The sequence below is a fragment of the Pseudochaenichthys georgianus genome, chromosome 18 (assembly GCF_902827115.2).
Source record: "Pseudochaenichthys georgianus chromosome 18, fPseGeo1.2, whole genome shotgun sequence".
NCBI classification, from domain to species: domain Eukaryota; kingdom Metazoa; phylum Chordata; class Actinopteri; order Perciformes; family Channichthyidae; genus Pseudochaenichthys; species Pseudochaenichthys georgianus.
In genome coordinates this window covers 13,708,122-13,823,969 of record NC_047520.1, presented here as the reverse complement: position 1 = coordinate 13,823,969, position 115,848 = coordinate 13,708,122, and the positions used below count along the sequence as shown (strand labels likewise).

Below are 115,848 nucleotides of genomic sequence, written 5' to 3'. Positions count from 1 at the left end.
TTACAATAATCTACAGCCGTTTACACAGGTATGGAAAGAAAGGAAGAAAAAAGAAGGGAACTGTAAGCGATGGGAGGGGTTGGAAGAGAGGTTTTGGCCTCCAGAACCGAACTTGAAAAGGCGCCAAAAACTACAGAAGTCCATATGCTGTGATCAGAAGAGTCACCAAAGCCAACATTCACTCCACTTGAGTTCCCCTTCGTTGTGTGTGTCCCCAGTGTGTGTGTGTGTGTGTGTGTGTGTGTGTGTGTGTGTGTGTGTGTGTGTGTGTGTGTGTGTTGTGTGTGTGTGTGTGTGTGTGTGTGTGTGTCACCTGCACTCTACTACCACCCCCCCCAAACTGAAGAGCGGTAATGCAAGACTCGATCTTTCATTAGGGCGGCTGTGTGAGGCTGATAATAGGAGATGCTGGATAAGGATAATGTATGTCCGGGGGGAGACTCTTCCCAAGGTGATCGTTCTGGTTCAGTTTCTCTCTTCCTCGAGCAGAACCTGTATTGGCACTTGAGACTTAACTGCTATTGATTTACTTAGGGTTAGGACTGTCTCTCCTCCCGGTGTTCCACATCCACCTCCTGGCACCTGCTGTTTATACACCCCTCCGTCTCCCTCTCTTTCAGGCGGTGCCGGATTAATTCCAACTGATGGAGCAGTCAATACAAGGGTGGATTCAGCACTTGGATACTATATTTTATTTATGATGTATTCCAGGAACTCACCAGGGTCCTCTCCCTTTTCCCTATTCACCTCTGTCGCTCCTAACACTTCTCTGGGTACGTCACAGGCTGCTGTAGCGCTATAATTAGTGGCTGGATGTGACACATGTTTCCAATTTGCTACGTCTGGTCACTGCACTGGAGAGGGGGGGGGGGGAGTGACGGAGCGAGGTAGAGATAGAGACAGACGGGAAGTGACAGGAGGGAGAAGAAAAAGTAGCCGGGAGAGAAGGAGGGCTTTGAGATGGAGGGCATCACGAGATACATGGAAGAGGGAGAGAAGAGGTGGAGAGGAGGCGAGCTGCAGGTGGACGGTCTAAACTTCAAAGCAGAACATCCAGCAGAGGTTAACAATGGGACAGTCCATTTGCTGCACAGACAGGAAGTGAACCATACATGCGCTCCTGCACCTGATGGATACACACTACTGCTTCTGCTTGCTTTGCGCCTCATTTCAGGAGGACAACCACACGTGTGGGGCTCTGGACTGTGTCCTTGGGAGATGCGCACTATTTGGACCAGCACGGGCTCTTAACATATTTCAGCCCAGGGTGAAGATTTAGCCCTGAGGCGGGCTCAAATTAAAAGCACAGCTCTCGTCATGTCGATAAACAAGTGCATGGAAGTATGTAAAGGGGCCAAGAAAATAACTGGAGGAATGACTAAGCTGATTAACTATGAATAGTAAGCTTGGTGAATAAGCTGCACAATAGGCTTTGTATTTTGAATATATGAGTGAGCAAATCTGTGTGGATGACTATGGAATCTGGCGTCAAAGCCACCACACCTATAATTGCCAGCCAGGCCCATTCACTAAGCCCTGGACACCCACCTAGCACTAAACTCCATTAGGACACAATAGCATGGAATCACCTGTAAGGCCACAAAAGCCCGAGCTGTTAGCTTCTCACTTAAAATTACCCTCCCGTGGTCCAACTCTATGGGCGAATCCACCCACTGCTGACAAAAAGCCCTCATTAAGGGCTTCGTGCCTGGCTCCACAGCGGGGGCCCACGCACAGTCACATCTGTGGAGGGGAGAAACCGGGCAGGACATATAGCCTGCAGCACATGGATGCATTGAAAACCTGTTGGATTTAAAAAAGAAAAAAGCCCCTGGCATGGGTGTGAGGGTTTACTAAGCTGCTACAGTTAGTGTATATTTGTTGTTTTGCATTTAAGTGAGTCATGGAGGCAAAGGTTCAAGCAATGGGAGATACTCCATACTCCTTAAAGCCGTATAATCTGGTTGCTTTTATTTAATAAGAGGAGAAATAAAGAAAGGATTTGCAGAAATGAAGCCTGGTTTACTTTCTCTATGTTTTCGTATTCCTGCTACACTATGTCCTTTGGCACTAGTGTATGTCTTTCCTAATTATGTTAGATATATTGCATTGTTGGAAGACACTTCAGATTTGAACTCTATTGTAGATTTTGTGCATAAAACAAATTAGGCCTAGTGTCACTTTTACTACCTGGTTGCTATCAAAGCTTTATACATTAAAACACTGTTACTGGTACTTTATGTTGTCCACTTGGATGTGTATTTTTGTAAATGTGTGTATTTTCAATTTTTTCTGTAATACTTTATGCATGCCTCCTAATATTTTTGGCACTTCACTTATTCGGAGTCTGACTTCAATCCCTCCCTTCACTTGCATACATGTCCTTGTTATTCTCAAATAACCCCCCCCCACTTCCACTCAAATCTCCCTGCCACCAGGCGTCAATTCAGACACTGGGAAATTGGCAGAGGTGTGAGGAAAGTGTCGGTCGTTAAGCCCGGACGGCCGAGAGGTGTTTAAAATGACATTTCCTCAGCTAATGCCTGACGCCTTCTCCAGAGGCAGGGGAGAAACATGCAATTAGTGGGCACCCTTGCAGTCAGAGGGGCCAGTGGACCGGGGCCTATAGACTTCCACCAAGGTCAGCCACTCAGCCAGCAGCAGCAAGAGCCCCATCACACCTCTTTATGACCCACACAGTGCTGCTATAGGCCGGCAGTTTACAAGGACTGTACCACAACAGCACCCACCGCTGGATATCCACTGTAATCAATGGAGGGGGGCACATTCACAACAGCTGGGAAACGGATCACCCCGATTCATCTCACGGTGTATACAGTTATCTAATACACTTAAGATGAACACAATTGAAATAAATTGTGGGGAGAAAATAGTAGTGGATTCGCGTAATTATGTAACTTTATGTGTTTTGTACGTCATGTTTGCATTCCAAGGCCTTTACCTAAAGTCACAGTTAAAACATGCAATTACAGTAATTCTTCGATCACTTTTTTTTTCTCTTTTCTGCAAACTTCAAGTGAAACCTGCATTTAAGCAGATCTTATGGAGAGCTCTCTACCTTCGTTCAGTGAATTCCAGAAGATGGGCTCCATATTGCTGACCGTCGACCCACAGTAAATCCAGTACGAGTATCAGCAGGAGTCCCAATCCATTCCCACTTCGTCGACACGCCATTTCAACCCTCGCACCAAGCATTGTAGTCCCATTTTAAAAAAAGAAATGGTTTCTGTTTTCAAAACTGTCGCAAAGGAGATCCTCAAAACAATGGATGTGCGACGACAAGCCGATCAGGTAGAGGCAGTCAGCGCGTGGGGTGAAAGACAACCTCGTGGATCCAATGTTACCAAATGTGGCTGAATTAAACCAAAAGCAGACAGGAGAAACTTGTTCAATCCGTGCGTCAGGGTCTCCAAAAACTACGGTTTTTTCTGCGCGTCCACGGTCGTACTATTTCAGTGCAGATCCCATGACTTTTCCATTAATTTCTCATTAGTCCTTTCTCCAAAGCAGTGCTCCTGAGCTCAAATATAACTCACTGAATCGAATTTTCGGAAATGTACCGCCACCCAAGCGCTATTTCTGTTGCCTCTCGGTGCGCCCTAATTGTCTTTTCCGAACAATGTTCCCTTGTTCTGTGTGCAGACTCTGGTGATTTCTTTCCCATTACCTTGTTTTCCCTCCAAAGATCAACCCTCCAACATATCAGGCTGAAGTGGGAAAGAAATAGTCAGTGATTCAGGAGAAAACAGTTGAGATCCGAGCCAAAGGAACCAAACAATTGCTGTTTAAAACGGAAAAGATGCCACTCGTGTCCACAGCTCCATCCTCATAAAGACATGTTGATGCTCGCTGGGCTTTAGTCAGTGCGTAATGCAATCCGTATTCTGTAAAACACACACGGGTTGTAAATCCGAGAACCCTTCAGCATTCGTTGAGAATTAAAACAACAATAAGAGAGAAACAAAACCAAAGAGCTAGAAAAGCATCTCCACTCTCATAATTTCGTGAAAACTTGTGATTAAGTGATTAAAAAAACAAGAGTCCCGGTTTTGGAAATGGACGCCTATCTGCTGTTGCGCATCATTTGGATTCTTCTCATCCAAAGCATGCGTATCTTCAACCGTCTCTCTGCTCCACGATCCCACCGGTTGGACTGGCCCTAATGCTCGCAGCACATTGACAGACCGACTGGCTTGTTTGAGAGAAGGAGGAGGAGGGAAAAAGGAGACGTGGATGAATGGGTACAAATAATCCCCATCCTCTGACTGGCAGGCAGCGCGCACTGACGGAGCGCAATTCTTCCAGGCTTTTTTCGAGGGGGGCGGTATCGAGTCCCTTTTTTCAGCACCTCCTCTCCTCTCTGAGTTTCAGGGGCCCCCCGACTCGGACCTCTGGACTCTCTGGCTCTCTATTCTGCCTCCTTTTTCTCAAACGCAGATGAAGAACCCCCCCTCTCTGCTCACCAACGTCATGATGGAAGAGCAAGAGCGCCCTCAATGCATTTAGTGGGCATCACATGTGAATTGAAAACTGGAGAAAATATTATACACATTTCAAAAAGTCCCTATAAGAGTTTTAATCAAGATGTAATATGCCTCAAGGTGCAGTAAAGAATCATTACAGATGTATTTAAGGAATATTATAACTATATTTTAAAAGATAAAGTCCAATTAGACAGGCATATTTTTTGGTTAGTATTGCTCACCATATATTAGGACCAGTGGCGGTTCTAGAGTAGGGGGGGGGGGGGGGTGTTATTTAATGAGAGATGGGGGAGTTCAGTATATAGTCATAGCCCGAAAAAAACAAACTAAAATACCCATAAGTGGGAGTAACAGAGTTTGTGTCAATGACTTTTATTAAATTACATTATTGATAAAAACATTGCTGTTATTTTAGTGCCAAGCCTACAGCCTACAATCTTTGCTGCAACACTTTCACAAATTGTTTTATCATAGATTTTCTTTTAGAGGGGGGCCACAGGTGGGTCCAAGCTCAGAATCAGAGTCTGTATTCGTCCCACAGAGGGGACATTTACATTGTTACAGCAATTAAAGAGCCAAAGATAGCTTAGTATAATTGAGAAGCATGCATGAAAATATAAAAAATAAAAGTAAAATTACTCAGTGTCAGAGGGGCACAGGTTCCTGTTGGCCCCCCGCTAGAACCGCCCATGAACAGGGGGGAAATGGAAGATATTAATCGAATGATCACTGGTTTGACCCTTCAATATGTTATTGGGCAGGATGTTGACCCTGAATTGCTATGTCTACATCACTTAGGATTAAAACGTCACCATAATAACATGTAATGTAAATACTTGAAAGGAATGATGTCACACCGAACTGGATTCACCTCATACGTCTTTAGGCCAGTCTAAACAAAAAGATCCCCCCCTCTCTCTCTGTGTGGGAGGATGTGGCCCTCGCTCTCTGTCTCTCTATCCGTACCCCCGTTGACAGCAGGGGGAAGAGTCCCAGCTTCAAAGTGGGCCCTCAGCTTGATGAGGTACAGGACGAGTCGGGTGACAGGCCCCACTGAGGGCCACACACACACCAATGTTTACACTGAGGCCCCCGGTTGGCCAAGCACACTGACACTGATTCACTTATACAAAAACACACACAGAAACATGTAGAAGGTGGGGAATGGAGGAGTGTCGAAACTGTGGCTGTACTGCCCCCATGTGGTGGATGGAGTGCACTATAGGTCAGAGGGATGTGTACCCTGACAGACCTCTAACTACACTTTGTGCTACAATGCTGAAAATACTCTCCATCCATCCATACACTTCAGAGGTCTTATTGTTATTATTATTACTATTACTTTTTAGAGCTGCACCTGAACAATTACACCTGAGAGACTGATTGCTTTTAAATCGATTTGCACAATAGCTACAGTGGTGGAAATAAAAATCCCAGGCTTCCAAAAGTGCAACATACTGTACAATAAGACATTAAATAGTGCAAGTAAATCGTGATGTGAGTAGAATGCAAAGTAGTGTGCTGGAAATCAAGCCTACACAATAACTAGGACACACACTTATGTCACTTTTACTTCAAAATAAAAGCTTCAAATATATGTTTATGCTTCAATGACTTGTAAACTGGAGAAGTGCCTCTCTTACAACACTTGTACTTAATACGTTTGGTGAGCAGGTTGTATAATCTTCTGGAGAAAGTGTGTAAGGCTTTACGACGCTAATTGCTATTGTATTGCATTATGGGAAACGTAGGATCCAGCTTTTTGGAGTAAGACCAACTTTAGAAGCTACAAGTCATGAAAGCTGCAACAGGACATACTTCCAGAAACATACGGGGGGAGAGAAACAGAGAGGAGATGATACCTTTAATATTTGTAATTGAAAAATATTTCACAACTAAAGAGGAAACACTCGAAAGACCAAGAACATCTCCTGCTGTTCCTGCACAGCCAGGGAGAGAAAGGAAATGGAAGTGAGACAGCAAAAGAAAATGGAGGTGGGGAGCAAAGATGATTAAGATAAAGTCAGGTCTGCAGGGGAGGAAGTCCTGAAACTGGCAAATATGTAGCGTCTTGCTCAAGGGCAGGAATGTCCTCTGCTATGCAAAGTAGCGTGCTTTCACCGAGAACTGTAATTGCAGGTTATGAGATCCAAACAAGAAACGAATCGATTTTTAAGAGATGTTCAGAGAAGGAGAAGCGAGCAGAGATGGAGCTGTTGCGCTGATCTCTTGAAAGCTTGCCAGAGCGGACGACCGAGCTAAATGTAGTGGAGGAAGACCACAGGAGTTCAGAGGTGAAGCTGGCATGAAAACCAGACCTTCTGCTCCGTCTGGGAGTCTATCCGCGCGGGGTGAACTGGCTGCTTTCGGGTTCTCTCTCGCATTTCTGTGCGTCAAACATGAGTCAGTTTTGAAAATGGCTAAGCTATAAGATACCACCTACATCAGGTGCTGCTAATGTACCTTCCAGGGTGGTGTGTGACGATGTGTGTGCATGCTTTATGCACACCCGTAGCTGTATGTCAGTGTTTACTGGTGCTTATTTATTCATGCCGACCTCATTTACTGCACCGACCTTCAACTCTTCTTCATAACCGCATCCTCTCCCTGGTGGCTGCAGTGGGCTCCAGCTGCCAGACCTCGACACAACAGCTTTTCCACACACACACACACACACACACACACACACACACACACACACACACACACACACACACACACACACACACACACACACACACACACACACACACACACACACACACACACACACACACACACACACACACACACACACACACACACACACACACACACACACACACACACACACACACACACACACACACACACACACACACACACACGGGGAACATTATGCATGTGGTGGTAAGGTTAAGGATACACACACGCACACACGCACGCACGCACACACACAGACACCCATGGTGGCGGGAGCACAAAGACCCCTAGACAGGAAAACATATACCCTGGTGGGAGTGAAATTCACACCGAGGGGGGTGCAGAGAGCTTGGCACCGTCGCTGATAGATCTCCGCTGCACGTTATCCTTCAGAATCTTCCACACACACACCTCGGCTGCCAACACACACCGTCATATCTTCCTGTGAGAGAGAAGACGGGGGCAGGTGGGTTTCGTGAGTGGAGGTGAGGGGTTGTGTAACGTGTGATGTGCAGATCACACGTACACGTCGTACAGAGCGACTAGCTGATTCTGTGCCAGTAAAGAAATGTGTACCTGACAGTTGATCTCACACACACCTACTGCATTTACATACTGTGTGTTTGCTATTCAGCGTGTTTGTGAGGACTTGCTTCCTGATTTACCATTCGCAGCATTACACTGTGTGACGTGCAGGCAGGCTTGGAACGATGTCTTCAAATGTATTCCCAAAAATATATAATTAGATTACTGGTACATCTTTTCAAATGGGAATTATTAGCAGGATTACAATGTTATAATGCCTTTGACTATAGAGAATTATATATTATAGGTAGACGTACTGTCTGAATTGTCTTTTTGCTTTTCATTTAGGCTACTTTCATTTCTTTTTTTAATGAAATTCATGTGTTGAACTAAAACAGCATTTTTCAACTTTCTGTAAACCTAGTCTAAAATGTAAGAGGACACGTTTTTTATCCTAAATATGAATTTGATATTGAGGAAATCCAAAAGAAACATCAAGTTATCAGGTAACATTACTTGTTTTATACTATGTTACTGATGACTTAACTACTTAACCCAGGTTACTGGTAGGGCTGTAGCAATACACTAATCTCACGATACGATACCCAGCTCACAATACGATATATATATCACGATATTCAGCCAACGATACGACTCGATACGATTCGATACACTTATATCATTTTCAGCGGAGGATATTTAACAGCTGGAGAGGTGGAGCTCGCTCTCTTCCCTTCGCTCACAGAGCCAGAACACAGCTGTTTTTCTGACTGAACCATCTTCTGCTTGCAACATTACCGCGCTTTTTATTAATTAAAGTATACATTTGAACATTCTCAGAGACTCAATTAGTCTCCTTTTAAAGCTTCTCTCCTGGACGCGAGAATAACGAACACAGTTATCAGACTTAATGTATCGATACCTGCGGCTGAAATATGGATACTTTCTCGGAAAACTAAATATCGATATATATCGCAGGATCGATTAAATTGCACAGCCCTAGTTACTGGACAGATTACATTTTTTAAAGTAACCCTTCCAACCCTGCTTGTGTATATATATAAAACATTTAGAAACCCAGTTTAGTGACTCATCATATTTCAGCTTTTTGACTTGCAAAAAAAGTGTCTATTTTCTCCTCCAAGCCTCTGTGTTGCTTTTATCTCTATCATTTGTCGATGCCTAAAGAGACCTAAACCATCCAGTGTTTCACGAGAAAAGCCAAGATTAGAGGAATTAAAGTCCGATAAATGGTCTAAATTGAATTAGCAACACAATACCCAATTCAAAAACTGGATTCAGTACATAGTATTAATGTAATCCTTGTATCTTCACTCTAAAGTAGCCCCCTATGAGGTGCAGACCACCCACAACGTGTCCACTTAGGAGGATTTCCCTCTTATCTCCATGAGCATATCTGATGCAAGAACACGCTCGCACAAATCTATCCACACTTGGACTTTGGCTTTCATTTTCTCTGCGTGTCATATCTCCCCACCTCCGCCTCCCTTTTTATTTTGTCAACAGGGCGCCTCCTTACTCCTGCTAATCCCCTCCTCCATCTGTCTCCTCAGCCCCTAAGAGAGCTCCTCTGACCTGGCACACTCCTCCACCTGCTCCCCCTGACCACCTCCATGTACTGTGGCGAGGGGGGAATCAGGGAGGTTGTAGAAAGATGTGAAGAAAACGACTGGCGCTGAGACAATGTTGTCCATGCAGCTTGAGGGCAGGTAGAAGGATGAATCTAGGCCTCTACCTTTCCCAAGAGTGCAATTACACAAGCAATTACTCTCCGTGGGCATCACACACCCCACTAAACCGCCAAGATCACATCCAATCTGTCAGGGCCGGCTGGGATACTGGGTGCTTAGTGTCCTTCAATGGGCTCTCGCTCATGATGACTAGCTACAGAGATCGCCAGAGGGAATGTGTGGAGAGCAGGATGAGGGGATTGGAGGAGGATGAGAAGAGGGACACATGCGAGTTCATATCTTAAAGTTGATATTCTATATGTATTACGGCTTACATATCCGTGAGAGAAATATCAATGCGGAGCTGCTCGTTTCTACCCGTCAGCAACAGCGGAATATGATGATATGACACATCTTTACTCTGCATTAATCTTCCCGGCTTTCTCAGATGGATATCCGTGTGCCTGATTCCACATCTGGAGTGAATAGGGGATCAGACTCCAGAGTCAAATGAAACCTCATGGTGCACTGCCTTTTTTCCCCTGGCTTCAGAGCATACAGGTGCCAATTATTTTCACATCTAATGTAAACCAGAGAACAAGGACGCGTCAATCACCGCGGCTGCCTTTTGGAATGGAAATGGGTGTATTCATAGGACTGCGGCTATTTTGACGGCTGATGAAATGACTTGGTTGGGACTTGTAAAAATATCCCAGCAGATTTAGGCTTTGTAAGGAAAAACCTAAAGTCATCTGAACACCACACTGGTCCATCTATAATGAGCAGAAAATATGGCAGTGTGAACATTATAATACTCCTGACTGAGAACACTACAGGGGGTTCATCTTTGATATGTTCAATGAAGACTCATATCCTAAGTTCACAAAAGAAGTCATTGAAAAGCTGTAGGTAGGAAATGCATTGAACCTGACACTATGCAAAGGACAACAAGACTGATAAAGTAAGGTCTACTACACTACAGCCATGCTAGGCTAGCACTTCTGTTAGCTCTTTTACACAAAGGTTTCAGGACCGGTTCTGAGCAGATTCCCAATTTCAAACCAGTTTTTATTTTATCTACAGCTTGGCCCAGAACATTTGTTCAACTCAGGTACCAACTATTTGCACGGCCAGGACTGACTATACTTCAGAGGCCCTGACGTAGCATAGCAGTGCTTTGGGTAATATGCTAACAGAATGCTAACATACTCAGTGGCCGTTTCTCAATCTCGAGGATACTGGCTTCCAAGCCAATATTTCAAGGATGCTACGTCATAGAGTGCCGCCGAAGTACTGTTTCAATCTCCAGCATACTTTCACAGAGGCCGCGTCCTTGGTTTGGGGGAAATTTCGAGGCTGCACATGGGTAGACTTCGCGTCCTTAAAATCCCCACAATGCTTTGCGCACGGACCAATTTCAAAAACCCTTGCGGAGAATGGCTGAACCGACGCAGCAGGCAGCACACATTTAAATGTAAGTATGTAGTGGCGTAGCAAATGTGTAGTGTTGGTAAATGTGTTACTTTGTTAAATTTGTTACCACCATAAGTGTGTTCCGTGAAAGTAAAGCAAGTTCATAATTAGATAGACATCGTGAGGTATTTATTTTCGGTACAGTTTATGTTGAAACCGTTAGAGTGGCACACTTGTTAGCCTATACCATTCTTCTTCGTTTTCCGAAGCCGTGGCTTGGAAGCATACTTGCTTCGTTTCTGAAGGAAGTGACTTGGAAGTACGCAACTACCAAGCCAGCATCCTCACGATTGAGAAACGGCCAGAGACAATGCTAACACTTGTTCAACATCTCAGTTTAGCACGCAACGATGGCTAATCAGCCACGAAAAAAACCAAGTACAATGTCTTTAAAGTTTGGTATTTAAATATAATACCATTCAGAGTTGCCTCAGAGGGTTCAACCAGAATATTATTACTTAAGTGTTACTCCTTTAAAGAGCATTTTAATGTTGTAGCTGGTGGAGAGTAATCCCATTTAAACTACACTCTGTTTTAAGTTCAGTACTTGGGTAGAAACTTTTAAACAATGTCAGAGACCAAACTTCAGGATGACAATTCCATTCTTTTTTCAAATCTGTCTCGACTTGGTCCCTGAATTTGGGACAATAACGGCAATACTAGTTTGCTGGAGTACTCTCTAAACCTCATGTTGTTCTAACTGTTGTCAAACATGAAAACTACCAAAGATCTCAGTAGCTAGCACACTTCTTTTGGTGTCATTGAAAGGCACAGAATCAGGATGAATGAATAAGTGATAGCTAAATATATACAAGCAGCTAGATGACCCAGCATAACCTACTCAGGGTCAGGGAGGTCTGGATTCAGCAAGGCACTGTCAGAGCAAGGCACTATCAGAGTTCCTGACTCAAAGATGTTTCATCTCCAAATCTTGTCCAACTGCCGCACAAATGTTATCAGGTTTAGATCTTACTTCATTTACGTTTCCTAAAAGCTGGAGATAAGGTGTCAGCTGTGTACATGTAGCACACAACCTATTAAATCTGAAGAAAACTGGATGTAACATCTCAACGCAGCTGATGTGTCAGAGCCGGGTCAAAGCGGAGCCCTGTTAAGCGGCTGCCAAACACATTCAAAGTCTCTCTGAGATAAAGGAGCCGTCCCTTTGACATTTTCAGAAATGCCATGTATGACAAGCTCTGAAAGCTACAGCAAATGTGTTCCCTGTGCTTCCTGTTCTGAAAAGCCTTTTCCTTTCAAAGTCAGCATGAGAGTGACAACCAGAGAGCAGTCTAGACATTTTAGCATCCCCGGCTTCAGAGTTGTGTTCCTCCTTTCCTCCGTGCTAATTCAGCCGGGGTCACAGCGCTGAGTGTTTGCTTGAGTGCCTCGCTGTGGGATTAGGAGATTCAACAGGCAGATATATCCATTTGAATAATTGTTTTCAAATGTCTTTCTTAATATCAAGATCCCATTACTTACTATTCCGCACTCTCCCCGATGATGAGCGCTAGGACTGTTACTTTTGTGTGTGTGTGAGCATGTCTAATGGAAGGCACTTATGCAAGACCATAGAGACTCTCTCAGGATACGAGGTAAATGGAAGCGCAGCACAGACACACAGAGCCCTTGATGTGGATTGGCTCATTAACAGCACAAGTGGAGAGACTATCTGCCGTCACCTTGGGATGAAGATAATGGCTTCGCTGTCATCTGTGTGGCAGCACAAAGGTTTGGCTTTCTGAAGGCAGCACAGATGCCGTTTTCTATACAAACAACTTAAACGTACACGGGTGTCATCTACAGTCATCTGTAGAATTGCATCAGTTGCATGGTGGACCTGATTTAAAATCAATATAGGCCTATGTGTGATTAGTGTTTCTTTTTCCTGCTTTGACAGAGAAACATCACTTAACATGGTTGTCTTATCACGTTGTCATGATCTGATACTTAGTTTGTGGCAGAAAAACCGCATAAATGTAAAAAAAAAAGTGCTCTAAAGTGGCAACCATTCAGAATACAGAATGTTCCCTCAGGCAGGGGCGTTTCCTGGATCTGGAAACATTCGGGGCAAAGCCCACAGTTCATTACATTAAGGTACCGGGCGCTACAGTGGAAATTGCTACTGCAACACTCCCCAGTCCCCACACGCACATACACATTACACCTGCGCTGCGACTGTTACAACGAAGGCCTGATATTCAGCTCACGGCATATAGGTGTAAGCAGGGGTAAAGCGCCATTTATTTATTTTTACAAGTGGGGGGCGGACCTAACCTCCTCTAGGGGGGTCCGGGGGCTCCCCCGGGGAAGATTTTTTTTAAATGTTGAAGTTAAAAGCATCAATCTGGTGCACTTTGAGAGAAAAATTAAGATATACGGATACATCTTAGTTTCAACACCCATATGAAAACAGAACTGTAAACAGATTTTCTTTTTCTTTATGGATATTTTACATCACCCCCCTGTGAGTGACTGTGTAATGTAAGGTAGCTTCTAGCTTCATGTCGAACACTGACAGTAAGTCAACATTTTTCATAGGATTTTTTTAAATCACCAGGTAACGCTAAAAAACATAACATTTATATTGTATGACAAAGTGTTGATTTAATATCTCTGGCTAGCTATAGCTACTTGCTAACGGTTTAGCTTAACCGCGCGATTCAAAGTAACAACAACGTAGCTGTAATTTATGCTTTGCTTACATGCTCGCATAACTTGGAAGTTTACTGACATTTACATACCTTGTTTACCTGGCGCAAGTGGTGGCTCCAGAGGCTTGGACCTGGTAAGCCCAAACGTGTAGTTCGGGTGAACTGGGAACGTCTGGAGGAGGCCCAAGTTCAGGAGGCCTTCAACTCACACCTCCGGCGGAGCTTTTCGGGCATTCCTGTGGAGGTTGGGGACATTGAACCAGAGTGGTCGGTGTTCAAAGCCTCTATTGCCGAAGCCGCGGTGGGGAGCTGTGGTCTCAAGGTCTTAGGTGCCTCAAGGGGCGGTAACCCTCGAACCTCCTGGTGGACACCGGTGGTCAGGGAAGCCGTCCGACTGAAGAAGGAGGCCTTCAGGGATTTGTTATCCCGGGGGACTCCCGAAGCAGTTGCAAGGTACCGACAGGCCCGAAGGGCAGCAGCCTCATCCGTGGCCGAGGCAAAGCAGCGGGTGTGGGAGAAGTTCGGAGAAGACATGGAGAAGGACTTTCGGGCGGCACCAAAGTTGTTCTGGAAAACTGTCCGACACCTCAGGAGGGGGAAGCAGGGAACCATCCAAGCTGTGTACAGTAAGGATGGGACGTTGTTGACCTCAACTGATGGAGTGTTGGGACGTTGGAAGGAACACTTTGAGGAACTCCTGAACCCGACAACTCCGCCCTCTATGTTAGAGGCAGAGCTGGAGTATGACGGGGGATCAACGCCAATCTCCCGGGGGGAGGTCACTGAGGTCGTCAAACGGCTCCACAGTGGCAAAGCCCCGGGGGTGGATGAGATCCGCCCGGAAATGCTGAAGGCTCTGGGTGTTGAGGGACTGTCATGGTTGACACGTCTCATCAACGTTGCGTGGAAGTCGGAAACGGTACCGAAGGAGTGGCAGACCGGGGTGGTGGTCCCCCTTTTCAAAAAGGGGGATCAGAGGGTGTGTGCCAATTACAGAGGCATCACACTACTCAGCCTCCCCGGGAAAGTTTACTCCAAGGTACTCGAAAGGAGGGTCAGGCCGATTGTCGAACCTCAGATTGAGGAGGAACAATGCGGATTCCGTCCTGGTCGTGGAACGACGGATCAGCTTTTTACTCTCGCAAGGATCCTGGAGGGGGCCTGGGAGTACGCTTATCCGGTCTACATGTGTTTTGTAGACTTGGAGAAGGCGTATGACCGGGTTCCCAGGGAGTTACTGTGGGAGGTGCTGCGGGAGTATGGGGTGAGGGGGTCTCTACTCAGGGCCATCCAATCTCTGTACTCCCAAAGCGAGAGCTGTGTCCGGGTCCTCGGCAGTAAGTCGGACCCATTTCCGGTGAGGGTTGGCCTCCGCCAGGGCTGCGCTTTGTCACCAATCCTGTTTGTAATATACATGGATCGGATTTCGAGGCGTAGTCGTGGGGGGGGGGGTCTGCAGTTCGGTGGACTAAGGATTGCACCACTGCTTTTTGCAGATGATGTGGTTCTGATGGCTTCATCGGTCTGCGACCTTCAGCACTCACTGGATCGGTTCGCAACCGAGTGTGAAGCGGCTGGGATGAGGATCAGCACCTCCAAATCTGAGGCCATGGTTCTCAGCAGGAAACCGATGGACTGTCCACTCCAAGTAGGGAATGAGTCCTTACCCCAAGTGAAGGAGTTCAAGTATCTCGGGGTCTTGTTCTCGAGTGAGGGATCAATGGAGCGTGAGATGGGCTGGAGAATCGGAGCAGCGGGAGCGGTATTGCAGTCGCTTTACCGCACCGTTGTGACGAAAAGGGAGCTGAGCCGGAAGGCAAAGCTCTCTGTCTACCGGGCCATTTTCGTTCCTACCCTCACCTATGGTCATGAAGGATGGGTCATGACCGAAAGAACGAGATCGCGGATACAAGCGGCCGAGATGGGTTTCCTCCGCCGGGTGGCTGGTGTCTCCCTTAGAGATAAGGTGAGAAGTTCGGTCATCAGGGAGGGACTCGGAGTTGAGCCGCTCCTCCTTCGCGTCGAAAGAAGCCAGTTGAGGTGGTTCGGGCACCTAGTTAGGATGCCACCTGGGCGCCTCCCTAGGGAGGTGTTCCAGGCACGTCCAGCTGGGAAGAGACCAAGGGGTAGACCTAGGACCAGGTGGAGGGATTATATCTCTTCGCTGGCCTGGGAGCGCCTTGGGATCCCCCAGTCAGAGCTGGTTGATGTCGCCAGGGAAAAGAAAGTTTGGGGCTCTCTGCTGGAACTGCTGCCCCCGCGACCCGACCACGGATAAGCGGGAGAAGATGGATGGATGGAAGTGGTGGCTCTGGGGTTGTTGTGTGAGACGCCACTTGAGAATTGTCGGGTTTACATGCATATGGTGTCTTGCCTCTGTTGCATTCACTGAACACGGGAAATTACAATCCTGCCGTCCTCTCTAGTGTCATGATGAGGTTCAGGTAAAGCACGGTTAATGTATTATATTATTGAGGGAGAATTTTCCGGGGCTAAAGAAAAAACATCCGGTGCTTAATTAGGGATGCATATCGTTGACTTTTTTACGATACCGATACCACGGAACGATACTCAACCGATACATATCGTGATACGTTGAAAATGTATCATCCCACAATTACTCCCATGAAGCGCTTTACGATATAGTTAACATGTCAAATGAATATTAAATTAAATTGTGGGACTTCTTGGACCTTTTAGTACTGAACAAACAATGAAAAATACATGAAAAATATGAAGAAAACCGATTATGGAATATCATCAGGTGTGCCGCGTAAATAGCACATATTGTCAATGCAAACAGACCGTTATAGCACCGTTATAATTAATGTTAAACCTGAGATTCGACTAGAGAACAAATACATAATAGAATAATGGTCATGAGATCTCGGCATTGCACAAACAAACAAATCTCATCTTGAAAATCAACATTTACCTTCACTGGTGAGAGAAAACAAATCCCATTACAGTTCATTTGTGGGACTTTTACCTTTCTAGTATTGAACAAACAATGAAAAATACATAAAATATGAAGAAAAACGATTATGCAATCTAATTTATAACACCCGCCACGGGCCACGGACTCACTTTTAAAATTAATTGTACATTTAAAAAAAAAAAAAAAAAAGTATCGAAACCGGATCTGATTTCGGTATGGTATACCGTATCCACCAGTAACCGGTATTTCGGTGATACCGGTATGCATCCCTAGGATTAATCTGATTAGAGCAAATCAGTACCGACTCAGTGAATGCCTAGCAGATTTTTCAACAATCTCGTCTGTACAATACAGAACCACTTTGTGTTTTTTGTCAACAGACCCCATTTCAGGGTGCCAGCATTGTTCCATTCCCACTTCCTGTCCAACACACACTCTACTCTGAGGGATTGGGATTAAGATAAATACACACCATCAGACAAACAAGTAGCAATCACTAAACCACTGGATTATTTATTACACCTGCTTCTTTTTCTCTGCCCCCAATCTTTCTTTCTACCTACTTCCCTCTCCCAAGGCGGCGGCGGTCGCTGAGCAACCCACACAACACAACAGTGCGGCTCTCCAACTTGGCTCTGCTCGATGTGCCCCTGTGGTTCCAGACAATCAAATACATGAGTGTGTGTGTGTGTGTGTGTATTCATTCGGAATGTGTATGTGTAAAAGTGAAAGCTATGAATAGTTTCCATCTCATGAGCTAAAGTCAATAGTCCCTTCAGTTTTGAAGAGCTGCCTCTTGACTAGAGTACAACATCATCTAGCATACATCTGGGATTTATTACAAGGCATCCAACTCTGAACTGCCTTAAACAGAAAGGACAGAAAGGAATAAGAGCGTGAACATGTGAAGAGATATGCTTTTAATTCACGGCAGTTGAATGAAAACACCAGAAAGCCACCTGTCGCACATCAAGGCCGACATGGTTCCTGGTAGAGCAAATCTGTAGTGGTGCGTCATATGAGCTACACAATCGCAGCTTCTATTTGTTGGCAACACATCTGAGTTCCAAGAAGTGACGCCTGGATCAGCAGAGACTTTACAATGGATAGATTCCTCAGTGTGTACAGATACAAGGCTTTGGTTGGAGCATGCTGTGCTTCCTCTGATCTACCTGCAAAGAAACCCTAAAACAAAGCACACCCCGGTAATGGCAACACAAGCCTTCATCAAATCACTGCGGCACATTATTGATGCGATTACACAAACACTGCGTTTTGTGCTGCCACATCACCACTCACACAGGTACAAAGGCAATCCGAGCCAGATCTGTAGAAAAATAATAGACATCACTCCGTGTGCACCCACTAATACAAAGACGTTCACAGATTTGTATGAGGTTACGGTAAACCAGCTAGCTGCTTACAGAGAAATACATTCGAGAAACGAGTTATCATCATGGCTTTACAAAAATATACATTTGTGGGCACGCACAGAGCGACAACACCCCGGTAGTTTAAAAAACAAGGTAAAAACGGGAGATTCCGTCAGTTTACAAAAGCTCAAGAACAAATGGCACTTACTGTAACTATAGCGGTCTGGAATCTCCGGGGGGCAGCATGACAGCCACACGTAAACACACGCCCACAGATAGGACTCAGATCGGAGAGGCGATCAGTAGGCAGACACTAGGCTGCTTCACGACACTCAAGGCCTCCAATTCAACCAAATTCAGGAAGCTCATTTGACATACATTTCAATAAAAGGCTAGATACATTTCACCTTGGCTGGATAAGAACAAAAACAGAAGTGATCCTAAGAATTAAATAACAAAATTGAGAAATATCAGGTTCTTTTACAATCCACATCTTGTCTAAGTAAAAGAAAACCCCCTGCTTTTAGCATTTCTTATTTTCATAATTGGCATCGCAACAATTTAAACACTGCAATACAATGTTTAATCATTTCATGTTAACTCTGAGTAAGAGTCATGAGTAAATGTTGTTAATTTGCAGGTGATATTTTAAGAATGTCAGCCCTGTTGTGGGACTTTAAATGTTTCAAATTCTCTCTTCTCCTTAATTTTCAATATCGATCGTTCCCAAAATAAATATCCCATGGCAGGTGTAGAGTAGCTTCAGGCCTCCACCACCTCTGGGCTGGGCTCTGGGCCTCCCTCTGGGGCGGGGGCCAGGGGTCCAGCCCACCACAGAGACAGAGCGTTGTCCTGTCGGATCTCCTGAGGTGACATCACAGCCTCCCCTCCCTCGCCCTCAGAGTCGCTCTCGCCGGGCGACGGGAACTGGCGCTGCCCGCTGGATGTTGCCAGCAGCGGCATGAAGGGATGAATACTGTGAAAGAAAATCAAGAATGGGAGGAAATGAAAATGATGGCAATTCAAAAAGAAGTGAAACCACTGGTATTGTGCACTGCAGTGCTGGGGACTCTATACACAATGATAGCCGATTCACAACTTCTCGTTCATCAGCTACGAAATGCAGTCGTTTTCATAAGCGCACACAGCAGCTGTGGTTATTGCTCTGTGTTCTCACGAAGGACAACACCACTGTGTGAAGTCGGACATTTGAATCCTTTTCTTCTCTCATCTCAAATACGTTTGGATGATTTGTTTGCATTTCCGATGCTTTTGTGCGACTGATGGGGGGAAGAAAACAAGACACCACAGCAGAACAAAGAGGAGGAGAAACAGAGCATGAACGAGAGACCTTTAACCTCTCTGTTCACTGCTCTGCTCTTTACTGAAGCCCAATAACACTTTTTGCTTATTAAGATTCATAACATTTGTTAGATTTGTATAAGAGCTAGTTTTGTGTGGTTGTATTTGACTCCCGACAACTATCCCATGACCTGGACTATTGAGTTTATATTTTACATTTTTGTAAAATCAAGTCTAATTATTTAGCCCTTATCCTCCGTGGAAAGTAATGACAAAAAAATCCACTTTTGTTGAAGCCAATATAATGAAAAAAGTCTTCAATAATTACTAATGTATCCCAAAATATGTCAGAGTATCTAAAAAAGTATGAGAAACATACTCTAGTCATCTCTTAATATGTCAAAATAAGGACTAAGTATCTCTAATTAATGAAAACAATTCTTGAATATTATAACTTTATATCTCAAAATAAAGACTTAGTATAATTGGAACTTACATAAGTCGTTAGTTTCATCTTTTGTCACGAGGCTAAGTTTTGATAAAAAAAAGGTCAACTTGAACCTGACACTTCATCAGCACCTGAAGCAGGAATGCCCAGGTTGGATGTTTTTAGCGATCATACCTGATGCCGTTGGTGCAGTCCCAATGGGCGTTGAACCTGAGCTGAGGCTGCAGTAAGTCCTCGTCTCCATCAGGAGGAGCTGTCAGGGTGTCCCAAACCGACACCACCCCCCCTGTGTCCCCGCTCAGCAGGTACCTGCCAGACCTGCTCAGAAACAAACAAAAACACAAGGTCACACACGATGGATCAGCATTTACACAGCCATGTGAGGGTTTAACAAAGATGTCGATCGAAATGAAAAGCTGTAGAAAAGCAGGAAGAGTGACAGTTTGCTCATTTACATTAGAGTACAATTCTAGGTATTGAAACAAACGTACGGGTCCAGATCAAAGTAGATGCGTTGGTTAGTGGCGACGTTTCTCTTCAGTGAAAACAAAACCTTGCCTGGGTCTCTTAGGTCCCAGCACAGGATTTCTGGATCCTACACACACACACACCCACACACACACACACACACACACAGTTCACAAGAGTGTATTGTCTGACCACAGGCAGTACATGTGTGCACAACCACTAGCCCCATTAATTATTGCTTTCTACTGGTTTCAAATAGACCTACAGTGTACAGACGAAGTGTACTCTTGACCCCATCGCTAAATTGCAGATCAATTAACTGGCAGGGTGACTGGCATGCTACAGACTAACTGTGTAGACTCTGGAATGCTTAACATGTGTATATCTAATCTGAACAAGACGCCATACGCTAACAGGAGTGAATGGGGGGCATTGAAGCACACAGAGGTTAATGGCTATGAGGTCTGTGCATTAGTTTGTAAATAGAAAACTTAGGGCAGACTCCAGACACTTTCTAAAAGCAGAGGAAAATAAAAACTAATGGGTGCAAATTGAACTGCTGCAGCACCTATGTGAAACAGTGAATAATTCAGACTTTGGGGGGATGCAATAATAAATCAGAACAATTAAAAGCAGACTCGTGCAATCAAGACAGGAAAGTAGCATAAAAAGCTCTCGCTTTGTAATTCCATTTAACCGCCATTTGTTACCTACTTCACACACAAAGCCTCCTGGCGGTGCATATATGATGCATGATTACCCAGAGGTCCCTTGTCGGCATGCTGTTCTATGCAAGTGTGTGTTCACCTTGCGTCCTCCGGTGTACAGGTAGTTGCCGTCGGGGGAGAAGAGCAGATGGGTGAGGCCTCCGTGGTGGCGGGTGGGCAGCAGGGCCAGCTGGGAGCCGTCTTGGCAGGAGTAGAGGCCAGCGCAGCGGGAGTAAGAGCCGCAGGCGTAAACAGACTGGCAGGGGCTGAAGCCGAAGCAGGAGATAATGCCACTTTGGCCCTGCTTCTTCACTGCAGCCAAGACAACAGCAGAGCTTTAATACAAAAGGTTCACGAGAAACAAGTCCCAGTCACTTCTACTCAGTCACATTTTCTGGCATTTCCAACATCCCCGATCTTAAGGGGGGAAACGTTTCTCACAATGCGCACATTTTAGGGTTCAGTGATTCATGTATTCATGCAAAACACATGTTGGACATGCCTGAGTGCCTGAAACCTTTAGCCATGCCCAGTTAGCAACAGGTAGATAGGCGTGCAGCAGAGGGAGAGTTGTGTATAAGATGTCAACAAACTGTTTGTTCACAGCGTTCTGCTTAAAGAGGACACATTCTGCTGATGTTCAGGTTCATATCAGTATGTAGTGTCTCCACTGGGACATGTCTCCACCGGGACATGTCTCTACTGGGACATGTCTCCACTGGGACATGTCTCCACTGGGTCACGTCTCCATGCTTTAATGTTCAGAAAGCTCTTTATTGTTCTCATGCTGCCTGTGCTGCAGCACCTCTTTTCACCCTCTGTCTGAAACCAGAGCCCAGTCTGCTCTCATTGGTTAGCTGGCCGGCTCTGTTGTGATTGGTCAACCGCTCAGATGTGTTAGAAATATCCCGCTCCTAAGCATAGCAGGTACAATCTGTTGGGCGCTAACCAATAAAAGTGCGAGTGTTACCTGGTGATGTCACTGTTACAGAACCTTGGGATTTTAGCCTTTGCAAAAACCTATACAAATACTACAGGAAAGGGAAAAGCTCAGAAAGCTAAAACATTGCCTCTTAATTGCAATACATAAATGCAAAGGTGCTTAGAATGAATATGTATAGCCATTGAGAAACTAAATGAAAACTCAGAATACATAGCATAAGAGAAGCTTTCAGTTTCATAGCCTATTGTGACTATCTGTCCTGTGGTGGATTAGAACGTCATACTTCAGCACGTTAGCTACAATCCAGACAGCCTCAGGTTCACTTTATTTCAGTATGTGACAAAGCCTGCCATCGGAGGAAGGTTGTTTGAAGTGTTTGACAGAGATTGAGAATTCATCACAATAAACATGTGCTTCCCTTTACTTGTTTGTCAGAGGCACATAATACAAACTGTCCTTGTTGATCTGTTCAAGGAGACGTTAGACTATCAGATGAGACAGCCGGCTGTCAAACTAGGACTTTTTGAAAATAAGAAACTTCACATTATCCTTTCACATTGTCTTTGGTTACCAATTGTTTGTCTTGTGGGTTTGCTTTCCTTAGAACATTGCTTTTGAACACAATTCTTTTACAGTTAGTGCCCTTGAACAGCATCAAGTTATGAACGTTTTGCCCTGCTCTCAAAAATGAATACAAATCATTTATAATTCATATTAAGATAATATGCTTGCAATGTAGTTGAGGGTGATTGGTAGTCTATAAGCTAAATAAAATAACTGTGCGAGAGCAGTTGATAACTGACCTACGGTGGGCCACTCCTCACAGTCTCTTCCTGGCCGATCGGTGTAGAAGACCCTGACGGTTTTGTCGAAGCCGCAGTAGAGCTTCGATCCGTCGGGCGAGAAGCAGAGGGAGTGGGCCGCCGTCAGCTCGTCCAGGTGATTGTAGGGTCGGAAACTGGCTCGCACCTGCCCGTAGAATGCATCCCACAGGTGGACTGGGTTGTCACGGCTACTGCTGGCTAGACTGCGGACGAAGAGTGAGAGGTCAGACAAAGAGAAAGTGTAGAGAACAGCGAGTCATATGAGGAAAGGATTAAAGAACATATTACTTGAGCAGTGAAATAATATAGTCTACTTGTCTATAAAAGTGGAAAAAGTTGTACTTGAATATCAGAGGATACAGATCTGATTGAATTTTAATACGCCGCTGAGATTCTGTTGAAATATACATTATGTATGACCACAAATGGTCTTGTTTGATACAGTGTCTAACCTCTACCGCACCAACCACCTGAGTGCATCAATGCATCAAAACCAACACGCAGCATTGAGCTACGCCTCATTATTGAGACAAGACCACAGCGCGCACTCTTATTGATTCAAATCAGGGCCAGAGACTGAGCCATGCCTTTTTAACTCTAATTCCTGGGCGCTATACAAATGGCAAAAAAATCACTGCGGCTCAATTAGACAAAGGAAATTAGCCCCTGCCACTGCTGCCGTGTTCTGTTACGGCCCCTCTGAGCCGCTGCTTTATGCCGCAGCCGGGAAATGCCCAATTATAATGCTAGACTGCTGCTAGCTTGGAGCCATGCCTAGAAGTCAGTGCAACTTAACCGAGCCATAACGGGGCCCTTATTCCCTCTCTACAGGAGGGGGCATCAACAACACACGGCTTTTGGCAGACAGAACTTCAAGGAGCTCAGCGGGAGGAATGAGAAACAAAAAGGGAGTTGTGAAAAGAGGGAGGAGAAAGACAGAAAAGGCCATCGGGAATATCCTTAAATGTGTTCAATAATCACAACGTTTCATCTTTAACAATCTACCCTGAGCTCGTCCGACCGCCTGTGCCATGCAGAGCCCCCCTGTCATGTGTGGCAGAGATCTGAAGAGGATGAAGAATATTTGCTGTGAGCTCCTGCTGGCATCCTCCTCTTCATGACAGACAGGTCTTTGCACGGCTTTGGCAGACACACACAGGCCTCTCAAGAGGTTCACTGTCCACACGAGTCGTTTGTTTATCATTGTGCTGTTTACACAACTCTCATCTTTGCTTGCTAGCTCTTGAGACCCCCCCCCCCCCGCCTACTCTTCTTCCACAGTGAAGGCTGTCTGGTCTTCAGGCAGGGGCTTGATTCCAATGCTAGGCTTTGATCAGAGGGATCTTTGAGAGGGTTAGGGTCGGTAAGTGGAGGATGATAGGAGCCAGGAGGGGGAGAGGTATCCATGAGGAGAACTGTTGATGGCTTGACCTCAGCTCAGAGGTGGAAGAAGTACTTCAATCTTGTACTTCTACTTTCTACCAAATTGTAGTAATACTCTCTTACAAGTAGAAGTCCTGTATTCAAAATGTTACTCAAGTCAAGTAAAAAAGTATTAGCATCTAAATATACTTAACGAATCAAAAGTAAAAGTACTCATTGTACAGATTGGCCCATGATTATATTTCCCGTCATTAATCCATATCTGCAGGTAAAGGTAGCAGTAGAGTTACAATTGCAGTAGTAGTCCAATATTAACCTCTGAATTGTGGCGGAGTAGAATAACAAAGGCGTATAAAATGGAAATACTCAAGTTAAGTACAAGTACCTCCAAATTGTACCCAAGTACAGTACAGTACTTGATTAAATGTACCTAGTTACTTTACACCACTGAAATGAACCTTGCGTGGATGTGTCAATGAAAGCACCTGTTACGTACAGTTGGAACATCCTGATGCCTCCCACTACTAGTTAATTGTTCGAAGATAGCGTCGTTCTCTCTGACAGATACAGAAATACTTAAAGCCATGTATACCTGGGTGTCCCGCCAGAATTAAGTCTAAGTGTTGGAAACACAGCATGGCTGTCACTTTAGTCAACATGTAATGTCCACGCGGATGGTGTTACTGATGTTTGCTCTGTTTAACAGTGCAAGCCAACAGTGATGTCACTAACACCCTGCTCGAGCCAGCTAAAAAAGACAGACATGAAAAGAGAAGCCCAAAGTCAGGGAATCGTGAGGCCCTTTTAGGGGTCTGTTCCCCGGGAGGGCTGTTAGAGGGATGAAACGCGGCCTCAAACAGCCGACGCATTACAGCGGAGGCAGAGGCAGACTACACGGAGGCCAACTCTTCACTCATAATGAGAGACATCAGAAAGCTTTTACAGCCACATCCACACTGGCAGCTGGCTCCCACAACGAGTGCAAATACAGAGGGGATGAAAGTATGAGTCACAGGCATACAACGATATCCTCTGTCTGTTACACCGAATGTCTTCAGTGTCCATCACTAACCATCCAAGATTAAAAACACCAATCATCCACTGACACCAGCCTCTATAAACAACACAGTGCTTTTCTGTTTATACATCCTTCACCATGTGGCGGGCTGACCTTCAAAGTGAACTTTAAATGTCTCATCTATCCAACTGTTAAGAGCTGAGGCTCAGGGCAGCGTCTGGCAAAGATCAAGTGGAACTCACAAGCATGTGTCTGCGTCCAGAGAGTTCATCTTGGGGTACCAGCAGTAGTCGTAGATGGTGTCGCCCTCTGCCATCCTGAGCACTGGACTCTGCCGCAGAATTAAACAAACAAAGAAGTCAGGAATGTAAAGACTTCGGGACAAAGTAGAAATAAATTCTAAAGACTGATGGGATCGATGCTGCTGCTGAACAGGTGGCTACAATGTCACAGACTTGTGTCACATAGTCAAATGAAATATCAGATCATGCACCATTTCAGAAATAGAGCTCAATTATCTACCCTTTTCACAAGCGCTGAGGCATTTCTGTAATAGGAGGGAAATTGATTATATTTCCATTATATTTGTTCAGTGATCCCGATCTACCAGCCTGTAATACAATTAAGAGATTGGCTCGCTACTTGATACCTCCCCAAACCGAAAAGGACAGAATGTCTATTCTATTCTCACTGTTAAATCTCAAGCTGCTACATTAAAGTGCATGACATGCTCGTTCTGAGTGGATTGTTACACAACATGCACACAAACAACAACATACTGACAGTCTTTGTATGAAAAGGTCAGACAACACAAGACGGGATGATGACCTTTTCTTGACAGGAAATACATCATCATTTAGAAAGTTTAGAAAAAGTGGGAAATATCTCAAACATTATTAGGACATTAAAAAAAAGGTACTGCAAAACAGATGCTATTTGTTAGATCTAAATGTCAAAGCCTCACAAATCATACATTTTGGATACTGTAATTCAGCAAAAATAATAAATAGGACACATACAAAATAGATTGCCATCTCCATGTTATTGTTGTATTAAATAAACGTGTTCTTCCATCTTCAATACATATATTTGGTGAACGTTCAGTGTGCGCACCATCTCAGGAAGCAGGTCCCAGTTGTAGCTGTAGATCTCTGGAGGGAGGTTGTACACACGGAGCACATTGTCTGCACTGTTGGTCAGGATACAGGAACCATCAGGGGCCCTAGTTTAGGAAATAAGGGCGCATGAGAAAAATATGACGATGTATCAACAGCGGTAAACTAAGAACTTTTCAACAGGTTGGTTCTATGCCTTTGTATGCAGTTATAGTGCATGGAGTACTAGTATCCTCCCTTTACCAAATGTACCGTCTGCACTATTGTATCTATAATGGACTGAGGATGACAAAAAGGACGAGTCATTTTCCTAGCTTCATTTGCAAAGAAACAATATATTTGCAGTGAACCATGGCATCAATATTTACTACATAATACTTTTACTTGCCCATTTCTGCCAAGGCACAACATGGGCAAGTAAAATGGTCTTACATGTTTCTATGGTACTCACAAAGGTTGATGCAACACATTTACACTTCTCATCCACGTGGTGTATTATGATTCAATTGAAATGTGATAAAAGATTACCATTTGCAGCCTTTGAGGTAATTCTCTGGGAGGTTGGAGTACTCTGTGCAGGAACCAGTCAGCATCTGGGGATTCTGGGTAAAATCTAGGCCGACGCTGGAAGCAAGATAGAAAGAACACCAAGTCTTGGGTTAATGAGTTTAGAAGACAGTAATGGGAATTTCACACAAAAAACTGAAAGACGAAATACTCTGTCTCACTAATGCCAAGGGCGTAATGTTACCAGAATAAATGAAACAACAACATTGACTTGTAAATTGTGCTAAGAACTGGTTTAATTAGGTGAAATATAATCCAATAAATGTCCTATCCCGGCACAAAACTGTTGCTGCATATAAACCACAATGTCAACTTGCACAAAGCCCAACAGTAAGAGTTGGACACAGTGTCACCACACAGTGGACTAGCTTGTTTATCACAGTATCTACAGGTTAAATACATTATTATGTATCACTTGTGATGATCTCCAAATGTTGCTATTGTGATTAACCGTGTGCAATACTTTACCTCAAAATCACTGCTAACATCAAATGCTGCCACTGTGTATTTATAAAAAATAGTTTAATTACAAGTCCCTCACAATTCCATGCTTGGCTTTGGCTAAGGAAACTGTTTTAAATTAACAGTGTGCTTTTGTTTCATTAGTCTTATTTATTTGAAGGCTCATATCATTATATTTGTCTCCGTATTTTAAACATGGTTGATCGCATCAACATAGGTAAAACTCATGATTTTACTGTTCTAAAGCTGGATTTGTTTTACTTGCCTATATTTTATACATTTATACATTCCTGGGTGTCACTGCATGTACTGAAGAGCAGTACCTCCTGTCGAAAATAAGCTAAAAGTGTTTCAAATACAAATTAAAAAAACATGATGAGATGATACGCAGGTACCCTTAATTTAATTTATACACAGAAGGTGGGGAAAAAACAAGTCACATTTGTGTGATAGTGATTGCAAAAACAGATCAAAGAATCTGATCAAGAAACAAGGGCAGTAGTAACACCACTTATTGCATTATAATATTTCGGACTATGTGACCTTGAAGTATATACTCAAAACCATCTCTCTCCTTTCCAAAACACATGTGTCTAATTCATGTTTGTAATTCGACATAGGATCTCCACCTCCCACAATCCCACATGATGGTGTGAGGGCTGTATATTTACCCCTAGTTATGTGGAAACAGTGGTTAAAAATAAACCTGACTTCATGGTCCTCCACTTACCGCTGTGCTTCACTGGGGCTGTCTGCAGATCCGTCACCATTTGGACCCTCCTCTGGTTTTGCCTCTCCTTCTTCCGTGGGTGCATCATGCCCTACGTCTCCATTCTGAGGCCATTCTTCTTCACCTTCTCCACTGACGGACACCTCTTCCCCTACTTGACCTTCCTCCACACATTGTTTTGGTTCTCCTGTTCCTAGAATCAAAGAGTAAAGTTCAATAATCTGCTAAATAAATACTGAATCATAATCACTGACCCGCAAAATGTTATCTGGACGTATAAAGGTTTCCCCCCTTATTTCATTTGATGCATGCACTTGAAAATACTCTACTTTGTGCTGGTGATGCTGGGCCTTCCTGCAGCAAGACAACCTGTGCTGGTATTTCTCCAAGCATCTCCACGGGCTTGACAACCTGCTCCAGTCCCTGTTCCTCCTCGCTTATTCTGGGACGTTTGGCAGGCAAAGTTGCCCCTTCGTCCAAGGTCGCCCCCACCTCGAAGTCATCACCTTCAGGCAAAGGTGGGGCCTGATGAGGGGGCTCATTATCCCCTTCAGGGTCCTGCCCTGCTCCTGTCGCACCTCCGCTTTCCCCACCTCCAGCTGTTTCAGACATCTCTCTTTTGTTGATCTTTTTCTCCTGTACCTGGCGTCAAATTGCCTTGTGTCCTTTGTTTGGCTGAGTTAGGTGAGTGCTACTGGGATAGTGCTTCTTCTTGCAGTATCGGTGTTTGAGTCTGCTGGGGGTCGAGGACATCACAGCACCCGCTAGCCTAGAACACAGTGACGAGGGTAAAATATGAAGTAAAGAAAGGTGATGCCAGTGAAGTCAATCAAGACAATGGAATACAAGTGTTACAGTAATTCACGAATATATGTGCACTTTCAAAATCATAGACACATTAACCGAGGTGAATGACACGTTCTTGTTAAAGGAATGAGTAATTGACTCAAAACCGCTCGTGCAAACACCTGTGGAAGGACATGCCACTCCAAACTAGCATTAATGTTAATTTGGCTAAATTTGCGCTTTGGAGGTATGAGTTACTTCAAAGAGTCTTACAGGTGTTACCCTTTGCATGCATTACTGCCTTTTAATGCATTTAATGATGCTGAAAATAAGGCAGAATGTAAAATGTTCCTCTAGTCTTCGGTCCACAACAGAAACGACAACCACCTCACGTTAGCTTGTTAGCATGTAGCCTAAGCTAGCATTCCGATGCTACCTACCTGTGTTGAGGCTTGCCTGGCCTTTGGTTCTGCCTGCAATTTGGTTATAAACACTTTCACCCTCGACGGCGTCAGAGTTTCACCCAACGCCGGTGTGTGCGAATAAAACGCAATATGCGACGCCCTTCTTCCTCGAGACTTGTCTTCACCGGTTTATTGATAGTAGTTGTAAACACTGTGGGCCGCCATGTGTTTAAAACTCTCGCGATACTTACGCTGATTACGTAAACGCGCTCATTCTAATTCATGAGCACAGCATGGTCTGTCTCATGTAAACATGATGTTCATATCCCAACACAAAACCGCACAAAACACAAAAAAAGTCAGTGACTGCTAAATGCTATTTATTTTGTATTTATTTTGTTCTTCAAACAAACAAAAGCCAAACTATTTACACATCTTTCAGTTGTTCTTTTCCAAAACAGTTTATCACATTATGCTGTTATCTCAACATTCAAAGACTTGTTATTCAAGGAGCTGAGCTGACTGGGATATAACGTAACACATTTTTTGATCCATATTGTTAGATTTACAGTTACAACTAAACTGAACCAGGTTTCAGACCAATTTAGGTGGACAGGACGTGACAATCTTTTCAAAGGCTGCAATTAAATATCGTGGGCTTTTGGAAGAAACAATATTGCAGTTTATCTAATCATAAAAGCTCCTGTGGTGCAGTAAAATAACTTTGTTTTACTCTATTAAGACAGGCTGACGAACCAACAACTAATACCACACAACTAATATCAGCATTTAAAAATATCACTCTCAAACAACAGACGTGATAGTATAAAGTTAATTTTTTGTTTTGGCAACTGATAAAGACATCATTAAACTTAGTACAGTTAGCTATCCATCAAAATCTCAGCTAAACAGATGTACACGTTTATTACATATGTAACCTCAGTTGCCAATTGGAATAAAAACGGCATAGTGTTTAGTTGTCAATGATACAAAAAGCAACTAGTCGTCTAAAAGCATTAATCTCTCAAATCCAATTAGATATACACAAATGGAACAAGACGCTTTCCAAATTTTCAGGACAAGAATTTCCTTTTGGATAACACACAACTGACTGGCCGATTTCTTATCTATTCAGTGCATTCAGATAGTCAGCAGCACTCCCCGATACACAAACAAAACTTCTGCAATCTGGGACAAATTGTTACGCACGTCAAGGTTCAGCGTCAAAACCCACAAATACTACACATCATGCAATCATGCTTCTCACAAAACTGATTTGACATCCCATAACTGTAAAAAGTATCTAGTTGCTTCCAAAACGTTAAAGTCACCCGGAGTGTATACAAATAATAACCAAAAAAGCCCCTACTTGGAAGACCTGTCACTCTGGTTCAGTTTTGCCTAAAGCAGTATATCCAATTTTATAACCAACAATATGTCACAATAATACGTCCGTTTCCCCCCAGTCAGCTCAGCTCCATACAGTACAGACTCCAGCCCTTTATTAAGCCTGCACTTTTTGCAATTATCCAACAGGAAATGTGAACAAATCAATTCTAAACTTTAAGGAAACCAAAAGGGCAACACAAGCTAACCACCAGCAAAATCAGATTAATCAAAGAGTGCTTGCTCTTTCTGTAGCAAAACAGTTTCTTTCATGGTGGTTAGATGTCTCAAATTAATACAGAACACTGTCCTGTTAACAAACAGAAAACTTTTAGAAAGCTCCTTTCTCTCTTTCCACTTTAGAGGACAGTTAAAGGAGGCGGTTTTCAACTTAAATTCACCTTTTAGAGAACATTTTCAGTTAGCCGTTCAGAGCTGAACTATACAATTTAAGGCATGTTGAACAGAGAAATAAAGCAAAACCACTATGAGAGAAAAATCAAAAACACAAACTTTTACATTATTTACAAAGCTCAGCGATTATATTGAGCAATGATTTGTGTGTGTGTGTGTGTGTCATCTAATGTTGGTGGAGCCCTGTTGTGTGTTTGTGGTTCCAGGGGAGAGCCACTGTGTGTTGCTTTTGCTGTAGCATGTGCATGTAGTGTGTCCGCAACTAGAATCTATGTGACGTGTAGCTACTCCATTGTGTTTTGTCATGTTTCAAAGTTTTTTGTTGTTGTTTTTTTTGTACAATTCTTTCAGTTCATCCAGTTCCACAGCTGCAGGGATTCCTGGTGACTTTGATGTAATCCAGCCACGTCCGTCGAAACCCAATCCAGCTCTGAGTCTTCTGTCCCGCCGCTTAGAAGACCTCCACGCGACTGCCTGAGAGCTTCAGGCCGAGGTGGGGTGATGACATCTGGGCAATACGTGCCTCTTTATCCTTTTCCTCCATGGGAGATCAAGTCCCGATCCTCACACTTCCAACACAGATGGGATCCACGGTTTATAAACCCGTTCATCTTGCAACTGATAATGCCAGCGGCCTGCCAAGTCTGAGGTCAAGACAGAAAAGTTTCTTAGGGTTTAAGTTCAAAGGTTTAGGGTAAACTGGTTCATGGGTTGGCTGTAGATTAGATCCTCCTTGCAGAGGGCAGCAAATAAAGCACAGCCAGACTCCTGAGAGACGATGGAAAGAAAGAGCACAAAACCCATCATCACCACACTGTTCAAACGTGACTTTAACTGGGAGCAAATGGATCAAATCAAAGAATATCTTACCGTTGCCAAATATTGTTCCTCTTGCAGTAACTCCACAGCTCTGGAGGCAGCCATCAGGTTCGGAGAAGACCTTCAAACCCACGTCTGCCTCTTCACCGTGTATGTTGATCAAACACTCTTGGTGGGACGTTTTTGTCGAGACGGCAGCATCCGTTTTGATAAGTAACTCTCAGTCAGTCTCGAAGCCACTTTAGCAAGTCCTACAAACTTAGTCCTGGTTTTTTTTATTTCCCTTCCATCCCCGATTATTTCAGGGTTACTGGCAAACTAAGGGAAACTCACAGCGAGTCCATCTCAAACTATACTCAAAAAGATTGGTTTTCTTGAAGAACATTCACTCCATATAGTCAACGTCGCATGAATTTTTCCTTCATCCATTTGCAAAGTTTCTTTCTTCTCCGAAAGATAATACAAAAATATGGTTATATACAGGAGGTGGGAGAAGACGTTCTTCTCGAGTCTCTTATTTCAGTTTGGGAATATTTTTTTTTCAGTGACTTTGTCAAAGTCCTAGCAATCCTCCTGTTGTAATTGTGCTCCCATCCCCAACATTGTACCTCACAGCTTGAATGAACAAAAGTGCATAGGTGAGTTGGTGAGGGCAGGTGAGTGCTTCTGAGGGTTGAGGTGGAAACAAGCGCACTAACCAGGTGTACACGTATCACCTCCTCTTCCCTCCAGGGTTTTGCAGCCCTGCACTCCACAAACAAAGCCCATCCTTGATTTCCCTCCCTTTCCTCCGTGGTGGATCATCAATTCTCCATGACCACACACAGAGGTCCAGTCGGAGGATCGCGTCCATGTTTTTGTGATACCTGCCGCTCTTCCTCAAAAAAAACCAACACAACTCAATGTCCATATGGCAGAAGCGCACTTGCAAACCCCACCCGTCTCATGTGGGAACAAAAATAAAAAAATAAAACAAAACTGCACCCACAGATATCCATGTGGTTTGTAAACAACCAAAGCTCCAGTATGGAATAGAAAGAGTCTTTTCATTCTTAGTCACTATGTGTACGACCAGGATTGTAGAGGCAGTGTGTTCAACTGTTTCCAGCCCCAGTTTTTTTTTCTTCTTTTCCACTGTAAATAAAAAAAAGTTCTCGCTAAACTCTCTGAAGCTTTTTTGTATTTTGTTTCCATTTTTGAAATCTTCTGAGGAAAAAAAAATAAAATCTGGTATCAGCACGGGTTTCTTGTCATTTTTTTGGAATACATTCAATATTTTCTTAAGAAATAATACACACTTCACATGGCGATAATGAAACAAAAATGAAAAACAAATTAAGGAAAAAAATTAGAACACACAACAAAAATAGCAGCCCCAAGTGCTCATTATCTTAGTCCAAATACTTTTTAAACTTTGTATATAATGTATATATATTCATATATATTTTTCATTAAAAAAAGAAACTCGTCATTATCAAATTGCAACAACGAATAAGTAACACAATATGCTAACATGTCATGCACCCTTCTGTGCACTTGCACATTAAGATGTTGTTTTCTTTTCAGAGTCAGAATCTCGACACCTTTCATTCACAAGTTCGAGAGCTGACAAAAGGCAACGTGATCACACCCCAGGAAAACAGACTGGAATAACCTTCCGATGGATCACCCCTAGACTGAACTAGAAACATTTACGATATAAACTTACATACTTTACATACACTGTGCTGAGCACTGACACACACCACACTCGCTCTCAAAAAAGAGTTAATGTCTCAATGGCCACGCACCCTATCCAAGTTCTTAGGCACAAATGTGCATTCATACACATGTATTCAAAATGAGTACCTGTAGTCTTAACTAATTTCTATGAACAGTAAATGAACATGAAAACTCACACATACAAAGTCTCACTCTGATGCACGCACAGCAATGTCCCTCATGATTCGCCCTGTCTGCCAGAGGACTGGCAGACAGGTCTACCGACGGCTCCCCATGGGGACGGGCTTAAGGGAAATAAACTAGTGGTGCCATCGTGTGATGAGCGCAAAGCTAACATTTACAAATGTATGCATTTCTATTTCGTCTATCATGGGGATGAAGAGCTGGTGAGAGAAAGGATGTGTTGTGCAATTGCCCTCTCTCTCTGTCTCACTCATTCAACTCTCACAACGTCCCTGTTTGGAGGAGGGACACACACACACAAACTCTCTAAACATGAGAATACAAAATTACCATTTGAACAAAAAAGACAAAAATGGCCTCTTATGTTTCATACATCTTGGTAAGCAACAAAAGAATGAAAAAAACAAACATTGTGCAGACTGGTATATCACTGACACAAACCAAGCATCACACACTCAGTCACTCAGACACATTCACTTCTATAACTAACCCCATTTGTTTGATTTTTTTGTTGTTTTTGTTATTTCTTTTTTAGGCAAGTGCAAATCTTCAAGTTTTTTTATAATCTATTTTTCAATAGCTTTACTTTTTATATAAACGTAAAAAAATGCTAAACAAGAGAAATATCAACAGTGTTTGTCTTTAGAGAAAGGATTTGCTCTCTGATAAAGGTTTCAACTAAAGGTCCCCCTGACTTTGAAAACAGCCCGACCATTCACCCACCGACTGTTTCACCACACCCTTCCAGTTCTGATGCACATGCACGCAGAAGATGTGTATGTTCACACACCGTATGTGCACCAATTCCCAACACGCACGCACACATTCAGACACATGAAAAAAAAATATTCAAATCCCATCTCAATAAAGTGCATTAGTTCAGTATAAGGTGCTTAATCTTTTGAGTGCCAGAGGATACCCATCTTCCTTTATACATCACCCCCCTCTCCCCTGCTCAAGTGATCAACTGGTGCAGCAGGGAGCCCTTTTTGTTCTAGCCACAGGGAAGGAGAGAGTGGGAGGCACAGATCAAGGCGCCTCCACCCTGCACCTTCCCACCCCCCCCCCCCCCCCCCCCCCGGTTCCCCCAGCAGTGCACATTCGTCATCAGGTTTGTCTGATTAAAAGACAGAAGGCCTCAGGTAGCTATTGCTGCTGCGCTGCGTCACATCAGTAATCCTCCACCATCTCCATCTCATTCAGGCTCAGACACTCGCTCGCGTTGTGGAATGAGTACCCTGCAGGGGGAGGGGGGGGGGGGAGGGGGCAGAGAGAGTGAGAGTAAGATCAGAGGGGGAGGGGCTGAGAAGAGCTAACGGGGATAAAGATGCAGACAGTTTGATAGGAAGAGCCTTCTGTTGTGGAAAGATATCATTGGTCAATTTCAGAAGAAAAAAACATTTCCACATGTGTATTACATTTAGTGTGTTTCTGTATGGATATGGATCACATGTAGAGATAAGCTCGAGGTCATTAAGCCGAGGAGTTAACATGCATAGCTGAAAGTGGGTGAACTGTAATCATATTAAAAGATTCCAAAAATGTTATAATCCGCATATAATGATTGAAAACAGTATTCAAAACACAGCCCAATGAAAGACTTGAATAAAAAGGGACACTATAGCAAGTCACATGTTTCAGGTCACATGTTTCAGGTCACATGCATTTCAAAGTTGTGAAAGACTGTTAGGCCTTGTTTAAAATAGATACTGGAGTGGGAATGAAAGAGTTTCTGTAAGTTCTCTTTTTGTACGAGGTACTCTAGAGCGAGTGCCTGATGAAGGTGAAAGCAGCCGTGAAGAGGGTCCTCAGTGAATACGTTTTTCTTTACTGAATGACAGAAGCGTGTGGATTTGAGTTGCATAGGAATATCTTATTATTCTCAATAAAAGCGAGGCCACCTGTTTACATGTATTTCAAATTACGAGACAAATCCCATCCCTGGGTTTCCACTCCAAACCGCTCACGGGTGCATAAATAACTTCAGACACAAGCCTACCCGAGGAGCCCATCCTACACGCCACCTGGTGCAAACACGTCTCCAAGAAGACTATTACTTTCCGCTGGTGCTTCAGAAAGCCGTCTTCCTTCTAGTTTTTTGCCTTTGTGGGACTCCTTTCTGAGCATTTACAGATGAATGAAGACAAAGAAATATGAAATGGTGTTGAGGTCACGTACCTAAGATGCTGGGGTCAGGGTGCAGCATCATGGGCTGTTTCTTCTTCATCTTCCCTCCCTGGTTGTCATAGAGACCAGACTTGCCCATGTGGTTAGCTTGAAACATGGACTGCAGGGTGCTTGGATTCATTCCTCGCATTGAGTCCTAATAAAAAGGGAAATACAAATCAATGTGTGCCTCAAAAGCCAAAGAAGTGATATCTTTTTTTAAATCAACTTTACAAATGTAAAGCCCTTTCTTGTTATAGCCTTTAGTAACTGCTCGTGCGTTATTGTTTACAAAAAAAACGCTGTTCTGACCTGCAGAGGGAAGTTCATGTTCAATCCAGCCACTTCCTTTGATAACTGGGACACATCAAGAGAAAGGAGGAATTACAACTTCAAAAGCACACTTTGAGCCAGTTCATTTGATGTTGCCTTTTCATTATATTAACACATACATCATGCTGTTTTAGAAGCCTGACCTTTAAAAGACAAACATTCACAATTATGGATAAGCTATTTTCTTTTCTCCTTATTAATACCGAGTATAATTAGAACACTTTCCCAGATATTCAAAAGGTACTGGGTGCCCGGTCCTGTTTTCCTTCACATTTGTAATGTATATGCTTGGGCAGCGAATCAGTTTGTTTTGTAGTGTGCTGTTCTCATTTGGAGCTCAGGCCTACCTGCTGCTGCTGTCTCTGTTGGTTGGCTTTCTGTTTGGCACGTCGCTCCAGGAACTGTTTGGCGAACTCTTTGGCTTCCACTGTGTCCCCTAGGTAGGACCGGATGAACTCCAGCACTGCATAGGGAGACTCCATCTCCTTCAGGTAGGCCACAATTGTGGCAACTTAATAAAAATATAAAGTTGAAATGATTAGAAATTCTAGGAACTTTTTGAGATCAAAATAAATAAAGCCAAAACATTTTTGAACTAAGTTCCGGGGGAAGTTTTATTAACCTTGACCTAGCTACCTTTCAGGGTTTCCGCTAGGAATTTTTTATCGCCGGTCAAATGTCCGGACAGAATTTATTTTACCGGACAAATTTGAAACTTACCGTGTGTCATGTTTCAATAATAATAAGAATTGTGTAGCAGAGTTTCTGTTAGCAGGTAATTACCAGACTAGGACCGGATATGCTGATGTTTAAAACTCAGTTAATGGGGCTCGTTTTTATATTGCTTCAGTTTATAATCGTAACAGATCGAAAAATTCAGATTCATTTTTCAATAAATGATTCCACAAACAACAAACATAATTATTACATTCAAAGACACTACTTGTAGTAGATGAAGTACATTATTCAAAAGTTTACATTAACTTTGAATAATAACACGGCAGAAACGGATCCTCTCTCTCTCTCTCCTGACAGCCGGTCAGTTTCTCCTGCAGCTCGCTAAACGGTGGGCGGGGCTTCAGGTGATTAGGCAGAGCTGCGTGTCTCAGCAGCAGCTGATCTGATCTCTCTCGCGTCCAGTTACACTTCACTCGCGTTTATGTCCATATCGATCAGATCCAGCTCTCCTGATCGGCCTTTATAGAGAGCACCGATCAAACTATTAAGAGTGAATATCGGCCGATAATGACCGGCGGCCGATCGATCGGAGCATCGGACATTTTGACCGGCAGGTTTTGAATTTACCGGTTTTTATTCAATTTTACCAGCTAAAAACCGGTAATTACCGGCTAACGGAAACCCTGCTACCTTCATAACTCGGCCTACCATCCAGTGGGGAGGAGGAGTTGTTGGCAGAGGTGTTGAGAGCGTGCAGCATCTGTTCACACCAGGTAGTGAAGCCGTCCTGAGGCTTCATGCCCTGCAGCAGCTTCAGCAGCTTGTCCTCGTCCTCAGTCCGCTTCCTACGCATCATGAACTGATCACTGCAGAGGACACACAACCATAACTGAAACATGGACACCTATAACTTTAATATTAGAATGCCATATGCCACTGAAGGTGAACAAAAAATAAAGTGAGTATTTGAAATGTTCCTTTTTGGCTTCCTGTACCTGAGTGAGGGGCTGCTGCGGCTGTTCTTCAGGCCCATGTTGTTGTTGCCACGCAGGCTGGCTTGGTTCTTCACAGCCTCGTCCCACATGCCCATGCTGCCTGAAGAGCTTCCACTGCTGCTCTTGCCCTCCATCCCTCCAGGCCCGCCCCACATGCCAACACCATCCGCCCACTGCCCGCCCATGGAGGAGCTCCCCATCGACATGCCAGAGAGCTGGAAACAGACAGAGAAATCATTTAGAAAAATCTTCTGTCGGCATTCTCTCTCTGACTGTCTGAAAGCGTTCAATTCAGACTCACGCGCTCCCTCTGCTGCTGGGCTCTCTGCTGCTGCTGCTGCTGCTGCTTCAGGAGCCTCTCTGCCTCCTGCTGCATCTCCAGCAGAGCCAGAGCAGGGGGCTTTCCTGACTTGGAGAGCCCTGAGGAGGGGGCCCCGCTCCAGCCTGAGCTGCCTGCCCCAGGACCCTGCTGCTGGGGGGAATGCTGCAGCAACTTCATGATCAGCTCCTGCTGCTGACGACACTGCAGGGAGAGAGAACAGAGGTTTGAAATGAAAAGCCCTTCTCATTGCATGTTACCCTCAAACTGCATCATCAGTGGCGTACCATTTGGATGTCTGACAAGTGCCAGCTTTAATGAGCCGAGCTTGCATCATGGAAAGAATGAAAATACAGCAAATCAGATCCTGCAACTCACCTGCTTGCGTCTGAAGAGCTCCTCTTCCTCCCTCCTCTTCTGCTCCTCCTGAAGCCTCCTCTTCTCCTCCCTCCTCTTACGCTGCTCCTCCTCTTCACGCTTCGCCCTGAGTTCAGCGTCTCTCCTCTCCTGCTGGAGCTGAAGGGAACACATCAGGAGTCAAACGATGTCAAATGCATTAACTAAGAAGCTAAGCTGAATATTGCATCAGAGACAATCATTGTGTTTACAGTTATTGTGCCTGCTAGCGTTGCTCACAAGTTCTCTAGCTAGCAGTTCAAACCTAAGCTTTTCGCTGTTGACAATAAGATAGAGTAAAGATGTATGGAAACATTGAAATCTAAATGTAGATTAAATGGAAATCTTACAACTGAAGCCACCTTTTGAAGCTGTTCGAGAGTTGGACCCTGAGTAGAAGGATTCATTGTTATGTCCCAAAGACTGGCTTCACCGCCTACATGGAAACAAAGCGGGTTATTTAAGCTCAATGAGGGAAAGACGAGTTGTTGCTTTGTGGACATTCAAAGCCAGTCAAAGCGTACCTGACGGCTGTGAAGCTGAGGTATGCATGTCCCACATGGACCCTGTATCTGGCACTGACATCGACCTGTTCATCGAAGGCATCATACCCTGCTCACTGCACCTTGGACAAAAGAAGCTAAATCAAACACGGAAAGTCCAAAAGTCTAAATCCCCGCTGTAAAAGGAAAGAAACTCGGGCACAAACACAAAATAAGGCCCAGACATGTAAAGGAATAGTTCCAACCATGTATTAACCTACCTATTAATGAGCTGGAATAGCTGCTGCTGTTGGAGCTGCTGATAGAGAGCTGTTGCTGCCGCCAGCTCCTGTTGCTTTTTCAGGCGGTCCTGGTCCAGGTTCCCCTGAAAGAAACAGCGATCCAGTCAATAACATGTATATTCTAACTCAATACACCACAACAGCTATCTAATGCAAAATGTGCGATAGCTAAGCAAGAACTACTTGGGGGGGGGGGGAGGGGGAATTGCCAATTATTTGTTACCAGAGACTTCTAAGTTACAAAAGGAACAAACATTAAGCGTGCGTTCCCCCAACGCGATGCAGACAGCTGCCACATGTAGAGGTAATCAGGGGCCTGTGACATTACAGCATTCACTGGAACCTGCCCTGTTCTGCTCCACTCGAAGCTTTCATGCACAGGGGCCACATTATATCGTCTGATGACTGTTGAATACCACTTCCTCAAGAAGGTCATTCATTCATTCATTAGCAGGAACACAAATTAAATGACATGTCTTCAAATCAAGCACGGGGGCAATTTCAGAAATCTCACGTTTGAATTGAATTTGAATAAATATTTGTTGTTTTTTACCGTAACCTGTCTATCAAGCTTCCCTCTCCTCTGCATCCTCCCCTCCCCATCCTCTACGTTGGCAGAGCTCTGACTCACAGTCCCGGCGGACCCCCGGGTGGGCTGCGGGCGCTGCGTCGGTGGTGGCTGTCTCACCAGCAGGGGCGGAGGGGAGGGCCCTGGGGCGAAGGGCACCCGGCCCCACATTTTGATGACATCTCCCAGGGGTTGGAAGCCCTCGTCGCAGCCACGCTTCACCAGCAGGGTCATGGTGAAGTAGCCGGCCTGGAACCACTCGCACATCTCCACCGTGGTGAAGGGACCTGGTTAGATTGAGATCAATGAGTTTACAAAGCAAACCGTGCAATAGCATAGCTTTTATTCATGAATTCATGTGTTATCCTTGCGTGTACGAGTAAGTAGTATAATAATAATAATAATAATAATAATAATAAGTAGGGATGCTCCGATCAGGGTTTTTGGGGCCGATCGCCGGAATCAGTATCGGCCGATACCGATCGGTACATAATAGAATAGGTATAAAGGGTGTGGAGGGTACCCTGGATCTCTCCCTGTGGGTCCTTGTAGAACCACTTCATGGCGGCCTCGTGTGACAGCGGCAGAGCGGCGGCTGTGTTCCTGCACTCCTGCTGCTGCTGCAGAGCCTGGGTGAAGCACTCCTCCTCCAGAGAAGTGTCCTGCAGTGACGCCACCATCTTCTCTGCCTCCTACACACACACACACAGCACGTTATTACACACAGAGAAAGTCAATGCTCTTAAGATCAAACCCAAGACTCCTTTTCAATGTATTGTATTTATGTGTTTTTCAGTCCTGTGTTTGGAAATAATGTTGTTGGGTTAGTGAAGCACTTAGTGTTAGCGCTTATGTATGAAACATGCTTTATAAATAATTCATCTGATTTGACTTACAAGTAGGTTTTGGTTTAGATGGAGATTGATTACTTTTTGGAAAAAGAATCCCTGGTTAAATGATTGGAATGTAATTCCTGTAACAATTGAGACAGCTGCATTCACACAAACATGTTATTACGCATTAAGTGTTCATTGAGAGAATATCAATACTTTTAAGTGCCTATTCAAGATCTCTTCGTTTTAAATGTGGCTTTAAAGTATTCGATGTGTTCTTGATTTCTTTCAGTCCAGTGTTGTTTCGGTTTAGATTAAATGGAGCTACAAGTGCTTTCTGTTTCACAGCTGCATGAAATGTGCCCCCTGTTGTTCCTACCTGCTGCAGGTGCTTCATGCCCTCATCGTCCTCCGTGTCCCCTCCAGGTGGAGGGTGGAGAGGAGCAGCAGAGGAAGGTGGTGGAGGAGGCATGCGGGAGGAAGGGGGGGCGCTGGGGCTCAGCTGGCTCTTAGAGACCCCTACAGGAGCCATGTCTGATACAAAAAACACAAACATTAGTAAAACAATGGGCTCTATATACGAGGTGGTGATGTTGGATTGAGGCAGGTAGAGCCACCAACTGGCTCTGTGTGAGTTTAGTCAACAAGATATTAAATGACCTCATATATTGTATATCAAACTCAAAATATCAACGCGACAATAGTTCCACACACTTAGAGTGCATGACTAAGAGCTTGGCTGAATCCAAGAAGCCAAAAGCTCTACAGTTACAGGGTCAGACCCTTAACGCTTTGAATGTGACAAACACTGATGACTTAAGTTTGCCTCGGTATTCAAACTCATTGCTCAATAAAAAGCTGGAAGAATCTGATAATAAAGTCAAAAGATCCGTACTAGACCTTGTTCCATAATTCATTTCCTACTTTCTTTAGATTTGATACCATCAGTACATTTCATATCACACGAACACGTGTTCTTGTCCAACTTCACACTCATAATTCACATGGTTTAGCTGCAATACATATCAGTTTACATATATTTTTGGAAAAAACATGAATTGCCTTCATAGTTAGAAAATAATAGGTACCTAAGAGAGCTGCCAACTGAATCCATCGGTCTGTTGCTTCTGACGTGAAATAGGGGGTACCCTCGCTGGGCGCGCTGCTGGCTTTGACGGGGTGGCTGTTGTTCAGCTGAGCATTGTCCACCAACAGGCCTGCGTTGCTGGGCCGATGCTCCACAGAGGGGGGGGTACAGTGTTGCAGTGCAGGAGGAGAGGATGAGGGTGAAGCTGGCTTTGTCTCGTCGTCCCTGACAGCAGAGCCAGCTTCTTTACTCTCTGTAAGGGGAGAGCGGAGGAAAGAAAGAAAGGAAAGCATTAAGTAAGAAGCCACAATCATCAGTTATGAATTCCCCCTGGGCTTCTGAACGAAAAGGAAAAGCATTATGAACAAATCATTTTTCACTGAACAAAGCAATAATGAAGCTGGCAAGGGAACAATTCCAAAAACATTATAAAATCATCAAAAACAAGGTTTTTCCTCACCCTTGTCTTCTTCAGCACTGTTCCTCTCCATGTCAGCGTAGAACTCCTCGTCTTCCTCGTCCTCTATCCCCTTAAAATCAAACTCCTCCTCCAGGATTATGTCCTTGTCGCCCTTCTGACACAAAGGAAGAGACAATTAAAGAGTGTACCTCATTAACATTCAATGAGAGCTGACAGTAAAATAAATAAATATCATAAAACAAAACAAAAAACTTGACTTTGTTTGAAGAGAATGTTCTTAAGAATAATTAAAGGTACACACCTTCAAAGCCATGAAAGCTCCAGAGGAGTCAAACGTGCCCATCTCCCCGTCCTCCTCGTCTGTGCACCACTCAGGCAGGCCGTCTCCGTCGTCCAGTCCCTCACGCCGGCGGCCACCACCATGGCCATCGGCGTCCCTGAAATCGAAATCAAACTTCCGACGGCGACCCTCGCCGGGACCGGTGTGTTCCCGCCAGCCTGCTGAGCGAGGACCCCCATCTGACAGAGAAATGGACAGCCATCAGCGAGGATAGGGTCTCATAACCTCCCAAACTGCGGTTGTCTTAAAGTGCAGCTCCCTTTTAGCAACACTCCACTTTGTCTGGTAGAAATCCCTTCACTGCCACTAGATGTCACTACATCTACTGTTTCAGCTGAACACATCTTCACAACTGAGCTTTGATAGCCGGGAGTAAGAACCAGTAGAATTGATGATCTTCTACTCAGGCCATTTTAATATTTATACAGCATGCATGTTGTATTTTAGGCAATCCTAATGCAAGTGAGAACCAAAGGTTGTGATTACTCTGATTTAAAAAGCCATTTCTACACATTTCATTTCTTAAAGCCACGGGCCTGTTTACCACCACATCTGATAAGGTGTTCGACACTAAGTGTATGAATACAATCAAACCCAAGTTCTGTGGAAAGCACGTCATGCATTCTAAAAAGAAAATGACTGATGAGGTGTTTCTCCTGTGTATAGCTTTCATTTTTTAACACAAACGAGTTTACGGCGGCGGGATAATGAATAAAAGCACGTTCGTCTTTATCCTACCATCCCTGCGGACTCCTGTAAGTCTCCAGTTGGTTCCCGGCTCCACCACCACCACCCCCCCCCCACCTGCCGCCGCCGCCTCCTCCTCCTCCTCCTGCTGCTCCTCCCGGAGGATGCGCCAGTTATCGCTGTCAGCCCTTGTGAAATCCTTCCGTCCTGGAACCACAGGCACTACAGGCTCTTCAAAGCCGGGACGCCCGACCTCCCGCCGGATCGGCTTCTCAAATCTACGCTCAGCCCTGAGAAAAGAAGGGAACATTTGAGGAATAAGTGATTAAAAAAAATAGGAAAAATGAGTCCAAAGCATAAAGTCGGTTTTATCTGGGAGTAACAAACATATTGTACTTCAGCCTATCCAGATAAAAGAAGATACCTAGGTCAATTATGCAACATGAGAACAATTGTAATACAAATATCAGAGAGGATTTTACATTTCCTTCTAGTTTATTACACTTTATTACGTCTTCTCTCAAGAAAAAAAAGTTTTTATATTTGCACTAAGCCATTTAATCAGGGCTCTCGACTAACTTTTTCCCCCATCCTCCCGGAACCGTCCCGAAATACAATCTAAGCCGTCCCGAAATTAATGTGGACCAGGATGACAGTCTGTAACACAGTCAGGAGACCTTTACAAACGGCCCCGCCCCCTCGCACACAGACGGGAGAGAGATCTCGTCTGGATTGGAAAGCTCGAAAATACATCATAGACGCATGTTGTAGTCTTATTGCATATTAGAAACGGAGTTGGTGAAACTAAAACTGCGATATAATGTGTATGTAGCAATAATACATATGACATATTTTTTAAATGTCTCCAGTACCGATAAAAAGTCCGATAACGTCGGGGCTTAACGTTACCACTGTCTTTAATAATTCCGGCCCGGGGCCCGTTTAATACCGGGGCTCGGTACCCATCCCTACATGGGGAGAGGCGCAGCATATTGCTAAGGACTAAATACGATGGAGGGTTCTCTTCTCAGCCTTATTACCCATAGGGGATGAAGAGGAGTAAGTAAATAAAGAGGCCGGCGCTCCAGGGTCTGGTTCTGCTGTGCGTTTTTGTGATGTAACAGTAAAACATTTCAGAATTCCTCCACGGGATGCCATTGTACATCACTCAACCCGCGAAATACACACACTGAGTACATAGCTAGACCCGGGCCAGGAATTCGCAGGCACAGCCAGCTGGGCGGCTGGCTGACAGTATTTCGCGGGGTTTCTAAATGTTTTGTGCGCGTGTGTTTATGTTGACAAAGAGGTTTAATAACTGTGTGCTACACACAACGTGCAGTCGGTTTCATTTTCATCGCCGTTTGTAGTAGAGTTTTCCGGCCCGGGACGACGGGACGCCCTTAAGCTCGAGCCCTGTATTTAATCCATGATTTATTTGACCTTCAATTAGTGAGTTTTTCTTACCGGTCATCCCAGCTCTGGCTGCGATGAATCTCTCGGACGCCGCGTCCGAAACCCACCTCCGGTTCTTCAATACTTCTTTGGTAAAATCCACCTTCACCGCGACCTCGTCCTGATAAAATACACACGGAGCAGAAGGTGTTTGTATTTAATATCATCATCATCTGAATGAAAGAGCTTGAGATTGTCTTTGTCTGTTAAATAAACCTCATATATCTTATTTTTAACACTTTTATAATTAATTTGACTGATATACGATTAGCTTATATCTTCTTTACGAGCTGCAGACAAACGAAGAAACCGGCACAGCATCCTTCTTCCAAGTTGTTTCCTTGGCTGCCCTGAACCGGATGGTAAGTGTTTACATTGGCCATTCATATGTGCAGAGTGCCGTGTGCACAAGGTGCGTTTGTAAGCCAAGTGGTTTTAGACAGGTGTGGCTGGACAAAAGGAGGACTATTTAGACGGGCCAAGAGGAAGTGTGCTGCACCAAGATGGTGGAAGAAACAAGGGAAATAAACACTGCAGTGGTTGGCTTGAATAAACGGTTTTACTTTCTCTGGAGAACAGCCATTGTAGTTCCGGCCAAGCTTTTTTTGGGCAGCGTTTTTGTTTCTGTTGGACTCGTGTTAGTTTAAGCACAAGTGGGTGTGGAGTCTGTATGCATGCACCAATGCTCTACTTTATTGGTTGCTCTCTCTTCTAATGGGTGTCTGGGAGTTTTTTTTGCCGTTACCTCGACCACCTCGCGCTGCCCCTCGTCCTCGGACCACTCCAGCTGGGGCTGTGGCGCCCACCCCTTTTCCCATGAGCCTTAGCACCGCCACACTGTTCACAGACATGGAGAAGTTCCTCTGCAGAGAGAGAGAGAATGGAAAGAGCAAAAGGAAAGAATGTGAGGAATGCGAGTTTGCAGCTGCATTTGAAAACCAACAGCACCGCTCGCTTAGAAAACTCAGATCATATCGCGATTAGATATCACATGAAAAGCTGGAACAGTTTGACATGTGCAGGTATCAGTGTATTTGAGGATATGTGTTAATTGCAGACCTGCTCCTCCTCAGTGAGAGGCACCAGTGCCAGTGGCTGCATGGGCTCATCTTGCAGAATAGCAGCAAACTCCTTATCCTGCATGTCCTCTGGGACCTGCAACAACAACCATAGGCACGGAGGATGACATTACTATCTTTCAAAAACGTTTGGCCTGACTTCGAAAAACAACTGTCTGATACAGGTTTGGTTTTTTGAAGCTAGGGAAATGGGATTTCAAAGAGCACCATTAACTTTGACAACATTACTAAACGTCTTCTTCAGTGATTCCAACAGAGAAACTTGTCCCACTCACCTTGTTGTCTTTGATATAAAGTGCTAACATCTCCTCTCGGCCGTAGCGATACTCGGCCAGCTTGTACTTTGGCATGGCGGGGGAAGGAGGGGGGGACGTCACACTCCCCCCACTGGACAGTGCACGGAGCCTGCGTGAGAAAAGGTACAGGAATCATGAGGAATTAGGATAATGTATTTTTAACATCAATTATCTTTGTCTGAACAGACCATCAAGACTTCTCTGTTGCAATTGAAATGTAAGACTTTTTAACATGTATGCTTTTAAACAGTATTTCAGTGTTTCAACAGGAAATTACTAACTGAACTTTAAAGCTACATATTGGCATTTGTTATTGTTCCTGCCTACTGACTGGAGCCGACATACAATGTAGGAAAATCACTTGTAAATAACTTGGCATAAAGTCCACTGTTGGCAGAGAAAAATTGCAGCTATTGTGCAAGTGGGATAGAATTCCTTTTAATCTGTACTGAAGAAAAATATCTAAAGATATTTCACTAAATGCTTCGCAAGCCAACCATCCTCTCACGCGGGTCCCTCTGAATACACTTGGCTCAACGCAGATGATATATTAGCTTTTCCAATCTCAAATTTTCATTTTAAAAAGCTATTACTAGCGGGCCAGGTTCCAAGGCCTGCTGTTCAACAATGGCTCCATTCACATGCTTCTACGGAACGTGTCATTGACTCCGCATCAAAACCACATGGAACTCTGGGAGGTGTGGGATGCAAGAGGTAAAAAGAAGGCACCATGAAAGACAAGTTGGCAGCATGTGGCATTTCAGGGTCAAAATGGTGTTTCCTAATATGAATAATAAAATGGTGAGCTAAGGAAACATTCCAGTGATACATTAAGCAATACTTCAAACAGGACGGAGAAAGAAATCTTAAAGGTCTTCCCCGTTTCATATCTATACGTTCATAATCCTCTTTGAGTCTTATAGAGCAAAGGTCAGTCCAACAACTGTTACGTCAATCTAAATGCAAGGCAGAATGTTTTCACTTTGAAGTCTACCACAATGCCCAACACGCTCGACAGCTCTTCGGCCAGCCAGACCTCAAATGATCTAAATCATTTGTAACCACTAACAGGCATTAAAGGACTTGTAAACATGCAGCCACACAGCTGGCGGTGAGCACATACATCAGCCACTGCTTAGATTTATTCAAGAGGTGCGAGTATAAAAGTAGGGCTAGAAAGGCCACTGAGAGGAAAGCAGCTGCAGACGTGTAAAGAGAAATATTCTGCGAAGCTGGCACAGAGTCAAGAATGCACACAGCAGTCACAGGCTTTTAGATATTGAGTGCTACCAAACTGAAGCCTACACCCCCTCTTAAGCACAACACAAGCGTCCACTGAAGGATGAGGTGGAGAATCAGAGATGGAAAGGACAACACTTCCTATACTTCAGACCAAACATGTGCTTTTGTTATCCAATCACAAGTGGACAGCTCTCTTGAAAATAGGCTGCGTCACTTGGACCCATCGATAGCGAGTTAACTGAATAAATAATCCCTTTGCTGTTGGTGCATCCACCTCTTATGTGCCAAACACTCACTCTGCACATTCACATCTGTACTGAGAGCTGCCTACTTCTACAGAGCTGATCACAAAAGATGCATATCCAATACCAGGAGTGAACAGGGCCTTTGATTTAAAGAGAAAACTGCTTTCCAACAGTTCGAGATGGCATGATAAAACAGTCTGTGAAAGTTGTAACTATCAACTACTTTCATCATCAATTTATATGCCTTCTATTTCTTGGTTTCTTGTTTTATGAAGTGCAATAAAAAAAAGTGGAAAATAAAAATGTTCATAGCCCAAGGTTAGGTGTTCAAAGAGCTCCCTTTGTCCGAACAAAAGCCCACAGTTTTATTATATGCATTTTTACATGAAAAATAATTACGGCGAAGCTCGGCAAAAGTTAAAGGACTCCTAATTTGCAACATGAAAAGGCATCTACAAAAAGAAGGCGAGGTTATCAACTATGCAGCAGTGTATTCTCCTGGCATTTAAGATCATCTCTCCATGTGGGTGTAATGCCGTTGCATTTAATGGACACATTCAAAAGTGGCATTTAACATTAAGACATGACCATATCAAGATTCCTTTTAAACAACACAGACTAAAGTATGAATAATATTCACAATTACGTTGCTTTGAACACCTACAGTTTCATCACCGAGTAAAATATCTGCTCATTACGGGTGATAAGGTCAAAAGCTCCACAGCCACTTACTCTGTCCAACCATAACACATTAAACATTCATTAAATCTTGTTGTCAAAGAGCTGTTTAATCGTCATGAGAGCATTTATTCTTTTCAGGAGATACTTTACTTTATTCAGGGTTCATACACTTTTTCACCAATGATTTTCAATGACATCTCTATGAGCTTTACCTAATTTTCCATGACCAAAAAAATGACTCTTTCTCAGCGGTACCACTGAAAATGGTTTATTTTAACATGGAACAGGAAAATAAGGTCTGCATATGAAACACGTTGTGCCGATCTAAAACAAATCAAATAGGCTTACTAGCTTCTACACGCTAAAGCAGAGGTGCCCAGTACGTCGACCGCGGGGGCAATGCTGGTAGATCGCGAGTCATTCATAAAAAAAAAAAAAATCCAGCTCCGTTAAAATAGACAAAATGTTGAGGATCCCTCCTCCCTTGGCCTCCCTGCCACTTAATTCAGGAGTTGACTTGATTGACAAAAAAAGCGACCTATCGCCATCCAGTCTGTTAACCCAGAATGCAAAGCGATACAAAATCAGTCAAGTGCCGAGAAAACTCAAATTAAGTTAAAGAGACAAACAACAAAAAGAGTGCGGGACCGAGCAAGAAGCTAAAGACATACCACTTCCACCCAGAATGGGAGGAAGAATATCTGTTTGTGATGTCACATTCAAAGGTTATTTGCCTTATTTGTAAAACAAGCGTCGCTCTGCCAAAGAAAGGTAACGTGGAGAGGCATTATCGGAGTGTTCACAAGGCATATGACAGCGACTTCCCTCCAAGTAGCGAGTTGAGAAAGGTCATGTATTATTGCTACACAAACAATATCTCGCAGTCATAGTGTCGCCAACTCGTTTCTAATATGCAAAAAGACAAACAAATGTGTTTCCAATCCAGACGAGATCTTTCTCTCTCCTCCGTCTGTGTGCGAGGGGGCGGGGCAGTTTACACACACACACGCGGCTGCTACATGCAGCAACACACGGAGGAGATGGCGGAGAGAAGCGCTCCAAGGTGTGGTTAAATGTTACCCGTCTTGAGGTGGACAATGCTCCTTGCTAATGTAAGGACGGTAACACGAGCAATGTGTCTAAACATTTAGCAAAAGTGCTCCATATTCAGACGGAGGAATGCACCGGGTTCGACTGTCTTTCTAGCAGCTCTGTAGCCCCATCCACGAGTAACGTTTCCACGTCAGGTGTTATGTATGCTAGCAGCAACACACGGAGTTAACTACATGATACAAACATGGGTTCATGATTAGAGGAAACTGAGTTATTTAGTTTGTTAAAGTTTCAGCTATTCTGTTTACAGTTCTGTCATCAGATTATTTAATACGATTTGTTAAAACATGTTGTTTCTTTTGATGTGAAATATTATCTATTTAATTTAAATAAAAAGCAATGTTAATTTTGTTCAAAATGTGTTTAGTTAATTTAATAATATATATATTTTTGAATCAAGTATTCATCTTTGTTGTCTTCATTGTTAGTTTCCACATGCCTAAAACAACCTCAAGTTAAATCTAAAAGTTGACGGCTAAATAAGAGCGTTTGAGAAATTGTGCAAGGCATACAGTAATAGTCTGAATAGTCGATTAATCGTTTCATTAATCGTTTGTTGCAGCCCTGTAGTTATCCCATGTATAAATAAAACGTGTTATTCAGCAACCCTTGCAATTTGGGATTTTATTTTTGGTTGGTAGACCTCGGTGAGCTGGTCATTTCAAAAGTAGCTCACCAGCCAAAAAAGTGTGAGCACCCCTGCGCCAAAGCAATTAAAATCTCTCACCAGCAAAATACCTCGAGTTAAATGCAATTTTACGTTTCATTACTATACGATACAGTATTTATTATCATTATAGTATTACTATTTCGGCGATTATATAAAATATAAATTATATTTGATGCAACTTTAGTTACATTTCCATGACTTTGGGAAAAATATTGTTTTCCATAACTTTTCCAGGGCCTGGCATTTCTATGACTTTTCCAGGTTTTTAAGGACCGTAAGAACCCTGTTTATTAGTCAGTGCTATTTCAATGTAAAGAAATAAGATTGGTTACCATTCTGGGCCGAAGTTAAGAGTCTCAGCAGTCATATTCCTCACGTCCACACAGAACTGAGTATCTGAGGAGAAAAAGGTTCATGTTTTATTTCTTGTAGCAACTGTAGAGACAAAATGAGTAAAAGTGAGCGAAGATGTCTTACCCTGTCCAGATGATCGGAGCAGGCTGGACTGTGCTGGACCAGGCTAGAGCTGGCTGGCTTTAGTTAGGCTTAGGTGACTAAAAGGCTGAGTGGTGCTTAAGCTGTGGTCACAGAGCTCCCCAAGCACACAGACACAAAGAGAATAGCTGCCAGTTGCAGGTGCTTGAGGAATACCAGGTTATCAGGTCCTAACTAGATAAGGAAGGGGGTTCGACTATAGTTTGGAGAGTGGAATCTCCTGCTACTCACAGCCGAAGAAATGGTAGGTAAACAAAGAAAATAAACGAAAAAAACCTTGGAAATGAACAATGGAACAAAATAAAACACTCTTGCTAGTAATAATGTTTTCTTTTTTTACAGCAGTTATAGCTCACATTAAAGTTAAAAATATGAGTTGATTCATCAAAAAAGGTAACGCAGGAACGAAATAACAGCCACAACACTGAAACAGGCTGCTGGAACAGCTGCCAAGAGCAGACGCGACTCGCACTCCTCTTTTCTTTTCTCTCTCCCTCCGTCCCTTTTTCTCGCTCGCTCCAACTGAAATGTTGATTGACGGAGACCCTCCAGGTGACTCCTTTATTTCCTGTCCTCCTCCCTTAGCACCACTGAAAAGTAAGCAGAGTTGGAGAGGGGGGGAAATCAAATGATTACAAAACCGATGGAAAGGATCATGTCAGAAGTGTACACTTAACAAAAATGTGCCGTTGGTGGGATGTACTTTCACAGATTGGCCGCCTGCCTATAATGTGATAGGAAAGGATGTGTAATTTGATTTCTAGACACACTATTTTCACAGCATGCCCTGGAGTTACTGAAAAGGTACTAGCCCGTTTTTATCAATTTGCACACGGCACTCTAAGCTGGGAGAAAAACATTGTGGTATTTTGACACTGAATGCATGAAACCAGCTAGCTATAGTGCTCAATCATGGCCCCTTGTATAGCTGCTCACAGGAGATTTTCCATCCATCAATCTAGGGAGTATATTGAGGCTGCTTTTAAAAGTATGCAGCTGTTTGTAAAGTCATGGAAACTACACCAAAACCAAGGCAACAAAATGTCACAACAGTAAATGCTCATATATTATATTGTCCTTATGGCATGAAAAATCCTCACATTTAAATAACTTCTTTGTCGTTATATTTAAGATTCACGAGGAATAAACATCTATTTATTGAATCAAGTTATAAGATGCAAAACTGGGTATTACAGAAGGAGATATACCTGCCTGGCTGTTACCGTAAATCAAAAGTTATACTAATACTTATGAATGTATTTGACTACTTTTTAATATCATAAAGGTTGTGTTAGTTATCACATTTAGCCTGAAGCGCTGCCCTCTTATACCAATTCCATTAGGCGAACACTTCTGTATATGAAATAACTTTGTGTACAACGATGTGACACTATAAATCTCTATGACTTATACATAAATCACTTTTCAGAATGCAGGAAGTGCGTCCGGAACTAGGACGCTATCAGGAACTTGAGTCTATTGCAGGGACCCGGGTCTAAATTAAGTTCTTTTGACATTATTTTACCCCCCAAAACGCCATGGTCGGGAGTAGTACGTTTAGATGTAAATGGCATGACATACCGTTATTCAAGTATTGATAGAAGATTTTTTTTTCTAGATCACCTATCTCCACGGCAAGTCTTAGTCATTGGCACTGGCAGACAGTAAAAGCCTCTAATGGTCTGTAGTTCGTTTATAAAAAAAATAAGCGCTGCTCATGCAATCTTTTTTACTTCAGTGTAAAATACTTTGACATATATATATGACACGTATGACGTGGAAAAACAAGCTTTTGTTACAAATGTGGCACTACTCTTTGCAGTTGGATAACACTAAGAAGAACATGATTGCAGTATGTTCTTTAAGAGTTTACCATCTAAGCAATTCATGGGACATTAAATAACAAAATTAACAAGAATTAAAAATACACATTAAGACAACAGATAATTGTAACTTGAAAGCTGACAGGTTAAACTTGCAGTGTGGCCGTAAATTATTAAATTATATTGTTTGTTATTTTGCCCAAGATGAAGTTGGCCCTCTGTGTATGTATGAACTTAAGAGTAACATTCTATAGAAACATAATTTGTAAACCGAGATAAAATGGATGAAAATGGGAACCTTGGATTTCACCTCTGGTTGCATTCACTGTTTGATAAAGTCCTTTGTGCTACTATGGAAATATTTGATATTGGTAATCATACTTAAAGTAATGTTAGAGAAATTCAGTGTGGATCGTGACTTAAAATACATGCAAATAACACTTATTTATCAGTTAAAGGCACGGAACATTAAATCATTAAATGAGGGTTATTTATGGCACTCGATGCATTACCGCAACAATTAAGAATGTATCATTTTGCCTAAGCATCCGTAGACCGCCTTATGACTTAGAACTATTTCATAACTAAACTTTCGACTTCAGGCCACAACTGGCACTTTAGGACATATTTAAGAGTCTACTTTTTAATGAGAAAATTGAAGTAAGGTGACGCAGGAATAACTGTGCTTGCAGAACATAACATTTCTATTGCATTTAGATATTTACAACTGTTATGCACTTAGAAATGTGGCGGGATAACAATGGCAAGCTGCTAAAATATAGACTAAAACTCTATGCTGAGGCTTCACATCAATGTATACCAGTTTTTTACTTTAACAAACTTTACAGTATTTCATTGTTTGGTCGTAAAGATGGCTAACATATTGACAAAATAGCTCGCGTTGACGTTAGCTAGCTTCAGCGAGCTACATTAGCTTTAAAATAGTTCCGTCTTTCAAGCCAATTAGCTTTACAGCATATCGACTTGTGGATAAAGAGGGACACTTGTATCGTTCCAACAATATTTGCAACCAAACGTATCCTATTTGTATAGCAAACCAGAGACGGGATAGCTGGTTTGCTACCTAAACTAGCATACGGTTTGCGTTGATCTTAAAGGCCTTGTAGGTTCAAATGACACCAGATATGATGGCGGAGGGGGCGGAGTGTTGGGAACGGACTCCCCGGCCTTCTCCGCCAATGTGCGGACGATCACCTCCACTCCGCTCTCGGTGTGAAGCTACGGCTAATGCGAAGTAAACAACACACACTTAAAGAAACAACAACCATAAAATAAGTTGGTGCAAAAGCTTTTCTCTCACAACAGATAAATCCAAACCATCCGAGTCGCAAGGGCTGAGGTTAGCGTGTTAGCCAATGTTAGCCAGCTAGCTAAAAGACAAGCTTCAAAGAGGAACCATGGCTTACCTTCACTGTTTATAGCTAACGTTACCAGACTGGTTGTCGGTACGGTGTGTCTACTGCCAATATCTCGTATGCATTGGTCTCTTAAACACTGTAAACGTATTCATTCGACAGAATCGTACTTTCAGAAAGTCGTGCTCTGTGTTTTATTTATTATTTTTCCCCTCTCCTCCAACGGTCGCTGCTGCGTATCAGTATGTGTCTGCTGGCTCCTAGTCGCTGCTCTTCTTGTTGTTTGTGTTTCGGAAACATGGCCGTCCGTGTGATACCACGTGACTGCACATTGACAAGTGGCTAACCAATGTTGTAGCAGGGCAAACATACCCCTGTTTATCAGCCTGGACACCGACGTGTACTGCACTTTGCTACTGTATTTTTCAAATGCAGTGTCTCAGATAAAGGTGTTTTTAATTTTCCGTTTGCCGCTGCGAGGGCACATTTAGCATAACATTGTATTTTTGGCATAAGTCAGAAACAGCCAGCTCAATAATACACATTCACGTGGTAGAATAACTACATGAATTCCTGTAAAAGTTGTTTCGCACATGTTGTAATCAAAAGCAGTATTCTTGAAATGCATAAGGAGATATTTGTGAGGTATTCGCTATCAATACCCTGATCAATACCCTTGAAAATTAACTGAATCACTAGCAGAGCTTGTTGACTAGCAATGCTAAACTGAGCATGCGCGAGACTTTTGCCAACAGCAATATAGGGTTTAGTCAGCAGAGGGCGCTCTGTGCGCATATTGTGCTCCATTGAAATGGCCCATCAAATAAAACCTTCAATATTGTATGTGAATATCATCTGGTGATATGCAATTGGAAATTATAAAAAAAGAATTGTAAAACCATGAATCATTATCCACTTAATGTTACTCTAGCTCATATATACTAAACAAATATGAGTAACAGCTACTCAGCCTACATTAAGTAAACATATGTTTTATATTCATTTTTAAAATACTTACGTTTCTGCACACACTTGCTTTATCAAATTGCAACTTTACATATAACTAATGTCTCGGAGACTCAAAGTATTTTACTTTTCCATTAATTATATCTGAGATGAAAACACAATATAGTATCAAGAGGAACAATATGTGTACCTGGTCAGATGTGCAGTGTATAATACCTGGGTGTTGATTCATGACAAACTACAATTACACAGCCCGACAGAAGCATGTGCAGAGATGCATGGCTGCACAGACTTTAGGAGCAGATAAGTCCACTGTCTAACCAATGGATTCACTCTAAGCTACTGCTGCTTTGCATACTGAGTGTCTGTCCAAAAGTCATTATACTTTACTAGATTATGACTGCAACACCAATACAGGATGACATCAGAATAGTTCAAACCCCATGGAATTTCTTCATTCTTAAAAAGGTGTGTTACAGGACAGGTCAAACCCACGATGGATGAGGAAAATATCCCGTTTTCTGTTGTTTTCATTTAGTGCAGATGTGTGATGATGCATCTAGTTGGCACCTGCGTCCTATGCTTCTCCCTGCTGATGGCGTCCCCCCTGGTGAGTGCCAATGTGTCCAAAAGCTTCAAAGACTGCAGCCACTTTTTCTACATGCAGTCACCGCCTGCAGGGATAAAGGGAACCAACCTGAGGAGGGTCTGCCAGAAGTATGCAGACAATCTGCGCTATGCCACGTTGTATGACAGCAGTCGCCACCTCCCCCTCTATTCAGCATACATCTTTAAGAAGTCAGATGGGAAGAGGAGGATGGACACGCCATGGATGTATGAACCACAGGTAGAGACTAGTTTGTTTTATTTGTCCCTTAAACCTGAAATACCTGAATGTTATTTGGGCAATAATGACTCATCTCAGGATAGTCTAATCCCTGTACAATACCTTTGCAGGAAGATCAGTCAGTATTGTTGTTATTAGAGACAAAACAAACAAACTGAAAGAAAACAGGAAGGTTTGCAAAGGACCAGAACATATCTAATACAGGGATACGCTTTTTTATTTTCCAATTAAAAGAGACAGAATGTAGTAAAGAAGACTAAGCCTTCATGCCAGATGAATAAACAGTAATTGCCAACTGGTTAAAAGCCCTGTCAATCACAAAAGCAAGTCCCCAAACACACCTATATTTAAAGGAATAGTTACAGATAAAGGACTTTTTTGGAACATATGCTCAATAGAGAGACTTTGATAATTCCCACAATACGTTTACTATGTAGAATATTATTCTGAAGCCAGCTGATGGTTAGCAAGCTTAGTAAAAACAGAGAGTCAGCCTCCTGGTACAAAAACACTATTGGCCTTACAAACATAAAACGGACTGTTGGAAAGAACGTGAACAGGCACATCTCCCACAACTACTCCTTTAAGCTTTTAAACCATTCATTGGATTATTATTCTTTTAGCAGTTTGTTACACCAACCACTCATAACTGGCATAAGTCCCCTGGCTTTTGGATTACCATCACTTTCAAAATACTAACCACAATTATTCAATTTGTTGAATTCAAAGGCTTTATTGTCATATGCACAGTAGCATAGATATGGCAATGAATAATGTAAGTCCCAGTCCCCTCCAACAATGCAACATAATACATCAAACCAATACAAGAAATAAAACCAATAACAAATCTTATCTCTTCAGTTGGTTTCTGATGATGACAGTGGCAACATGAGAGCCCTTCCCCTCACTGAAGACACCCCCCCTCTGATTGAGGACAGCCAGGCCGTGTTGGAGGACTACACAGACGCTGTAGAATACAGACGGGGCCCGCTGAATCCTGACCTGCACCAATCCGAGCCAGACGACAAATCCTCCACATATACTCTCACCAATGTAGTCCCATTACTCACAAACCTCCTGGACGCTTCCTGGAACCCATACTTGGACATTATCCGCCGCCGCCTCAACAACTTCTGCCACGGCAAATCATTCATAGTGACAGGGGTGACTCTTTCTGGAGGGACCCTCCAACGAGATAACAGGGACCGCCTGGGAATCCCAAAATACTTATGGTTGGCTTACTGCTGCCCGAAGTTTGACCGTAACTCTCCGTATGAGGTGAGGTTCATGTTCCCTAGTTATGGGGGCTATGCACTGAATGAGCAGACTGACCACAGTGTGGTGGAGGTCCCTCTGAAGACTCTGGAGAGCTTCCTGAAGAGCCACACAGACAATGACCTGAATATCTTCTACAAGGGCTGTGTGTCAGAAAACACCTTTAAGAAGAAGAGAGACTTGACCAGTGTTTCAGTGTGATGGGACATCTAGATGTAATTGATTGTCTACCTACTAGGACTAACTCAAACAAACCTATTAGAAGCAGTGTTAAGAAGTCCTGCCTTTACATGTTTACTGACCTAAGCAGCAGAGCCTGTTGTATCCTGTATCCACTGTCTCGTATCAGCACAATCCTAATAACTCTTAATCTTATAAAAGGCCCTTTACTGTTTAAGTGGCAGTGCCATGCATCAATATATAGGGAATTTATTTTTATTAACCAATACTGTTGATGAAAAGTAAATACCTCTCTAATATACTGTAGGTATAGGGTGATGAGTGATGGAAATATGTTGGACAGGTTAGGATTCAACTTTGTAAAATGACATTACATATAGGCATTATCTCCACCATGGATACTTTTTTCTAACTTTTCTTCAGTTGTACATACTAATAATTTATGACATTGTTCACGGCCAATCACATCTGCGAAAAAACATGTGTGTAAATAAAGGAATAAAGCAACTGTTTTGTTATGTGCCTTATATGCGTTTCAGAGTGCACTGTCTATGAATCTCTCTAGTGTTGCTTATTTAAACTTAATTGAATGTCCCCCATCCCCTATTCTGTAGTGAAATCAGTCTGTAATCTGTACAATTATGTCTCACTAATGTGTTTCTCTGAATGTTTTTGAAGTGAAATTGCACATTGTAGTTTTTGGGGAAGAATTCATTTCAAATGTATTGCCTAAAACATTTGATAACTCCAGGCAAAGGGGATAAGAACCGTAGGTAAGAAGACAATTGCGGTACATACGTCTGTAAGCAATTTAACAGCTGCTACATACATTACATTACATTACATTGCATTTAGCTGACGCTTTTATCCAAAGCGACTTACAATAAGTACATTCGACCAGGAAGACACAACCTTGAGGAAAACAGAATCATATAAGAACATCAGGTTTCAAAGAGCCAATCGTTTCAAGTGCTGCTCAACTGGCTATAGATAAGCCAGTCCTTTATTAGTATATAAGATACATACGGGCTTCACTGAATAAGATGTGCTGTTTAGTCAAGTGCTGTTTAGTCAAGTGCTATGTGGGGCAATCTGATATCTTTTTGTATTGGCTGTCTACTGAAGCTGTCCCCCTAGCTGGTGGACCATGCTCAAGTGAATTGTTTTGCATGTTGAGCCCTGATTAGAGTGTAAAACCTGTTAGCTGTTTTAATGCGCTCCATGGACAGCCATAGACGCACATTCAGCACTCTGAGCAGCTCATATGTCACAGCTTGAGTGACAAAACGTCTTGACTATGGCATTTTGGGTGCAGACTTTCCTGTTAGTCAACCTAGTAACATCAGCGGTAAGAGGGAGAGTGGAAAAAGAGCTGTCTTCAGAATGCAGACAGTTCCTTTACATGCAAACACCACCGACTGGTCTGGAACACCCCTCCCTCAGGTTCATTTGTCAGCGCTACAACAAGAGGACACGCTACCTGACGCTGTACAACACCGTGGATCATGTACCCGTGTACTCTGCGTACACTTTCAAACGATCAGCTGGGGAGACATGCGTCGATGTCCCATGGATGTATGAACCACAGGTAAGGGACACATAAGGAATGCACATTAGATGCTTTGAGATGTTTTAACCTGAACAGCATGCTTTAATATTTACAAATTAAAAAAAAGAAAGTCATGCAGATCACATTCTGTCCTATCATTGTCCTCTCATTCGCTCCATCTGTCCACACAGCTCTCCACGTATTCCGATACAGATGAGATGCAGCCGTTCCCACGTGGTTACATGCACATGGACTTCGAAGATGCCCAAGCAGTCCTGGACGATTACACAAACGCCGTCCTGTACGAGCGTGGCACCCTCAACCCAGAAGAGCATCAGGACGAACCAGATGACAAGGCCTCCACCTACACCCTCACCAATGTCGTGCCCATGACGCCCGACTTCAACAACAGAGTCTGGAACAAACAGGAGAACATCATCCGCAAACGGCTCAACAACTACTGCCGCGGAACCGCCTACATCGTCACCGGTATCACCACCTCTGGGAAGATGATTCGCCGGGAGAACATGAACCGCGTGGCAGTGCCCAGGTACATTTGGTCGGCGTATTGCTGCATTGACTATGACAACAACGCACCCTTCAGCGAGCGATATAAGTTCCCATCTTTCGCTCACTACGGCCTGAATGAAGAGGACAACAACAACAACAACAACGAGGTGGTGGAAATCTCCGTACAGCAGCTGAAGGAGTTCCTCAAGAAGACAACCTTTGTAGAACAGAACTTTCAGATCTTTGTGGGTGACTGTGTCCCCGGGATCCAGTAAAAATAAATAGGCAAAAAATATAGCTATAAAAGCCTGCAATTCAGCCATAACACTGGGTCATGTTCTGTCATCTCTTCCTTGCACAGTGGCACTGGTCCTTTCCTGCTGTGTAACTTCAAAATGTTTTCTGTGACAATAGTCTATGGTCCTTCATATTAATGTGTTACCACTGGCAACGATACATACTAAAGACTGAAATGTTTAGTAGTGCTCTTACTGTATTTTACATGAATCTCACGAAAATGCCGCCTTGCCTTATTCGCTGAAATAAACCTTTACAACCTTTAACTAAAATGTTGTTGAATCATTTCTGTGATATTTAATTTCACAGTAACAATAAGAGCAGCAAGATAACTAGAATAAAAACGAGACTACATTTGACAAACCTTCTCATGGGGTCTCTGCTGTTGTTGTTGTTCTGGGACATTAACAGACTTTAGATCGTCTGTACTGGAATGCAAAGGGAGGGTACATTTAGAGGCCACAGATGAAACCGAAGGCTGCTTTGCATTGTTTAAAGAAACTTTAGAGTAAAGGTCCTTTTCTAATCTGATACATACATAGACTGACATAACAATACATTTCGTTTTTTACAATCCTGAATTTGTTCCTGATTCTATAACCCTCTGTCTCAACAGAGAAAAACAAAACAAAACAAGCTTAAAAAGGCAAAAAGTCATATCTAAAGCCTTTTGTGGACAACTTAAGTAAAAGGTCTTAATTTATTATATCTGGTTTGCATAATTCTTTCCTCTGCAGGTCTCAGTTATAAAATGCTCTCCTGGATTGATAACATTCACTCCTTTTGGATTACTGCTACTTTGAATATATGTAAAATACTTTATGGGAGTGCAGTTTGCTCAGAGAACAGATGAGGCTGGGAGATGTTGACGTAGTTTAGCGAGCGGCTGTACTTGTCAGACAGACGTGGAGAAAGAGTGGAGAAAGAGACATTCGATCAGACATAAAGAGGTCTCAAAGGACATATTAGTAGTTTGTGAGAAAAGAGAAAAGAGAGCTTCTGTCATGACACCCGCTTCAGCAACGCGGGCCTTCCCTCTGGCAGCTGTGGTGGCCGTGCTGACTTGTGTGTGGCTCCCGGGGGTCCAGGCAGGAGTGGTGGGGGACTTCAACCATGTGGAGCGCTGTAAGGACTCCCTCTACATGGGCACTCCACCCAGAGGCTACCTCAGCACCTCCTTTACGAAGATCTGCCAGAGGTACGAGGATAAACCCCGCTTTGTCACCCTGTACGACTCCCAAAGACACATTCCAATGTATTCTGCATATACATTCAAGAAGTCTGATGGGGAGAAGAAGGTGGACTTCCCGTGGATGTTTGAGCCCCAGGTGAGTGTTTTTTCAAGCAAACATTTAGATTTGCTATCAGTCTGAGTCAATCTTATTCTATTGGAGATGCAGAATACTATATCAATTGGATTGTGCCATGTTGTCGTTAAAGAACGCTATTTGTATACATTTATCAAGCCTTACATTATGTGTAAAGACAAATACTCATAAATACCCCATATATTCACCCCTAAGGACAAGCAGTTAGGAAAGCTAGGGGAACTATACACTGGTTGCTACTGGCAACAGTAAAGCCTGAGATAAGCTACTTTATTGGCTGAATGATATTTCAATAAGATAGTGCTGCCTCAGCCATTTATGCTCTGGTACATAGTTATGCAAATCATGTGTGTGACTTGTCTGGATGTAACACAGTCTCTGAATGAGGATTACACGTTTATTTCTCACTATAACGTTTTAGAAGTAACTACTGTACATTGTCAGCCAAACTGCATCTCCTCCTCTCTTTCCCTCTATAGCTGGCCTCAGATAAGAGCAGCAGTAACATGGAGCCCTTCCCTCAATCTACAAGCATGCACATGAACTTCGAGGACACACAGGCAGTGCTGGAGGACTACGCTGATGTGGTTCTGTACGAACGTGGCCAGCTGAATCCTGACGAGCACCAGGCTGACCCCCTGGACAAAGCCTCCACCTACAGCTTGACGAATGTGGTGCCCCAGATCAGGGAGTTCAACATCGGTCCCTGGGCAGAACACCGGGACCTAATTCGCAAACGTCTCAACAACTACTGCCGGGGCAAAGCCTACGTGGTCACCGGGGTCACCACCTCCGGGCACACCATCCGTCGCAACAACCTGGACCGGGTGGCTGTACCGGAGTACCTGTGGTCGGCCTACTGCTGCACCGAGTTTGACCAAAATGCACCGTACTTTGTGCGCTACAAGTTCCCCGTGTTTGCAGCTTATGGGCTCAACGACCGTGTCAACAACCACATGGCGGAAATTCCGCTGAAGAACATGGAGAAGTTTCTCAAGGGGAGGATGGATGTGGATAAGAACTTCCAGATTTTCTATAGTGACTGTGTGCCAGATATCTAATTTAATGCGGGAGTAACATGTGGTAAAACACTTCACTGTGGGAAGGTGTTGGGTTCCAGAAGCTTGAAATATGCCTGGAAATAAGAGTTGTTGTAAAATCACATCATATATTGTAAGCAATACATTGGGGAATTGGAGTGAGTCCAAATAAAAATATTATTTGCCCTATCAATTACTTTCTCTTTTCATCTTTCATGGTTTGTTAGATCTCAAGAAATATTGTAATGTCTATCACAATATATCCTACAAATTAAAGATGACATGTAAAAATGGCTTATTTTGTTAGACTAACACATGAATAATAAATACAACACAATTCAAAGATGTAACTCTTCACTTTTGAAAACCTGAGACAATACAAGCTTTAGCATATTTGGTTAAAATATTACAAATAATTGAATGTCGAAAAACGAATGAATTCCAAATCTTTGCTTGGTCTACTTTGAGGTATTTTTTGTAGATATATTTACAATGTTGATTGTGTATAGTGCTGTCACCACTCTGACCACAAAGGGGTTAGGTTCTATCTAAATCCTGATCCAGACATTTCCACGATTGCCCTACATTCAGGTAAATTAGAAAATGAACTTATGTACCGTGTTTCATACCCTGAAAAGTAAATAACATGTTATACTAAAATGAACACAAACCAAAGCATTTACTTTTGAATGTATGGACACATTATCCAAGATTCAGATTTAATACATTTTAATGGAGCAATGATGATGAAGAAATGTATCAATTTCTACCAGCAATTTGGTCTTTAAATTCGTTGTAATTATTAATTTCATCCAGAAGATGTCCCTACAGCTTATTTTAAATCAAACATGCTGACAATGCAGTACAAAGTCTGTACTAATAAGACGATTTTTAGAGTCCACCCTCAAAAATAATAATTCAAGTGTAAGTCTGAAACAAAAATAGGTCTGCAGTACGTTTATGTTGCTTTGTTGGCAGTCTGAGGCATACACAGATTATAGAATGAAGACTGATCCAATGATGACACTCTCTTCCACGCCACCCACCCCCGCCTCTGCAGCTCCATCTTCTCCAGCTGACATCCATAGTAGTGAGGGTCAACGACTAGCAGGTAGCTCCCATCGCCCCCGGTGCACACCCCGAAGATCCCTTTAGAAGAGTTGTCCCTGTCCCCTCCCATCATGACTGGAGATCCATGCTTCTCAAAGTGCCGATGGAGCTCTTCCACGGCAACATGCTCCAGCTCTGCTCCTCCACCTCTAACATGCACTAACTTACAGGGAACATCATAGAAATAGTCAAGAATCAGGGAGGCTTCGAATGTCCCTATCCAATCCCTGGAGGGTGAGAACGAGCCGGGTTTGTCCCCCATGGTGACCAAAGCTTGCTGGATTTCAGGGAGGCTTGGTGGAGGTGTGTGTTTGTCCTTAAGTGCAACACAGTTATTACAAATCCAGGAAGCCATGGTCTGAATAGTGCGGTAGCCACATCCCCAACCTCTGTCATCTTGTCCATCACAGCCATAATGGAAGTAGAGATAGTCTCCTTTCATCAGAGAACATTTCACATGATTTGTAAGTGGATAAGAAAGACCTGTGTGGACACTTTCGGATAAGCTTTGTGTCCTCTTCATAATCTTCCCTTCGTCCGCTGCACTCTCTCCCCAGTCAATCTCCTCAGATTCCGCTGCCGTTAACTTTTTATCCATTTGTTGTAGTTTGTCTCAATCGAATAGCCTACTACAGTTCAACAGTTTAACTGCTGTTGACACGGAAGTCTGCTTGTGTAACTGCAATAACAGTCCCATCGCACCACTTGCCGAAATGTCTTGTTCCGCCTTAGAATTGTTCCTACAGACGATGATGCCTTCAGGTGATGACAGCTCCTTTTCATCATTGCGATACAACGGAACGTTTGAACATTTATTTAATTGCGAATATCAATAACACGTTTTAGTAGACAATACTGAATACATTTGCCGAATATTTGCACCTGCCAATGTAGCTTTTATTATCGTTTTCTTTCATTTTTTACATGATAATATATTATAAAACATCTCCTTGTTTCAAGTCGCAGCATAGGCGTATGTTCTTCTGTATGTTCTTCAACTAACAATGTTTTGAGCAGTCTTTGAAGCGAGCATTAAGCTCTCAAGAGCATGCGAGCTCAGCACACCCGTGTGTAATTAATTTGACGGTTGGCTAATTATAAATTGCTAGCTTGTTTTGTTTTTTCTTAATTTAGAAGAAAGAAATGGCGAAGTGGGTAAAATATATAATATTCGTGTGCTTATCCCATCTTTTGCTGTTTGTGTTGGACGTTAGCTTGGCTGAAAAAAGTGATGTTGCAACTCATGAAAGCCGCGGAATTGAAATAAAGTGCGGTGAAGTCGAAGTGACAATAACCGTTAAAAGACAGTTTTTTGAGAAGAAACGTGTTCCGTTCAAACCTGAGCATCTTCGTCTTGGAGCAAACTCAACCCAGAAGAGGTGTGGAGCGAAGGGACCGGCGGCTGACTCCGACATGGTCATCTCTGCGGGGCTGAAGGACTGCGGCACCGAGTCCCGTGTAAGAGAAGGGGACAGGCTACGGGAAATGAGAGGAAAGTTACTTGGATACTGTAATAATATCCAGTGGTGGAATGTCACTTAATGCATTGACTCAAGTACTGTAGCCTACTGTAGAACTTCTGGGATATATTTGACCTAAGTTAGTATTTCCATGTAATGTTACTTTACTGTTTAAACTCCATTCAACGTCAGAGGCAATTATTGCACTTTTCTCTGCACTATATTTATCTAAAACTTTTTACAGTAGGTGGAAGAAGTACTCAGATGTTGTAAAGTAGAATTACCAGACTGTAGGAATACTCTGTTACAAGTTAAAGTCCTGCATTCAACAAATAAAAGTACAAAAGTATTGGCATCAAAATTAAATTACAAAAAGTACTGCAGATTGGCCCATTTCATCATAATATATATTATATGTTTTGATTATAATTATTGATGTGTTTATCATAGCTGGTAAAAGTGGAACTATTTTTAATTAGTTTATTTACTGCTGGTATAGCTTGTAACTGAAGTCTTATTTAAGTGTTGATTATATTTCACATCATTAATCAAAATCTGCAAAGTAAGTAAAGGTACTAAATAAATGTAGTGGAGTAAAAGTACAATATTTCCCTCTGAATTGCAGTGGAGTAGAATAACAAATTAGCATCAAATGGAAATACTCAAATAAAGTTCAAGTACCCCAAATTTGCACTTTGTAAATGTACACATTAAACCACTGCTTTTTACTAATGAAAATACATGATGGGCTGCAGTACTGTAATATGTACCCATTATTTTACGTATCTAAAATGGGTTCCTCTTACAACAATACAAAATGCTCTGACATGTATGTGTTACTGTTAGTGATAGGATAATATGTTGTAATAATATAATACTGTGAACAAAGTGGTGTTAAGCCACTCCCTATGCTACTTTACAGGTTCATGGTGATTGGCTAGTGTATTCCAACCAGCTGGTGCTCACAAATGCTGAGGTTCCATCCTCTACAGGTAGTTTGATAGTAAGATGGGCATCTACTGTCATACCCATTGAGTGCCATTATAAGAGGTGAGGCGCACACAAGAATTCATACAACAACATGGCATTTCAGGTTTCCTGCTGCATTATATTTGAAAGGAACAAAGTGAGTTGTGTTTGGCTGACTACACTTTGTAATTGTGTAACCAATTAGTTATCTTTGTGAGCACAGAAAGCAGACGGTGAGTGGAGAATCATTAACCCCAACCTGGCTACCCATGACATCAACTATCAGTGTCTTCGGCCTTCTGCACTTCTCCCTACGCACCATGGCAGGTAAAACCAGCCCACTGAATCCAGCCTGTACCAGTGGAAGATTTCTCTGAGATTTTGTAAGTGTTTTCTGGACAGTATATGAAGCTGTGACTGCAAAAATGTCTGTTTGTTCTCATGCAGACGGCTGTCCCTCTCCTCGTAGTTCCTCAGTGTATCAGCAGGGGGAAGCAGTGTTTTTGGAGGCAAGCGTGGAGGCCCCACTGCACCCTCCTCTCACTCTTTATGTGGACTCCTGTGTCGCTACGCTGAAGCCGGACCCCCTCTCATTGCCAAGCTACAAGTTCATCACTAAGCATGGGTCAATATTTTCTTCTGACTACAAAAAGTAACACTCATTTATGAATAGTTCAGCACAAAAAACTCACAACAAAGGGTCATTATATGGCGCAGGGCCAAAGCAAGGATTACAATCTAAGAAAGAATTGATTGAATGGATACTCGGAGGCAATGTTTGTCATGTTACAACATTTATCTGACTGGGTTGGAAGAGTGGCTTCATGTCTAAAGTTAGTCATTTACTGTATGGAATCATTTCAGTAATCCATGTGTTGCTCCTCTGTGACAGATGTCTTATGGACAGTGTGTTACCGGGGTCGTCATCTAAGTTCCTGCCTAGGAAGCAAGATAACAGACTATGTTTCAGTTTCCAAGCCTTCCACCTCAACAAGGAGACTGTGGAGCAGGTGACAACATTAGACACTAGCTGATTCATTAATTTGACATTGTAGTCATCATTCATTTGCACTCTGGTGTTGTTTTCTGTGATTATTGTATTACTTTTACTATTGCATGTACAGTTTGTCAAGATGTTCTTTTAAATTGATGAAGGCCTTAAGATGAGTATGATATTGTTGAAGTGAATCCTTGATAAAAATGCACTTAATTCAATTGATGTTCTTTTTCTAGATGTTCATCAGCTGCCACATCAGAGCCACTCTGAAACAAAAGTCGCACAGCCATCTTGATAAAGCCTGCTTCTTCAATAGGCCCACATTCAGGTTAGGTTGAAAAGCAACCGGTGAACTTCGGTTGCCGTTCTGTTGTTTCCCAGCTGAGGTGTTTTATCAAGATGTTTCTCTGTCAATCAGCTGGCGTGCCACAGAGGGAGACGATGCTCTGTGTGGATGCTGTGCCTCTGAGGACTGCAGCACTAGCCACACCACTCAGCTAAATACAGGTTGCGCTGCCCTTTACAAACCAATGCAACCAACCCAAGTCATTGCAAAACAATAATATGGTCACTAAGCCTGTTGTATGTGTGTTTTTGACAGAAGAGAAGCATGAAGCGGACACAGCAGTTGGGCCACTTCACACCCTGCTGCGCTCCCATTGGACAGACCACCTGTCAGTCAATCACTAAAGAGTATTTTTCCTACTCTACACTTAGGTGGGTACAGGGACTGTTGACACCAAAACCAGCAGAGTTGGGTGACGGGGACGATAACGAATCTATCACATATTGTTGTTCTAATGACGTCATAAAAGTGAAAATTTGGATGCAATTTTTTGGTACTGATTTATTTTATACTCATATGATCTGATCTCTGGAGGCCTGTGCATCCGTTTTTAACACATCACAGAAGTAAGCCCACACAACTATCCTGAGGAACGTAGAACACTTTGGAAGAAGAGATGAGCTGGCCATATTGTAAACCGAGTATTAGACTTCATACATTAATGAAAGGCGGAGAGTTTTTTCACTCTGGCAAAAGATGTGTTTATCATTTTGGACAGTGTCAGTTAAATGATACTACATAATTATATAAACTTTAGTAATTCCAACTACAATATCATACTTCCATGCTTTATGCCAGCACATTGAGCAAGTGCTGTTCTTGTTTTGCCTAAGGATGCTCCTAAATCAAAACTTTGAGGAAATTGTACATGACCCGAGATAAAACAAATCTAACACTGACCAATTTTAACACTGATGGTGGAAGTTGCACAGTAGTCTTGAACCTATATTTGGTTGTCTCAATATTTAAATGTTTTGGGCTGAGTAAAGTAATCCTGTTTACAAACGAGCGTCTCCTTAGTGAAGAATGGGTAGTTTTTCAGTCAGCCATGTAAATTGATAGCCACGAAAAACAAACCCATGAGGAATTTCCACAAAGAGGCCAAAGAACTACAATGAAACCCAAAATATCTTGCAGGCAACAAGCGCACTAGAATAGACAGATATTTGAGTAAGAATGGGACAGCTCGGCAGCCATACACTGCATGCGCTTTACATCCCCTGTCTGCAACAGAGACGCTGGTTTAGTCCACTGAGAGGCAACGTGAGAGATCACATGGGAAACCTGGAAGACTTCATGAGACAAAGTCTTGCCTCTTGACATGTATCCTGATAAAGAACCTCTTTATTCAACTATTACAAATTCAATTTGAAAGAAGATCTTTTCAGGATCTATATGCTGGTCTTTCTCTTATCTAATTTCTTTTATATTGCTCCAGAGATCAGAAAGAACAATGTAATTCTCTTGTATAGCAAGACATTTGTGAATGGAATAGTTCAAATAGCAGTCAAAGGAACTACTGTTGGTAACATTTAGGATTAGTTATGAGCATCCAGTTTGAGGTGTTAGTTATAACGTGACATGCCTGGCATATTTTAACCACCCCGACACGTCGTACAGTATTCTGACAGCTGTGTCTCTCTGAGTGGCCAATTGAAATTGTTATTGATAAGTATTTAAAAGGCCTTACACCCCCTCACCATTTGTAGCTGTCCTGTTTTTTCAAATGTTACACACTGTGTGATGCAAGTATTTGTCTTGGCAAGACACATTGGATAATATTTGATGTCTTAGTTGGAGCCACTCTCAAACAGACAGGGTTCCAACAGGAAGACCTTCCCAGATTATCGAGGCACATCATCTACAGGACATGCCACTTTTGTAACAGCAAATATGTATGTGAAAATGATTTCACAACACATTTAATCCCAGTATACATAAAAAAGCATGATTGCAATTTGTGTGGCTATGTTTAGGTACTTAAAACACTTGGATAACATTCAGGAGAGATCCTTAATGAGGGTCCTGGTTGAATATCGAAACAGTTAAATGAGAATTAATGTCACAACGATGACGCGAGGGAGAATGGCAACAAGAGAACAATCCAATCATAGATTAAGCAAGGAAAGTAGCTGGAGATGAGTGATAGAGAGATTGTGACACTTGAACCTCGATACATGCAGTGTTTATTTAGATAACCTTTGCCAAAAAACTGGATCTGTGCCTAACCCTAACCACAGTGCTCGTTGACTCAAAGTCCTCGGTTTAGTTGCCCATCATCAACCCAAACCATCTCCAATACAAATATAGTGATTTTAATTAGATTACTGGCACTGAACACAATCGACGGTTACAGTCACGTGTCTTTCCTTTAACATGTTCACCAAAACAAATAAGACAAAACATTTCTAGGTGGCAGCGCTGGGAAAAAAACAAAAAACTTAGTAGCCCCAATGGAGTATAATGGGGCTACTACATCGGCTGTCATTTGGCCGATGCTTTACTCATCGGCCAAATGACAGCGCTTGATTGGGGAGAAACTCCAGTGATGAGGTTCCTGTTGGGGATTGTTCTCCACACTTGTTGCTGTCATCATGGAATCACAATGTGTTCGATTGAGGGATAAGATTCTTGTCACCATGGAAGCCTGAAAGCTGAAACAATAACTTCCGACCTCGTCGGTGTCTACCGTCCTGACTCTTGTCTTGGCTCCTGTGTCTCTCATAGACAGTCCCATTCTTTTATGTCAGCTTCCTGTCTTGTGTCCCGCCAGAGGAGTAGACCCAGCTGACACAAGCCCAAAACCTGGATGAGACACACACACACACACACTCCATTGTAACAGCTGTGCACTTAGAAAGTCTTTTATATAGTACATTAAAGCCCCCCCCCCCTGCCCTCTTTAGGTTGTTACCTCTGGCAGTCAGGGAAACATCCCTTTACATTACCCCATCTCTTTTAAATCATCCTGAATTCAATAACTGTCCCATTCCAAACAAGAAGTCAGTGTGACTGGATTCCCCTGCCCCCGCATTCACACACATCTCTCACCCCCACCTCGTCTCGCTCTCCTCTCCCCTGTTGGTTCAGACACAAGCAAACAGCCCTTTGAGCAAACAGTGCAACAATTTGTCAACATTTTCCTCAGCTTAGGTGACCATGACTCAAACCATGTAGTATTAAAGCTGACTCATCAGCAGGGGTAAGATGTAAAAGAAGGAGTAGAATATGTGAGAGATATTTAAATACCTGCAAAAAGTACAGATCCAGAAATACTAGGGATTTTTTTCAGTCTTCTTTGCAATGTAACTTAAATAATCCTGCAAATAAATGATTACAATCTTTACCGTTCATATTTACATCAGATACAATATACTGTAGCTACTATTCAGAAAAAGAAAAAAAAAATGTCTATGTTTTAATTGACCCTCTCCATTACATAAAAGTGTGACCATGTGTAAACATGCATGTGTACATGCCTTACAGTACATGCACCTTACATTGTTGCAATAGTAAACATGGGAGCGTGTGGGCTTCCTAACTTGTATCAGTGTTTCCAAGTATGTGTGAGTCACTTGACACTCATGTTAGCTCCTGATAATGAGAGCTGCGGACAGTGAACCGTAATCCTCCTGTCTCGCCTCAAAATCCCCCAGCAGAGAAGCTGCACGCTCCATATTCAGCAGGTCCAGATACTCCCTCAGCCACGAGTCCCTAGTGAAGCAGGCTGATTTGCGTTCCTTCCAATTTAGTAGGACGATTCTTTTTGTGGCTAAACAGCCCAATGTCCAGAGCCGATCGGCAGTCCTTACAACATTGTCATCTGGCTTGAGACCCAGTAGACATGCAATGTGACATGTAAATTAACATTTAAATTGTATTTACATATTGTTAACTTTTATAGAATGATATATCAAAACTTCAGTCTAAGCAATGCCCCTCAAATACCACCCTGGCACCTATATTGATCATAAGTCTATTCGCTTCATTTTATGACATAATATCCACAGAACGTTGCAATGGATTATGTCTAACATCCGTGCTGCAGAATGTCTTTGAAAAAGCTGGCACAGATTAGTCGTTGCTGCTTTTTTTGTCACTGCAATAGCGATACAAGCGTAAAAGATGCAGTCTAGAGGTGTGTAGTTCAGATCATTGCTGTGAGGGTGCTGGGAGCCCTCGAGCCAGGGGCATAAAGGGGCTCAACTTCATCCCCCTGGTCCAATTCGGCTCTGCGCTGATGCAGGGCAAGGTCATGAGTTTCCCTCCCATGCCCAGGCTTTTTGACAGTTCTTCCGGCAGCATCACAGCCCCAATGCTTTGTATGATGATTTGAATACACGTTGTAACAGGGAAGAAGTATCCCGAGGGGTCTTATGGGGTACACCATCACTTTCTAAATGTGGCACATTGTGGGGATAGCTGCTTCACTGGACTAGTACGCCAGACTAGACAGTGGGAATTAGTTCCAAGCTGTCATTTCAAGGTACAATTGTTACACTACGTTGCTTTTAACCAACATAAATTCTATATATAAGTAAGTAAGAACTCTTATAAGTAAAATTGACTTACGTTTTGTTAAGGGACACAAAGAACTTCACACAAAACTGCTCAAACTGAGTGTGTCCCTGCTGCTGGAGCTCCATGCAAGCTCAACAAAAGGTGCAGGCAATCAAGCATAGTTAACTATTGTCCAATCCCCTGCCTCCCCAGGCATGAGGCCACACACTGACTTTGCCTGCCTCACATTATGATACGACTGCTGCCCAGAGGAAGATTCTTCTGGGCTTCACTTCATGGAAACATCAATTGGAAACGAATTTGGTTCATTGGAAAACATATTTTGCTCAATAATAAAGTTAAGACAGGACAAAAGGTTCAACTCCAGGACGAAGACATTATTATGTACTTCAGGGATGATAGTATGGATGCAGATGTTGTCTTTTTTGTGCAGTTAATTGTATTTTAAGGACATTTCCTATCCATAAGAAGAAATGGGCTGACTCCAAACCAAATGTGTCTATCAAGAATTTACAATATATTAGCATTATAAAAAACATTAGGAATAAGAAGGCAACCAAAACTAATTTGATATTTTAAAAACATTTAATCTGAAGTAGGGCTGAACGATTAATCGATTTTAAATCGAAATCGCGATTTGAAATGATGCGATTATTAAATCGCAAAGCCTGCGATTTTTTTTAACATTTTTATTTTATTATTTTTAAAAAAAAAATGTTTTTATTGTGTGTCAGTCATCCACACCAATCAGAAGTGCTGTGCTGCACATGTACCAGCCATTGTTATTCAATCAGAAGTAGCCCATGATAGAAGGTGATAGACAGATTGATCCAATCACCTGCCAAGTATCTTTGAAAGTGCCTGCCCTTTCCACAACAAGTCCTCCAACTCATACGACCAAATGGGTCGATTGTTTTAAGCCCTTATTACGACCAAATATGTCGTTTGTTCAAGCGCTTAATACGACCTATAATTACGTTTTAAAATTGTCGGCCTCGAGTGCTCCCGTTGAATGCAAACGTTACAGAGGGTTGTTTATTCACAAATAACCCTCTCTGTAAAATCCTAAATTGTAGGATAGTTTGGCCATTAAAACGCTTTATGATTAGATTTCTAGCGAGAAGTATATATTGTACTTTTAGAATCCACGTCCAGTCGATATGTAGGATCTATAGTTTGATAGATATTACGAAGATGATTTGAGATTTCGTCAGGAGAACGTGTATATGCGGCAAGCTTCCATGTAAAGTTACGGGTTGAAAACAGTATTTCCGGTCTCGCCGTTTTCATAATAAAACCAATGATCAAATGATTTAACAGTGATATCTACACTACTCATCCATTAAAAAAACATCAGTTTATCCTAGTTCATTATACGACATTAATTGGTTTAAATTGTGTACAATGCTTTTGTGTTTTTCCCATAGGTTTTTCTCTTTCGATTCTGAGAGACACATTTATTTTTTCAGAGGTTTTGATAGGCTAAAATCACGCCGCAATGCACGTCGGGATATGGCGTTTATGTGATATGAAATCGGAAAACATTAAAAATAATAATAATAATACTTTATTCCGAGTGTTCTTGCTTTTCTCTTTGAAAGTCATCACATAATGGCATTGTAATACACGGTTCGGCTGCATTAAATATTACATATCTGCCCTAGATATGTATTTATAGAGCCCTGATCAGAAGACCTTTTGACAAACTGGAAGAGATGCCGCCAAAACTGAATACGTGACGTGAACCATAAATATATCAACAATTAAACAACATCTTCCATTTCTTTTCACACAATACGTCTCCTTGCAGTATCAACACTAATTCGGCTGACTTTTATATTTGATCCAATTAGTAGATAGTCTGTATTTACACCATAACGGTGCACAGCTGAGAGAAAGGGACTTTTCTGTAGTTTTTAAAGATATTACTGATTTTCTGAACTACCTTTCCAACTCCTCATGCAGTTGACTGTTACAGGTCTATACAGGTTCATGGTACAATGCATAAGCTTCACATCGAGAGACTGAAACTGTATTTTCCTTTACCGTTCTGTTTTAAACTCACAATAAAGTGAATAGTCATATTATGTACGATATTATTATGTTTTATTAACTAGACCACTGGTCTAAACCGCACCTCCTAGTGGTTAAAGCACGTTATTGAATGTAGTTGTTGAATAAGTTATATTTATTTAGTTATTGATGAAAACATTTAAATATTAAGAGTAGCCTACATACAAAATAGGGGTCAATGATAGAAATATAGAATGGAAAATATCTAGAAGATACTGTAGTGATCTCTACAGTAAAACAGTTTAGTGCAGGACGTCCAAAGATATTAACAGGAGGATGTGCAAAACAGACAAACTGATAAGGCTGAATTTTACTCAGGTGTAACTAAAGTCTGATTTAAGGGTTGTTTATATTTCACATCATTAATCAGAATCTGCAAAGTAACAAAAATAAATGTAGTAGAGTAAAAATACCAGGTTAACCTCTGAATTGTAGTGGAGTAGAACAAAGTAGTACATGCTGCTGTAACAAAAACATTTCCCAACTTGGGATCAATAAAGTATCTTATCTTAAGATGATCGATGGCTACTGCCATATTTGCTAAATGTGCATCTGAACCTTGACAAGTGCATGTTTCAGGCTTATCAATTAACAACAGGAGGGGTCACAGACATAAGTCCAGCTGTCATGTGGTATTAATGCTGCCCATTATGGACACAAGCAATTTTCACCCATGTATTAATTATATGTTTTAAATTTGATAACACCAATGTGTTTCGTGTCCCCTAAACCTCCAGGGATGTATACAGTGTAATACTGGCAACTTCTAATTGTGGGAAATACGAAAACGTCTTTTAAAACTACATTTCCCAGTAGAGACGTGCCATAGAACATGTTGCGAAACACACAAGTGTAATTCTGGGGGGGAGGGCCGGGCTGGACCCGTCCAAGTCCAGGGCTGCAGTCGGATAGTTTAAAAATCAGCTCCTAAGTTCTAACCCTATCGTCTATTCCTTGACCTCTGAGTGAAACGTCACGGGGTTAAGGGATAGTGGATAGGAGAATTAAAAAGGACTTAGGAGAAGAGACTGCGGTACTTTAGAGAATCCGAATGCACTTTCACTATCCGACGTGTTTATGATGCAGCAGCGGACGTCATTGTGTGCGTCTGCTGCTGTGGGGAAACTATGGAAACCACAGTTTTCTATACAGCGGACTACAACATGGATGTTTAATAAGAACGAGGGACGACTGTAAACTCATCTAGAGATTCTGCACCGTGATCTGATGCTGTTGCTTTATGCCAGGGCTATTCAATTACACATTCAGTTGGGCCAGATTTTATAACTACAAAATTCAGCTGGGCCAGACATTCAGCGGCCTGTAAAAAGCGGGTAATGACACATTTTAAACCAACACATATTACTGCGATGAAAAACATGCCATTTGTATTCATTGTTCATCTAACAAAGGCACGTCAAAAAGTGCATAAAAACACAACAAATTAATATCATTAGCATTATAACTACTAAATATACTATAGCAACTATAATAGCATTAATTTAACAGAATCTGAGGATTCTCAAAGTGCATACAAAACAAAAAGTGCACAGTTGAAGCATTACATTTGTTCGCTTTAGAAGTCAAATATTCAGGTTATTTTATTGAACCAGGCACATCACAACGTGCATTTAACTGAATACAATAATAGCAGTCTTAATAAATGTCTTCATACATACAAAATAAAATTGGATACATATGACACATGCACATCAAAAAGTGCATTAGCAAACCGTTAAAGAGCTCCAATGTAACACGAAGAGGTAGTACTGTAGCAATACTATTTTTTCACTTTTCAAGTATTAACAAAAAATCATACGTGTTGGTCACATTTGACCCAGACACATTACAAAGTGCATTTAAATACAAAAAGAACTGTCAAACCCTTCAGTGCACAAACCCAAAACAAGGGATAAGGGTAACTAACATGAATGAATACTACACTACACTACACTACACTACACGTCTACTATAGTAAACTAGCTGCTTACTATCACCTCATGTGTGATTTGTCATCGCTGACTTTCTCAATGGGAGAAGTGACATTTTTAGTCTTGAACAAGAGCAGTGATCTTTGGCTCATAGGATGCCAATGCAATCCTAAGACATTGGTGAAGAGTGCTGTCAGTCAGGGAGCAGCGAGTGCTACTTTTGATTGAGTTCATGTGTGAAAAGCTTGACTCACATTGTATGTTGATCCAAACATACTGAGCACACAGATCGCTACTTTCTGAACTTTAGGGAACTGCTGTTTTTTGACATCACTCCAAAACTTCGCTGGCCCGTTAGTGCGCTGCTCTTGTGCCATGGTTACGGATGAATGCATGTCAATAAGTTTCAGTGTACATTTCTCCTCGTCGATGGAGGGGACCACTTCCTTTGCTCTGGTGGATACGCCCCCCTCTATTGCAACAGTGAAGGGGTCTCTGGCAAAGCCCATCACCTCAATAGAGAACCGCAGTGACGCGTCCTAAAACCCGGAAGTAAGTTAGCATTTTTAGCACTTCCGGTTCCTTCGTCAAAAAAGCAATGTATTTTCTCCATAGGGTTTTGGAAAATAGCTCGAAATAAGGTCTGTGGTTGACACAAATTTAAGAGATAAATCACGTTTTGTTCTACGACAGTAGATACATCAGCCGTGACCCCACTGGTGATTTTTGAAGAGTTTACGTGTCTGAAAAACGATGGTTGTTACCGAGTGGCTGAATAGGACTACAGAAATGGTCGAGGCCGTTGTACGTCATTACGCCTACACACGTAAACACTCCCGCTAAGTTTGTTTTCCCCTGTGTTCTGCTTGAAAGCAAGTACCTGCCTATCTGTAGTCTCTTTAGTATCTGTATATCTATATCTGACCATTAGAATCTCTATTTTTGAAATGGTCATTTTTAACACCGTAGTTTTATAAATTATAGAATAATTAATTACCAGTGTTTTCCAATTTTACTCGGCAGTTCGTTTCGTTGGCTAACGTTAGCTAAAGCTAGCGCTACTAGTTAGCTAAAGCTAGCGCTACTAGTTAGCTACGCAATGGTTTGTTGCTTTGCTCCGGGTTGCAGCCACAGGTCTTCGCATGAAACGTGCTCGTTCTATCGTTTCCCGGCCAATGTTTTCCAAAGGAGAGTCTGGATTCGTGCCATGAGGTAAGCTGACGTTACATTTTTGTCCATGTCACGGTGAAATGTAAATGATGGGTAGTGTATCGCCGTTTTAGAGATGGCACTGCTGAAAAGACCGCAACATAAGTAAAGATAATGAATACATCCTATTAAAACCTGTGTGGCTTATATGATAAGTCTAATTAGTACAAGCAGCATAACGTTTCACCATGTAACTAAAGATTGTATTCAGGGAAATCAGTTTGACATATTGAACTAATAACAACTCACCTCTGGCTGGCAGAGAACTCTCTGCTCCATAGCTTCTCTCGGACGTAACATCACATGTACATTTTACATTTATATTCAATTTAATATTCCATCCCTCACATACTTTTGTATATATAATAACTTATATTTTGTTTTTCTTGTTATGCTGCTGCAACACAAACATTTCCCCAATTGGGATCAATACAGTAATATCTTAATTAATTAAGAAATATAACTATTATAATTAATGTAGCAGCTGACACCTATTTTCAATATGGATTAATCTACCTTTATTTCTTTAGTTCAATTTTGATCTATAAAAATGTCAAAATAGTGAAAATGTTCACGAGACAAAGTGCAAGGTTATATCTTTAGATGTTTTTAGCCTATGTACTGTATGTCTTAATGCTCTTATTTGTGACGATGTGACTTCCATCAAACTAATATTTTATATCTTCCCAACAGACGAGCTGACAGGAAGCCTAACCCCCTAAACGCACCAGGAGCGTCTGCGCCGCGTTACGGCCGCGCCGCGGCGGTCGTAAGGATCGCGGCCACTCTAGTCAATGAGTGCTGTTCCACCACACGTGCCGCGTTACGGCTCAGACGCGTCCCAGAAGCGGCTCGGCGCAGCGCTTCTCTAAAATTAGGATGAATCCTATTTTTGCCGTGGCGCAGCCCAGGGTGCGAACTGGAGGGGAGCAGGGGGAGCTATAGCTCCCCTAGTGGTGACATGAGCTCCCCTGGGAACATGGTTTGTGAAATTTGGGGGGAGCTCTCTAAAATATTGATATGATGACAAAATAAATTTGGGCATGGTCTTTTTTTCAAAGGTGTAAAATAAGTGAAATAAAATTATATTTAGAGTTTATGATTCATGAAAAAAGTGTCACCTGCTTGCACGCTGCCCGCAGCTCCACCCACTACCCACTCACTCACAAGCTCGTTTAGTTAGCACTGCATGTTTACCAGGCATTGTTGCTGCTGCTGACATGTCGAAAAGAAAAAAACAACGTACCTTGGGCAATTTCTTTAAAAAGACGGCCAAACAACCCGATCAAGAAGACCAACCGAATGTAGCTGGTGGTAGCACATCGTACGTTGTGACTGCTGCTACAACAGAACCGAGAGAGGAGGGAGCTAACGTCAGTGCTAGTGCTAACTTGACAGCTAACGTTAACTTGGGGGCTGAAGGGACACAAGAAGACGAGCCGTTGTGTAGTGTGTGTGGCGTCGCGTCTCTCCAGGCAGTGAGAGGGTTGTGTTGTGCTATAGCTGTATTATTAATATTGATATTGTTCATGGTTGGTGCCGCTGGCTGCTCTTATCGCGTGTGTTCGGCTCTGTGTGGGCTACAGCCGTAATAGGCTATAGCCCATGTGAAACAATGTAGCCTGTTTTTGAGTCATTTTAAGTTGATTTAATTAAACAGTCAAACGTTACATTGGTGGTCCGTGGATTATTTATTATCAAGTTGATTGAAGTTTGCGTAGCCCATACATGCTCGGGAAATCTGTTGACATGAACATGATCCATCGGGACGTTTCATGTAAATGTAGACCTGTGGCACCACCCCGTGTGCAACAGATTTTCTCTTTATAATAGGCCTATGTCTGTGCTGTTGCTATTAACGCATGGATCAGCATTCCCCCCCCCCGCAAAAAAATAAAAATAAATTCCGGCTCCCCCGGAGACCGTGGTATAGTTCGCACACTGGCGCAGCCGTAAGGTAAGGTCGGACAGGCAGCCCCCTCCTCGCAGGAAGTGGAAAGGTGAGCATCCGGGCCAGGCCCATCCCGCATATATACTAATTTAGCAGACCCCCCTCCTTCATCACAACACCTCCACTACGATACGCACAATGGACGACGAGGAGTTCATAATGGAAGTGGAGAAACACACCATTGTATACGATGTAACCGATGCTTTTTACAAGGACAACATCAGAAAGGACAAGGCCTGGTTTTTAGTCGCTGCAGTTTGTGGAGTGGAAGGTAACAACTACATATTAATGTTTTAAAGTTAATTAAGAACTGGGAGGCTGCACACACGACGCTCCGCTTCCACAACGTTTTGAAACGCGCCTGGTGTGTTAGGTCGCAGGAGGAGGTCGCAGTGTGGCGCAGCCGCAACGTAACGCGGCGCAGACGCTCCGGGTGCGTTTAGGGGGTAACACTCAAACAACCACAACATTGCAAAGGCGAGTAAATGTAAATTAAAAACGATTCACAATTTCTTAATTTCTTCTTCTTTCTTGCAGTGAGGTGAAGCTGACCTTGCACTTGGTGCCAGTAAGGATGCTCCTCACGCAGGCTGAATGTGTCTCCCTCCTTACTGACACAGAAGCCCTTGATTTGCAATGCTTCACTAATTGTCATTTCCCTGGCTCCGTAGGGACACTGTACCTCCAGCACAGCGGGAGACCCTTCCAGACCATCTGGAGATGCCCCCAACACTCCTGATTGGGAGAGCCACAAACCTGACTCATGGACCTGCATAGGGTTGCAGTGGTGAATGCCCTGACGCCCTCACATTCATTCATAGTCCCCCACTGTACAGACAAAACACCATCCAGGGCCTGTTGTTGCCCTAGCACCCTGGCACTAAGGGAAGCAGTTACACGCTTTGACCTCAGGACAGCTCCAAAGTCGCTGGCAGTCGACCTTCCTTTCCTGAACAAATGCCAGTTTGGGTTGGTTCGCTGACCAGTGGTAGCCACCTGAATTGCCCTCTGTTGCTCCTCAGACAATGCCATGCTTGCCACAATTGCCTCAGGTCCCTGATGCCCAACAGATTTGAGAATTTCAGGAACAGTAAGTGTTTCCAAGCTGTAGTGTTCCTCTTCTGGCTCGGGGGAGAGAAGCCAAGACATTCCTGAGAACCTGCCCCCGAGTCTGTCCCTCAGCCAGTCACGATCTTCGGAGGTGGGCTCTCTTGTCAGCGGGTTGAATGACTTATTGGTTGGAGGAAATAGCTCCTCCACTGAATGCGTACGTTTAGCTGCCTTTGGCTTCTTCCACTGACGGGGTGTCAGTGCAGCTGAAAGTGTGGATGGCAAAGATGGCTAATGCAGCCGCATGACTGCATTTCCATTCTCCACATGGGCATTCACATTCTGTGGAGAGAATTCCCTCTTCTCCTGCAGATACCTGTGGTGGTGGGATTGTTTTATTATTTAAAATATATTTACATTTGTAATGCCTTCCCAATTATCCCTTTAATTGTTTATAGCCTACTGTATGTTTATTTCATGGATATTTATGTGTTTTCTGGTGTGTACAATTTGTAATCTTGGGGCCTCTTCTCTTTAACGTCTACTGGCTCAGATAATGAAGAACAACAAAATAAGTTACCATGGCTATGCAGATGACACACACATTTACGTAACAATTTCACCAGGAGACTATGCTCCAATTCAAACACTGAGTAAGTGCAGTGAACAAATCAATGACTGGATGTGTCAGAACTTTCTCCATTTAAACAAAGATAAAACTGAGGTAATGGTTTTTGGAGCCAAGGCAGAACGTATAAAAGTTAGCGCTGAGCTTCAGTGTGCAATGTTCAAACCAACAGATAAAGCCATAAATCTAGGTGTAGTCATGGACTCTGACCTGAGTTTCAACAGTCACATTAAAACAGTTACTAATTCAGCCTACTATCACCTAAAGAATATATCTAGGATTAAAAGACTAATGTCACAGCAGGATTTGGAAAAACTTGTCCATGCCTTTATCTTCAGTAGACTGGACTACTGCAATGGTGTCTTCACAGGTCTCACTAAAACATCTATTAGGAAGCTGCAGCTGATTCAGAACGCTGCTGCTCGAGTCCTCACTGACACTAAGAAAGTGGATCACATCACTCCTGCTCTGAAGTCTTCACACTGGCTTCCTGTGTGTCAAAGAATAGATTTCAAAATACTGCTGCTGGTTTATAAAGCACTGAATGGTTTAGGTCCAAAATACATTTCTGACCTACTGCTAAACTATGAACCATCCAGATCTCTCAGGTCTTCAGGGACTGGTCAGCTTTCTGTCCCCAGAGTCAGAACTAAACATGGAGAAGCAGCGTTCAGTTATTATGCTCCAATTATCTGGAACAGACTCCCAGAAACCTGCAGGTCCGCTGCAACTCTGACCACTTTCAAATCCAGGCTGAAGACTTTTCTTTTTGTCGCTGCTTTTAATTGAACTATTCACATCTTAAACTGCACTGTAACTTTTATCCATGTACTTTTTATTTTAATGTTTATTTTATTATCTTTTCTTTTTAATGACTGGTTTTAAATGCCATTTCTTAATGTCTTTCATTTTTTGTAAAGCACTTTGAATTGCCTTGTGTTGAAAAGTGCTATATAGATAAACTTGCCTTGCCTAATAAAGATTTCATGTGACACATAAAATGGATTTGTTGATGGGAATTAATGTGAATAAATTAACTCTAGGTTAACGGTACTCTTGCTATAACTACTCACCGACACTCTATAAACCTTGTCCCTCATGCTAGCCCTGACAACACCGGTAAGCACACCTTCATCTAGGCGGCCCGTGTCCTGACTTGTAGTGGTTCTCTCCTCTATCTCCAATCTTCTTGTCATCTTTGTAAAACGATATCAGACTGGTAATTGACACAGCCATGACTTCTAGTTAAATTCAGTGTGGCTAAAATGAAAAGCTTTGTTAAAATATGCAAGCTCGCGGAAGTCAAAGTCAGCTTTATTGTAAACAAATTCTACATGCGTTATACATCCAGAAATATCGTTTCCCACAGTGTGACATGTAGCCTATACATAAAACAAAAAGGGCCTAGATAAACGGGGTATACAGTTTAAAATGTTAATATATTTAAAGTGTTCAAAGTGCAGTTTCAGTGCAAGTCAGTTGAAACGATCTTAAGTTGGCGTGACGTTGAAGTCGTGCGACCCTGCTGCTGTACTGGCTTGTAGTTCGTTTATAGCATAACGTTAGCATTTCGCTTTTGGCGACTAGATTTATGATTCAAAAATTATAAAAGTAGGAGAGACATGTGGAGATTATCCGGCTGAACAAAACGTGATCCTTCTCTTAAATGTGTGTCAACCACAGACCTTATTTCGAGCTATTTTCCAAAATCCTATGGAGAAATTGCATTGCGTTTTTGACGAAGGAACCGGAAGAAGTTTACATCCGGGTTTTAGGACGCGTCACTGCGGTTCTCTATGGGCAGAGCAAGTCCATCCAATCGACCGGCAAAGTTCTCTTTCAACCTCGGAATGAAATCTGTCATCACATCCGTGATTTGTGCTGGGGATGTGATGTGTTTGCGGAGCGTCGGAAAATGCACTATCCGACCCGTAAGACGGTCGCGAAAAGGTCCAGCTTGACTTGGGCAATGACTCGCGCATCTGCTCCACAAGATCAATGACCGTTTTGTCTTTGTTTACACTTCAGAGTTGAGAGAGACATGTTTTAGAGTTGCTATCATAGGACCACCGTTACTAGCACCACTAGATGCACTTTCCAAAAACGTGCTGCGTTGTGGTTTGGTGGTTTCTAAGCAACGCGGAGTGTTGCGTTCATGGTCTGTACTAGTGTAGGAATTTGGCCACGGTAGGCTGGGCCACTCGGGAGTTGGTTCTGGGCCGCATCTGGCCCGCGGGCCGCCATTTGAATAGGCCTGCTTTATGCTTTATGAACGTGGACAACAGAGAAACATATTCTTCAGGACCAAAGTTGGAATTGAAATAAAAAAGGAAAGTGAAACTTATGCTCGTCACCCTCTCCCTCCGGTCCACATTAATACAAATGATCCCAATACTATGATTGTATGAACTAAAGATCTTAAAATCAATACAGATGTATTTATTATAAACGTTAGTCCTTAACATCTATCACTGTGTATATCACCATTCAAACATCTTTTAAAAGTTGAACAAACCCCACACAGCTCAGTAAAGACTGAAATGTTGACTTTATTTGATCATTTCAGTAAAAACTAACGTTCATATTTCTCTCTTTGATTATAATACTGATGAACGTTCAAAACAAAGCACTTTGGCAACTTACCACCTATGTTTTAAAAAGCTTAATAAGCACCGTAACTTTCATGATATCATTTCTCGGTCATAATCGGTTGTTTCCGTGAACGGCCGACTGTTGAGTGACGGCAAATGCTGCGGCTGCAAGGCATTGTGGGGCAGCATTTTCGCTTCTCCTGCCGGTTAGGGAGGTCCAGTGGTTCCTAAGCTAAAGGAGGTTATAAAGGAAGTTTGAAACCTCCTTTCCTTTCACTCTCATCATTCTAGATAATTCGAACGGCACTTATCATGGCTGCCACTGAGGGACTTCCGGGTCATTTCACTCCTTTAGGAAGGTTCCTAAGCTAAATGGACTATTCGACTTCAGCCCAGTTTTGGATAGTCTGGCGTGGTTCCATTCCATTTCAAAGAGCTTTGACGCTCAGCGTAACCTTGTCACACTGCCACTCCAATATCCAATCACAGAGCTTGAGGGCTAATCACGGGGTTTGTAAAGCAAGGCGGATGTTGTAGTCCCAAACGATAGCTGGGGATTCTGGGTAGTGTAGTGTCTTCGGAAACTCTGTCGTGTCTAAACTCCGAAAAAACAATTTGTTTCTCCGAATCGAAGGTTAAAAACACAAAAGCATTGTACACAATTTAAACCATTCAATATTGTGTAATTAACAAGGATAAACTGATGTTTTTTAGTGGATGAGTAATGGAGATATCACTGCGTAATCATTTGACAGTGTGGGGAATACTTCCGGTTTTATTATGAAAACTTCGAGACCGGAAATACTGTTTTCACCCACGCTAACTTTACATGGAAGTTGCCCCATATACAGTACACGTTCTCCTGGCGAGACCTCAAATCATCTTCGTATATCTATCAAACTGTAGATCCTACACATCCACTGGACGTGGATTATAAAAGTACAATATACACTTCTCGCTAGAAATCTAATAAAAAAGCATTTTAATGGCCAAACTATTCCACAATTTAGGATTTTCCAGAGAGGGTTATTTGTGAATAAACGACCCTCCGGAGCGTTTGCAATCGACAGGAGCATGTTGTTTCTTACACGACCACTAGAGGCGCTACACTTTAAAACGTGTCTCTGGGTCGTATTTAGCTGCTGAACAATCGACCTATATGGTCGTTTTTTGTAGGAGGACAGGCTGCCTTTCCAAATGGCTTCCAATGGAGCTCTCCTAGATGGTTTGGTGAAACAAACCATCTGAGTCAGGTTAGTACTGCTCCATCACGTGTTTCTATTACAAGGTGAATCTTAAACTGAAGCTTGACTTTAAAGCAATCCAACGGAAGTTTCATCTAAGTTTAGTTTTTTCACTCGTAGCTCGGGGTGCTAGAGACGGGAGCACGTTGATACGACCTTCCTATCCGGAGTTCTGGCCGCATTTTACAATAAACTTCCGTTGGGCCGCTTAAAAACAAATATCGCAATTTGAATCGCAATATTTGTCAGAAAAATCGCAATTAGATTTTTTTCTTAGATTTCTTAGATTGATGATGTTGTGGCAACGCAGCCTTTGGAATGATTCAGATCCAAGCAAAGGCCTTGTGGGGAGGCAAACTCAAACTGAATGAGCTGTCTGTGTCCGGGCTCAAGAGTCACTCAAATAAAAGTGTCACTATCAGCATCAGGAAATAGAGTTCTTGATTCTTGGAAAAACAAGACAAATATCCCCCACAAAAATGACCAAGACAAGACCAATGCGAGTGATTGACGAGTAGTTTTGTTTGGGGCTTAAAGTAAACGGCGTACTCCTACAAGGGGATATGTATCATGTTGTAGCACAGGCTTATGAAGTTTTACTGAAGGAGGAAGAAAAGAAAACACATTTTTCAAAATAAGAACAAGAGCAATGTGTTGTCGTCTTTTAGGAGTATACCCCACCAGCAAGTGCAGCGGAGCTTGAAGGAACATGGAGGGTGTCCTCGGCAACAGATTTGCTTCAAGTTCACGTCAACTTCCTGCGTGGCAAGGTGCGCCTCCTTCTCGTGGATGCACAGGCCTGCCAGCAAGACGTCAGCTGATCTCTCCAGGCGAAGCTCATTTGTGTTTACGAAGGCAAGAGGAGGGACTTGACACTGTTGACCCGCACGCTGGCTGCTGGAACCAAGAGGGGAAGGAGAGAAAGATGCAGCCGTCCTCGCACACGGGGACCAAGCTGGAAGGAGAGGACAGTCCCAGCCAGGCTTTGGATGGACAGGAGATGATTGGACCGTGGAAAGTAGATGTGAAACAGTGACATGTTGAAGCACACACTGACCACAACGAGGCCTTTGGGAAGCACTGCTCCAAGCTGTTCTACTGGCACTATCTTGCACTTTGTGTGTGTGAGTTGAGACAGATTCAATCTGTACCTAGTGTGTATGTTCCCTGTGTGTTTTACCCCTACTCTCACCTGTTTACAGTCAATTTGAGTGAAACACATAGTAAATATTGGAGGACTGAGGTTACAAAAGAACAGCCATTTCCATAACTATGGCCAAAATGAACGAGGCCCTTCCCCAAATCCTTTAACATGTTTCAACTATGCCTCACATTAGTCCCTCCTTGTGGATTTGTTTGCAATGAATATTTTTATACATATGTTAAAGTTGTGCGAATACTATTTATACAGATTTTCTACTTTTTAACTTGTCTTTTTTAGTGTTGGATCTTAAAGATTGTAGTATTGCCATGTCCTCTTGTGTAACACTGTACAATATTGCAAAGCTGTTTTGTTGACATCATTTGCAATAGCACGCTGCTGTCTTCGTTTTTATAAAATAGTTTGTACAAAACAAGCCGTTAGATTCACATTGCCCGTACCTTTCCACAGAACAGAGGACTAAAGAGTTGTAGCAGAGGTTACAGTTTTTCGAGGTCAGTAAGGAGGTGGCTGGAGGGTTACATGAGAACTGTGAAGCCTAACCAACACTCAGTCTCCACACACTGATAGCCGGACTGCCCGGAAAAAAGCTGTTTGGCTTTTACAAGTAACATCCTGTGAGGCTGCAATTGCAAATAGTTTTCCAGAATCTGACGTTAACACTGTTTTTGCGATGTTTCTTATTCGTCAACAAACAACATGCAAGCAATTAGTTAGCGCTGGGAACTTCCATAAAGTTGATGTTCATCTCTTTCAGACCGGTAAAGTGTTCTTCCTTGTTTTCTTCCGTATTTTAAAATCTTGTTGTTCAAGTGCAAGATGTTTGTACATGTTTTCTTTCCTGTTGTTTTTGTGTTGATTTGTCCCCCAACTGTATTATTTGCTATTTAAATACAAAATATTATTCTCGGATAAAGAAAAGATAGATGGAAACACAACAAGGGGAAGTCTGTCCTTTTCATTCATTATCTTTATCTTCAGGGCAGCAGAGTTGACAATATTGTTTTTCAATGACTGGCATTCATTTGATCCTGACCCACAGAGGGTTAAAGATAACATTCAGCAAGTTATATTATTTTTCAAGAAATCAAACACTTAGTCAGCCTCTTACTGAAAACTGTCCTTTACCTATTCATTCTGAACATGGACACCACCTGCAGTTCAATAACATGACATTTAAATAGATAGACTACTGACATCTAGTGGACATGAATTGCAACAACACCTACTTTAAATTCAGGATTTCTCAGGTTTTCTAAGTATTTGTATCTTTTAAACATAAAGACATGGAACTGTAAACCCTTTTATAGACCCTTAATTGGACCTTGAAATGAAAGACACTTGTACATTTGGCACAGCTATATCTAAGTATTACATTACATTGAGGTGGTAATCACCATTGCTGCCTCAATACATGCAAAGTAAATAAAAAACAACAATTTGCAATTGACAACAAGAGCTTAATGTATTTAGTCAACTAAAGTTGTCCCAATCGGAGCATCCTGCTCCATTCTGCAGTCCTCTGCTGCTGTCCTCAAATATCTCCACACACAGACAACAGTGTTATATCTCTCTACTGGTTTATGAGGGAACGAATAGGACTTAAAGACTCATGGAGAACGCTGCTGAACACACCTCTACTCCGGTCACTGGGGGTCAGGGTAGAAAACCTTGATATGAATGGCTGAGTTGTTGCGTGTACGCGTCAGGTGCTCGCCGGCCTCGTCTGGATCTTCAGGCTCCAGGTCATCCACCAGCTCCACGGTGGAGGTGTTGGCTGCCAGCTGCAGCACCCCCTGGCTGCTGGCCTGCAGCTGGAGGGCGATGTTGATGGCTCTGTTGATGGCCAGGCCCAGGCCGTGGACACAGATCTCCCTGTGAGCCCCGCCTTCCAGCAGCTTCTGACAGCGTGCCAGTTGAGCCCGGAAATCAGTCTTCATGTTGACGTAGACGTCGTTCCGTCTCTTTGGGAGCTTCCGGGGGAGGCGCTTCCTCAGGGTGTACTCCACGGGGTCCATCTCTACTGCCGGAGACGTGGAGTCAGTGTGCACCGGGGCTGCCTGGGGGACGGCGGACATTCCTGGGGTGCGTGGATCGCTCATGTTTCTCAGTGTGCGTAGGCAGCAGCAGGAAAGCTGGGGAAATACATTTGATGAAAACTAGTCATGAGATTTCCGAGCAGACAAAACATTTGCTTAATATGGCTGCAACTTACAAGTATTTTAATTCTCTTCTGATATCATTTTTTAAATAATCACTCGCACACAAAAGGCAAGTCAATAATCAAGTCTTTCCCAAAGCCCTAGGGCATAATCAACCTCTGACAAACAGTAAATATTCAAAGATAGTCATGATACTGCACTGACCTCACCACCTTCAAAAAACTCACCTCTTCAATCTGGCTTTTAATGTGTGATTGTTTTTGTATTATTTGACTTTAACTATATATATGTATTTGTTGTTCTTTTCAATATATCTGTAAAGCGTCTTTGAGCACCTGTAAAAGCGCTAACAAAATAAATCTATTATTATTATTATTATTATAGTATCCCATAGGACAATGAAAAGCAGTAGATCCTCACAATGAATAAACTAGGCAAAATATTAATTGATTATCATACAGGGTAGATGCTGATTCATTTTCCATCAATTTACTTATAGTTTCATCTCTACATCATAGATCCTGCATTCATTCTTCAGAGACAATTACTTTTAAAATATAAGTACCGTAGTCCTGAATTAAAGGACAAAAACATTACCATATTCCAGCTTCCTCAATGTGACACTTTTAGCTTTCTTCAATTCTAAAAATATTTGTTCCATTGCATCTCAAATGTTGTAGACCAGATTAATCGAGTGCATAACAAGCAGATAATGTTAGTTAATGATCAAAATACCGTTAGTTACATATAGGCCTACCTACCCCATAAATCGTACATAACTAAAAGTAACCTGTAGCATAGAAATAGATTATTAACATTACAAGGCAGTTAATGGAATGGATTATATCCCTAACGATAATAAAATATATTACAACATTAAGTATAACGTTGTTTTACCGGTAAGAAAACTACAGTAGAAAGACGTCCAACATTAGCCACATCTGTGACACTCGCTTACAGAGCGTTCCCCCCGCAAACATTGGGGCAAATAAACGTTGTTTTTAGTGTATTAAACAGCAGCCGGTTGTATTTTGAAGTGTATATTGGTAATCCCACACATGTCTTTTGTCTTTCAGGAGTGTTTTAATGTTTGCCAGCACAAAAACAACGTTTTTATCTCATACATTAACTATGTGACTGAGTTTCGGAGTAACGACCCGAGGTCACTTTTTGAACAAGACCTACTAGAGCTAGACAAACATTAGCTAGCTAACGTTACTGAGCCCCAAAGCATTGGGTGAGCTAAGCTAGATAACCGTGTTATTTACGGTGTCAATACTCTGAGTAGTTTACCCATGTACCGAGCGGTCTTACCTTAAAAATACGAGTTTAAGACAGAACGTATGCCTTTTCTCATTGCTCACACCTGAAATATGTGCATTTCATTAGCTTCAGGCAAAGTAGCATTAAGCTAAACGTTTATTTTCTGTGTGCCCCGGAAGCAGTCACACTTCCTGGGTCATTTTACTCAACGTCACCGACACATGCGCTGACACCGATGCCTCCAACCCGCAGGCCATAGAGCAGGGATGGGCAACTTTGATGGTGGTGGGGGCCACATAATTGATGTACTGGCCACCAGGGGGCCGCAGATTCACTTGGAACATACACAAATTCCATGTGTTGTATGTAATTATTAACAAATATACTAAGTCTGACATCTTCATTGACATTTTACAATCAAAGGGAACATCCCCAATAAATGGGAACGTCCTCTAATAAGCTCACTAAACAAATATCAGTTCACAGAAATGTTATTTCATTTGTACAAGTGGCATGTTTGTATTGAACAGGTTATTAAACAGTGGAATAAAGCTATTTTAAACTATTGGAAAGCACGGAAATGGTGTGTATTGAGATTAACCCAGACATTAGTTGTCTAACTTGAACCTAAAACACTTGTAGCCAGTCTCTGCATTCTCCTTATTCCACAATAAGGGGAATGTCAACACGCCCGCACTTTGCTGTTCCTCAGCGCCACTCCCCCTCCCTCCCGCTGAAATTATGAATGAAAAGCGTAGTAATCATAGATAACACGGCAGGGTCCGTGACAGTTTGTTTTCATCTGATTTCAAATAAACAAAGTCTTTTAAGAATATTAAACTTTTTTCGCCAAATTCAGATGATGAATACAACTTTTAAGATTGTAAAGGCATAATTATAAGAGGCAATTTAACGTCACAGCAGGGCATAACAACCAGCCGGTGTTTCTTGTGAGGGTTTCCCCGTGAACAAACACAATACACACAAATGCATCACAGATTATTTTGTGGCATTTGAAATCATGTACGCAGCTCGCGACGTAACTAGGAGTCTAGTGGACGGTATCAGTACTACAAGTAAAATAAATGAAAAAAAAATAATATTTGTTTTAATTAATTACGTTGTTTATAAATTAATATGAGGGCCGCAAAAAGAGGAGGTGGGGGCCGCCATTTGCCCATCCCTGCCATAGAGGATACTACTAGTATGTATTCTGTTCTACCCATAGACTGTATAAAGGGTTCTACCTTGAGAAAAAGGAGGTGGCGTCGCCTGGCCTTTTGCCCCGAATGTTTTTTCTGTAGCCCCGGACAATTCTCCCTCAATAATATAATACATTAACCGTGCTTTACCTGAACCTCATCATGAGAGGACGGCAGAATTGTAATTTCCCGTGTTCAGTGAATGCAAGTATTGCGAGAGTATTGGCTGACAGGTACTTATCATGTGAGCTGTGACAATGTTTAAACTGTCAGTCGCACTCAGAGTTTTTGAAGATGGACATAAGAAACATTTTTCTTTAAAAATACGACAATTCTCAAGTGGTGGCTCACACAACAACCCCAGAGCCACCACTTGAGCCAGGTAAACAAGGTAAGTAAATGTCAGTAAACTTCGAAGGTATGCGAGCAAAGCATGAGAACATGTAAACACGCCCCTGAGACCAACCATAAGTTTCACTTTACTGTAAACTAGACAATCGTTTCTGGGAAACAAAACTGAAAGTCACTGCACTAGAAATATAAAAGGAGATGCCTGGAACAGGTTTGGCATCTCCAGATAAATGCAAACCTGACTCAAGACAGATCATGGGCTACATGACAAAATATTGCAGCCTACAGTAGGCTAGTTAAACAATCCGGGGTAAAAGAAGAGGCATCGTTTCTACCATGGTTAATCAACAAAGGTAGGTAGGCAAACCTTTCTTTGTCAATTATTGTTTAAATTCTCTCTTTAAGAGCCCTAAATAGTTTTCATGTTGGGCTTTCCCTGACCTTACACAGATTGAGTCGATTGGTGTGCCATCTGTATGTTATCAAAAATCACTGAACAACAGACCGTGTTATGCCGTGTTTTGCATGGACCTCGCGGGAAACACTCATCTTGGCTGAAATAACGTGGAGATGCAAATCCTGGCAGCTAAAAAACCAGCGTTGCCGAAATAATGCATCCACATAGTAACTTCGTTCCTAGAGTAAGGACACTTCAAATCAAACTGTGAATCAAATAGTGTATCAGCTGTACTTTATTGTGGATGTGGATGTTACATTATTTTTTCCACATTTAAAAACCTCATTTTAGAATAACAGTTTATTAAAGCTGTCTGTAATGCTTAAAACAGTGTTCGCCCTGAGAAATAATGAAAGATTACTCAAATAAACCTTGCCAACTTAGACCAATCATATCAAGGAAATGCTACTAAAATATAAATATTAATGACTCTTAATGTTCATAAACTATAGACTTCAGATTATTTATCACCATTGATGAACCAAAAAGAAAATTATATCATTTCCAAAACGTAGGCCTACTTTGCCTACACATCATTGAAATGTCTGGGCGTTTTCGCTTTACGCTGTGCGCGCTCCCGCGAGGTGCATGGCGGCGGGGTCAGGGCGGCTGACGGCACGTATGAATGAATATGTTTAATATATTGATATGTTATATGAATTATATAGCCTATATGTTGTTCCTTTTACTTTAACATTGTCATTTGGGTTGCACACTAAGAGGCAATGGGGCTAATATTCCAACACATCCTCACTCCCAGGTCGGCCTATGTTGACGTTATGTCAAGTCCCCTGCCGGCTTTTTCCAACGCAAGGGGGGGGGGCCTTAGCGTCCATTTTTCAACGCAAGGGGGGGGGGCCTTAGCGTCCATTTTCAACGCAAGGGGGGGGGCCCTTAGCGTCCATTTTCAGATTTCCGGGATGTCAAGTGCTTCTATGGACGCTCATGGAAGCACGGCATTCGTTTGTGTCAACTGCCCTTAAAGGCAATGAAGACACTACACTACCCAGAATCCCCAGCTATCGTTTGGACTACACCATGTGCTCTGTTTGACAAACCCCGTGATAGTCCTCAAGCTCTGTGATTGGAGAGTGTGCTCCGAGGGTTACCGAGCCTCGAACAGCACTTGAAATGGGATGGAACCACGGCAGACTGTTCAAAACTGGATTTGAACGGGTCCACCGCGCCCCCCCCCTCCCCCACCCCGTACCCAGAACTACACATGCTGGCTATTCTGTTTCGCAACATGTGCTCTATGGCACGTCTCTACTGGGAGTTGTAGTTTTAAAAGACGTTTTCGTATTTCCCATAATAAGAAGTTGCCAGTATTAAACTGTGTACATCCCTGGAGGTTTAGGGGACAGGAAACACTCACATTTAAAACATAATAAATGGGTGAAAATTGCTGGTGCCCATAATGGGCAGTATTAATATATATACCCACACGCCAGCTAAGGTCAGACAAGCTTTATTTAACAGCTGGACTTATGTTTGTGACCCCTCCTGTTGTTAATTGATAACATTACATTACATTACATTAATTGATAAGCCTGAAACATGCACTTGTCAAGGTTCAGAGGCACATTTTGCAAATATGGCAGTAGCCATCGATCAGCTTAAGATAAGATATACTTTATTGATCCCAAGTTGGAACATTTGCGTTACATCAGCATGTGTAACAGTTAAATATGCAGTGGTATTTATTTGAAAATCATTTAGTATAATCACACAAATTCTGTGTTTTATATTTAACAATTCTGTGTTCTTTATTTATTGATTGTTCAATACCTGACAAGGCCGGAGATGAAATATCTGCATACATCATAAGAGTATAATACATTATGTATAATATCAGTTAAAATAAGTGCTTCAACATAGTTAACATTGCTGGAGGTATGCACACATATTGATAGATGTCTTGTAATGCACTGTTGAGGAACCTGCGACCCAAGTTTTTCATTTAGTGCAGAACTACACCATAGTTGTGTAGGCCTATATGATATGTCAATAAACCTTAGAACATCTTGAAATCTTGAACGGGATGTGCAAAATAGTCATTATATACAGTCTTTAATTAACTATTAGTAGAGAATAACGAGTAATGAATATACTTTATAGGGATCCTATTAATATCTAATAATAAAAATAATGAAATTCAATAACATGCTTTAACCACCAGGTGTCTCTTTATATCATCTGTGCACCTTTATGGTGTAAATACAGCCTATCTACCAATTGGATCAAATATAAAAGTGAGCCGAATTAGTGTTGATACGGCAAGGAGACGTATTGTGTGAAAAGAAATGTAAGATGTTGTTTAATGGCTGATATATTTATGATCCACGTCACGTTTTCAGTTCCTCATGTTTGTCTTCTCATCAGGGCTATAAATACAGAACTACGGCAGATATGTAATATTTAATGCAGCCGAACCGTGTATTACAATGCCGTTATGTGATGACTTTCAAAGAGAAAAGCAAGCACACTCGGAATAAGGTATTATTTTATTTTTTTTAAATGTTTTCGGTCTGTTTCCGGTATTTGTTAATGACGATGTGCTGTGAGATGTGAGACTGGAATTGCAGAGGGGGGAAATAACGTATCTTTAGATGCGGATTTTGTTAAACTAATATGTTTGCGCTGTGGACCAACACTATACATTGACGGGGGAAGGGGGTAGCAATAAAGATAACACCATTAAACAGTTACACAACATAACAGAAATAATATCGATAGCAGCGTCCCTAGCAACCACCTTGGTAACAATGAAAACGTTGGACGCAATTTCCTGAAGTAATCTTCGTAATAACTAGCAAACTAAAGATCATGTACATCCACTGCACACATAATCTGAAATAACAACTCATATTTCTCGCATCAAATGACATCAAAACGCATTTTAATGGCCAAACTAACTTTAAATAGGCATTTTACACCCAGAATAAAACGAAGTTCGGTCATGTTTTCTTTTTCTGCAGGGAGAAATGATAGCTGGGGATTCTGGGTAGTGTAGTGTCTTCTGCCATCCTTTACTCCGAAAAAAGATTTGTTTCTCCGAATCGAAGGGGAAAAATACAAAAGCATTGCACACAATTTAAACCAATCAATGTTGTGTAATTAACAAGGATAATCTGGTGTTTTTTAGTCGATGAGTAGTGCAGATATCACTGTAAAATCAATCGTCAGTAAGGGGAATATTTACTTCCGGGTGTACAATTCTCCGCTATCCAATGAGAATGGACGCTCACATTGCCTTTAAGGGCAGTCGACACAAACGAATGCCGTGCTTCCATGAGCGTCCATAGAAGCACATGGACATCCCGGAAAGCTGAAAATGGACGCTAAGGCCCCCCCCCCTTGCGTTGAAAATGGACGCTAAGGCCCCCCCCCTTGCGTTGAAAATGGACGCTAAGGCCCCCCCCCTTGCGTTGGAAAAAAGCCGGCAGGGGACTTGACATAACGTCAACATAGGCCGACCTGGGAGTGAGGATGTGTTGAATATTCACATGATACAGGGATTCATGAAAGTGAAGATTTTAGCTGGCGCCACCCCACCCCTCCCCAGGCCGCTTGCATCACTGTAAATTCCAATGTTCATAAAAGCACACAGAAGCTTTATACGTTTTTTTGAGTTTGTATTATTTTAAATCAACCTAAATACAAAACCAAGTAACATAAAATGAATTATAAATACAATACAAATAAGGTGACAAATTAGAGCTGACACAACAAATTATAATACATTATAAATATAGTAAACTACAGTATAAATAACCTAATATACAGTATAATTGATGCTGCTGCAGTGCTGGGCTGTGCTGAGGTGGAGAAGGTGTCTGCAGGTGACCCAAAATATTTCAAAAGTGCATCTGAAGAGAGAAGAGAAGTATATGTGACCATGAAGAGATGCATTATATTTGCATATTAAGACATATTATAGAAATCAGATTACGGGTTCAGCTCACAAAATCATTAGAATATATTGCCTCCATACCATGTAGAATGTATGCAAAAGAAGCCCTGACCAAGTATTGAGTAAATAAATGAACAAACTTTTCAGAAGGTCGAAATATCTGTATTATAAATCCTGTTTTGATTGATCTTATCTAATATTATACTATTTTGAGATACAGGATTAGTGATTTTCATGATCTGTAAGCTGCAATCTTCATAATTAAAATAAAAAAGGCTTGAAATATTTCACTTTATGTATAATGAATCAAGAATATATGAATGTTTCATTTTTTGAAATCAATTACAGAAAAATAGTTCTGATATAGTACTTTTTTGAGAAGCACCTGTAGAATCAGCTTTTGGCATTGGGATATATATATATTTTTAAATCCTCTGGAGCAGAGAGAGGAGCTGTGGATTATTGTTATTGATTAATGCATCAGTGTTTCTTAGGGTCAAAAACACTAAACTCACAACTTAAAATGAAAGTGTTTAGTTTATTTAATAAACGAGCACATGTTTAATGTGAAAAGTGACAGTAGATATAGATTAGTTGCAATTTGGTGCTATATAAATATTTTAAAAACATTTTTTAATTTAATTTTTAAAACACATTGAATTTCAGGGGGGGCGGGGGGCTCCGTGGGGGGCTCCGTCCAGAATTAGGCATCTCTAAATTCAACTCCCAAACTGCCGTCTAGTCTGACCTTCCTTGCCTTCTTTGATGCAAAGTCATCAATCAAAAATTACACAAAGGACTTGTCAGTACAATTACCTTTGAGGTGTTTGCTAAATGAAGTTGACTAAATAAATAACGGTTATAGTGATAGTTTATAACGTTTTTATTGCAGGGCTACACATTATCGTTCTGAAGTAAGACGGTTTGAAATGTTTCCAATGTTAGTTGCTGAACTGACAACGAAACACAGGCAGCTAACAAGCAGAAATGGAGTTAAGGTTACCGGCATAATTTAATGAAATGCTTAAATACATGATTATTTTCAATGTTTTCAGTGAGAAGCTGTTTGAATAATCTGGAGAGTGTGGGATGACTGAGAGTGTTTCTGCAATGGATAGCTGTGATGAGGAGGTAAACAATTAAATAACTAAAACATTACAGTACAAATAGATGTTGTCATAAATGCTATAGTGAATAAGTTATGATTAATTAACTCATTACTATTTCAATTAAAACATATTTTTCTTATTACCAAGGAATATTATGATGTATCAGATTCCTTCCCTGACCCATGCTGTGAGGAAGGAAAGAACACTCCAGCAGCGCCAGAGTCCGAACGTAAGTGTGACTGTCAATAACTAATCAAATGTAACAAATATATACGCAGCGATATGTAAAGATACTGAGATGTACTTTTCTTCTCTTATGACAGATGTTCCTCCACCAGGGGAAGTAATAGTTCTTGATTCTGACCAGGAGACAGTTTATCTTGGCTTTCCACCCACTGAAAACTCTGCTGGGTTTAGACTACAGTTAGATTACTTCTGTGAAACACGCAGCGGCAGTTTGACTGTTGATGACTCCAGCCCTGTGAAGGTTGATGGGCTAATACCTGGCACTGAGTATACCTTCAGCATCACAAGGATTGCAGACAATGGAAATCAAAGCAAAGCAACCTCGCTATCTGTCTTCACAGGTAAATATGAAAAACAAATCCATAACAATCTAATATGTATTAAAGTGTTCTCTGAATCTTTTGGATCACTTCCTGAACAAATCTACAAAATGTCTGTTAAAAGTTACTTTCAGACAAATAAGGGTCACTACAACTATTTTACTTGCACTTTAGAATGCAGACAAACTTTGACAGAATATGAATTTTCAGTTTCAGTGAAACCTTTATATGTTCCCATAGAGCCCAGCCCTCCTGTGCAGATTACAGTCGACCAGGTCAGCAGCGAGTCACTGTCTCTGCATTGGGACCCCCCTGCTGGTGAAGTGGAGAGTTACATTGTGACTTGGTTCAGTGAGGGAGACAGTGTGCAAGAGACAACTGACACAAACAAGATGACATTCAGCAACCTGAAGCCAGGGGAGTGTTACTTTCTACAGGTTTTTACAAAACTTCGGAATGGAAGAATAAGCAGGCCAACTGTAACATCTGCCAACACAAGTAAGTCAAATAAAATCATTATTGCATGGTTGATAAAGACATGTCAAAGATGTTGACCCAAAGATGAAGATTGTAATCGAGCAGATGGCTTTGAGTGAACATGCTTCTGGGTTAATAAAGACTTTTCAGAGTTTGAGTGTGCCAAGAAATATGCATATTATATTGTGGTGGGCATTTCAATTCCCTTAAGAGAAACTGATAAATTATTCAGAAACAAGTTTGTCTTTTTTTATATTTAATAAAGTAATAAAGAAAGTCAGATACAATTTAAATCGATCTCAAATGCAGGAACTGAGCAACTTCATCCTCAGAGGATAAAGAAGTTCTGCACCCCCAATACAGCTTACATTCCCACTATATAGAAGAAAGAAAAACAGTCTCCTTATCGTATTCCCATGAATTATGTTAGACATTATCTTATCATTCCCACCATTAAACCATAAAATCCCCCAGTCATAACCATTTTTTACCCCACCTTTTGCCCTCCCGGAATATCAAACCTAAACATATGTCTGTTAAATAAGACTCAAAATACAATTTAACAGAGTAAAAGGCAATCGGGGTATAAGACATAATATATACCTTCGCAGCAGACTCCCCCTCACTTTGGAACTCCCTCCCCAGCCATGTCCGATCTGCCAACACGAACGTCATTCAAACAATCCCTCAAAACTCACCTTTTCACTCTTGCCTTCAACTCCTCATCCACTCGCCCCTATTCCACCTAGCTTAGCACTTTTTACTTTTGTTGTTATTTTTCTTCATATATGATTATAAATTATTATACCATCACCGCAGAATTGTTCTTGATTGATTCCTTGAGGAAGAAAGAAACCTGTTTTCTGTAGTTCCTTCATCAAAATACAAAGTTTAAACCAATTTGTAATCAGAATCAGAAATCCTTTATTAGTCCCACAGCGGGGACATTTAAAGTGGACCTATCATGCTATATTTTTCAAAATACCAAACAGATCATGCATTTTAGCCATTCCTCATTTCGCTCAATTTAACACTGTCTTCTCATGGGCTGATTATGTGAGAACAGCACCATCTACAGGCCTGGCATATGTACTACAGCGTCTCCAGTGCTTTCGAACGGCAATGTCCGTGGCTGTCTCCTCCTGATTGGTGGAGTTGGCCCAATAGCCGTAGCGCCACTTCTGTGACGTCATAGAAGTGTTCAAATCTGGATCAGCCTGTATCTGATCCGTTGCAGCCCCTTTTTAAGAGATTTGGGTATGGAGGAAAATAGAGAGGGTTGTGTTTTCTGACACTTGGTGAGTTCCCTGGAACACCGGGGACACATATTCATGTAAAAAGACGTACACAAGTGCATTTTGCATGATAGGTCACCTTTAAAGTGTTACAGCTTAAGTTGAATAGCAGGTAAAAGTAAAAAAGTAAAGCACACATTAGTAATAAAATACAAATAAAAAAAAATAAGTACACAACCATAGCTACAAAATGAGTAACAGAAATTTGAGTAAACTGAGTCACAAAGATGGCATTCTAGTATTGGGACCTTAAAAGAATATAAGTTGGGACATTTATAAAATTAACAAATGTTTACACATTTGTGTTTATATTGCACATTGCAGGTTTATTGCACAGGATTGCAAGTCTCTATTGTGTGGGGCCGTGGTAGTTATACAGTCATTCAACATAAAATCATTCCCTAATAGTATCTTTGTTTATGAGTTGGTGAAAGCTAGAGTTCATACTGAACATGGGATACTGGCCCTCAAGATGGCACAATGTATCCAGAACCAGTTATTGGCCAGTTGTCGATTATGGCACATTTCCACTGCAGCGGGGTAGCCCTGTTTAAGCGTCCCTAATGGCGCATTTCCACTACACGGCCTCGCTCGGTATGGCTAGCCCTTGTTAGGACTGGCTCACTTTATGGCGCATTTCCATTACAGTTTAGGAACTGGGGTAGTATCTATAGTAACGCAGTGTAGACGGAGCCGTGACGTCATCTTCAATAAGAGCCCCAGAAAAACAACACAGCCGTTAGCTGTTAGCCCTCAGAGCTCACAGCTCCTCATATCTGTTCAGAAACTAGACAAAAGTTAAACAAGTACAAACCACAGACTGCCTGTGTCATGGCGAATACAGTCGCTGGTTTATTTATGTCTGTATAGGCCGTTGTTGTGAGTGTGGACGGTCGGAGCATATATAACGTTAGCTTAGCCAAGCTCCATTTAGAAAACACGCATTTTAAAAAAGGGTTTTTCGCCTGCCGTCTGTCTGCAGACTTGTCAAAGCATTAATTCGTGGTTTTTACTAACCGGTATCAGTATGTTGTTACTTCTGCATCATTTTGAAACATGTATTACAATGAAATCACGGTCAAATATGTTCATCTTGTTGTAGTTGTAGCCCCCTTGCCAGTGATTCTCTCTCTAGTTTAGCATACTCAGCCCGACTCAGCCTGGTTGTTCCTGGCCCTAGAGCCACGATTTTATGGGGCCAGAAAAACTGTGAATTGGGACCCGCTAGCCGGTACTAGGCCAAGTGGAAACGCAACCAAAAACGGGCCCCGCACGGCTCGGCACGCTTAAAGCGAGCTACCCGCTGCAGTGGAAACGCGCCATAAGCGTCCTCGCTCAGGCCTCGCTGGCCGTGGCGCATTCCCATTACAGTTTAGGACTTGGGGTAGCGACACAGTGTAGGCGGGGCATCTGTGCAGAGACATCCTGGAACACTTTCACATTTGAGTTGTTCCGTCGAGCTCCCGCTGGATTTTATCATCCCCAATGAGATGTAGGAACGTCGTCACCTCCTCGGTCGACCACGGTGTGCTTTTCTTTGACGTTGCCATTTTTGTAGCTCCTCTGTTTACAAAAATGCTGTGTATAAAAATGCTGCAAGCTTGCTTCTAGATATATATGCGACGCTAGGGATGATCTCGCGCGCGATCTTGTGACGATTCTCTCTGACCAATCAGCAGTCGAGACTGTTCACGTCACTAGTTCAGCCCTGGCCTGATAGAACCACAATTTTATGGGGCCGGAAAAAGAGGGGAAAAGTACCCGCTAGCCGGTGCTACGCTATATGGAAAGGCCACCAAAAACTGGCCTGGCCGCTTGAGGACGATTAAGGACGCTTAAACGGGGCTACCCGCTGCAGTGGAAATGCGCCATTAGTGTACTAATGAGTCTTTTCAGATAATTTCCAGACCCCGAGGTCAGAGTTCTGAGCATTTCATAAATCTGCTGTATTCTGGTGCTCACAAATATCTCTATCCACCTCTTTCAAGTCATTTTACAATTTCATTGCGTGCTGCACATTAGATTATTATGCGTCTTCCATTCACAAAAATCGACATTTGGGACCAACTTAAAAAAAAATTGAAACAGAAGATTTCCTTCTACTATTGTCAAAGGTTTTGTATCAAGGCATTAGGCAAGCAGTTTACTGATCGACTGCCCAAAATAGTCATCATTTTTGCAAGATTTAATTTCAGAACTGTGTTAAAGCAAAATTCAGTCAAATGTTAGAAATGTAAAACCAAACATTGGATCAATGAGAAATATATTGGGTTTAATATTCATGTTTGTTTGTTTTTAAACAGAGACACACCTAGAGAGCTTACTGGAGGATCTGGGGTTGGATCAACACTACAGAGAGAAGCTGTCCCTCAGCACAGTTCTAAGCATTGACGAGAAGACCATTACCGATGAACCTACCAAGTGTAATTCAGATCTTCCATGGTATTTTCTGAAGAAACTAATGATGGTTAATGTGACAGCTAGGAATGTGAAATGTACATCTGCATGCGAGTCAAACTCTGGTGATCACTTAGATCTTGATAATCTTGACAAAAGTACACATTCAGGAGACACACTGAATCCCCTTGATATTATCACAGCTCTCTTCCTGTGCTCTGATGGTTTTGTTCAGCAGGAAATGGCCCTCAAAATGTCCATGTGTCAGTTTTCCGTGCCTCTGTTGCTTCCCAACTGTGACACAAAGCAGTGCACACTCATGCTTTGGGCCATGAGAGACATTGTTAAAAAGTACAGACCTCAGAAACTTTCAGAATCCAGGGGATTTATTGAAGAGAGAATTGTTGTCTCTGAACTTCCAATGATATCTTTTGTGAGACTGGGTGAGTGCTCCTTGTCCAAGTCAGAGATCCTCAATAAGCTTCTGAGCAATTCTCAGCAGTACCATGACACATTTGTTCACTCCAACATGGAGTGTGGTGACAGCCCAAGGAGAATATCCAATGGATTGGTTGAAATAACTTGGTACCTACCTTGTGGGAACAAAAACATGGATGTCTTCAGCGAGCCAGTTGCTGTAGCTAACCTTCGTGGGGACATTGCTTCATTTGAAACACAATTTGCTTTCTTGTGTCAGACATCTGCAGCAGTTTTTGTGTTCTTTGATGCTTTGGACTCTGAGTGTGAGCTGCTAACCAACCAAAACCACAAGACCCAGATCTTCTTGGTGGGTAACCGTCAAAGCAAAGATTTCAAATTAGATGCTGTAAAAAAGGTAGCAACCAAGTTGGACTTGACTAATAGCAACATCCTTTTAAAGACTAAGGGCATGAATGATGCAGACTTTGTCAAAGATTTGCGGGAAAAAGTCAGCAATGTATTTGAAAACTCACAGATGAAGATGGGAATTGAACAAATGTCTGCCATTGCCCATGAACTGGGAATCTGGATTGACGAAGACTCTCCAGAGTGCCTGACAGCGAAGAAAAATGCAGATGCCATCACTTCAGAAATTCAAGACCTTCTTAAATACAAAGAAGCTCAGCTTCCCTTGCAAGGCCAAATATGGAAGGACCTTACTTGCTTGGAGAAGGAAGAATTCCGGCTTCGGAAAGTTGGGTCTGAAAATATAGAAAAGTACAAAAGTGATCTTCAGCTACAGAAAAAACGTCTTCGGGAAAAACAGAACTCTCATGACATCTCAAAGGCAATGACATGTTTCATCAATGCAATATCAAGCCCAGGGATGGAGAGGTGCTATTTCCTGAAATGGATGCGAATGAACCTCGATAACGTGTCTCGGAAAAAACTCTTTGACCTCAGGGAGCAGTACAAAGAAAAATGCAAAAACCCCGAGAACAAAGAGGGGATCAAGGAGATTGACAAACAACTTGCCAACAGCTCATTAGGGACTGAACACTTCTTCCGTGAGATGGGGCAGATCTATGAAGCTTCCCTTTCCCTTCCTGAAACAGACCCAGCACGTCAACAACTACAGCATCTCCCCAAGCTATGTGCTGAGTTAATGCTTGATGGATTTCCACTTGAGCTGGTAGATGGAGAAGCATCCAACATACCTCTCAGATGGGTGAGTGACGTTCTCTCTCAGCTCAATGACTTGGTGTCTCCTAAGAACAAGATCCTGGTAGTCACAGTTCTTGGAGTTCAGAGCACAGGAAAGTCCACTCTCCTCAACACCATGTTTGGAGTGCAGTTTGCAGTCAGCAGTGGTCGATGCACTCGAGGTGCCTTTATGTTGCTGATTAAAATCAATGAAGATGTCAGAAAAGACTTCAACTGTGACTTCATGGTGATCATTGACACCGAGGGCTTAAAGTCACCAGAGCTCGCACAACTGGACAACAGCCACGAGCACGACAATGAGCTTGCAACACTTGTTGTGGGGCTGAGTGATATCACCATCATGAATATTGCAATGGAGAATTCAACAGAAATGAAGGACATCCTACAGATAGTTGTACACGCTTTCCTCAGGATGAAAGAGGTGGGAAAAAAGAAGCCCAAATGTCAGTTTGTTCACCAGAATGTGTCGGATGTTTCAGCCCATGACAAGAACATGCGAGACAGGAAACTGCTCCTGCAGCAGTTAAACGAGATGACCCAGGCAGCAGCCAAAATGGAAAAGAAAGAAGAGAACATGAGCTTCACTGATGTGATGGAGTACAGTCCAGACACTGGCAACTGTTACATTCCTGGACTCTGGAATGGAACCCCACCGATGGCACCAGTCAATGCAGGCTACAGCGAGGCTGTCTATGAGCTCAAGAAGAACATCATCCACATTTTGGGAAGTTGTGGATCATCAGCTAATAATATCTTGGAGTTTACGGAGTGGATGAAGAGCCTGTGGACGGCAGTAAAACATGAAAACTTCATCTTTAGCTTCAGAAACAGTCTCGTGGCTGATGCATACATGAAGCTGTGCACAGAATTCAACAAGTGGGAATGGGACTTCAAAAAAGAAATGTACACATGGGTTACACAAGCTGAAACAAGAATTTCTAACTTCGGTACACCTGCTGATAAATCAGACAAATCTGACATGAGAGAACTTCATTTGCATTTGAAAAGTGAAGTTTTGACAGAGCTGTCTAAATGGGAAACAAAGCTTCTCGAAAATCTGGACAAATACTTCAAGCAAACAGAGGGTCATGTCTATCTTGTTGAAGGATACAGAGAGGAGTTTGCAAACAGTGCAAAGAGCCTTAGACGAGAAATGGAAAGCTCTGTGTTTAATCAACTCAAAGCTGCAGCCGACATCAGACAGGGGATGACAGAACTTGATCAAATCAAGGAGAACCACACAAAGGAATTGGAGACCAGAGTATGTGCATTGATTAAAGAATGTCGGAAGAAAAACATCAAGATGAAAGAGCAAGAGCTGGATGAAGAATTTGACAAGATGTGGATTAAAACAGTGAAGGAACTTTCCTTTACAAAAATGAAGGTTGAGGACATTTTCACCAGTGTGTCTCACCACCTGAGAACAAATCTAAAACAGAAGGGAGGTCAAGCGAATGGTTTGTTGAGTAAAAAAACCCTGAAAGAGTATGGACTGGTGCCTTTTAAATATACAGTTGAAGGATTCTTGAATAAAGGTGCAGACACATTTAAACAGTGGTTTAAAATACCAGGTAATGCAAAGGCTGTACAACAAACAGCTGACGGCATCATTACAGATTGCTCACAGATGATGACTGACAAAATGAAAAGAAAGAGCAATTACCATGATACTTATATCGAGGAGATTCTAAACATGATTGATGAGAGGCTGAAAAACAATCAGGAAGTTGGAACAGACATCACTTTTGAAGTCTCTCTAAAACAGCACATCTGTGCAGACGCAGCCAGAAGGTTCCAGAAGATGCATGAAGATTTCCTCCAAAAGAAGGATCCCTACAGATGTCTGAACGAAAACAAAGGAAAGTTTCTTGCTGATTTCAAAGACGTGTTCCGTAATGTAGACCAGTGCCAGAAGAAGGCAGAAGAATTCACAGACCGATGCTTGAAGCCTGCAGTCGAAGACTTTGTCAACCGCTCCCTGGGTCCTGATATCATTGGTGAAATGAGGACAAGTGAGGAGTTCAGCACAAGAACGTCCTTCCAGTATTCACTTTTACTGGATCTGCTCTCAAAGGGTGACTTTAAAAAGTACCAGAGCTTTATTTCCTCATATGAGAAATATGTAAAGAAATGGATATTCAACAAAATAGTGCGACACTTCTCAAATGGGTCGACAACGTTTGAGGATCAACATCTCCAGTCATGTGTCAACAGCATAAATAATGCTATCCAGAAAGCTAAAACAGAAAAGTGTGACAACCTAAAGTCATTTGTTGAAGTTGTCTGTCAGAAACTTGTTGACAAACTGGTCATTTCCCAGGATGCTCTTGGGGCATTCATGATCCTGAACAATGCCGACCAGGAACAGTTTGCTCACTGGCTCACTGAGTGTGTGACGGAGATGGCACAACCTCTTAGAGAGAAGTTTAAGAAAACAGACATCCAAACTAAACTACAGAGCCTTCATGTGAATCCTCAGAACGAGCTTTTCAACACACTGATTGGATGTGGTAAACAGTGTCCGTTCTGCAAAGCGCCCTGTGAGGCAGGAGGAACAACCCACACTGAGCACTTCACTTCACTTCATCGCCCACAGGCTCTGGGTACATACAGATGGAGTGATACAGAAAAACTTTGCATTGACATATGCTCTTCCCTAGTGAACAGTGACTTTTCTTTTCGCTGCATTGAAAGAAAAGATCAACCGCACCCTTACAAGCGTTACAGGGAAATCTATCCGGACTGGAAAATCCCACCAGATGCAAGCCTCCAGGCATCAGACTACTGGAAATATGTACTGGCAAAGTTCAACGATGAGTTTGCAGCAGCATACGATGCAAAGCCTGCTGATATTCCTGAAGCTTGGAAAGAAATCACAAAGGAGAAAGCAGAGGCAAGCCTCAAAGAGTCATTTCTTATCAAATGAGAAACTACAAGCTTCGTGCTCACAGAGGGTCACTTCCTCATCACAGTCATCGTCCTCTCATGTACATTTAGATTACACTTGATTTAGATGAAGAGAAGCACACAAAGTAACATGCTGTTTATGAGATGGCAAGGTTGACCATATATTTCAACAACAACTTACAAGAAATGTGTAAACAATTCAGTTTGATTAAATCAAACTTTGAATCCTTCTTTTTTTGGTTGTTATTGTAGTATCAATTAATCAAATTTGATTTGATTGAGTGTTTTTATTTCCTTGAAGTAACTGATGCGAAAATATTTGCTTTTACGTTTTTCTGTGGTTTTGTCATAAACATATTAACAATTTCAATGTTTTTAAAATATCATTGATTCTTTATATCAACATGAAGATTATACAATGTCTTTATTTTTATTTCAAATAAGTATCTGATTCTTATTATATACATTTGTATTGACACGTTTAGAATTGTTGTCTTTTCTTTTCTGAGCTGCATCAAAAGCCACACATTTAGATGTTTAAATCAGTGAATGAATCATTGTGTTTTAGTGGTGGTACAGTCAACATGTAAACATGACCGAAAGTCTGTTGTAATCAAGTTCAGTTTGACATGTGACCGTTTCCCAGAGAGTTAGAATCTATCCTTATTTTGTTACATATATATGTTTAACAGATCATTCAATCTAAATGTCAACATGTAGATTACACATGCAGTTTCTTCTTACCTTTTTGAGTGCTATATGTCATTTTCTTACCAAAAACCTGAAATCTTGGTTTTTGTTCCAATTAAGAATTTAGTTAAAACATATTTACATTTTAATGTTCATGTTGTACTTTTTATTCAAAATGTGTTATGCTAGTTTTCATTTTGGGATGCATCAAATGCCACATTTTAACATGTTTAAATCAGTTAATGCAGTGTTACGTGGAAAGTAATTATGTTTACCCAAGTATTACACGTAAGTACATGTGTGTGGTAATTATAGGCCTACTTTGTTTATATCTCCATTTAATTCTACCTTATAGCCTGCACTATGTGTTTATGTATTTATCAGACCGATCTATGTAGAAAGTAGGAATTAAGTGGAACTAAGATTTTACACACAGACAAAGAAATCAAATTAACAGACATAACTGTAAATAATGTCATTACAATTATTTCATCCTTCATTTCGCTGAATTACAATTTTGAATGTGGGACTTGTAGCTGAATATTTTAAATTATAAGGTAAAAATATATATAGGCTATATTACTTTTTAGTTCTGTTTTATTTTCTACGTTTAGATGTTTCTATTTTATGTTAGTTTATTTTCTACTTTTTTTTTATTTTTGAAATGATATGTAGGCCTAATGCCTTTGTTTTATCATGCTCCTGTAACGAAAACAATTCCCAAATTGGGATGATTAAAGTATATCTTATCTTTTTAAAGTCTAGTAGTTTTACTTATTACCTATCTTTTACCACCGTTGATGCCCAAAATATGATTATGTTTAGAGCTGGCTAATAAAACAGATTAGCAGCAGTTCTGTTGTTTCACGCTGTGGCCTCGCGCATGTGGATTGAAAGGCATTACTAATCGATCGACGACGCCACCGTTCTGCTGCTCTTGTCTGAACCGTCTTCATTAGCTTTTCTCTAGCAGAAAGTAACAGTTGCATTCAGGCCCAGCTCGTCCTTTTGGAGAAATGACTACAACCGTAAAACTGAACACCGGTGCCCAAATGCCCATTATGGGACTTGGAACATGGAAGGTGAGTTTATTTGTATATACTACATCGGCCTACCTAGCGTTAGTTAATAGTTAACCTTTTAAGTAAGCTAGGTGCCAACCGAAAGCATGTAAATGTTGCGTAATGGTTCGGTAAAACTCACTTTTCTTGCCATCCTTACCAATTCAAGATCGACAGTAATTGTATTGCATGTTAAGACCGTGGCTGCAGGTTTCTAGAAATATGTGCAATTCCTGTTTGGTTAAGTTACTCCAGACTGAACTGTTTGCATTGCAAGCATGCTTTACCTTTTAAGTGTTACCAACGTAAATGTCAATACAATTGCTGTTGCAGACACTGATATTCATGTAACTATATCCTTGGTCCATCCAAGTGCTTGGTTTACTGTTCAAACAACCAATTTCCTTTGATTTATTGACTGTTCGGCGAGTTTTTGTTTAAAATGACCTTCAGATATTTGAGATGGTTTCTGCTTCACAGCATTTGGGATTTTCATCCGTGAAATATGAAACAATAGGTGCAGTTATCATTCAAAAATAAAACAGAACGGGTAATTAGTAATCGAGAAATATGACATGGGTGTTCTCCTACCACATGTTGTGTATTATGAATGTTCCGAAATATGAATTGGATTTGGTCCCAGTGAACTGTCCTGTCACTGTCAATGCAGATTTCATGTCACCGTGAGGTCACTATTATAGTCTTTCTCAAGTAATCTTATCCAAATCATAATAACGAAAAGGGAGGCAAGACAAGGAGCTTAAACTCAATTTTAGATGAGAAACAATGTCACCTTAAACATTAGTATGTACCCTGGATCCTTTATAGCACCGTATGTGTTAATGGGTAGCAGTTACACTTTTTATTCCACAAACCATCCCTGTGTTTTCCAGTCCCCCCCCGGCAAGGTGTCCGAGGCGGTGAAAACAGCCATCTCGGCAGGCTACAGGCACATTGACGGGGCGTTCGTGTACCAGAACGAGTCGGAAGTGGGAGAGGGTGTCAACACCTCGATCAAAGATGGCGTTGTCAAGCGAGAGGACCTTTTCATTGTTAGCAAGGTGAGGTGTGGCGGAATAATGTACAAACAAATGTCCTTTTGATTATTTCCTGCACAAATAGGCATTGGAATTGATGTTTCTTTATTATTGACCGTTTGTGATTTTAATGGATTTCCTTGACATTCACAGCTGTGGTGCACTTTCCACGAGAAGTCCATGGTCAGAAAAAGCTGCGAGAAGACTCTGAGTGATCTGAAACTGGACTACCTTGATCTCTATCTGATACACTGGCCCCTGGGTTTGAAGGTATTGTCAGATGTGTTCGGAAATATAAGTGTGCTCGAGATTCAGGTGTAATCTTTCAATATAGCTATGATAAAGCCACCACCTCGATGTAATGGTTATGTTGTGTCATGTTACAGGCTGGCGAGGATCTTTTTCCATTGGACAGCGCCGGAGAGACAATCAATGACGACACTAACTTCCTGGAGACATGGGAGGTATGGTAAACCAAATAAATGAAACCACTCCCTTGTTTCAGTCTAAACTAACTGATAAAAACCTGTTTGGGATAAGCATAACAAAGCTATCTGATTCATGATGTGGAACCACAGTCATCGAATTTGTTTAAAGACCAATTTGTTAATGTCAAGATGTGATTGTTCATGTGGGAGTCATAAAGAAAGGGGAGCGTTAGGATACATTAAAGTCGGGTTTTGACAAGTTAAGACTAGTGCAGGTTTACAATGAGACAAAAGAACTGAGATATACAGTATGAGGGAGTGGAGACAAAGTATAGCTGTGGCTTTTTGAAAAGACACAGACGGTATTATGTGTGGTTTTCAGTCTATAGACCAAAAGTCATCAAAGGGCGTCTCTTTTGTTTAATTCTCTCAGGCGATGGAGGAGCTGGTGGATGCTGGTTTGGTGAAAGCTATCGGCGTGTCCAACTTCAACAAGGAGCAGATTCAAGCCATTCTCAACAAGCCGGGCCTCAAATACAGGCCGGCCAACAACCAGGTACACTAAGACAGCTGTTCAACCAATCATATTTCTTAACCCTTTTTGAAGTGACGTAAAAAGAGAAAAAACAAATCAATGAAGCCAACTAGTATTATGCGGGGGTTTTCAGTACAGTATAAACATATAATCAGGGTTGGGTTGTAACGGAATACATGTAACGGCGTTACGTAATCAGAATACAAAAATCAAGTAACTGTATTCAGCTCGCGTTACATTTGAAAAACGAGTAATCTGATTACAGTTACTTTCGTAAACCTGAAGTGAATACATTTTGGATTACTTATTGGAATTATTGGTGGAAAGATTTCCTCACAACATTTAATATTCATTACTAAAGGTACAGCGGAATCATCACAGCGCACAAAACCTATTACCACCGCAGATGGGCCAAAAAAGCGTTTGAAAAAAAATCGCGGGTCCGCTCGCTCAGTGAAACAATAACAACGAAACATGGAGGAACAAAAGTCTGCGTTTAAATTGCGTGTGTGTATATAGAGGTGTGTGTGTGTGGTTAAAACACATCAGCCTGCGGTCGCTCTTTAGCCTTACTAATGATTATTTCTGAAGGTAAACACAGTGAAGGCGGTGCGAAAGGCGGTGCGAGCTCGTCTTCTCAGAGGCTGAACCCTCCCTCTGCCTCCTGGCGCTGCAGAGATGTCATGAAGTGAAGCAGGTTTTCCTTCTATAAAACAGCTGCGGGCAGCAGATACCGTGAGAGTCACAGACAGGAATTCATAGATCAAGGCAGACTGGTGCACACACTCTCCTCTCCTGTTTTGCCAATCCGGTGCTTAAACAAATATAGCTCTACACCCAGGGGCGGACTGGGACTACAAATCAGCCCGGGACTCTCGACCGCAAGTAAATACCGCTCGTAAATTGTCGGGGGGGGGGGTGCTAGCGACTTACTGCAGAGGTAGACATTAAGGGTAAAATGCCACTGGCCCTCTGTTCATATTTGGTTTATTAAAATAATGATATTGTGGTCATTGTTAAAAAATGTGTATTGAGTATTATTATTTGTATAATGCGCTTTCTGCCTTCCTGTCATTAGGAGTTAGACATGTAATGGCTATGTAATTGATTTGATTAGAACCTTCATTATCCTAAACTGGTGGGACATTTCGCCAATACCTTTATATTGTCTACTCTTCACTTACTTGTCAGCATAGGTCGGCATTGATGTACAGAGCCGACAGAAGACCTTGTTTATATTGGCATCATATTGAGAGGTGACGCGTCCTAAAACCAGGAAGTAGCTGCTGGTTCCCTCGACAGAAAGCAATGGGATTTCTCCACAGGGTTTTGGAAAATAGCTGGAAATAAGGTCTGTGGAAAACAAACCTATTTGATAAATGCACGTTTTGTTCAGCCGGATAATCTCCACATGTCTACCCTACTTTTATAATTTCCGAATCATAAATCTAATCGATAGATTATAAAAGGGTTTTAGGACGCGTGACCGCACCACTAGAAGCCAACTCCATCGATCAAGCTGAAACTTTCTCTCCCTCTTCTTCTCATGCTCCCTGTCACTCTCCTTTAACTCCTCCGATGACTTTCTTTTATTTGAAGATTGTTTTTTGCCCGGCGCTTGGCCGGTTACCGCTGGTATTAAAAACATTTTGGCGAATGGTTAGGTGGCGCGATAGTCTTTAGTGAAGGAGCACGCTCACAGGAGCCTGCTCGCGCTGCGCTCCGCAGCAAACAGCAGTTTGCTTTTCACCCAACAACGACAACCGACTCACGGAACCCTATGTTGTAGCGTTGATAAACGAAACAATTTAACTAAATTGCTAGTCAAAATACCAATACCACAGGACCATTTTTTTAAGGCAATATTTTTAGTGGCCCGAGCGCGGGCAAGTGGATGGACGTTATGCTGGCCTGGGGTGTCTTAATAGTGCTTCAGGGCCAGCGGGCCATTTAATGTCGAGCCCTGCCGGTTACCGGCCGGCCCACATCGTCCGACCGGCCCACTTCAATACCGGCCCATCGGGATTCGTCCCGAACGTCCCGATGGCCAGTCCGCCCCTGTCTACACCCCTGGCCGAAATATCCTTAAAATGAAGTCCGAGTTCGACATTTTAATTCATGTCCTGCCAACACTGGCAGGACAGAAGGCGACACGCCCTTTCTAAGCCGTGTCCCTCACTCACTCCTCACATCCCAAGCTGCATCCCCAACAAGTGTATTATGTTGTTAAATCGTTTCAGATGTGATGTTTCAGTTGTGCTCTTGATAAGCCATTAAAACAGTAAAAACACGTTCAGTTTCCTTTTGCTTTTTGTGTCTCCTGTTCACCAAAACATACCCATTTTAGATGGAAAATGAAAGTAATCCAAAAGTAATCTAAAAGTAATCTGATTACGTTACTTTTTAAAGACACGTAACTGTAACTGTATTCGGATTACTTTCAGAGCCATGTAATCAGTAATCAGTAACTGATTACATTTACAAAGTAACCCTCCCAACCCTGCATATAATAGAAAATAAAAATATGTAAGACTTCTATTTCAAATGGCCATGTCATGTCTATAACTGCATACAGTACAAGTATTGTAGGATTATTGACACCAGACATATATTTAATAAATATATACCTATTGGACATGCTGTTAATATAGAGTATGTAAAGAGTAAACCTCAACAGCAGAATTTATTTTAATGGGGATTATGATGTGTTTACCTTCAAAAAGAAGCTACAAACAAACAAAACATCCTAATCACTTCAGTGTCTCTTAAATAGCCATTAAAGATGGTAAAGAAAAAAGGAACCAATCCGTGACTCAAAACAGTGATGGGATCTGAACCATGCATTTTGTGATCTGTAGCAGCCCTACTGAAAGGGCAAGGGGCCCTAATGGCATCATCTGTCTCCTCCAATCGGGTTTGAGGAATAAATGTCCTGTTAACTCCTAACGGGCCACAGCAGCTTCCCTCAGGCTGGAACATTAGCTGAGCTGACCTTAGAGTTTTTCTGCTTATCACAGCGACCATCACGGTCTTGTTTTATACTCGATTACAGCCCCATTCTCCTTTAGCCCTCCAGAAAGAGTACTCTCATATACTCAATAAGAGTGATGCCTTATATAAATATAAAGCACTTTGAATTGCCTTGTGTTAAAAAGTGCTATATAAATAAACTTGCCTTGCCTTATGGGTACAGTAGGCAGTTTGATGCCACTGCAAACCATATGTATTAGAGAGGCAGAGAGTGTCCAAACGTTTAAAAGTGCATTGAAGACCTACATTTTTAACAAAGCCTTCGGTTAGAGCTCACATTTTATGGTATTCATTTGATTTGATTTTGATGGTACTTAATTTGAATGTTTTATGTATTTTTGTTGTTATCTTAATTTGTTTTGTATTTCTATTTGTATTACATACACTATCTTGTATTTTCATGTTGCTGTAACTCCATCATTTACAATGTTGTTGTTTGGTTTAAACTGTAAAGCCCACGGACAAATGTGTTGTGTTTGTATTGGGCTATACAAATAAAGATTGATTCGATGTATGAAACCTTTACACGGCAGTGCATGCTAAGAGTTGTGTGTTTGTCCCACTAGGTGGAGTGCCACCCGTACCTAACCCAGGACCAGCTGATCGCCTTCTGCCACTCTCAGGGCATCTCAGTGACTGCCTACAGTCCCCTGGGCTCCCCCGACAGACCCTGGTCAGTTGAGTATCAAAATAACACAAACCCCCTCCTCAGCTGAATCAGTATCATGTAATGTCCCTTGAGTTAGCTTCATCTCGTGACTGACTGCAGTTCCTCTTTGTTGGGGCACATTATGTCCAGATTAGGAAATTACCTTTTTTTTTCTGCCTGGTTTAGACATTTTTATTTTTAATAGATGATTTGGTGTCTTAAAAACTCTATTATTTGTTAGGAAAATATCACTCAACACCAGGTTGAGGATCAATAATCAGTTACTAATGTATTGTTGCAAGAAGGAGCAGAGTTAAATCACATATAAAGGATATGGTTTAACTCGCACACATGGTGTTCAACGGAGCAGCACAAAACATCAGGCTTATATAGTCCAAAACACGGAGATAACAACAAAGTCGTAAATCGAGGTGGCGCTAATATCATCCGCGGGTGTCGGAAAGGTGTCGGGGACATCTGCGACGTCTTCTGGAAAGAGTCACGTACTTCCTCCACGCCTCCATAGAAGTGAGATATTTAGGAGACAACAAGTATGTGTCTACTCATAAATATCAACAACCTGAAATGCCCTGCCTCCTCCTATCACAAGAAGAGGCAGCTGCGAGGTCGTACACAGTGCCGAGTCACACATAGTGTCAGTGCATTAAAACAACCCATCAAGGGGAGACAACAGTATTTCAATCAGGAGAGACGTGATGTATGTAATACATGTTTATTATCCGTCATATTATATAAATGAAGCATAATGATAGTTTATAACAAGAGAACAAAATGGTGTTTGGCGATTAGGCCCAGGTTTTGTAGGATATCATTCGGGAAGGGAAAGAACCATTTCCGATGAACCCCCCCGGGTCTAGACACTGGTGATGGTGATAAGTGGTTAGGTCCGGTTGGAAGGGAGGAGGTTAAGCTTGGCCCTGAGTTGGAAGCAGGAGGCGAAGGGGTGGAGGAGGGTTGCGCGTTGACACCTGGAAGACAGCTGGTAGAAAAGGGGAGAGCATATATAGAGGGATTAACAGGTGCGATAATTAGGCTTGTGAATGGAGGGAAGTGATAGGTTGGCTAAGGAGTGGCGCTCTCTCTCATCTAGTGAAAGGAGCGAGGATTGCCATGACGTGCAATACGGCGTGATGGGTCTTCCTGTCTGAACTTGCGTTGAGCTTCATTTCTCCAACATTATTCCTCTGGTTTTGTTTTGAAGAAACACCCATAAAGGTGTTGAAGGGGCCCCATTATGCTTTTCGGAGTTGTCCTTTTCCTTTGATATGTCATATCGGGTTTTGTGGATGTAAATGGTCGGAATTGCCTCCATTGGAGTCCTTTGTTTACTTCAGTAACAAATGACTCAATGGTGCAGCACAGGAGTAAAATAAAACAATTGTTTTAACATTAAAGCATGTAAACATATCACACTAGGGAGTACACTCTCGGCTCCGAGCGTAAAAACAAAACGTGGAGAGGCAGCATTTAGCTATTATGCCCGACACTCTGGAATAAACTACCCAAATCATGCGCGTCCGCAGAAACGCTTACTATTTTTAAATCGAGACTAAAAACACATCTCTTTGCCGCTGCTTTTAATTGAGATGCTCATATTCAAACTACAGTATGCCTTTTAAACATGTATTGTTTACCTGTGGTGTTTATTTATTTTATTTTATTATCTTTGCTTTGTAATGTCTGTTGTAAAATTGTATAATGTGTTTTTAATGTATTTATTCCTAAAAAGTATTTTAATTTGTTTTGTAAAGCACTTTGAATTGTAGCGTACAGAAAAGTTCTATATAAATAAACTTGCCTTGCCTAGGGACACTAAATAGTAATATGCAACGTGAAAACAATCACAATAGGGCCCCTTTAATGGTTTGACCTTTTCCACCTGTTTGTAGTAGTGTTTGAGGAAATGCCACTCTTATTTAAGATTCCATTATGTTATTACAACAACCTCGAAAACTTCAATCAATAATTGTGAACATTAGGTATTTTCTAGTCAGACGTGGGATGTTGGTTTGTAAAGTTGAGTTTGAGCACTCTAGTTTTTGGATGTGTTTATGTTTACATATATCTTTGGAGCATCATTAACCATAGAAATGACATGTTTTTTTAATGGGGGTTGTTTCTCTTCAAAGTTTGCCAAAGTGTTTCCATTATTCTACCTTTTTTAAATTACAGAAATACAATGCAAAATGTGCCGGTCCTGTAAATTAAACAGTTGTTGTATTTCAGGGCTAAACCTGAGGACCCCGCTCTGCTGGAAGACCCCAACATTAAAGCCATCGCTGCGAAGCACAACAAGACTCCTGCTCAGGTACAGCACTGCCTCCAATAAACAAGACATTAAATCACACGCTTTAAAAAGTGATTTTCCTTGTTCCTCTTTTCCTCGTGATGCACGTGGGCCTCTCTGTTCTGACTCTTGCGGTTCTGACCCCTGATCTGTTCACATGTTTGCGGCAGGTCCTGATCCGCTTCCACATCCAGAGGAACGTGATCGCAATCCCCAAATCCATCACACCCAGCCGCATTCAGGAGAACTTCCAGGTACTGAGCCGAGAAATAATTCCGATGCTTTCCAGGATTAGCCCTCTTTCCGGCTCGAGTGTAAAGACGCTGTTTTAATCTTTTTGCAGGTGTTTGACTTTGTTCTCACTGAGGAGGAAATGAAGACTATAGTCGGGTTCAACAGGAACTGGAGAGTCTGTCCAATGCAAGAGTGAGATCTTTTATTCATATTGTGTTTTTTACCGTCAAACTGTTGAGGAGATGTCAAATAAAACTCCCATTTCTTTCTGTTTTTCCCCAATAGGAGCTTGAAGCACAAGGACTATCCATTCCACGCTTAATTCTGGAATGGATGAATTCCACCAGAGCGTCTCCACCCTCTGCGCTGCTTTATCTTTAGTACAGCCTTACTTAAATGTGTTGCTCTCAGGAGAAACTTTAGTGATCACTTTTGTCTAACTGAAACCACTCCTAAAACCTCTTAATACAAAATGAGTTTGCTTTAAAAAATTTAAAGCAAAGGTGTCCAAGAACTCGCTGCCATCAGAAATGAGCTGGTTATTGGCATCAACGGGAAACATATTATCCCCAGGCTGCATTGGAAAGAAAGTCAGAACTTAATTTTTTATTTGTGTCATTTTATGTTACTGAAGAACTGTGTACAAACTACATTTGTATTTTCAAACTGAATAACTGCTCTCATCTATTTTTGAAACAGGAATAACAATTTATAAAATCCTGCCCTTTGTATATTTGTAGATTAACCTGATGTAGCACATGTATGAGTAAATGTTCATAAGTAAATGAAAAGATAAATTCCTGTTCTAAGTCCAAACACTCCTCATGTCGCTACGCTAATTTAAAAGCACTGTTATCTGTTTACAATTCAGAACTTTACGCACTTATTTTGGGATGACAAAGTATTTATTTACTTTATTCGTGAGTCATACATGGCACTATTTTTCCTGTTACGAAATCGATGCTTTCACTTCCCACTTTATAAGACGCTGAAATAAAGTCCTGTGGGAGACAATAAAACAAGTTGCTGCAATGTTTTTCTGTACAGTTGAGAAGAAAACACTCAGGGGAAGTGTGTTCCTCTCTGTGACCACTAGAGGTCAGAACCTCACAGTGAGCCAGGTAATGAACACATCCATACACACGTGCATACATAGCGACACTTGAATTCTCATATATGTAATGCTCCATATTTGTATTTGTAGTAAAGGAAATGTCATTAAGCTGTTCCCTACTAGTTTGTATTTAAAAGATCATTTAGTTCATATTTAGCATGTCAACAAGTAAATATGATAA

At 42.0% G+C, this 115,848-nt stretch overlaps 8 protein-coding genes and 3 long non-coding RNA genes across 16 annotated transcripts; 5 read left to right on the top strand and 6 right to left on the bottom strand.

Annotated features, from left to right (window-relative positions):
* Window positions 1-17,373: 17,373 nt before the first annotated feature.
* Window positions 17,374-29,228, bottom strand: wrap53 (WD repeat containing, antisense to TP53). The gene is made up of 11 exons (XM_034106469.2): window positions 29,035-29,228; window positions 28,138-28,577; window positions 27,809-28,001; window positions 26,578-26,673; window positions 26,048-26,156; window positions 25,177-25,265; window positions 22,513-22,736; window positions 20,867-21,078; window positions 20,083-20,186; window positions 19,766-19,909; window positions 17,374-18,817 (listed from the first exon to the last, which is right to left on the bottom strand). The coding sequence occupies exons 2-11, from the start codon at window positions 28,418-28,420 to the stop codon at window positions 18,604-18,606; spliced, it is 1,668 nt and encodes a 555-aa protein (XP_033962360.1). The 5' UTR covers window positions 28,421-28,577; window positions 29,035-29,228; the 3' UTR covers window positions 17,374-18,603.
* Window positions 29,229-29,372: 144 nt separating this feature from the next.
* LOC117463811 (uncharacterized) lies at window positions 29,373-34,577 on the bottom strand. The gene is made up of 2 exons (XR_004553970.2): window positions 31,669-34,577; window positions 29,373-31,566 (listed from the first exon to the last, which is right to left on the bottom strand). It is a non-coding gene; the product is annotated as an uncharacterized lncRNA (long non-coding RNA).
* A 28-nt stretch (window positions 34,578-34,605) lies between these two features.
* On the bottom strand, window positions 34,606-53,899 carry gigyf1a (GRB10 interacting GYF protein 1a). Of its 4 annotated transcripts, none has more exons than XM_034106275.2 (25): window positions 53,656-53,899; window positions 50,388-50,995; window positions 50,243-50,306; window positions 45,939-46,068; window positions 45,644-45,739; window positions 45,330-45,447; window positions 44,597-44,705; window positions 43,181-43,419; window positions 42,404-42,621; window positions 42,142-42,256; window positions 41,683-41,934; window positions 40,974-41,128; window positions 40,285-40,453; window positions 39,747-40,048; window positions 39,173-39,276; window positions 38,934-39,034; window positions 38,760-38,845; window positions 38,392-38,529; window positions 37,996-38,217; window positions 37,695-37,909; window positions 37,408-37,565; window positions 36,369-36,532; window positions 36,001-36,045; window positions 35,701-35,845; window positions 34,606-34,760 (listed from the first exon to the last, which is right to left on the bottom strand). In XM_034106275.2, exons 3-25 carry the CDS (start codon window positions 50,275-50,277, stop codon window positions 34,693-34,695), a joined length of 3,384 nt encoding a protein of 1,127 aa, XP_033962166.1. In that variant the 5' UTR covers window positions 50,278-50,306; window positions 50,388-50,995; window positions 53,656-53,899; the 3' UTR covers window positions 34,606-34,692. The 4 variants fall into 4 exon arrangements, with proteins under 4 accessions (XP_033962166.1, XP_033962168.1, XP_033962167.1 ...); XM_034106277.2 differs by having other exon boundaries at window positions 38,772-38,845; XM_034106276.2 differs by having other exon boundaries at window positions 38,934-39,028.
* A 6,333-nt stretch (window positions 53,900-60,232) lies between these two features.
* LOC117463519 (endonuclease domain-containing 1 protein) lies at window positions 60,233-61,617 on the top strand. The gene is made up of 2 exons (XM_034105782.2): window positions 60,233-60,556; window positions 61,036-61,617. Exons 1-2 carry the CDS (start codon window positions 60,233-60,235, stop codon window positions 61,615-61,617), a joined length of 906 nt encoding a protein of 301 aa, XP_033961673.2.
* A 701-nt stretch (window positions 61,618-62,318) lies between these two features.
* Window positions 62,319-63,414, bottom strand: ufsp1 (UFM1-specific peptidase 1). Its single transcript, XM_034106106.2, has one exon. The coding sequence runs from the start codon at window positions 63,302-63,304 to the stop codon at window positions 62,555-62,557; it is 750 nt and encodes a 249-aa protein (XP_033961997.1). The 5' UTR covers window positions 63,305-63,414; the 3' UTR covers window positions 62,319-62,554.
* Window positions 63,415-63,699: 285 nt separating this feature from the next.
* Window positions 63,700-66,934, top strand: LOC117463716 (zona pellucida sperm-binding protein 3-like). Its single transcript, XM_034106105.2, has 8 exons — window positions 63,700-64,164; window positions 65,089-65,216; window positions 65,359-65,462; window positions 65,583-65,760; window positions 66,028-66,145; window positions 66,369-66,460; window positions 66,551-66,639; window positions 66,734-66,934. The coding sequence occupies exons 1-8, from the start codon at window positions 63,850-63,852 to the stop codon at window positions 66,820-66,822; spliced, it is 1,113 nt and encodes a 370-aa protein (XP_033961996.1). The 5' UTR covers window positions 63,700-63,849; the 3' UTR covers window positions 66,823-66,934.
* A 1,838-nt stretch (window positions 66,935-68,772) lies between these two features.
* Window positions 68,773-71,207, bottom strand: LOC117463922 (uncharacterized). Of its 2 annotated transcripts, none has more exons than XR_004553983.1 (2): window positions 71,051-71,207; window positions 68,773-69,283 (listed from the first exon to the last, which is right to left on the bottom strand). It is a non-coding gene; the product is annotated as an uncharacterized lncRNA (long non-coding RNA). The 2 variants fall into 2 exon arrangements; XR_004553984.1 differs by lacking the exon at window positions 71,051-71,207 and adding an exon at window positions 69,393-69,474.
* Window positions 71,208-83,432: 12,225 nt separating this feature from the next.
* Window positions 83,433-86,009, top strand: LOC117464049 (uncharacterized). Its single transcript, XR_004553997.2, has 2 exons — window positions 83,433-83,685; window positions 84,345-86,009. It is a non-coding gene; the product is annotated as an uncharacterized lncRNA (long non-coding RNA).
* Window positions 85,946-88,486, bottom strand: pop7 (POP7 homolog, ribonuclease P/MRP subunit). Its single transcript, XM_034106576.2, has 2 exons — window positions 88,315-88,486; window positions 85,946-86,973 (listed from the first exon to the last, which is right to left on the bottom strand). Exon 2 carries the CDS (start codon window positions 86,938-86,940, stop codon window positions 86,485-86,487), a length of 456 nt encoding a protein of 151 aa, XP_033962467.1. The 5' UTR covers window positions 86,941-86,973; window positions 88,315-88,486; the 3' UTR covers window positions 85,946-86,484.
* A 1,503-nt stretch (window positions 88,487-89,989) lies between these two features.
* LOC117463636 (interferon-induced very large GTPase 1) lies at window positions 89,990-106,030 on the top strand. 2 transcript variants are annotated; one of them, XM_034105976.2, is made up of 6 exons: window positions 89,990-90,173; window positions 95,242-95,317; window positions 95,443-95,524; window positions 95,619-95,882; window positions 96,102-96,359; window positions 99,937-106,030. In XM_034105976.2, exons 2-6 carry the CDS (start codon window positions 95,276-95,278, stop codon window positions 104,598-104,600), a joined length of 5,310 nt encoding a protein of 1,769 aa, XP_033961867.1. In that variant the 5' UTR covers window positions 89,990-90,173; window positions 95,242-95,275; the 3' UTR covers window positions 104,601-106,030. The 2 variants fall into 2 exon arrangements, with proteins under 2 accessions (XP_033961867.1, XP_033961866.1); XM_034105975.2 differs by having other exon boundaries at window positions 89,991-90,169.
* A 95-nt stretch (window positions 106,031-106,125) lies between these two features.
* Window positions 106,126-115,575, top strand: LOC117463637 (aldo-keto reductase family 1 member B1-like). The gene is made up of 10 exons (XM_034105978.2): window positions 106,126-106,353; window positions 107,226-107,393; window positions 107,523-107,639; window positions 107,756-107,833; window positions 108,231-108,353; window positions 111,929-112,035; window positions 114,259-114,340; window positions 114,490-114,573; window positions 114,663-114,745; window positions 114,839-115,575. The coding sequence occupies exons 1-10, from the start codon at window positions 106,288-106,290 to the stop codon at window positions 114,873-114,875; spliced, it is 945 nt and encodes a 314-aa protein (XP_033961869.1). The 5' UTR covers window positions 106,126-106,287; the 3' UTR covers window positions 114,876-115,575.
* Window positions 115,576-115,848: the final 273 nt, after the last annotated feature.

What these genes read in the sequence shown, in the direction of transcription:
- wrap53 (XM_034106469.2), bottom strand. Translation starts at nt 28,420, where the DNA reads ATGTCTGAAACAGCTGGAGGTGGGGAAAGCGGAGGTGCGACAGGAGCA. An exon ending in ATCTACTTTGATCTGGACCC is followed by an intron (nt 19,910 to 20,082) that starts GTACGTTTGTTT and finishes GTTTCTGAGCAG; the next exon opens with GTCTGGCAGGTACCTGCTGA. An exon ending in GACTGCACCAACGGCATCAG is followed by an intron (nt 18,818 to 19,765) that starts GTATGATCGCTA and finishes TTTCTTTCACAG; the next exon opens with TATTCATCCCTTCATGCCGC.
- gigyf1a (XM_034106275.2), bottom strand. Translation starts at nt 50,277, where the DNA reads ATGACTGCTGAGACTCTTAACTTCGGCCCAGAATG. An exon ending in CTTAACTTCGGCCCAGAATG is followed by an intron (nt 46,069 to 50,242) that starts GTAACCAATCTT and finishes TTTCTCACGCAG; the next exon opens with GCTCCGTGCACTGTCCAGTG. An exon ending in GGCAGCGCGAGGTGGTCGAG is followed by an intron (nt 44,706 to 45,329) that starts GTAACGGCAAAA and finishes GTATTTTATCAG; the next exon opens with GACGAGGTCGCGGTGAAGGT.
- LOC117463519 (XM_034105782.2), top strand. Translation starts at nt 60,233, where the DNA reads ATGACACCCGCTTCAGCAACGCGGGCCTTCCCTCTGGCAGCTGTGGTG. An exon ending in CGTGGATGTTTGAGCCCCAG is followed by an intron (nt 60,557 to 61,035) that starts GTGAGTGTTTTT and finishes TTCCCTCTATAG; the next exon opens with CTGGCCTCAGATAAGAGCAG.
- ufsp1 (XM_034106106.2), bottom strand. Translation starts at nt 63,304, where the DNA reads ATGGATAAAAAGTTAACGGCAGCGGAATCTGAGGAGATTGACTGGGGA.
- LOC117463716 (XM_034106105.2), top strand. Translation starts at nt 63,850, where the DNA reads ATGGCGAAGTGGGTAAAATATATAATATTCGTGTGCTTATCCCATCTT. An exon ending in ACAAGGAGACTGTGGAGCAG is followed by an intron (nt 66,146 to 66,368) that starts GTGACAACATTA and finishes TTCTTTTTCTAG; the next exon opens with ATGTTCATCAGCTGCCACAT. An exon ending in TTCAATAGGCCCACATTCAG is followed by an intron (nt 66,461 to 66,550) that starts GTTAGGTTGAAA and finishes TCTGTCAATCAG; the next exon opens with CTGGCGTGCCACAGAGGGAG.
- pop7 (XM_034106576.2), bottom strand. Translation starts at nt 86,940, where the DNA reads ATGAGCGATCCACGCACCCCAGGAATGTCCGCCGTCCCCCAGGCAGCC.
- LOC117463636 (XM_034105976.2), top strand. Translation starts at nt 95,276, where the DNA reads ATGACTGAGAGTGTTTCTGCAATGGATAGCTGTGATGAGGAG. An exon ending in AGCAGCGCCAGAGTCCGAAC is followed by an intron (nt 95,525 to 95,618) that starts GTAAGTGTGACT and finishes CTCTTATGACAG; the next exon opens with ATGTTCCTCCACCAGGGGAA. An exon ending in TGTAACATCTGCCAACACAA is followed by an intron (nt 96,360 to 99,936) that starts GTAAGTCAAATA and finishes GTTTTTAAACAG; the next exon opens with AGACACACCTAGAGAGCTTA.
- LOC117463637 (XM_034105978.2), top strand. Translation starts at nt 106,288, where the DNA reads ATGACTACAACCGTAAAACTGAACACCGGTGCCCAAATGCCCATTATG. An exon ending in ACCTTTTCATTGTTAGCAAG is followed by an intron (nt 107,394 to 107,522) that starts GTGAGGTGTGGC and finishes TGACATTCACAG; the next exon opens with CTGTGGTGCACTTTCCACGA. An exon ending in ACTTCCTGGAGACATGGGAG is followed by an intron (nt 107,834 to 108,230) that starts GTATGGTAAACC and finishes TAATTCTCTCAG; the next exon opens with GCGATGGAGGAGCTGGTGGA.